Below are 143,142 nucleotides of genomic sequence, written 5' to 3' on the forward strand. Positions count from 1 at the left end.
CTGATGTTAGACAACGATCACTTGCAAAAGTTGCTGACATCATTCAAGGGACACATGAAAGGTGTCATGTGACAACGATAACGCAAAAAAAAGAGTTGCTGGCGTTCAAACGCAAGTGCTTTCCCATTTCTCCAATGCAGCAAACTGCAGCGCTCTCCATTTATTTTTTCAAACTATGCCATTCCGGGCCAAATAAATGTGCGTGGGCTACATTAGACAGTCCGCATACGAAAATGGTTTTAAATCAGAACATCGAATGATTTGTGATGCGTTACCCAGACGAAGAACAGGATTGGGATCACATCCGGAGAGGGCTTGCATGGATAACATGAACAGTGACGTGTGCTTGTGCATGCCTTCCACGTCCTCCTCTGGTTGACGCCAGGGTCCTCCGGTGATTTTTCTAGTCACGAAAAGTTTCCCGTAACTATACGGAAGAGCTTCATATCCTGCTCAATGTTCATTTTCTATGATTCAGTTTTGTACCTTGAGAAATACACTGCGACACTACATCGCAAACGCATTCGTTTGTTATCTGTTTCTTGTTCATACTTTCTCATAAGACCTCATGCTTTCTTATAAAAACTGTTGCAGGGTCCCTTTCGAAAACATGCAAAATGATTTGAAACAAGCAACATCTGAAGCAAATTAAGCAAGACGCTTCTCTGCCAAAAGCGTTGAAGCCACAAGCACACGACGGTTGAGTCGTATGCATAGATCGAGATTGTTACTTGAACAGCGACTAAGAGAGACAAAATGCATAACATCGGTGCAAAAGTGGTCACATTACGTTCTAGAGTCCAAAAAGTTTCGCATCCTCATGAGACAGCGCGCTGTACTAGTCCTAAAAGAAAGTGCTGGTTTAAAAACTGAAATCCATGCACTATATAAACGTCTACTGCATGCAGAAACATTCCAAGTTGTGAGACCACGGTTTCGAGAACAAATAGGTTGGGCTCGCCCAGCCACACACGCATTCTCTATAGCACGCACGCGTGGTGTGTACTATCCCAAGAGACCCCTCCTCTAAGTTCCAACCCGTGCCACTCTATGTGGGGGCGCTACCTGACAAAACACTTCTGGTTCGAGACCGGTGCAGTGCGCTTGTCTCGACTCCAGAAGTTTCTTTGTCAGGTCCATGTAGAGTAGCACGGGTGGGACCTTGGAGAGTGGGATGTCTGACTTTAGCCCCCAATGGTACATATAGCTTATTTTTCCTGCTTCAACTGCTACAACTCCGCGCTCAAGGCGGAACTCAAGTCTGCCCCGAATCGAGACTTTTCCTCATTTATTTTCCACATTCAGCGCTAAACAAATGAAGCAAGCAGAAATCTGGAATAATTTTTCTCTTAAACATGGCCAAGGTGTATAATGGAGACACGTAGAAGGAAAACAGAGCACTAGAATAGACGAGGGTCAACATGCAGGGAAGGTTAGCCTGAGATAAAAAAAAAGAATTGCCAAGTCCTCACAAAATAAATGAACATAGTTATGCACTTATTGGAAAAGTTATGACTGCCCATGCCCTGATCCGTGCTGTTCACGCTTGAGAGCCCACAAGTGCAACAAACTAACAGGGTCTACGCAGTGACAGAGCGCCCTTCTCGACTGTCCGATATGGTGTTCGTTCTTTCACTCAAACTAATGGTGCAACACGGTGAACACTAATAAGGATGATTCAATGTAGCCTTCCTGGCTTAAGGTTACAATGCCTGTTCATCCCGCCTAATCGGCGAAGATCATATGATTCGACGCAGGATTCGAAGCGAGTCGATCTGATTGCATCTGCGAAGATAGCAATCTTTGTGCGCCGAATCGAATCGATTAACTGCCACGCATGCCACGCAGATGTGCACCGCAGTTATCCGCCGGATAAAAACCACAGATAACGAATGTCGACGGAAATGCAAAGCAAGGCTTGGAGTGCAGCCCGATCCCAGCGACAAGGTGCAACGCACCCTCGCACCATACCAGGATTCGGTCACCCTCGGAACGGTATCGAAAGGGAACAACAGTTTACGATAGGCAGCGAAGCATTGGAAGTTGTCAGGGAATGCATCTAAGGGCAGGTTAAAGACCGCAAAACCGGAACACGGGACCGAAATAAATAGGAGAATAATAATAGAGCGGAGTGCATTTGGACAGCACTCTCAGGTCAGGAATAACATCTTACCAGTACCCCTCAAGAAGAAAGTGCATCTGCAGCAGTTTTATCGTGTTAGTGTTCCCTTTGGGGCTGTAACTTGGAAGCTAACTAAAAGGCTTGAAAATCAGGAGGTCGCCGAAGCACAAAAGTGCCTGGCCATCAAGAGCGGCCTGAGGGCCCATCGTCGTCTTGCTTCCTCTTTCCCCATCTATCCCCCCTCTCAAATGAATCCCTGATGGATCAGTAAGTTGTTTACCTACCTACCTCCAGCACGGCGTTTCTCATAGCCTGATTCCCTTTGGAGGTTTGAAACCCCCATAAACCAAATCAAACCGTATTTACTTCTACTGTTGCTCATAATACTACTGTTGCTCATAATACTACTGCTGCTGTTATTACTTATTTATTCAAAGTACCTTACAGGGCCCAGAAGGACATGAGTACAAGGTGGACGAAAACGAAAAACGACGTACAAGATGAACAACTAGTGAAATAAAACGCGAAATACGCAAGCACTGCGCCCCACTACGCAATCGCACGCTCGCACTCCAGCGTGCACCAGTTCCCCGGGAGCAGTTCCATTCAATTTGTAAGGCAAAAGCGAAGAAGCTGCTAAGAGAGCAGTCGTGTACTCTGTCTATCCAGTGCATATCCAGGGCACCCACAGAGCAGCAGCGACCGATTCAGGGCACCTGTCTAACTAGTACCAGTCGCGGTCAGGTCACAGTCTCACGTGTGTCAGGGGCGCACAAAATGGGTTAGGACTGCCAGTCCCGGCGGGTCTCACTATCGCGTTTCTTCAGTCAACAAGTGCTGTTCTTTCATTTTTCCCCTACTCCCTCGTCTTTCCTCGCGAAGCGAAAGAAAAAGACAGAGAAACAAACAGGTTAACTTCGTCTCGGCGTTCAGATTTAGGTTGATGTGTGGCGTCGCGCCGTGCCTACGACGTCACTGTATAGACGCCGGTGGAGAGAGAGAGAGAGAGAGAGAGAGGATGACGCAAGAGGGGGGAGGGAACAGGGGTAAGAGCGTGTTGACTCAGCAGGCAGGAGCGTGCGGGGCAAATATAGAAACGATCCCAAACCCGAGGAGAGGGAGAGAGTGAACGAGGGACAGACGTGAAGAGCAACTGTTTGTCACGGACTCGCTAGCGGCAGAGGCAGGTCTCGGTGGCTGCTCTCGTGCGTTATCAAAGACGAGGCAGCACATAAACAGACAGGACGATGTTAGTGCCGGCCGCTGCTGCCGCATAGCTGTTCGTTGAGGCCTGGTGCCTAGGCGCGAGCGCTGCTGGCACACTTTTTGTGGCAGAACAAGCGGCATTCTCGAGCCGTTGATTCACGGGAGATGGGCTACACGGGGATACGTGCTCTGGCTGGCATCACTTTGGGGAAACAACGGCTGTAAGGCAGGGCAGAGAAAAAAACTGCTCACTAAAAGATTTAAAAACGATATTTGCTAAGCGATCCCGGTAAGCGGTAAGAGCAGCTAGAACCTACCACCATAAAGATTGCCATAGCATGTCGCTTGTTTTTCGCAAATTTGCATGCACTCTTAAAAAAATGGTCTATAAACCGTCTATAGACCCCTCGTAGACTCTACTGCCTTCCTATAGATATTTATTTTGTCTATGCATAGTCTATAGACCGTTTATAGGCAAAAGTCTACTATAAGGGTATGGCCACAAATCTATAGATTGTCGATAGACTGTCTATAAGATTTGCATTGCCTATAGGCAGTTTTCTAGGACTTGTCTCTAGAGAGTTTAAAGTCTTTACAGACAAAATTCTATGGACAGTTTATAGACTGCCCAAAGAAATTTTTGTAAGCGCAAAAGTTTAGGTTTTACCCTTTTTAGGTTTTGGTTTAGGTTTTGCTTTGCTGTTCCGGAGACCTCCACTACGGCACCTCTTCTTCCTTTCTTCTTTCACTCCCTCCCTTATCCCTTCCTTTACGGCGCGGTTCAGGTGTCCAAAGATATATGAGACAGATACTGCGCCATTTCCTTTCCCCAAAAACCAATTATTATTATTATTATTATTATTATTATTATTATTATTATTATTATTATTATTATTATTATTATTATTATTATTATTATTATTATTATTATTGCTGACCTTTCTGCTCGGGCATGTTGCGTAGGTGGTATCTTTGAGTAAATAAATAAATGAATAAGCAGAAGCCACGTCCTTACCAGCCAGCCCATAATGAACCCACGGAATCGTTCATGCTCATGCAGCGAGCTCACAAGGAGATAGCGCTATTGAGAACGTTTACGGAGTTTAACGACGGTATTTGTGCAAGTGACTTAATACTCGGTGACGTTGTAGCAGCATGTGAGCGCTTAAATTCTCTCCAATTAAGTTACAGGTGACGTTAAAACATTCATTGTCTGCCTGAGATCCGTGACAATCAACTTTCCCTCTGCGGCGCCACAACGTCACGTGACCACATCATCTTTGCCATGTAACGCCCTGCCCACGTATAGTTTCCATTTCATTCCTGTTTCGTTCTAGCCGCCGCGGTGGCTGAGTGGTTATGGCGCTCGGCTGCTGGCCCGAAAGACGCGGGTTCGATCCCGGCCGCGGCGGTCGAATTTCGATGGAGGCGAAATTCTAGAGACCCGTATACTGTGCAATGTCAGTGCACGTTAAAGAACCCTACGTGGTCAAATTTCTGGAGCCCTTCACTACGGCGTCTCTCATAGTTTGAGTCGCTTTGGGACGTTAAACCCCCATAAACCAAACCTTTCTCGTTTTTTTTATTTCTTTCGCTCTGAAACTCGTTGCCTTTCATAGATTTAGGGGAAAACTTAGGGACTTCCTTATTGTATCTCCAAATTACACATTAGCATGATGTTTTTTATTTGGGATGTTTTTGGTGCACAGTTGCATTAATATGACGTTTGCTCTCATTGTTACACTGCTTTACTTTGCTACCTTGTGTTGGTCGATACATTTGCTGTAACTTTTTGCTACAATATATGATTAGGTCGTAGCTTCACTTACTAATACTTAATACTGACCAATCAGTTATGCATTTCGGCGCTGTTATTGCTGGTAGTGCTTAATCACAACCCACAGGACTATCTGCGTCGACTCGTGACGGTGCATGAAGTGAGGATTTTCCACTACACCAATGAGTCGAAGCAGCTGTCGGAGCAGTGACGAAAGCTCTCCAACGGATGCAAAACTCATTTTGTCGGCGGAGAGCGTGACGGTAACTGTTTTGTGGAACAGACAAATGTCGCCCTTATCGACTAGCAGAAAGGCAAAGAAAAAAGCAGAAGTGCCGTAAATTCCGGTATTCAGCCTGGGTGCTATGCAGAGTCAAAATTTGAGGCATTGTGGAGTATAAATCATTTTCTTCTTCAGTATCACCCAATATAGCATGAAATGTCCAACACGATTGTATGTACCAGATGCAGTTAACCTGCCAAAAAAAAACTTTTGAGCTATAACTGAGCCCTGTGAACTATTCACCGCCTGCCGACAGTAACCGGAAATTTCGGTACACTGATAATGAACTGCTTGAAAGAATAGCGCATAGCTAGAGTAGAAGAAGAGAGTTAGAAGATGAAGAATGATTATTTCAGTCAAGAACAAGGCTGAGGAGAAGGCTCAGTAGGCAAATAAGAAAGTGCTCACTGCAAAAGAAAACCCGCCATTCCACATGCCGCTGTCGCGACAACAGAATCGCATGAATCAGGCTTCGAAAATGTTCCCTGAGTTTGACCCCAAGTCATATTTTCTTGAAAACGAGCTTCAAAATCTAGCTCGGTAGGAAGCAGTTCTCTTCAACTGAAGATGACATCGCCGCCGTTGTAAATTAGAAGGATCTATAGCGTGCCGCCCTCAGAGAAGAGCGTGCCGAGAAATACCATAAAGAATTCTTTAAAAAAAAGAATAACGACTATCTTGCATTTTCACCGGACTTATATGTCTAAACTTGCACAGCGAAATGTGTAGCGAAATGTATCGTTTCCTTTCTCATCGTCCGCTACGCCGACTAAGAGATATCCCGCTAACACGCGAGACGGCGTGGGTGTGCGTTGCTTGATGTCATGACGAAGAGCAAGAACAACGAAAGTAGGAAGTAGGAGACATCTGTTATATCACATCGACCCTGGTCTCGGTTGCCTGGCAATTAATATGCGTTTCTCGGACCGTCCGCCATGTCCTGCGCCTTACACATTCACTGGCAGCCTAGAACAAAATGTCACCCACAAAGTTTCATACAAAAAGCCACCAGCGGCCACAATGTTTTCACCACTCGGCTGACCATGGCTCCCAGTCGTCCTCTGGGCCCAGCCGGCCGTGTCGCAGGCTATTGACAAAAGCGAACCAAAGGCACATCTCAAAGACACGCGCACATAGCAGCTCGGCCGTGACCGACAAAAAGACCAAACCCTAAGAAGAAGCCCCTCACGTCTTCACCAAAGGTGCCCCCACGAAGCCATAACTCTCGGAGGCGCCCGAGAGCTGGGTGAAGGCCGCAGCCCTCACAAAAAATCCGTGCAGCACTTGGAAGCTAATCAGCCGGCGTCTGCCATTGGCGATCCAGCTCCGCAAACCGGTTTGGGCTCGAGAACGATTCGCTATTGGCGGCAGCACCTTGGCCGTTGGCCGCACACCGGACAATAACAGCCGTCTGGCTTTCACTTGTACATGCGAACCGTCAGCTACTTCGATCGTTCCATTAGTGTGAAGCGGGCTGTACAAGCAGTATGTTTCTGTCGCGCTGCACACTTTTAAGTGGAGCGAGGTAAAGTAAACCGGGAAGACCGACCGTTGCGCCCTGAAGCCGACGGGAAACAGCTACGCCGGGCACCTCAAGCGGTGGGCGTTCGTCTAACGGCGTGCTAGGCGCGGGCGTCACTCACCTAGTGCTCGGCACTGAGGTAAGAAAAGACAGGAAGAAAGAACGAAATTAACAAGAAAGAAAAACGAACAGCTAGATCGGGGGTGTAGTGAATGAAAAACAAAACTGCCCAAGCGGGTTGCACCCGCAGTTCAAAAACGTTACCTGTCTCTTCCTCCCCGAGCTAGACGTCGAAATAGAGAGAGGGAACGTGGCTTTCTATTTGAAGCTGGGCCAAGGAGTTTCGAGCTCCAGTTCTCGCGTCTGCTTTTGGAAACCCTGCCCCCCTCCCCATTTTCTTCTTTCTCCCCCTCTGTATACCACCCGCATTCTTTCCTTTCTTCTTCTTTCACTTTCTCTGCCTGCCGTTCTGCCAACAAGTGGTGAAACAGGACGGCAAGCGAGGAGCAATACGCGTTTGCATACGTCGGCTATCCCTCACCGTGACGTCACAGCGGCTGCTACAGAGAGAAGGGGGGTTTGCTCTTGCGGACCACGCAACGTCGCCCTATTGTAACCGCGAATTTTCAAGCTGCGGCTCCTCGTTTTTGCAATGAATGTCCGGTAACGAACGGATGAGTCTGGTGTCTGCAAGGTCTGCATGCTTCTCTTCTAGAGGCTTGCGGGGCCCGTGTTGTCCTGGTCTGGCCTCGAATAGTAGAAAACAGGGGTCGTATTGCGGTCCATTAGGACACGCTGTCAGGGTTTGGCTGATACGCTGTTTGCTGCATGTTACCACAAAGTGAGCAGACACATCCTGAGGAAAGAACAAGACGCGAAGGACGACTGAACCTCTCGAATACAACACATGGCGCTGAACGCGTTTAGACTGCGCTGTGTTGTGTCTTAGCTATGAGCCAACGCTGTGCCACGTCTTTTCGCGGGCTTCGCCTTCGAACTGCCCTTCCCGTGATACAGGTCTGTACTGTACACCGGGCTCATGAAACACGAAATAAAATAAACACGGCCTGTTGCCAATTAAAGCGAAGAAGACAGAGAATTGCAGCTTTTCGGCTATAGTTGGGAAATGACTGCGGATATTATTTGTTAGAAAGCAGACTGGGAAAAAAGGAGAGGAGAACGGATCACTGGATGGGAACCAAACGAGAGATTTCCAATTGTCGCGAACACCGTTTTGCCCAACTGGCTACGGCGGCCTTTCATCTTCAACTAGCCGGTGCCTACGTCACATAACTCGGCAAAAACCATTCCCTCACTACAGTTACACACTATTGAATCAAAACTACACCGTTCCAAGCACTGATTTCCCTTCACACCCGCTGGGGAGGGGGGGGGGGGAGGTGTACACACACTTTTTTTTTCCTAAAAGCATGCCCTAATTGCTATCGTTTTTTTTTCTTTTTACGCATGACGCGGAACTTTGTTCAATAGCACCCAAAGAAGAGTATATACGTGAAGGGGACACACCGACCATAGCTGCCCTGGGCTGGAATACGCCAAAAGATAACAAAAACACAAGAATTACTACAATTTCTCTACCCTAAACATCCTCCTACCCTCTAGAAATTAAAAAACTCATCCTAATTTCAGTTTTCTTGGGATGGCGTTGCGCAGACGACAAGACGTACACAGTAAAAGGAGAAGACGACAGACAGTTGCACTCTATCTATCGCCTTGTACACAGTAAAAGGAGAAGACGACAGACAGTTGCACTCTATCTGTCGCCTTCTCCTTTTCCTGTGTACGTCTTGTCGTCTGCGCAACGCCATCCCAAGAAAGCTATGCACCCACTCGCCCAGCAAGTTCTTCTACACTACTTTCAGTTCTTGGTGAAACCCATGGTTCGAAGGAACTTTCAGCAAAAGCGTATTTGCTACTTAATAAAGTGTGCTCTTTGTTGATCACTTCCGGACTAGCTACAGAGTTACACTTGATGTTCGCAAGCAAAGCCCTGCACCCTAATCTTGGCGGCACGCAGCAAAGCAAGCCTGCGTGATGACAATGCTTCTGGCCGCGTGACGCACAATATTGCTGCACCGTTAGTTGCATCCGAGCGGCGAAGTCTCGCAAACCGTTACACCGTCACGCTTCACACGCGTCAGCTATATCGGCTCCGAAAAAACAAGCGTAACTTTTTTCGGGCCTCCCGAAAGATAAACTGCGAAACAAAGCGCACGCTTCGCAAGTTTCGCTGCTGTGAAAGGCGCGCGGCACCTAAACTTAGGCCCAAAGTTTCCTGCCCCTCCACTTCCCACGACCGTTCTGCGGTCGCTTTCATTAAACGCGGCTTGCATCATCGCCAACGCATCCCGCCTCGGCTGTCTGGGCAAAGGCGGCTGAAATGCGAGCTCTTTAATCATTCCAGTTGCGAAAACTTCCCACGACATTCAAACGATGCGTCCACTGGGCCAGAACTTGGCCCTCCGCAGACAGTGCTGCCGCCTGTGGGCACAAGGACGAACTGCTCAGCCTCTGCCGATATATTTTTTGTTCAATATAGCAAAACTCATCCAGCCTCTCCTCTTCACCAGGGCCAAGTGGACCACACCAATGAAGTGTCGGTAAGTTTGGAGAAAAACAGAAAACCGGCGACACCTACTCCCTTCCTTCACTCTACCGTAGAATTGCGCAATCAGAACAAAGGCACAATCGATAAAATAAAACTGACTAAACTAGGTTACGGCTTAGTTACCGCACTGGACGAGAGCCATCATGTCCCTCCATTTTATCCCCCTTTTCCTTTTCTTCTTCTCCTTAGTAAGCATGGCAGATGCCCACGAAGGGGGATTGGCCAAGTTTCAGTAGATAATCACAATGAGGTACTTGCGCGGGGAAAAACAGGCATGAGAAGACTAAATAAATATAAAAATGGGAAAAGTCAAATAAATTAAAGAAATATGAATTACCAGGAATACAATCGAGCATTTTTGGACATGCGACAAAATTTTGTATGCAGCTAACAAGGTAATCGATCATTTGCACTTATGTAATCATGAAGGTAGCCGCAGACACTGCTTAACGGGAATCCCTTTGCGCTCGCACCGATCGAAAGAACAACTGGAAAAGACAGTGGGAGTCCTAACCTCGAAAGAGGGACCTCCAAATACTGTTTTCTCTGAACTACGAACCGCCGGCAAGAGAGGAGAAAATGATCTATTGTTTCAACTTGCCCACATGATACACAAAGGTTTGTCGCAGCGAACCTACATCTGCATAAGTACAAATTAAAGTGAGTGCCTTTCTTCTGTCTACCTTCTTCTCCCTCTATTTTTCCATTTTTTATATCTTCTCACACACTTGGGTTAGCTCGGCTATAGTGCCTAGAATATAGGATATTCTAGTTCACCATAAGCTTGGCTCTAGATTTGGCTCGCCTTGGCTTGGCGCCGATCCGCTTGGGCGCCAATTTAAACCAAGTCGTAAAACAATCGCACGAAACCGTAAAACAATCGCACGAAACTGTAGAGTGGCATAATATTGCGGCCACTAGTAGTCAAGTCACCATTCACCTTTCCGAGCTAGGCGTCGCCATGTTGTTCCCTGGACTGTGGTGTGTGCACCTTGCGCAACTATTTCCACCATGCTTACGCCGGGTTCACTCAGCAGCTCGGTGAACAATACGACGACGCCCAAGAAAAATTTGGTATCGCCAAGAAGACAAAGTTGTCCAATGAGCAAAATGGCGACGCCCAGCAGGGAGAGGACTTAAACACGTGCTAATAAGAGCGACCACGGCTGCGCACCCATGAGAGGCGACGGCCAACGGCTTACGGCCAGTAGGCCAGTAAGAGGGGAGCTGCGAGGTACAGTACGTTAAGGACGCAGTGCTGCATGCTGTGCATATGTCAGATCTCGTACTCTTTCTTCATTCCACGGAAATCTTTAAGCTGTTTTTCATTTTGGCAGATTACGTGAAACTTCTCGCGCACCTCCAGAGCTCTTAGAGTTGAAGGTGTAAGTTAACAAATTAATGCGAAGCTAGCGCGGTATAAACAAGATACCACTGTTTGCTCCAGGTAAATGGCAAACGACGCTGTTCTCATTAGCTTCGTCGCTTTCACAAAATGTGCGTTCTTTTCTTTTTAACCATCAGCTCAAATTACGCGGGACATGCTGTACAAATTTTATCGTTTTTCATGGGCTACTGCTCACTTTCAATTATCATTTCCGCTCATTTGCCTACTTATTCATGCTCTTCCCATTCAAGTTAGCTAGCTAGACTGAGTATAGGTAGCATTCAAAATGGCATCACACAGGTGGCGGCAATGGCAGTTAGGGTAGTGCTGGCAGCCATGTTGACCGCCTCGTCCGGCATATCGACGTATCCAAAAGACAGAGAAAGTAATTTAATAAAAGGAAAGGTGGAGAGGTCGGCCGGCGTTAAGGCGACCCTGCCTGCTACTTCATACTTGGTGAGTGAAAAAGAGAAAGTGCATGCTGCATATGGAAGGCATGTGCTGCATGTGCTACACATCGGATACGCGAGATGAGTGCCACCCAGTGTGTGCGTGGTCTCCTCTATAACCGAGACCACCCCAAGCAATTCATTGTATTATGACATCATTACCCTCATTTGCACCCTAACTTTCGACGGACCAGTTAAGCTGTGTGAACACCTTCGGGTGTGATCTTCATCAATATCCTAGACGTCCAACATCAGTCAACCAGTCCCATCACACCTCAGTGACTATGCGGATTGTGCCCGTGCTGAAAAAGGGTGATCCTGCCTTGATTGCTAATTATCGTCCCATATCAATAACTTCCACATGTTGCAAACTTGCTGAGCATATCATAGCTAACTACATAACTACATTTCTAAACGATAACAAGGCACTTACCCCCCATCAGCACGGGTTTCGAAAAGGCTTTTCCACTGTCACTCAGCTAACTTCTGTCATTCATACTTTTGCAAGTGTACTAAATAGCGCTGGTCAAATGGATGTTATTTTTTTAGACTTCAGCAAAGCCTTTGATGTTATTTCTCATGCCAAACTAATTTACAAACTTGAACTTATTGGTCTTCCTAATTTCATAATTCGTTGGATTTCCTCATACTTTTCTCACCGCACACAATTTGTTTGTATTGATGATTGCTATTCTAACCACCTGCCGGTCACTTCAGGCGTCCCACAGGGAAGCGTCCTCGGACCTCTCCTCTTTTTGATATATATCAATGACATTACTAACGTTATAACTACCCCTGTTCAAATTAGATTATTTGCAGATGACTGCGTTTTATTTCACCAAATTACTTGACAAGATGATCAAGTTTTACTAAACTCCAATCTTCAGAACATACATACATGGTGTAATAAATGGGACATGAAGCTAAATTTAGAGAAAACAGTATACATGACGATAACTAACAAAAAGGCTTCCTTCTCATTTCCTTACAATATTTCATCGCACCTTCTGACCGAAGTCAGCGAGTACAAGTATCTAGGAGTTACAATAACGAAAAACCTTAGCTGGAATAAACATGTATCAAACGTATGCTCCTCAGCCTTTCGTAAACTCTGCTTTCTTAGACATAAACTAAAACTTGCCCCACCTGAACTTAAAAAATTAACCTACTTTTCAATAATAAGGCCATCACTAGAATATGCGTGCACCGTCTGGGATCCCTACACTAAACGTAACATCGAGGCCCTTGAAATGATTCAACGCAAAGCCGTCCGTTTTATTTTTTCAAAGTATCGTGTAACTGACTCACCAACGACCCTCATGCAAACTCACGGTATTGAAACATTACAGCTGCGCCGGAAAATTCAAAGACTGAAACTACTTTTCTTACTAAAAAACCATAAACTGTCTATGAATGCAGACCCCTTTCTTAAACCTAACACTACGCGCCAAACACGAAATCATCATACACAATCATTAACCCCTTACAGTGCTAGGATTAACGCCTTTAAATACTCATTTTTTCCACGCACCATTGAGGAGTGGAACAGGTGTTCGCCAGATCTCTTAACCAGAGCTGATTCTTTTGACTCAATGTTTTCTTCACAGCATTTAATTTGAGAGCCGTTTTTTCGTTCACTTTTTGTATTTTGCATCTGAGCCTTGTATTTATTGCTGTATTTTGTGTTACAACTTGTATTTAACATTTTTTTGAATTTTGCTAAACCTGTTCTTTTTTGCATATATTATGTACTCGCCCCTCCTGCTTGGGCCTACTGTAGGCCTGCAGTATGTTCTAAATAAATAAATAAAAATAAAACGCAGTAGCGAGGAAGCGATATGAAGGTAGCCCTGTGCGGCTGCGTTGTCCCCTTCTTGATCATGCATGAACGATTAGCTGTCCTTAGACAGTTATCTTGCGCCAAAGGTTGAAACATCTGATATCTTGGTGCACACAACTCGCTATGTTGCGGATGGACAACTGAAAACAAAAAAAAGTTCTTGGACGCACATAACTGTCTTACGAGTGGCTTCGTCCAAGAGCCGCAATTCAAGAAGATTTACAAAAAATGCTTTGTACTTACACCTTGTAACGCGTTGCTTTTACGTTGACATCGGATATCGGCTCGGCGGAGACGCCAAAAGCATTCCGCACAGCCCGAGCGTCCTGCTGTACTGTCCGCGAACGACGTTGAGCACTGTAAAAGAAAAGGCCACTTTTTAGTGCGAATGCGATGTTAGCCTCGTAACCTGGAAAACGCGCGTGTGTGGGGAAGCTTATGAAGTTAGTCAAGTGATGCGGTAAATGGCGAGAATTAAACGAGACCTTGAATGCGGGTGACCTTGGCAAACCTAGAGAAGTGACATGTGGGCAAACGCATATCATATGGTATGGGCCTGCCAGAAAATTCCGGCAATAGAGAGCATAAATCAGCCAACGAGAGAAGCCTGAGAGGCGACCCTGTCCGACTGCTTGGACCTGGAGTCCGACAGGGCAGCGCCGCCAATGATGTCTCGGAATACCACCCAGGCAAGGAAGAGATGACGCCCAATGGGCACTGAAACCCCCTTGGACGTCCATGGGACGTCCAAGATAGTTCCAGTGCCAATTGGGACCCTCCACTCTCGCCTAAAACCCACCCCAGTGCATCCGATAAAGTTTTTACCTTCGCCACTTTTATTGCATGGATGTAGTGCCCAAAAGTATAATCTGAGTGTGCTTGTGCCACAAAACACCAGACTGTGTAATACAAGCCCACCATACCCCTGCACGTACCCACCTTCTCAAACATCAAAAGACTGGGAAGCACACACATGCACCTAGATATGGAAGCCAGCTAGGCGGCTCTTCCAGGGCAGCATATATTTCACGCATCAAAGCGCGCTGCTCACGGAACAAGGTTTCGATTATCGCGGTGGTTCGGCGTGGCGGTCCATCATACGGCTCCTCCAGAGACTAAATAGTCCCATCAACACAATTAGATCACGTGGCTCAACACACCTTTTCTCAACAGGCAGGAAACGGATACTGGTGTGATTTCAATGTCCTTCTGAAGCGTTCGCTGTAATATGTCACAGAAGAACATAGCATCATTGCATAGAATGAAACAATGGTCAGTGGCACATTGCATAGGCGGCAATTCACCGTCCATCTCAAAACATCTTAGCGTGAAGCCATGACTTGACAGGCAGCGTCGATGTGTGCAGTTTAAAGAAAAACGCTTTTGCAGCAGAAGAAATGCACATTCCATTACACGTTTTAAAACGCTTGTGCCAAAAAAAAAAAACAGGAAAGGTTGCCAATACAGCGGTATAAGAAACAAATACTCTGTAAGCACTTGAGTCGTCTGCCTTCTGGAGAGGCTATGCAGGTAGTCTAAAGAAAAGCGCACAGTGAGGAAATTGAAGGTATCAGCAACTTCATTGAGTGTATCCAACCGCTGCGAATAGGAAAGGCAAATAAGCACTGAGGCGCCTAAAAAGTCCATCTACAAAAAAGGAGCGGTTTGCAGATATGAAAAAGAAAAAAAAAACAACAGGAAACCCACCACACACCACCTGCCAGTGTTGGCAGGTCAAGTTTGAAGAGCTGCGCTCAAATTTCGCATTATACCGAATATAATAATCACTTTAAATTTTTTTTCACCTGTGATACAAACACGCAAAAGTTCTGCCGGTAAAATAGAATGCCTTCTGTATTCTGTTGCTTGGCAGGTGCATGGTATACGTGTTACGCCGCTAGCCACACTCCGGAACCTTCCTGTGACAGCCACCTTCCGGTTGTGCGTTCCTCTCGTCCACTTCCAGCTGGAAAAGTGCCTTTCCAGCTGAAATGGGTACACCTGAAGAGAGTCAGCCAACTCTCTATTTTCATCTGAAGCCTAACATTAGTGCGGCACCTGGTATTTATTTTCTTTTAAGGAAGTTCTGTTGTCTCGCCTGCCTGCTCTTTGTTCGTTGAATGATTTGGCGCTGCTGTTTCTGAGGAGCTCGCCCATAGTAGTACAGAGGCAACGGAAGCGACGACCCTGACAAAGAAGAGCCCGCGAGTGGGCACGGCAGAGGAGCTCTGTCGCAGCACCAAAAATAAATAAAAAAGTAATACAAAAGCGGTCCACAAAGACGATGAGTGGGTAAATTACCATTCAACCACGGACAGCCCTTCCAACACACACGCGCACACGCTCAATGACAACGGCCATTGCCTTCCGGGTCTTTTTTTTCCCCTCCACATTCCAAAGGTAACACTCGTTCTTCTCGAACCCACGCGTCTTTATATTCTAGCCTCTCGGTTAACTGTCTCCTCTCGCCTACTTTGTTGGCCTCCGCACTTTTGCAGTATCGACGCGGAAGCGCTGGCTGGGAGAGGAGAGCCGATATGCAAAGCAGCCATCCTACGGACGCACTCGACGGGTGTAAGCCTTCATAGTAGTCCATTGAGGGGCTTTACTTCATAGCTCCTGCTGGCGCCATCTCGAGGGAGCAAACGCGTACCCTCTCTCTGTAGTGCCGCTTACGTAAACTATAATTGGCGCATGCTGATCTGAAGCGCTGTATGCTAGCGAGCACGTTCGCACGTACAAACCGCGATGTGTCTTGCCGCAGTCGTGCCGACTGTACCGCTGGCTCGACTCATGGTGCGGAACTGGATTCGTACCTGTTACGGCCGCCGTCTGAGGCACCGGCCTGTTCGAGTGATTCTGTAATGAGGAGTCCCTGAGTGGTAACGTACATTGAGCCGACACTACATAAAGTAGAGTTGCTGATAGGTACCATCATCATCACCAACATCATCAGCCCGACTACGCCCACTGCAGGGCAAATGCATCTCCCATGTCTCCCCAATTGAACCTGCCCTGTGCCAGCTGCGGCCACCGTGTCCTAGCCAACTTCTTAATCGCATCCGCCCACCTAACTTTCTTCCGCCAACTGCTACGCTTGCCTTCTCTTGGAATCCACTCCGCTGCCCTTAAGGACCAGCGGTTGTCTTGACTTCGCATCACATGCCCTGCCAAAGCCCATTTCTTCCTCTTGATATCGACTAGGATGTCATTAGCCCGCGTTTGTTCCCTCACCCACTCTGCCCGCTTCCGGGTTGTTAACGTTACACCTGTCATTTTTATTTCCAAAGCTCGCTGCGTTGTCCTTAACTTGAGCAGAACCCTTTTCCTTAGCCGCCACGTTCATGCCCCGCAGGTGAGTGCCGGTAAGATACAACTGTTGTATACTTTTCTCTTAGGGGATGTTGGTAAACTGCCGCTCATGATCTGAGAGAACCTGCCAAATGCGCTCCACGCAATTCTTATTCTTCTGGTTATTTCCTTCTAATTAACGTAAAGCGTCAAGCAGAACCGATGACGTCAGCGGGCAGAAGAGCCAGCCTTCAAGCTCGCCCCGCCTGCCCACTGACTTCATCGGTGTAGGGTACGCGCGGTGAGGAGTGTCGCCCTAATCGGTTGTCAGCAACAGCGAGCCGAGATTTTTAAAAAGTGATTTCTAAACTATAGGGTCCACGCACAGCTTTAAAATTCGACCCGAATGCCCGCAAATACGCCTCTACAATTTTGTTGCACTAGAATAAGCCAATCGAAATCAATTCAGTGTCTCTTCAAATGATTCCAGCTCAGTTGCTGTTTGTTTTGTATGTGATCTTTTATTCAACATAATAAATATTTATTTTTGCGTTGCTTCTTTTCGTTTACGCGGTGCAGCAGCAGTTGGCGCCAATACCCAGCATCAATTAAGCTTGCAGCGTGCAGATAGGTTCTTGAGCTTACAATGTGCTGAGTTATGCGCGCATATTGCAGCGTGTAGCTGGGTTATATTCGCAGGTACAAAAGGGTGCTGGAAATAATATTGTAAGCGTCTTCTAAATTACCGGCAATCCAGGAAAGGTCTCGGTGTAGTTCATTTGTAAACCTTTTGTGACGACGGCTGTAATAGGTCCTTCGATGGAGGCAAAATTCCAGAGGTCAGTGCACGTTAAAGAACCTCAGGTGGTCCCTTTCGGCGTGTCAAGTGAAAGGTGGGAGGATAGTTGGCGATGCCTCTCATTCACAAGTCGGCCAAACCTACCATTGAATTTGGCGTCTGCACGCAGGCACGTGTGTTCAAAGTGCTGGCGGGAATGTACTCGGCATGGCGTAGCGAACCGTGTAGCATTTTCTTTAATCTTTTCGTGTCGACCGCAGACGTACGCGGGCGGACTACCGAGGTCATTGCCGCGCGAAGTGGGGCTAAGGTGACCTTTGTCCGCTCAACGAGCTGTGTAATCGCGATCCCGTAATGAGTGCCCCCTCTCCCCTCCCCCACCTCAAAAGAGCGAGGCGGGAGATGGAGCGTGGGTGCCGTAGCTTATATGTTCCATTTTCCTTCCATACGACAACTTCGCTCTGTGGCGTGACCGTGAAAGAGATGTCGACCTCCGAAAACATGCAAATGTATGCCGCTGGCTCACAAGGCTGGCTGTGCGCTATTCGTGTAGGCCGAGGAACTAGTTACAACACGACGAAGAGAAAAGGAGAATTCTTGCGAGGCACGTTTGTGCAAGAGCCATTTAGCATGCTGCAGTTACCTGCAGCCTGCTGAATGTGACCTCTCGCAGAAGCCACGCTCTGACGCCGACGGGAAGAAAACTGATTGCAAAGATGACTTGCAATTAGTTATGCTGCGCTGTGCCTTTCCCCTCTTGCGCATGCGCAGTGGCATTGTTGGGGTCAGAGGGAGCCCCTGCGCGTGCGCAGGAGGGGTCCGGTAAACCGGTATACGTATCCATTTAGTACGTCTCTAGTATGCTAAGAACATCTATTAACTCTATGGCTGTAATCACGAAAGAAGAAACATTCAGGAGGGACCGTCACGTGACAGTTTTGAAGCCTAGTTACAAAAATTAACAAGGAAGAAATTGGGTCCCCACCGTAGGTGTCTGGCGGCGATTTTGTGTTCAAAAGTTCGCGCCATACTGAAAGTAGACAGTCACGGGGAGGTGGCGCTCTCTCTTGAGACTTACTAAAACAATTTAGTTTGCTCTGCTTTCTTGAAGATAATTGGCTTTAGCCGTGCACAGCATGAGCATGAACCACGAGCAGTGAACGTGGATGCAGCTCAACACATCAAAAGCGGAACATACGTGGAATGCATGGCCACTCCACAGTCATCCCTCATCAACGCCACAACCTTTCACGCTAGCTCTATACGCGAGGCAGGGAAGTAGCTATCGCACTGGCCATCGCGGATCCCCGCACCAAAACTATTCTAAGCAACTCTAAGAGCGCAGTTCAAAATTTCGCCAAAAACTCGGTAAGCACGCTCGCAATGCGAATTATGCGCAACCGAACTCTCGATCACAACATCAATCTCGTATGCGTTCCGGCTCACGCGGGTAACTCCGGAAACGAGGCGGTCGACCGTCAAGCCCGAGGTTTAAATCGCTAGCTAAGTGCTGGTACCCCTCCCCGACCTGGACAGGGCGTAAGCTACGAAACTCATACCCCTACAAACACAGGCCATTCTTAGCCCCATACCGATTATGTTTAATCACAAACGGCGAATACGACCCTGCGTGCCCGCACTGCGGTAACGGGACGCACGCTACCCAAGACCATATATTGTGCGAATGCTCTAGAAAATCCCTTCCGGCGAGTCTTGCCAATTCCCTCGGCGAAGGAATGGGACAAGCTCTTGGCTAGTTCAAGAAAAACAACGCAGCTGGCCCTCATCACGCTAGCTCAGGAGGTCGCCCCCGACTGGAGGCCACCCTGGACTCGCCCCAGCCCAAATAATTGTAACCACTACCACCACCATCCCTCTGCGTTCGAAAGTTCGCGCCATACAAGAAAACGCTTATGGGGAGGTGGCGATCTCTGTTGAGGCTTACTAAAACCATTTTGAAAAAAAAACATTTATGGGGAGGTGGCGTTCTCTGTTGAGGCTTAGTGAAACCATTTTGAAAGAAGAACAAATAAAATGGTTTTAGTAAGCCTCAACAGAGAGCGCAACCTCATGAATTAAAAGACTAGCGCATATAACAGAGACACAGACAAAGAAGTAGACAGGACGAGCGCTAAACATCAACTGAGTTGTTTACTGAACATAAAGGAACATATAAGCAATTCGGTGGTGCATGCGCACACTGGGTTAACAATACATAGACAACAAACAACAATACAAACAACTCAGTTGATGTTTAGCGCTCGTCCTGTCTACTTCTTTGTCTGTGTCTCTGTTATATGCGCTAGTCTTTTAATTCATGATGAAACACCAACTAGCCCAGCTTTCCGCCTTGAGCGCAACCTCACCATAAGAGTTTTCTTGTATGGCGCGAACTTTTGAACGCAGGGGGATGGTGGTGGTGGTTACATCTTTATTGCCACAAACGGGAAGGAATTAGTTGGGCCTGAGGCGAGTTCAGGATGGCCTCCAGTCGGGGGCGGCCTCTTGAGCTCGCGTGATGAGGGACAGCTGCGTTGTTCTTGAACTGGCCAAGAGCTTGTCCCATTCCTCCGCTGAGGGAGCTGGCAAGGCTGTCGTCGGAGGGGGTTTTCTAGCGTTTTTTATATTGGAGTTTTTTTTTTTTTTTTGCTTGTGGTCCTTCACTCGCCGCTGTGGCTCAGTGGTTAGCGCGCTCGGCTACTGATCAGGAGTTCCCGGGTTGACTGACTGACTGAAAAAAATATTTTCAAAATATGTACACGGAGCGAGTGGGTTAGGTGGGCTGCTCATTACAGGAGCCCATTGGCTGTAGCTGCTGCTAAGGCGCGCCCGACCAGGGCCTTTTGGCTCGCCAGGTCAGAGCAGCCGAGCAGGGCCGCCTCCAAGTCCTCCCGGGTAGGGTTGGGAATAGGGGAAGGTGCGCGCGGTTGATTGGCATCCCAGGTGAAAATTTGCTGCTGGTTTTCTGCTGGGATCCTACTGGTTCCAGTAGTACTGGTTTATTAGCACATTCCCAGCAGCTACTGGAACCAGCATCTGATGGAACCAGCAGCTGATGGAACCAGTAGGTGCTGGGGCCATTAGCTTCCATACAGCACCGAAACATTACATTTAATTCTGTGTAGATAAATCATTCATGCCATATATCCTTTAATTTTCGAAATTTTCTGAAACTTTAAAACAAATAGTAACTTCATAAACGTTAAGCATGCACAAAAAGAAAGAGCAAAAAACGCTTGAAACCAACGGTAACTGGTAAATTCACCCTGCAGGGTCATGCAAATCTACCCATGGTAGGAATTAACACAAGTACAGCTTTAAACCCCACTTGAAAAGCAGCTATAGCAACAGCCCTATAATATACATACAACTTCCAAGTGTTACTCGTACTCACGTTCTAATACCATATGGCCTGCCTCATGCTTATATACCCCTCAAGATGGTTCTCCCACAGGTGTTAGTGGGGAATGGTTAATAAACAAAGCTCCCTCATTAAATTTCGACACTATTTATTCAATTTTTAGCGCTCACAGTTGAATAGATTAAGCTGCAAAATTCTGTTACCTGAAGGATATTGCTACCATGCAAACAAAGGAAAAAGGCCTCTGAAAAGAACAGCAAAAAGTCCTGATGCTGGAATTAGTGAAACCAACAGAAAACCAGTAAGCACCTTGCTGGAACCAGCACAACCAGCAGGAAACCTGCTGGTTCCAGCCGAACCAGTACAAACCAGTAGGTTCCCATGAACAAATTTTCACCTGGGATGCCCACGCCATGTGGTAAATATGTCCAAAGTGCGGGCACTCCCCTGTGCACGCTGGGTCGAAATGTTTGATGACTGCCGGGCACAGCAGTGTTTTAGTATGAAGGCGAAGGAGTAAGCATTCCTCCGCCTTCGTGAGACTCTTGCCGGGCTTACGAAATATTGCATGGCGGAACTGGTAATATATGATTTCCTTAATAATAATAATAATTGGTTTATGGGGAAAGAAAAATGGCGCAGTATCTGTCTCATATATCGGCGGACACCTGAACCGCGCCGTAAGGCAACGGATAAAGGAGGGAGTGAAAAAAGAGAGGAAGAAAGGGGTGCCGTTGTGGAGGGCTCCGGAATAAAGTCGACCACCTGGGGATCTTTAACATGCACTGACATCGCACAGAACACGGGCACCTTAGCGTGTCGCCTCCATAGAAACGCGGCCGCCGTGGTCGGGTTCGAACCACTCCGGACCAATAGCCGCGAACACCCTGACAACTGAGCCACCGCGGCAGGTGCCATTTTTTTTCTCCATTTTGGGCTTCCGTGAATAGTTTCAGTCGAGTGGCGGTCCAGAACAAGGCCGGAAATTAAGGCCACAAAAGTAAAAAAAAAAATAATAGGGGCGTGCAAATATTTAAAAAAAATTTCTAGCAGCGAGTCGAATATCGTTCAATGGACCCAATCCGCGAATGCGCCCCCCAAAAGCAGACTTTTCGTTAGATTTGGGCTCAGTGGTAAGGGCGCTCGGCTACTGATCCGGTGTACCCAGGTTCGAACCCGACCGCGGCGGCTGCGTTTCGATGGAGGCGAAACGCAAGGCGGCCGTGTGCTGTGCGATGTCAGTGCACGCGTAAAGATCCCCAGGTGGTCGAAATTATCCTGGAGCCCTCCACTACGGCACCCCTTTCTTCTCTTAGTCCCTCTTTTACCCCTTCCCTTACGGAGCGGTCCAGGTGTCCGCCGATATGAGACACAGATCCTGCGCCATTTCCTTTCCCCAAAAACCAATTTAATTTAATGTAGTTTATCTAAATTTGCATGCTTAGTGCATTTACACAATAAACAGGGATCTGGCGAATTGGAAATGATCGATATAATATGAGCTTATATTAAAACAAGATACTCAAATGAAGCAAAAAACGAAAAAAGTGAATTACGGACATAGGAGCGTTTATCAGCACTTGTAGCGAAACGACATACATACTTACGTGTCCAAGCATTCAAGCGGCGTCTCAGCGCTACACTTCATCACGCTTTAAACTCACGCCCTTCTAATTCATTATTTTTTTTTTACACGCAGGTGGCCTCGATCATAATGACTGAAATGAAGGCTCGAGAGAGACTGAATTAAGCTTGCTGACACGATCTGTTAGTTGGTCTTATATGCTGCCCACATATCCGATCTCGCAGATGTGCGCACCTTTGAGCCACTGGTAGTGATTTCCCTGAAGGCACCCCGTTAATTCCCAACGATTTTTTTTTTGCACATGACAGGGAATGCTTGTCATCTTTGTCATCGGCGTCGTGCACTGAGGGTGCTAGTGCGAAACGACAACTCAACAACACAAATAAAAACGTCCTACTCTACGTTCAACACAGGCAGCTTTTTTAATGCTATCATTGCTCCATAATTGAAGTTTTTAATAACACATGCAACTGTACAAGCAAAGTTGGTCCTGAAGAATGAAATCCACTTGAAGTAGCCTAGCAGTTCGGATGTCTCAGTAATGGCCACTTGTCTTCTACCGGCTGGGTTCTAATATATAAATCCTTGTGTTTTTGAAACTTTCTTCGCCACTTATACTTAATTAGTCAGAATTTCAGTCAGAAACTTAAGTCAGAACTTAAGTTTCATTCTTGAATACGGCGGTAAGAGTGTTACATTAAATGACAAATGTGTAGTCACGTACGTTCGGTGAAATGCTCAAGTTTCCGACGTCAGGGTGGACGAACGACTTATTAAGCCACCTCCCACTGCTCATGTGTCGAGACTATGACTGGGTAAAGATGGGAGGATGTCGCAGCTACAAGATTATTGCGGAGAGCTACGGTGTCGTCTCGACTGTTTGCGCCAAATACAATCAAGCAGCGTGAGTAGGCGACAGGTGGCCCAGTGGCTTAGGAAGTTATGGCTTGGGAGGAATATGTGCATGCTTATGCCAAACTAATGCATACGGCCACGGCATGAGAATGCCACGTAAAAATTAAGCGAAGGCATGCAACAGACACAACCCAAGCCAGAGGGATAGGATACTCCTGCTCAGACCTTGAGGGCCGCATAACCTCACCGGTGCGCGGCAGCGGCAAGATCTCGCACCTGGTGCCCTAGGTGACTAGGGGCCCATCCACCCTCATCGGCCGATAACAACTCGTTACTGAGCACTGCATGACGTCAATACCTACTGGACACTAGCGTTTACTTTAGGCCTGAACATACTCAACGACACACGAATGGCAAGGTACAGTCGCGGGCAGAAGAATATGGACCACGCTTCGGTGGTCTCGTGACGTGTTACATAGCGAAAATGTATGCATACGCCTGTAAAATTTACTTTTGCGCTTGCACATCAAGGTAGGAAACATTTCTATTCCCTTATGAAATGTGACAGAAAAGTTTGAAAGCCGAAGAATGGGCCACATTCTCTCCGCGACAGTACAAGTTCTGCTGTCCTTGCATACGGCCGGGGTTATTCGTTTAAGAAACCGCAATTTATGAGGCATAGCAAAACATTCGCAGCTGACCTTCTTGCCATCCTTATCGCGGTAGCCGCGCTGCTTGCACAGGGCATGCAACAAGTTTCAATCATGTCTAGCAAATGCAACATCCATCGTACAGAACAGACGCAGCTGCGAGGTGTCAAATGCACCGTTCGCTGTGCAGCAGACGACGAAGCTGGCGTCTTCTGCTTTCGGCTGCTGCTGTCTTCGCAAAGCTATAATGAAGCCGTTGCAGGCTGATGATGATGACCAAATGACGTTTGTGGATTTGGCGATATCGGAAGAAAAATTCCTGGCTTGACAGACAGATGCGATGCCCAAACAGGCGATTGCTTGTTGACCTATTTTCACAGCCTCGAAAATTCTAGGTGTGCCCATCTCTTCGATTAAAAACGATTAATGGAAGAGTGGCTTACGCTATGTTGTCATTTCAATGCAAAAAATAGCGTCTTTCGCCCTTTCGCTCTCAGTTTTTTACGTTGTTCTCGTGTAATGTCTGCTGTTATATCAAAGAAATAAGCAAGCTGAACGGAAGATATGTAAGCATTGTTTGGCGAACAGTGCAATTTCAAAGAAACCGAAGAGGCCTGCAGATCGCGCCCCGCCGCGGCAAAAGCGTGTATGTATAAAAACGCTACGTTCTTATCTGGTCCTTGTTTTCGGAGCGGAAAGGAGCAGTAGTGGAATGACGATGAGGCTAGGTTAAAACCGAATTTTCGTGTAGCAAAGAAAAGGCAAACGACAGCGCGGAAATCCTGATGCTCGAAGAGCCGCTCGTTACACAGCTGCTGCAGTTTTGGATTCGAGTTTGACGCTGCCGAGGTCTCGTCTCATGGATACCGGGTGATGTTTATTGCTTTAGGGTGTCATTTATATTCTAGACGTGGTTTTAACCTAGCACCATAGCAGAGCCACGTTTCAGCTGCACAGCGCAAGACAAACGACTGATGAGAAAGACGGATGCTGCAACGCTCGTGACAAGCGCTGTTAGAAAACTGCACCAAGCATCACGAATTCAAAAACAATTCATTCAGTCACAATTTGGTACAGCCATGAAACAGTACTTGATGCACTCCGTCGAAAAAGCAGTACCATAACTTTTTGGAGGCGCTATGTGAACCAGGAGAACACAGTCGGCACCTCAGTAGGTAGTAGCCTCGCGCTGCTTCCGGTTCGGTCGTAAAATAATTGGATAAAATGGTCACAGCAAAGTCTGCTGAAGGTTTCCAAATATTTTTATATTATTACTTTACTAAATTATTATTCTCTCTTAACAACCAAACTGCGCTCTTTAAAAAGAGCCTCCTTCAGAAAGCAAAGCTGGACTTCCAGCTCCACTTCCCTTTTTGAAGTCCTTTGGGTCTCCCTCTTTCAGGGAATCGACACTGCACATACATTAAAATAATGTGTGTTCAGTTGAATCTCTCCACACTTTCAGCTGCTACACTATACTCCGTTTCATACATCAGGTGCAACGCTGTGAAAGGTACGTAAATAGTCTGCGCGGAAAATGGCACGAGTGGTCTAAGGCACGAGAAAGCGACAGCGTGTAGTCAGCAATAAGAGTGCATTTTATGGAGCCGATAACAAATGTGTCATGTAGTAAGCCTGCAGGCATTTACTATGTTTCGCTCACTACAAGGAGCGCACTACATTTTGGCCGCGGATGCAGGCAGCGCAAACAAGACCGCTAGCCTTGAGAGTGTTGTACCTAATGTATGAAACGAAACAGAATAGTTTTTCAACGGTATTTCGAGCAAGCTGGCTTTGGTTTCCCCACCAAACCAAAACCCCAAAACAGTGACTTGGATATTAACCCAGTTCACACTGGAACTCAGACCGGGCACATGCAGTTGGAAGGGAGCACACAACACATGTAACAACTTTAGAGATTGTGCTTGAAACTGTAAAGTCTTTCTTTGTTTATTTGTAAATACATCTACATATGCACGTAATGCTCCCTATTTCAGACCTTTTTCAGGGCAAGTACCTTACACCAGGAGTCGGGATCTTCATTGCCCTGTGAAAGAATAACACAAATCACTGATAAGCAAGGGTGTTGGCATTGTTTTTACTCACACAAGAGCCATGTGTTCAGTTTCTTCAGTACAAAGCACACTTAGCATAGATAACTGTAATGGCACATGCAGTGTGGCTGGACGGCTTTTGAGACACATTTGCATTGCTTCTTTTAAAAGCTGTCATAAAAGCGGCTTTTAAAAACAAAAACAGACAACATCTTCACCCAATTTTTGCTTTTAGTTAAAATCCGATTCTTTGATATCTTCTGACCGTTATGATGTCTGTTTGGCAGCAAAATATGCATTTATTGCTTAGAAAATTGGCTTTGAAATTAATCTTTCTTTTTCTCACTACTCGATTTGAACTTGTGAAAACAAGACCAAATAGAACTTTGTGAACACAGTTTTGAAATTAATGGTGGTATAGCCTAGCTTCAAGGATCCACATACAAAAAACTGTCATTTCATTATCACTGTTTGCTTGTGAAGATGGCCAGTGGTAGAAAACCAGCATTTTCAATGAATGTAGCTTCTTTGTTATTAGAATGCAGCAATCTATACATACAGGCCGGCTTCAATTTGTTCTCATTGTTCCTTAAACTATGACGCTTCATGAACCTATGGTAAAACAAGCACCATGGCACTAAACCCATTCCTTAAAAGCCGATAGAACATAAACAGCATCAAATATTTGCAAGGTTGTCCCAATTACTTCATGACCAAAATCTGCATGACGAAATTAGCCGGTGTTCTTGATTTAAACTGAAAAGCTGCTACTAATTTGCATAAATGCAGATGCATGTGCAGAAATAAGATGTAAGGGACACCTACTGTTAGCTGGCAGTGTGCAAGTGCACTTGTCAGGAGAGCCTCAGAGTAATGAAGAGCACAATTCCTCTGACACGTGTTTATTTGTCTGCTACTTAATAAGGACATAGCACTATGACATCACCGTTAGAGCTTTTGGTGAAAGCCGCTATTTTTTGGAATTATCCTCCTGTCCCAAAATACTCGGAATATCTCCAAATTGAATTGACTGCTGCATGAGCACACATCAAGCTCGAAGCAATAACTAGCTCATTAAAAGTATTAGTGTATATGTCTTGATATGAATGAAGCTTTACTAATGCGTGCGCCTGATACTGGAGATCGAGCACAGTGCACCTCTAAAGACATTTCAAAAACACAGACCTCAAAATGCTAAGCAAGCAAGAATACAAATTCAAGTGCTATACAAATGTAAAAGTACTTGCTAAATACAAAAACTTCGCACATCTCGTAACAACCAGTATTCCATCTCTGTACCCAATAGTAAAAATGCACTTGAATGAACCTCACTTGAACGAACTTTTCTGTTAAACCAACTTGTGTGAAATCCCTTGCTGAAATCCCATTGTATCCAATGCAAATATGTTTCAGCTGAAGAAATTTCACCACACTGCGACTTTAGTTCACTGAACATTTTGGGAAGCACTGGTGCCCTGCTTTTGGGTCAGAATTCTGCACATATGCCGAAATTTTTGTTATCGAAACTTGAGACACTTCAATTCGGAAGCTGAACTCTATAGCGCCGCACTTTCACTTGAAAAACTTCGAGAATCTGCATGCACTTTAGCTTGGTAATGGCTACATAGCCACAGCCATCACCACCAGTAGCCAAGCGTAAAGGCCAGCGCACTTATCTTTTTTCAGTCACAAGAAGAATTCATGGAAGACTGTTTTTGAAGAAAATACAAAGAAAATTTCAGCAAGAGAGACACAAATCTGTCTAAGAAGTTGAAACCCTGTGTAACCTGTTAAGGCGCGCTCACATTAGCGGGAAAACGCGCAACGCAGGACGTTTTCCGCGTGCCGCTTCCCGCACAAGCCGGTTTTTCTCCCGCGGACAGCCTGCTGTGCCGTCCCGCAGAGCGATGGGTTCGGTACCTATTTTTCCCGTGCCGCTGACGAGAACAGCCAATGGGCGCCGACCGTGAACCGTGACGTCGGTCCCAGTTCAGTGACCCCGTCGGCGGAGGCGGAGGCTGCGCGCGTCCGGCCGGCCGGCTGGCCGGGCACTCGGCGGCTGCTTTGCCGATGACAACGACGCGAGAAAAGGGTGCGGTTTCCAGTCTTCTCTAGTGTCACGTGACTATCCCCTTCTCTTTCTGCTCGTTCGGGTCCTCCCTCAGCGCCTCCTCTCTCCACATTCCAAGACAACCGCAGCGAGAAAACGCGCGCAGTGTGAGCGTCATTCTGAGGAGCTGCGAGGCAGCGTCGACGTTGACGCTGTGCCGCTGCGGGAAGCTTCCCGCTAGTGTGAGCGCGCCTTTACGCATTTCTACCAATAAAGGTGCATAAAAAACCACAAACTCACCCAGCTTTTGAAGTTGGTAAATGCAAGTACAAAAGTTCAAAACAAAATTCCTTCAATATATCGAAACTGACAAGAACACAATGCATGAATTTATTTTTCAGTATTGTGAAATTAAACTCCTTTGGGTACAACTAAATGCGTGGAATATACTTCGTTTAATCAATGAGTGGCAATGTGCTCATTTCAATTCAGCGAACTTTCACTTAAGCAAACATTTCCTCAAGGTTCCCTTAGGTTCGTTCAAGTGATATTTCACTGTATGACTGCTCCATATCAGAAGCTGCTTGCAGCACTATGAAAACTGCACTGCCCCAGAGCAACCAGTGCCATTCTTCGATTAAATGCATCCCTCAGCACTGTTCTGCTAGCAGCTAAGTATTCATAATACACCTTGTCGATTTTGTGTACGTGCCCATTTCAAATTCCTTTGTATTGATTTTAAATAAAAGCTTTCAACTGAAGTGCATTGGCATTCAGATGGTGACACTTTCTCCATACTTTTGTGCTTCCGACACCCCCCATGAAAATGTAAGCGGCTTGTGGCTTCACATAAGGAGATGAAGACACGAACAAAAAATCACCATCAGCCTAACTGCGTTCACTGTAAGACGAAGGCCTCTCTCATATATGACCCTGTCCTGCACAAACTGCAGCCATCTAATTAGTTCTAATTAACCTAATTTAGTCTGCCCACCTGACCATTTGACATCTTCTGCTATGCTTGCCCTCACCTGGAATCCACTCCATTATCTTAAGAGACCATTGATTATCTTGCCTTCACATCAAATGCCCTGCGCATTTCCTCTTGATTTAGACTAGGATACCTTTAACTCACGTTTATTCCCTGACTCATTCTCCCCTCTTCCTGTATCTTCACGTTACACCTGTTATTTTTCTTTCCATAGCTCACTGTGCTATCCTCAATTTAAAAGTTCAGTCCTTTTTGTTAGCCTCCAAGGTTCTGCACCGTAGGTTAGTACCGGTAAGATACAACTGTTATATACTTAAAAAACAAGAAACCATGTTTCTAAGAATGCCCTTATAAGCAAAGACTATGCTTTTTCATTCTGCACATCTAAGATGGCGCTTTGTATAGTAACTGTTGCCAGTTGTATGGAGATGCCAAGTTAACATCCTGTTGACAACCAACAGATATTCATGGCTGTCAGCACACTGACATGATCTTGCATATGGCCACTGAAGGCTACAGTTTTAGTGGGTCCACTGCATCTCACAGATGAGAAAGCACCAGAGAGGCTACTGCCACAAGGAACAAACGATGGCTGGACTTTGCATTCCACTGTCAGCGGAATACACAGCCCATGATGGTGCAACTTTGTTGAGATGATGTGATATGTTTCCTTGCCATATTCAAAGCGTGCTTCTGGAGCACTGTACCACGATCACACACAAAATAGCTGGCAATGCCAGTTGCTTTATACGTTACCCTTTGCTAGCATCAGCAATCTGCTTCAAGGGTACTGTGCCATCAACAATGACTTTTGGGTAGCCAACTTCCCTCCTGGCATCTCTGGTGTAGTAGTAGTTATCGGCAAGCTTGCAAGCTGGTCCTGGAGGCAAATTGGGTGGTGGCGGGCTCCTTTAAAAGTAAAAAAAAAAAAGATGGTCGAGAAAAGCACATATTTCGGATAGCGTCAATTAGGAAAAACAAGAATGTATGCGAATGCAATAAGGACAGCCAACAGCATACAACACAAGCTGCATTTCCAAGCCTACTTGCTTGCAGAGGCAGATTCTGCATATTTCCTCAGCTGCACAGATGGAGTGCTACCACACTTGTGAACGCGTACCAATTACGCCACAGATGAGTAATCAATAGTTTTCGCAATATACACCAAGCTGTTCTCCCATGGTATGTCTTCGACTGTATGAGCCGAATAAGGATAGGGATGTCCATTGATCATTTCAACAAGAGAATGTGTCTTCATGCCATATCGAAAGTCCTCTTTTCCATGTCTGAGATGAAATCCTAGACAACACCCCTTGCTGAAACGTTGCTCAGTGTTGTGAGGCTTCTCTTATCCCTTTTGTTCCAGGTTTGTGCTTCGAGAACCACCTTGCTTAAGTCATCTACTTCTTGTGCACAAGTCGAGCTAAATGCGAATGGCACTAAACTTTGTAAAATATGAAATTCATATTACATGCATCAGTAAGCACACCAGTGCCACCCTTGTCAGCCCACCCTACGCCCCCGAATTCACAATACTCTGGTCAGTGCCGTAGTGGGTCACATGCAGCAATTCGCTCTACCGCGTCCATGTTCTCCTGACGAGTGTCAAACATTGTTGTCTAACCTGTCATGCTGGGACTGTCACTAAACAGCGTCGTTCGGGTTGCATTTCGTAAGATATCGCGTACGTAACTAAAGGTGCGCTGAGGACAGTGGTCTTCAGTGGCTGTGGTAGGAAAGGCAATTTTTCTTTGACGATGAGACACAGGCGGCGAGACCGCAGACATATTTATTGCAAAGGCATAACTGCCCCCGCTGACACGGCGCCCTAAAACCGCAGAACAGTGGGCCGTGTAAGCTTCTGAAGCGACTCGTCTACATTCATTTTGCTCAACCGTGAGAAGGACAGTATACATATTAAGGCTCTGAGAATGTTCAAAACAGCTAGCGAAGGCAAAGATCAAACGTGTTTCCTACCTAGTAGAAATGGAGTCGGGAAACCTATGCTGACCGTTCCACTGGCGCTGCAAAAGAAAATGTTTTAGTAACGAAAATCAAATAAAGTTCGAAGAGCAGACCAAGTATCAGTCACTCTCGCTGCGCAAAGGCATGATTCAACAAACACTGGCCACCTCTGAGTATGTAATAGAAGCAATGTATGCGCACAGCTGTGTTGCCTTACTCCGAGCAAAAACTCCCGGACCATTGCCACCGCTGGCGATACACTGCGCCTTGTAGCCATCGCAGTAATCGCAGGTTCGTCCTTCTTCGATCACCTCGCAACGTGGATTCACTCGGATCGCTAGAGCGCTTGACTTGGATACCAGTGGCATTTACGTGTTGTAATTCAAACAAACGCAAATCAATAATTTAAACATGAACCTTACTTTATCAAAAATAATTTTTGTTAAAAACTTTTATTACTGCTTTTAAATTAATTACCTAAAAATTTGCTAAGAAGTTTTACCTCTTGATTGGGTGGCTAGATTGGCAATATCTTGGGCTCCTAGTCTTGCACGTGTCTTCGGCCGAGGCTACCGCGCTGCGTTCCTTTCGCTTCCAGCCGCCGACATGGAGAAAGTCAAATTGGCACGTGTGAGTACAACTGTGCTTATTATTGCATGAAAACGTCTGAAAACTGAATACGATAGTACTGGTGTTTTCTGTGAGATCGTCTGCGGTCTGTTTTTGCGTAACTTGGCGTTTCTAATTGATTTTTGGCCTCTTGGCTTCAGGCGTGCGGTTAGGCTTAATGTCGAGAATGCTCGACGTGCTTGTTTCGCGCCGCATGCTTCGTGCAACGGTCTGACAAACTCGTTTCGTCTCACCTTGCAGGTGACCAAGGTGCTGGGCCGTACCGGGTCCCAGGGACAGTGTACCCAGGTAAGTCAGTGCACAGTCTATTGTTCCCGCCGCACATTGCTTCGGCTCACGTTGACACCCGTGCAGCCCTGCAGGTATCTTGGCTTCAAACACGAATGCGTTCAAAGCTGCATTGAGCGAGCGTGCAGGAGCTCGTGTATAATCGTGCCTTCAAGTTTTTTTCGTGAGTGCTTACGGGTGTCGGTAGGATTGAGACGTTCTACGCAATATATGCCTGCCTATCGTAGCTTAAAGCCGGCAAGAATCAGTGCGTATGGTTCATTCTTTGCTTACGAGAAAATTTGAATGGACTGAAGCACGCTTTTATAGGGAGCGATTTTTTGTTAAACTGCAGAATTACCCATTGAGTTAACACCTAAGATGTTTGCAGAGTTCGGTTCGGCCATTGCCGAATGAAATCCTGCCAATGGTAGCAGTTGTGCCGATTAGGAGTCATTTCAGCAAGCCATCGCTGCAGTGACAGTACGTGGAAGAAGCAGCCAGGCCTGTTTTTGCGTTGTGCTGCGAGGTTGGTGGTGTATTGACGAACTGGCGGTCTTCGCGCAGGTCCGCGTCGAGTTCTTGGACGAGTCCAACCGGTCCATCATCCGGAACGTCAAGGGACCCGTGCGCGAGGGCGACATCCTCACCCTGCTCGAGTCCGAGAGGGAAGCCAGGAGATTAAGATGATGTGAGTAGCATCTACTCCAACCTAATGTGTTGTCACTAGTTTTAAAGATTGTAAGGCAACCAGTCGTGTAACGTCTACACGTATTTGGATTCACGGCTCTATACAGTGTGGGTCAACTTGTAGGGCACTCGAACTATGCACTGCCCAGCAAACGGCGACATCTTGCTGCAGGTCCTAAAGGCTTGCACGAAAGCAAAGGTGCGCAGTCATGGTGGGGCATAATACCTGTAAAATCGTGTGTGGCATGCGCCTTTCAGCCCTGCTCAGATTTAGATGCTGGCTGTCCATCATTGTGATAATGCTTCTGCAGTCTGGCAGCATGTGATTTGGATTATGTGCATGACCGATGAGGCATGCTTTCATTGCCAAAGGGGTCATGGCTTGTGGACTGACAGGCATTCATGTTGACGATGTGTTCCGTGTGTTTGTCAGTGTGGTGGACTAACGTGAACTTGTTGTGCATGGGTAGTACTGTCGTGCACCGCTTCTTTAAAGCTGCAGAATTTTGCTGGGGTGAAAGTGTTCCAAGTTGCTTACATTGTGTCTAGTCTAATTTCAGCAAACTATACCTTTTCTGTCAATTTTATGTTGCATTCTCTTATGTTGTTTACTTTTTCGATATTTCATTACCTCTGCCAACCCTTGCCTGGTTAGGATTGTATTGAATTTGGAAGCAGCAAGCTTGCAAAATTTTTCTTGTACTTGGTGATGTTGGAGTGTCTGGTAGTGTAACACTACATTAATGTATCGCTGGTTGAACTGCAGGAAGTTGACTGTCTAGTCACTAAGTATATCTTACTGTTCTGCCATTGTGACCCAACTTCTCTAGGTGATGAGATAGGCTTAGTTTGCATAGATTGAAGTGCTAGTGCTCACACCAGTTGTGCCTTTCCGGCCCCTCTTCTTTTGAAATATAGGCTCTAAATTTGGGGGTACTTTGCACTAACCAAAAAGGGACTGCTTTGCCTTTTGTTGGTGCTTCTTTGTCTCTTGCTACAAATATTTTAAAATTGCACATAGATTGTGGTTAGACTGGCAGAGATGGTCATTTTGTGTTTGTTGGCGAGCTCGTGAGTTACATTGCTCTTGTGTGGTTCAATTTTTCATGTTTTGCTTTCAGACCGTGGCACTGGAGAATGAGAGGATGACCCCAGGATTCTTTGGTGACCACAAATAAACATGCAACATCCCCACCCCTGCGTTATGGGCCATTCTGTGGAGCAGCTTTTGCTGCCTCCTCCCAGCTTTGATGTGGTTTTAGTTGGAAAAACACCAATGGCTATGTGGTGGTCCTTGGAAAGGTGTGAAGTAGCAATCATTAGATGGTAAGGTCTCAGATTAGCTTGGACTTAGCAGAGGGAATGGAAGAAACTAGGGAGGAAGCCCATCATTGAGTTATAAGAGGGAAAGTTGAATTTGGGATCTCTGCAGAACGGATGTTCAGCTTTCACATAGGATGACAACCTTAATGTTCAAACATGTACCAGTAATCTCTCTGCTGTCATCAGAGTACACAGTAGTAGGATGGTTAGACAGGTTACTGGCAAGCTCTCTCTCGAAATGAATGATCCAATTAAACTCCCAAAGCATGAAAGCATCTATCCCTACAAGGAAGTGGTAGACGTATAAAAGCTAATAAGCGCAAGATAGCCTCTAAGGCATAGGCAGAAACATGCATGCACTGAGATTAGGAGGGCAGTGTCGTTGGCAGTATGAATAAGATAATGAGCCAAAGAGTTTACACAAGTCTGCTCAGTAGCCAGTGTAAACTGGACGTTGACGAGTAATGCACAGCTGGTACAGAAAACTTAATTGCAAAAATAAGAGAGGCTTTTGCCCTGCAGTGGGTGTAGTAGGCTGTCAATTCATGGACACAGGGTCTGACAAATGACGTTTTGTTATTTCAGAGGGTGGCCATTTTTCCTGTTAGCTTTTTGGTGTTTTGCACAGAAATTGGGAAATTTTCTTTGGCGTAATGATCATGTTACTAAAGAGGTTAAAAAAATGCTGTAGAAGATTCACAGGATACGTAACAAAGCTTGCAACAGCCAAGTCTCTGAGCAGGGGTTAAATGCAAACAGCTCGCATGAACAGCAGGTGCGATCTAGTTGTGAAGTGGTGAAATTTGTACTTCCAACATAGAAGAGCCGCACATGCCATGGAGCTGGCTCAAGCAGTGATGCTCAAGTGTCGGCATTTCAGGCTTGCCAATTAGTGTTTCCTAGTACATGCTTGGTAAGCTTGATGTTGGCATTGCCAACGATAATTAAATGCTACTCATTACTTGTAAGCTAAAACATGTACTGCATCAAACTCGTGTTAGTGCAGTGTTGGCATGCGTAACGGGCCTCAGGTGGTTGAAATTAATTCGGAACCTGCAATAACCTTGCACTAGATCTCGGTATCTGTAAATAACCTGCAGCAGTGACTGCACTGCACAGTGCTGGTATTTTTTTCGGCTGGTTGTGTTGGCAGGGAAGCACTTTCATGGCTAGCTTGTGAATCCAATGGTGCTGCATGCAGGGAATCTTCACATTGAACTGAACAAGCCCTACCAAGCTGACAGACTCGACAACAAAAATAGGAAGGAACAAAAAATTCTTTTCAGAGTTCATTCACCTGCCTTTCTACAGGGACTGGGTGCCCATTGTGTGGCACCACCGTATGGATGGATAAGGCTGAAGCCACCTCAGCAGAACAGTGCCACCTGTGGCAAAACGCTCGTCTGCGGAGTGGCGTAGCCGGTTCATTCTGTGGTTGGCATTAGTTTTTTTCGGTCTGGAAATAGTGAAAAAGGGAAGAGGCTTTTGTGAGGCAAACCACGTGTACGACGTGTTGAGTATCAAGGATTGGTTTAATTGTCAAATGAAGCTTGCTGGTTTGCCATTTGCTCAGTCTGGAAGCACAGAAGATAAAAAACGCTATTGTGACTGATATAACATTTGTACAAGAGAGCAAAGCAACTACAGATATGGCTGGATGACTGAAGTCTCTTCATTTTGCTTTTATTTTTCATGCTTTTTATTTTCAGATTATTGTGATTCGTATGTCCTTGGTACAAGGAATAAACAAAAATGATTAGTCTAGCTGTCTCATAATTCAGTAACTTTAAGGCTGAAAATTCTTTTGCAGAGCACCTGTAGGTGGGGTGGTTGTTATAAATTGTGATATCTCTAATTGCACGCAAAAACAAATCTGGAAAGACTCCCGCAGCTTATTGTCATGGAGTTCTTTAAAGCTAAAAGAAAAACTTGTATTATTACATGAAGCAAACGTACCACCCAAAATTTTATCCGGCTGAAAATTGCGCTTCCAAACTTTTTTCTTGCTTAAAGTTGAAAATGTCTTAAGAGCACAAAAATCCCGCGTAATCAAAGCTTTCTGGTAAACACTGTAGGTCTAATTAAAGCATCAAAATTTCCTCCAGCTGACTGTCATACTTTTTAAAACTGAAAACAACCAGCTTTGTTACTCTGTGTGCAGTTAACAAACAACACACTTCTCTTACGCTCCCAGATGTTTCTACCACCTGCGCTTAACTAAACGGGAGCTGCATTGCTTGTGCTGCAGTGAAACCGCTGCCACAAATTGTACTGTACATTCAAGAGAAGCGTTGGGACGTAAAAAAACAGGTTGAAGTTAGTCAACGCACTACTGTTACCTTTTGTAGCACCCTTGGCAATCTATAGGTGCTAGGATTCTAATTAGGGATGTTGGATTCCTCTGATTGCCGATAAAATGACTACTACAGATACAGGAGTGCGGCTTCGGCTCCAGTTAGAACAAAATTTTATAAACTGCCACAAAGTTTCTATGACGAGACAGTAATCAACCCCATGCATACATATTCGAACCAACTGTATCCAGGCCGCCCGCCATTCGTGCTGGTACGGAAGCCGTTGTGATGGAAACCGGTAGAAATGAATTGGGTTAGAAGCGTCCAACGGGTTTGCGTAGCTGTTAGTGCAACCAACAACATAATGTGTCTGCCTAGACTTTGTTTCACCGGACACAATCATGCACAACACCACCTAAACATTAAGAGCACCGAAGCAAACTCCACACAAACCAACGACAGACTGCGCTCACCTATGCGCTGGGCCATTCCGGTAATGAGGGAAGTGCTGAGAGGCGGTGCCACCTATCTAGCTGTCCAGTCCGTATACTGTTGCTACTTGTATGCTAGCAGTTACACAAACAATGTAAGTAGTCGGCTCTGGCATCAAAGACTATGTTCACAGATGCAAAGGAATGAAATGCATAAAGAATTTTCACAACATACAGCCAAAGCATAGCAATGTCACCCATAGCAATCAACTTGAAGGCTAACTTGAGCCAGCAACAAGCTTTTGCAATTTGTTTGCCACTGAAAAACCCACAAGCCTGTTCTGTGATCTTGAATTGCTTGCATATTTTATCAGATGGAGTCCTCTGTATTTGCTTTTAAAAGCATGTTTTCTTGTTACACAATGAAAATCAAGGAATCTCTCAATATTTGCAAAAATGCAGTCAGCAGCTCTGATCCTATAGAACTGGCAGTAATGAATGTAAACCAGTCACAAGTGAGTCGGCAGTGCCATAGATGCCATGTAGCTTTCAAGCACCAGCCTAGAACCAATGAAAACAAGTCGCTGTGCACAACAGCACAGAATAACAGACACAGATGCATGGCACCATGGCCTTCTGTCTTTATTTGCAACCCATCCAAAATAAACGGACAATGCCGCGTAAAAAATTAATGCACACACCAAAAATAAACTCAACTCCTCTGAAGAGAAAGAGATAAAATAACTGCCATGTCTAATATGCATATGCAGTTAGCCAGTGTTAATAAATACCCATGAATTAGTTCTTTAAAACAGTGTATACGAAAATATCACGTACAGTCAGCCGACTAGAAACAAATACTTTGCATGTCTTGACCTCAGTGCTTTTAGATTGTTCTTATAGTACTTTGAAAAAGAAAAAAAATAAATTCCACACAATATTACAGACACAGTCCAGCTGCAATGTGTTAACAAAGGTGCCTGGGTAAAAAACAGGCCTTCACCGTAACAAAAAATGTCGATGCAAAGCTGCGCAGATGGCTTAAGATTGCATGCCACGCAATCAGAGTGCAAAAGTAGATGCTAAAATAAAGCTGTGAGTATGCTGAAGTTGGTGGAAGCTCTCTAGTTTCCTGCATGCAAACCTGAACACATCAGCAGTGTAAAGCGTGGAACAGACAGCAAATAATTCACTCTCAAGGGGTGGCCCTAAAGCACATTTCAACAAAATCAACATTTCTCAGTCCCTGACGTCCCCTCCCCAACTCTTCAAAAATCATGCAACTGTATGCTTAACCTTTCATTGAACAGAAATCTGCAAAGCACTCTCTTCTTTCGTAAGGAAAAGATCAAGAGGTAGCGTTAAATTTTCACTGCTGCATCAGAGTCTATTAAGGTAAAAAAAATCGTGACGGACGCTAAGAAACTGAGAAGTGTTTTGACAAGTGTGCTTCAAGATACCCCCCTCATCAAACAAGGTTCTGTCGCTGAGTTTTAATTGCTCACAGAGTACACTATCGCACGAAACACATCTCACACATTCTATATTTTTTTTTTCCTTTTTGTACAGTGCTGTTGTAAAGTAGCTTTTGAGAGCCGAAATTTTGGTATGACTGGCTGCCAGCCACGCTGTCATTTGCAGACTGGTAAAGAAAAAAAACAAGAAAATTGTACTTTTTATTTTTTTCTATTCTAGTTTGCTTCATAGTCCTTAACTGCATTCAGCAGAATGACTGCACCACTAGCTACAGATTTAGAATGGAATGCACGTTTGAGGCTGCGACAGAATGCTCACAATAACAAGCAGGGTCTCTAATCAACAGTTCATCCCTCAGGGTGCTTCTAGGATACATGGAAGTGAAAACATGGATGCAGATAAGCTGCATGTGCCAAGAATTTACTAATCTGAGCCACTATCCGGGGTAAGTGCGTGCAAGCGAAAAATCATTACTCTATATAAAACAGCTTTAACACGCATGTACAAATGCGGTGACCCCACCATTGATAACAACTGCTAAACGTGTCAGTGGTGATACCTTAAAGAACCCAATTAAATGCACTTTCAATTGCAGTGCATTGCACACCAGCATTTCATCTAACATGATGCCCAAAAGCGATTATTTCAATTCTGTCTTCAACGTTACAAAATTTGGACATTCGCAGCCAAATTGAAAGCTCTGGTATTCCAACAAATGCTCAATCTTGACGTCTTCATGGTTAAAGGAACAATGAGGGCGAATTGCGGCTCTCCTGTGTAGATTGATTACCGTGTTCCAACCGCAAAAAGGGCACTTTCACTGAAAATGGAGCTTTTATCAGTTAGAAAACAGCAAAAATGGAAATACAAATGTTGCCATCATCCACTGATTCCCCAAGTGAACTGCTTGCATCGACACATATTTCTGGACGTAGACCCCAGAGGCCAATGCGCTACATGGCTATTCACTTCAAAATGGTGGTCACAGCTGTAGACGTGATGTAGACATCACGAGTTGGAATCAAGTGGCAAGAAAATTTTCAAATGCATTTATCTTAGTGATAAACGTTTCTTTTGCTTCCAGATAAATGTCAGCTCACCCAGACAAAGCCACAGAACCGACTTTTACTCCTCAGGGTCGCTTTAATTTTACAGCACCAATAAATCTGCACGAAGTTGTTAAATACTCAGTCCAAGTACAATGCTATAAAGTAGCATTGGCATGTGTGCACTGCCAATAAACCATACAAACACTTGTGACTAACTAGTACTACCACAAGCTAGCCATACACATTTACACTTTCAGCTTTGGCTGCTGTTTATCACAGCTTAGGGTTCGCCACAGCGGAGAGAATGATATGCAAGCAGTACCAAACTGACATCCGCACTGGCCTAGGAAGCGTGCACAGGCATAAACTTGCAGGCATTCATTTTTTTTTTTTTCAGGCACATTGCTCCAATTCCCATCAAGCATATCCCGGCTCTGCCTAATCTAGCAGGAGCGCATTGCATTGCAGTGGGATTCAAGACTACAGCTGCATCAATACACTGACACTGACAAGGGATAATGGAAAAGGTCCAGCTTATTTTGCAGTAAGTACTGACAGTAGCTGCTAGAACCTTTTTTTCAAAGCAGCATCGACACCAAATTCTTGGTTGCATGTTTGCTTCTTTGGAATGGTGCATAAGACATTGCTGTACACAAATCACTTGGTAAATTATTTATTAATGATTTACTTCCCTTGCGTTGTTTTTGTTTCAACAGCCACCCTGTGGCTGATGAATATGAAACTGAAAACACATAAGATGGAAATTCAACTATAAATTGTTTACTGGGAGTAAGTGGATTCTATGTGGCAATTTATATTTACTGGTGTCTCCCATATGATCAGAAATAAAGAACACACTACCAACATGGTGTCTCTACTCCTTTAAACTAGCTACCATATTATAGTACACTATGTGCATCGAATAAATAACGCTATACTAGCATTGCACTGCGCAAGTGAAAGGCTTTGCATCTTGGTAGGGTAGACAGTCTACAGTAGAGACACCTATAAAGACTTGCATCACATATTCTAGCATGTCGAACTTGCACATTGCAGTTCCGTTTCATTTATGAGCTCGCTGCTTTCACATGTGTCCAGAATGATTTCTCCTAAGTCAAAACACAAGTGAGCAAAGTATGGTTTGCTAGACTGCATCCACTTCACAGTGCACTAGTTGGGTTGGGAGGAGTTACCAGTGGGCTACACATCATGCCCGAGATGTGGTTTGTGCACGACTTGAATGTGCATGAAGACGTCAGCCATGCACTGCATCAGTCACTCAGATCGCCCCTCAGCGCAAATAAATGTTTATAAACCCCAAGCTAACATACTCTTTCATCAGAGCAGCACTAAGTTGCACAGTGGCGCTTTCGTGCCTCAAAAATGAAGCATTAAAAAAAATCATATCACTACAAGTACCTTGCTTTGAACATAGCGTTTTTGTTACACGCAGCGTTTCTAGTTAGTGAGATGCTATGTGCAAAGGTCTCGCACGGCAAGCACATTTTGATGACGTCAAGCAAGGGCACGCTTCGAACTTTGGAATGTTTGCATGACACAACTGATAGTTACTGAAACTTGTGTCGATATTGTCCATGGAATGAGTCCATGAAGACATTCTGCATTTTATCTGCGCACGAAAAAGAGTTCGTGTTTCGAAAAAGACATTTCGTGTTTGGCAGATGGTAAGAACATCTCACTGGAGCTTTCCTGATCCAGTGCCAATGGTAATGTGCTCAATATCGAACCATTTTTCGCCTACAAAGTCGTATCAGCCATACCTCACAACTAATATGGCCAAATTTCCAAATAATGGATGCTTACGATGCCTAGTTTCTCTGCAAACTGGAGTTCCACCGTTATTTTTTTCCTCCATTTTTCTTTTGTCAATGCTTGTCCACTTGTGTGACCGTACCAAAAGCAGTAGGCTCATGCCACATCACCTTCAAATGTACGTGTTTCCTTATTGTTGGGGCAAACAAACTAGCTTGACCACCGCATGACGTCCTGCGTCATTGAGTACGACTACCAGACAACCACATTAGCCCCCACATAAAATTCATTGTGACTGTGACGCTCGACGCAAGTGACGATCGCACTTCCTATTCCAGCGCCCCTGCATGCTGTCACGTTTCAGCCTACAACAGCAGTTATGTCACTTACATGAAGTCGCAAATGCATGCAATTGCGAAGTCTCACTTATCACACAACTGCATGGTGGCAGCTTTCGTCGTGTTACAAAAAAATGCAGCCGTCTTCAGCTTAAACACATCTGCTTTCAACTGCGACACAAGCAGCAGCAGACTCGGCCGCATCACTCACCCATTTCTCTTGCCTAGAGAAAAGAATGCGCATCGCCGTCACAAACTCACAGTCTCCTCATCCGCGCAGTGAGCATTCGAGGCAAGCGGCAAACAACAGCAGCAGTTGCACTAGCAGCAGAAGAGTGGCCGTTTTCTGGGGATCCTGTAGGGGCTCTGACATTCACTTGGGCACCAGTCCTCTCGACTCGGGGTAGCAGTTGCTTCCTGCCGTCGATGATGATGACGCTTCGGATGTTGACTCGGACAGCTCTTTTTGACGGTGACGTGCAGATTTTGCTCTGCGTGTGAAGATAGGTCAAGCATCAGTTTTTAAATTTTAGTTTTGTGACGAGTCCCACTCTGTTTCGTGCAGTCAGTGCTTTCTGAAAGGTCGTGTCTTAGTTATAACGCTGTCACAAGTTAACAGTGCATACAGGCTGAGAAAGAAGTGTGGTGCAGAAAAAAACATGTGCCAGGAAAATTGCAATTGTGAGCTGGGACCATCTTGCCGTTAGTATTGTAGTTCGTTTTGCACAAAAAACACCCAAGAACACATAAGCTGCTCATTAGACGCCGGCACAGAGCAAGCGTTAGGTGTGCTGAATACTTCGTGACCTGATTTGTGGACCTAAATTCCACTGTTTTCCCTCAAGAAAAGTAAACAGTAAATTGTGGTGTTTAAAGTCAAAGTCACAAAGCAATCTATGTGTTATGAACGACACTGCAGTGGTGGGCTTCGGATTAATACAGACAACCTAGAGTTCCTTAACATTCAATGATATTGTAAAGCACATGGATGCCTTATGTGTTTCTCCATCAAAACGCGACCTCCGCGGCCAGTATCGAACCCGCGACCTTGGGATCAGCAGCCGAACATGCCAACCGCTGAGTCAGTGGTGGGCTATACTGACTCCTTGCCTCGAACCATAGGTGAGTAGCCGTCAATCCAGAGCTTCTGCCATTTCTTATTTCCTCTGTCTGGCTGGTACCACTCACTGTGCCCCTATTTAGTAACCTAACTAAAGGACATTGTAACAAATAGTTTGGTTTGGTTTGATTTAGGGGGTTTAGCGTCCCAAAGCGACTCAGGCTATGAGAGACGCCGTAGTGAAGGGCTCCGGAAATTTCGACCGCCTGGGGTTCTTTAACGTGCACTGACATCGCACAGCACACGGGCCTCTAGAATTTCGCCTCCATTGAAATTCGACCGCCGTGGCCGGGATCGAACCCGCGTCTTCCGGGCCAGCAGCCGAGCGCCGTAACCACTCTGCCACCGCGGTGGCTAATGTGTGACAAATGCTTTGCTCTACACATGGACTACCACAAAGCTACCGCCACAATGTGGATGTGCCAACTGCCTTCACTTCACTGTGAAGAGCATTTTACTGCATTCCAGAAAGGCTGCCAACTGTCAAGGTTGCCAAGATTGCACTTAACAAGCTTGACAACAAGCACCGAGGACATAATGAAATGTACTTGATGCAGGTTGTCGCAACAGCACCAGTTCAGCTGAGTTTCGCATAAAACTTTTAGGGAAGCATGAAACATCACCTCATAACAAGAACTGGTGTAAGTTGCACCACTGAGCTGAGTGGTCAGAAATGGAGATTGGAAGTACCAGGTCCCTCAGAGCAATAATAAAGAATAGTTAAGGTTTTTCAAGGGTTTACATGTTTGGAGAAGATTCAACCACCTAGTGCTTTCGACTTAACACATTGTGCAGCAACCTATGGACATTCTGCATGCTCAGTATTCATCCAAAACAAAGTGGTTCTATATCCTCTTCACTCAAATAAATTCTATTTTCAAATGAATAAAGACCCCGAGGTACCACATTTGGCTACTATGTTGCAGAACTGCCACAATGGGTGCATTTAGAACTGTGCCATGTGCAAGAAGGAAGAAAATGTGTTGCACCTAGAAGAGCGTTGGCTTTTCTCCCTCCGGCTATTCCTGGGTTCACCATGTAGTTGAAAGATGCTTAGACTGTGGAGAAGAGAAGGACAGGTTGTTGTCCCTTTTTGATAGGCCACAAGCAAACAAGGCAGAAAGACAGGCTCCCACCTTTGCATAATTGTCAGCACACTGCAGTGCATTCATAAATTAACTGTCTCAAAAGTCACTTGTTTGCATAAAACATGAGCATTTCCAGCACAGCAATCCCAATGTCGCTGGTTTGCACAAAAAATCAGCATTACCAGCAGAAAAAAAATACGAATGAAAAGAAAGAAAGACCATAAACTTCTTGCTCAACTGTCAAGAGTAGGTCAACAAGTTTCTGCACCAAGGCTGCCAGTGTTGCACTGGAAACCTTTTTTCAGTGTGAGTTTTGAAGCCTCGTAAGAAGTTCTACAGTGTTTCAAGCTTTGCTTTGAACTTAAAGGAAAGCCGAGAGCAATGGGATAGTTTCTATAAAATAACTTTCGTTCCTCTACATTTGGCGCACAAAAACAAGTTAAAGCCATAGATGTGAAGACATGTAACATCCACAATAAGTAAAAAGTGTCATGGCCTAACTTAAAGAGAAATACCTGAAAAAATTATTTCTCATGTGCAAATTTTTGTCCCATTCCAATCACTCAGGTGGGAGGTCTAAGACATGCAAAAGGATGAACGCAACACGAGAGAAAAAAACAAATATTCTGTTAACTCCCACTACACGCATTAAAGCTTATGTGAATTGTGAAGCTTGACTCCAGTCATTTTATTCCTCCACATTTTACTCTGGTTGTGGCAACTAGAAGATGCTGTTTTCTATTCTGCAAGATATTGACAACTTCCTAGGACCATAAGTGGGTGTTTCTGCTTTCCTATTTTTACTGCAGTAGTAGCTGTTAATGTGAAGGCTCCAGATCAAAGATTTCACGTCGGCCATTGTCATCTTCGCAGTAGTCAAAAAATGTCCATGCAGCCGAGCATGACCGAAAGGAAGGGGGCAGGCGGGGTGGGGGATAGCCCGCACAAGGTGCCACTTAACGGGGGTCCACCTTGAGCAGCACATAGCCCGTGCCTTGTGCCTTGTTCCCCCTTTCCCCAAACAAACAGGGCAAAGGTTAATAGGAAAGGCATGTCTGTTTTCATCGTCATTCCGTATCTACATGACCCAGAGCAGAGGGGCAGGGACGCAGCATGTGCATCCCACACAGGCTGCATCTTTCTGTGCATAATCATTATCACATGCTACATGCCAGCCGGCGCTGATTTTGCACATTACCAGTAGAGTAATCGCCACTGGAATTTTTAATCAACCTCACAGCTGCTTCAAAATTGTTCACACTTTCAACTGTGGTCGCAAAAAAAATTGCCTGTGGCTCAACCCGGCTCAGCCAGGTTATATGGAGAGAAAGCTCAATTAAGCATGGTTAGACACAGTTTAGCTTTGGCACAGTGCAGCGCTGTACAGCAGCGGTACCACATAAGCGGCGAGCGCTGCCTTTTATTCAGCAAGAGTAAATCACGTGGTTAGTCACGTGACACAACTGGCGAGAACGAGCGGTCAGAGCAGCAGTCGATGCAGCGGCAGAACAAACGGCAACAGCTGCGACAAGTCATGTGGTATAACGTCATAGCCACACCTGCGGCGAGCCTCCAGTTAGAGGTCAAATCTAAGCGTCATTTGACCTTCAGCTTTGCGTGCGAAAAGTAGAGCTTTTCACTCCAAAAGTCATCTGACTTTACTGCCATGCGAGGCCAAGAAATGGGAAAGGACAGCGTCCTCCTTCTTCCCTCCACTTTATCACCCCACTCCTCCCAATTGCGTTGCAAACAAGACGATGGCATTCCCTGCCAACATATTGCAGCTGCGCATAATATTTTGGTACCCTAAAACACATTGATAGACCTCATTTCTGATGCTACAATACTGCTTACTTTTATCAGTTGGTTTTTAGTTGAGCATCAAGCAAAGTTACTGACAAGTATTTACTTTCAAGAGCTGAAATCACAAATGTTTTTCAAAAAAAAGTTTTTCGCACCATTCCTGTCAGCCATTTCAAACAGGGCTGTCAGTATTTGGCTATTTGTCAACTTGCCAAGGCTACTCACAAAGAATGAAATTGACCGCCCCACTTCACCCACTGCCATACAGCTCCCAGTGTTTCCCTACTTCAGATTTTTTTCGTTCGCTCCTTAAAGTCTGTTGAGAAAACTGAGCATATTTTCTCAACCATGATGTGTCCAGGCAGCAGTCATGTTCTATTTGGGGAATTCTGCCTTCTGCATGAAATCCGAAGGATAAAATGTGGTGAAATGGAAATATTTACAGAGCTTGAGGGAATTTTAACAACTGAAATTGTCTCACTTTTTCCAAACTGACTTCAGTTTTTGCCTGCTGCAAGGAAAAATTGTGTGAAATAGGAAATTTCGAGTTTAAATGAGGGAATTTTCAGTTACAGCCTGAAACATCACTGCCAATCAGGCTATTATTAAGAAAGGACAAACTTGGAATTCATGATGCTACATTGGGGTACAAATAGTTAGGTACTAAGAAACCGCACCTCACATAATGCACATGTGCTTCCCTTGTTTCATCAAGTCACTACAGTTATGAGGCTTACTTCGTCGATAACTATCGCACATTATCCGCATAGTGAGAAAAAGCAGTTAAACCATGGGGTTATTCTTGTCATAATATTATTAGTGAATAAGGAAGCAGTAAGTACACCACAGAATCAACATGTGAACTAAATTAATTGAACATCAGTGCATTCCTGGCTGGAGGTGTTTCCAAGAGCAAACCTTGTCACTGTCAACATCCACAGGGCTGCAAACAAATTCCGAACTAAGCAGGGTAGCTTTTTGAGACTAGGTTTTCAAAATCATAACAGCAAAGGAAAACCTTCACAGCATGGCTAATATATTCAATCGAAAGTAGTTCAAGGATTGACATTTCCAGGAATTTCAGGTCCTTCCGCTGGTATGTGGAAAGCATCAGAAACCAACCAATGGAAATATGCCACCGCAGATGGAATCAGAAATGTGAGAGTGGGATGTATGCTTGGGAATTCAGTTTCCCTAAGTTCTGACTTTGCCCACCTGGCATCAATGTCCAAATCTTCTTCTCTCAAAGCGTCGTCCAAGACAGCCCTGAGATGAGGAGACATGGCCGGCGCGTCGTAGTCTCGCGTCGTTCGGACGGGCATGTCCAGCTCTACCTGGAGGATGTGCTCGCCCTGCATACACATTACACCAACAAAGTAAGCTGACTTGTGCAAGTCTCGAAAAAAAAAAAATGTATACAAAGTTTAAAAAACAAAAGGTGGACAGAATACATACCGTATCCATGACTATAATTTAAGTTTTTTAGTGTGAAATCACTACTTAACATGGTAAAACTCGATCAAGAATTTTGTGTGAAGCCTTGGAGTAACTGTGGTAAGCTCGGGTTAGTTTGGAGGAACGTCGCGCAAGTTGCAGGCAATGGGAGGAAGCTCGGGTAAGTTCGAAGGAGCGTACGCCAGCTGTAGCCAGTAGGAAAAGGACATCGTGCCAGCTGCCACCAAATGGAGAGGGTGTAGGGACAAATAGCGAGAAACGCGGTTGAGTGCACATTCAGATAGTAAAAAGAAGAGGCGAAGAATGAACACATGCTTTCGCACATCTACACGGTTTAACTGCATTAAATTCCTACCACTTTTTTAACTCACTACATCAGTTTTAGAGAACAACTCGCGTTTATTTGGATTAAAAGTACAGACATAACACAAACTTTTTTTCTCGCTGCTCCTCAAGATTGCTTTAGTGGCCTTCACCACCAGACTCACAAGTTGATATGAGAAGTCAACTTTTTGATGTATGTACTTGGGACTGTGCGGCGCTTACAGAGAAATTAAAGGGTGGTATGAACGTGTAAAGAAGCCGGCATGGGCCCCTGAGAAAGATGCACTAAAAGAGTTGAGTGGAGTAGGGACTGGGCAGCACGGTGCTCGTAGCAGTGGCAACGTTGTGATGAAGGCAGCCGCTGCTGCGTACAGGACTGCACGCGTTAATGCATTGGAGGCTTTGCTGCAGTTGATGATGTGCGAATTTCTCAAGTGTTGCCTTTGAAATAATACTAACATATCTGCTGCTTCGATATTTCAGCCAGCTCTTGCCATTTTTTTACCAAGCCCTCCGCAACTTAGGTGTAGTGTGCTTGAATAACCTATGGTCGCGTTATAGTCGTAACACTTTTTTTTTCTTTTTCGTGGAATATGTATCAAACTGCCCACTTACATTACATTCATGATCGCGTTATATAGGCGGGTTGCAGTAGTATAGAAGTCAGCTTGCCAGCAAAGCAAAAACACTATGGCGGCACAGCTCCTCCTGTGGGCAGAAGTTGGGTGCAACGTTGGAGATTTCTATTGTAAGCCTTATGCCTTGCATGCGCCTATAGTTCCGGACATCAATTATTCACTCCCCACGGCGTGGGGACAAAGGACTGTCTCTTTCCCTTTCCTGCTTAACCTTGGCTGCAGAGCAAGCGGCACTTCTCAGAATGCAGAACTCTCCAGCGCTGCACATAATTTCTTCCCCCAAAACCAGTCTGACAGCCGTGGTGAAGGAGGTCACTTGTGAAGAGAAGCTGGCTTCTACCCGCTTATCCATGTATATACAGTAAATATAAAAATTCAGTAGTAGTAATAAATTAAGGCCAGTTTTACTAAGTAAAATGGCTGCAGTGTTGTATACAGCCAAAACAATTTGTGGAGTTTAACATGTATTCAAAAGCCCCCCTATGACTGAATAGAGGATGCTGACATGGACGTATACAGAGTGACAGAGAACGATGGTTTAGGTTTGGCTTAGGCTGGTTTATCGTACCAAAGTGACTCAAGCTATGAGGGATGCCATAGTGAAGAGCTCTGGAAATTTCAACCACCTGAGGTTCTTTAAAATGCACAGACACACATGCACAAATGCACAGTACACGGGCCTCTAGAATTTCACCTCCATAAAAATTCAACCGCCACGGCCGGGATCGAACCCGCGTCTTTCGGGTCAGTAACAGAGAAAGAATAGCATCAGCAAGGTGGTCAGTACTGGAGACCGACGTCCTCTGTCCACCTTCATGTGAATTAAGTCAAGAGAGACCAATTTTTAATTTTAAAATCGAAACTACAACCAAGTGGAACCCAGCTGCATGTAATTAGTTTTCATTTTGGTCCAACTATTTTTGAATGTTACAAATGATAATTTTTGACTGGGTATCTATTGTGTTTGTTTCTCAACAAATCTGCCAGCATTAGAGCCAACATTTACCAGAAAATTGATGATAGCACAAGAAACGCGATGGCAAGAAGGTGTCAAAAACTGAACCTGCATGAACAGAACGCCAGGCCAGCATACATGAATTTGAAGACGCACTATGCTGAAAGATCCAAGGCAAAGAACACAAAGATAAAATGGATAAATGACAAGGTAAAGAGGAAAAAACAATTATTGACTATAGCGACCACACATAAAAATGAGACAGTTCACAGAAGAACAAGAACGTGAATTTTTTATGAACTCCTTCAAAGTAAAATTAAAACAAGACTTTGCAAGAGGCCACAGCGAAAGATGGCAAAAATACAGGAACTAAAAAAGAACTCCTACTATATTCTGTGCTTTTTTCAGACTTTAAATCATATTGTGGTATGCATTACAAAATAACAACAGCTGTCATGCTTAAGTTGCCACTATAAAACACAGTCTTTTTAGCATTTATATAGTAGAAGGCATGCAGTGCATCTAAACGCATGGCTTTACCTTGGACTTGAGGCTTGACTTGGCTGAAGGTGGTCTCAGTGGCTCCATAGCCCTGAAAAGTAGAAACAAAAAATTAGAGGGAAAGCGCAGCTAGCAGAACTTGCAGTTTGTTAATGCAATCAAAATGCAAACATTTTTGTTTATGTCCAAAAACATGGTGCAGATTATTTCACAAGTTCAAAAAATATATCAAAAAGTAGGCCTTCTCCAGAAAACCTACAGTAGAACCTCGATGATACGAATCTCGTGGGGTCGTGGAAAATGTTCACGTCATCCGACATTAAAATAGTCAAAAACTAACAAAATTCATATGCAGAAGTACCGGAAATGCTTTCATGGAGATCTGTTTACAGCTGATGGAATTTATTATGGCCACGCGTCATTGCTCACTCGTGATGTTGGCATATGTGGGCCGTGCGACCGGTGGTCGTAACGTTGGCAACGTGAGGGCGGTGCTATACTAGCTGTAGTTGCGGCTTGCACGTTCGTATTAATCCATAGTGGCAAGACAGTGTTTGGACCATCCAAAATTCATATTCTGTCCACTGTAAACAATGCACTCTGGCAAGGGGATTTTGCAAATTCGTATCATCCTGAAGTTCACATCAATCATTATTGTATCATTGAGATTCTACTTATACTAGCACTCAGTTTAAGCAATAAGCTTTACACAGTCCATTTGGTGAAATACTAATCTCACAAATATTCTGAAGCTTCAAAAGCAAATAAAGAAAGAACGAAGAGCAGCAGGCTGAGCTATTGCCATAGTGGATGTAATAAATGACAGTCTCGAACAGTGTCACCAGGGCTTCCAAAAATAAGATTAGTTTATGGTTTATGAGGGTTCAACATCCCAAAGCGACTCAAGCTATGAGGGACGCCGCAGTGAAGGGCTCCGGAAATTTCGACCGACTGGGGTTCTTTAATGTGCACTGACATCGCACAGTACACGGGCCTCCAGAATTTCCCCTCCATTGAAAGTAGACGCTGCGACCTGGATCGAACCCGCGTCTTTTGGGTCAGTAGCCGAGCGCCATAACCACTGAGCCACCGCGACGGCTTTCAAAAAATAAGATTTGTTCAATTTTTCAATATATTTGACAATGTACTCATAAAACGATTAACGATAAATGTTTTCTAACTTATATAGACCTCCATTTCCTTTGAAAGTAGCTTCTTTGTAATAGTAACACAGCAATCTCAACCGATTTAGGCCAACTTCATGCCCTCAGGATCCCTTTATGTTTGCTGCTCAAAATTTTTTTGCAAGGCTTCAGTGCAAACTAGTTCAAAAGGTGATGCTGAAAAATCAGCCGCAAAGTAAAAAGGCGATCTAAATGTTAGCATAAAAAAAAAAGGCTCAAACATACCCCGGCACTTCAGAGAGCGGCAGCAAAGACCACTGATCCTCATCTTCATCGTAGACAACCCGCGACAGGATCTTGACTTTCTCCTCGGGTGGGATGAAGTTTTCAATTATGAGGTACCTGGATCCAAAAAGCACAGGACAGGTATAGAATTCTAGCAGACATCTAGAACTAAAGAAAAGATTGAGGCAAAATACTTGCATGAAGGAAGTTAGCGCACTAAAAGCAGCAGACAGTGGCACGGACACCGAGACTTAGAAGGAATCCATAGTTCAGACTAAATAAACGTGTACAAGAAAGACCCTGCTGTACAACAAATGACATCCCTCTGCCAGCTTGAGAAAAGGTTCCTTAAGCAATGTTGTAGCAGTGGTTGCAATCAACAAGGCTCGGAGAACTTGGCAGAGTGCCAGGACGTTGTGTGCTGTAAGCATTTGCACTCATCACTGTCCTGTGTGTTCTTTTAACCTCGCGTAAAATACGCGTGCCTGACCTTCAGGGCCGGGGTTCAGCATGTTCACGTTGTCTCGCCGCGATTGACCGGCCACCACCGGCTACCAAAAAATTGCCGGATCGCGTCAAAGTGAACGGTGCTAAACACCAGTGGCACAAACGCATCTGACAGTTTGCGTTTGTTGATGACGGAAGGACGGACGGAGGTATGATATGAAATCTCGACCCCTCCAAAAAGATCTGTTGAAACTTTTTTTCCCGCGCAATGAACCCTCCCCCGAAACTGATGTCAGCTTTTCTGGAAAAAAGCGGGTTCATTAATGGGTTCATTAGCGAGTATATACGGTACTACAATGCCTGGTCGACGGCACCTAAGAATTAACGAAACAAAGCTGTGCAGATATCTCACATCTGAAACTTTTGTGTCCGCACATCTCTAAAACGTTCTTATCTTGCGTTGCCATGACTCAATGCTTACTTGAGCTTGAGTTCCTTGGTGAGCTCGTTCTGAGTCTGCTCGAGGTCACGTCGTTCTTTCGAATGCTCCTCCTGGAGGTCCTGTATTTCCGTCTTCACCGACTGCAGCTTGGCAAAAAGCTGTTTTTTTTTTCCCCCACATAACAACAAAAGAGAAAGAGGCAATCAGGTGATTAGAAACTACACATAAATGAAATTACACAATATGTTCGCCCCCTCACTTGGAGCAGCACAGGCTAGAAATAACAAAACTAAAACACAACGTAAACTTTTCTTTACAGCCGCCCCCCCTTTGCCGCCCCCCCTGGTAGATTTTTTTCGCATACATTAAAAATAAGTAGTACCGTATAAAAGAGAGACCGCCGATAACTAACTTTGGTTAATAGTAAAATCTGATCGTTAGGATTTGTTGTGACTCTGCTTACATTTCCATCATCAGCCTGACTACACCCACTGCATGGCAAAGGCCTCTCATGTCTCTCCAATCAACCCTGTCCTTTGGCAGCTGAAGCCACCGTATCCCTGAAAACTTCTTTACCTCATCCGCCCACCTAACTTTCTGCCACACCCTGCATGCTTGCCTTCTCATGGAATCCACTCCATTACCCTTACATTTGTTTGGCAGCAAAAAGACTTATTTACTGCTGCAAAGTGCGAAGTTGAAAAATGGAATCTTATTTTCTTCATTCACTTGATTCAAAGTTGAGCAGACAAGGAAAGGGAAACGAGGGGCTCATTATGACATACATGAAGGAAGCCAACAGTCAAAGAAACCAAGAAACATAGGGGATTTTTTTCTTCTGTTCATCAATGGGGTATGAATATAGTAATTATTATTACTTTTTAAGATAACTAATTATAAACCAGAAGAAAAAACACCCACATGCCACCGGCAGGATCCAAACCCACGACTACTAAAAAGTTGTCATGTTTACGATTATGTGGAGAGAATTAGGGACTCCGATATTGCTGGTTATGTGGGCAGCAATGTAAACTAGCTTCGGAGATCTGCAAACAAAATCCACTGGACGTCATCGCAGTTTGCTAGTGAAAATGGCCTCAGGCGGCAACACAATAGGTTCTTGATAATACGAATCTCACGGGGTCACAAGAAATATTCGCATCATCCGAAATTTGCATCACCGAGAGATGAACAAAATCAGTGTGGAGAAGAATGGGAAAAGCATTTTGTGTGGATCTGTTTACAGCTGACAGGAATTATTTACACCCGCACATCACCACTCACTTGTGACGTCAGCAATGTGCGGACCATGCGACACAGTGCGTACTGCGTGACTGACGATTGCGCATCAGTGATGTGCAGGCAGCACTATAATGTGCAGGCAGCACTGTAGCACTAATAAGCTCATGAAAGCTGGACTGCTCTCGCTGAAATTAAAGTCAAACCTCAATGTAACAAACACCATTATTACGAATTTTTTGCCATGTCAAACTCTTCCTCGATATTTTGAGCAAAACGTAATTTTTACTGTATATATAAAACATGGCTGGCCCTAAAACGGATATATCAAACACTCTAGCGACACGCTGTGCCCGCTCGGATGGCAGGCTTCGCTGCATTCCAGAAGTGAATGGTGGTGGTGCGGCAAGTGTTTGCACCAATGCTTGCACTTTTATTTCGCGCTAGAGTTCTTATTCTGCAATTGTCGACAGCATCCCTGAAGAAGCGGCATAGATGGTTGTAGCCTTGCAGTAACCACCCTATGCTCAAGACGGCTGTCACGGAAGTGGTGAAAGCAGCGACAGCTTTCTCTCTGACAAGCCATTTTCCATGTGACACAGTAATGATGCGGGGAAGCCACCCTCGCTGGCACTGGCCTGCTGCTGTAGAGCGCTGGTTGTGCTGTGCGGGGAAGCCAGCCTAACAAACACTTGGTTTTTTGCGTCCTCCAGAATCGCTGCAAGCGCCTTCGAAACTGAGCTAGAAGCTTAAAAAAGGTCTCCCCTTTCTTTAGTGTACTCATTACCTGAGTTGTCATCTCATCACTGATTAAACTGCGCTGCTCTTGCACACATTTCTGACGAAATATTATTAAGAATTTCGGCTATATGGAACTATTTTACGTTTTTTTTGCCTATTCACTGTAACGAGGGTCAACTGTATAAAAATAATGATGCTTGCAAAGTGGCAAAAAATCGCAGCTTCATCAAAGCAGGTGTCTGAGAGCTTCCGACCTTTCTGAGCTTCTTGGTCTTGATGTCCACTTCCTGCTGGAGAGATGTGTATGTCTCTTTTATCTCCGAGGTGCCCTCCTCTTGCTGTTCCAGTTGCTGCTGCATCTCTCGCTCTCGCCTCTGCATGCAGAAGACAAAAACACTGTAGCATACGATCCATGAGAAAATTTTGTGCAATAGCCTATATGCAATTGTTCAATGCCTATATGTGCACAAAGCACCAGAAAATATGGTACTGTGTTAACTTGAGATTGCAATCAAGAAATACCAGAACGGGACAACACGGGGTTAGATGCATAATTGCACAAATAAGCAGTCGAACATTGACATACAAAGCCACCTTGCATTCCGACAGGCTTGCTGACAAATATGTGCTCTTAATTTCAAAAGGAGATTAGGAATACACTCTGGACTAAGGCAGGCTACACTTCACTATGGGTGAATTAAAATTTGCATTTTAAGGGCTCACTCTGCAATTGCTCAAGGGCATCAGGAAGATCCTCCTGATCAGTCACTGGAAGCTGCCTTTTCAAGGCTATCCACCGTCATCACCGTTCGTATCTGTATGGTTGCATTCAGGTGGATGCAAACGAGTAGTAGTCATCACCATCACCTTCGTTATGTTAACTGCGTTATGTTAACTGCCTCACCTCCCAGTGAATTTCCTAGCCTCATCACCGCATTTTTTACCTGACCCATCAGCCACATCAGCCGGCTTTTCCAATGTTTTAGCATCTTCACTCCTATAAGCTGGCTGTTAGCTGCAATGATGGCTGGACAGCCAGGCTTCAAGTCAATATAAGACAAAAATTGGAAGGGACACTCTGTTTTAAGGGTATGACATGATAGCTTAATTGGTTAATTAATACCCATATATGCGGAACTGATCTTTCTCGACTCTACATTTAGAGATCTGTGGGAGTCATCGTACCGCTCCTCGTGCAGAGGTGGAGCAATTAAGCAATGCGCCACTGCCCTGCGATGGCAGGTGCTGCCACCCGTGGGGCTTGTGCAACCCAGGTTGCTCTTCCAGGTTGCCAACCACTGTGGTGAATCTGCTCTCAGTCCGGTGGGCAGGTTGTGATGTCAACACAAGGTCACGTGACTTGGGTGGCCCACCTGGTTGCTTCTCCGGGGATTTTTCACTCACAACACTGACGACACCACATTTTCTGCAGAACAGGAGCCTTAACGCTATTGCGTTAAAATGGAAAGTTGGAAGTGTGTTAGATTTCATTGGTAACATGGACAAGATCAGTAAAGCAGACGCCATCAATGCTAATGGTGTCCCTCTGTAGTGGTCCATGCTTTCTTTAACCCTTGCCAATGAAAAACAAAAGAAGACACCACTGCACCTTCTGCTCAGCGATCTCCTGGCGCCGCTGCTCCAGGGCACGCTGCTGCTCGTTGGTGTGGTCGACGATGTTCTTGCCGCCCGACAGCAGCTTACTCTCCATGGCCCGCACCTTCAGGGACAGCTTGTCAGCTGCCTCTTGCTCGCGCAGTAGCTGCTCCTGGCGCTTCTGCACCTCACCCAGAAGGCGCTCCCGCTCCTGCACATTAAAAGTCATGCCGAGTCATTTAAATGCTGATGAGGCAACCAATCTCATTTCAAGAGAGAGAGAGAATTCTTAATGTTTACTGAGCAGCTTTGCCAGGCCACACACCTGATAGGTTAGTCTGCATGGCAACAATCGCACACAAATCAAACATGCAACATACACATATACACATGCATTTAGGGACATTTGCATGATATGGATGCGTCTTACGAACTATCAAAGACAAAACACTCCCAGAAACAAGAAAAGCAACATAGATGCATGGGCTATATGTCTTTCAACGATCACCTTGTTCCGCTACCACATGTTACAGCACTAGAGTCCAACTATCACGTTCACAAATGTGATCTTGGATAACTGTATAAGAGCAGAGCTATTGGCTTCATTTGCTGCTCACATGTTTCGGAGATAATTGTCCCCGATAGTACCACCCCTCTACAAAACACAAAACAAAAAGTGGAAGATAACCAGATGTTCCGAGGTTCTGTCTACATGCCCAGTATATGCGGAATTGGTCATTCTCTACTTTACATTCATAGATCGCGGGGAGTCTTCATACCACTCCTGACGGAGTGGTGCAGCGTTTAAGCGATGCGCCCAGTTTGTGAGGCCCAGGCTCCTCTTCCCGAGCAACCTCTCGCGGCCATTCATTAAATTCACTGCCACTTGCCACGGTGCACAAGTTGTGATGATGTCACAAGCTCACGCAACCCGAGTGGCAGGTGGCCTACCTGCTTTTCTTGTCACGTCGACGATGCCGGGGATGCGGCTGAACGGAACCCTGCTATTGCATTAATATGATACAAATAGTTTGGTTTGGTTTGGTTTATAGGGGTTTAACTTCCCAAAGCGACAAACAATGATCATGCTTGTGCCCCTATGATCAGGGCTCCACTGATTCCCGTTGCAGCCGGCGATGGCATACTGCAGCCTTGTCAATTATGCTTGGAGCTCCAGGAGCAGGCGCTTTGACCTTTGTGGAGTTTCAATCGTATCAGTAAGGCATCACGGTATGTGAACTATAGCTTGAGAATTATAAACAAGAAATGAAAACAGGTGGAAAGCAACTTGCCTCTGCTATGAGGCTGTGGTCGTTCATGATGGCCACCCTCTCCTCGTCTAGTATCAGCTGCTGTGAGGACGGAGAACAGGCACGGTCGTCGTCCGTGTCTCCATCGCCCACTTCGTCTGACCCTGGCGACACCTCCTTGGACGAAGGTCGTTTTTTTTTCCTCTTGGTGTCCCGGGCTGCCAGCTGGGCCTTCAACCTGTTGCACCACATGTTTAAAATTATTGTACTGCGAGGTGAATCTCGTGCAAGAGGTCTTACACATCATGGTTTCTCTACTGCGCTAAAAGCCCTATTCTTTTGAAAGTCAGCTAAGGAATTAAAAAAGCAAAGGCAAATCAGTTCACGTCATTTACAACCGCCAATATGCCAGGATTTCAGACTAAAAATATTTAAGGGAGCAGCAGATGCCTGCTAAAAAAATAAGTTTATGAAATCACAAAGGCCTGTGGCTTTACTGCTAACTTCAGTGAAGCCATAACTTCTCTGTTCAACATACACTATGCACATTCACACCTGGGTAAGTGTGTCAATCTTGAGTGATGTGCCGTCACTGATAAACATAGAAATAAGTAAAGGCTGCACTTCTATTGTTAATGCAGTTTTAATGTAACATTTCAAAAACATTAAATCTGCTCACATCACAACAGACACAGCAGTGCCAATCCTTTATCATCCTACCAAGCATAATCACTCTTCCTTCCCCACAAAAGAAACATAATAGGAAGAGGAGGCATGAGGAACCAATCTAGTTGCTTCGTTAACTTTATCATTGCAATGCTGTTTCACAAGAGAAAAAGTAAGCAGCATTGCTGATGCGAAAAGTAATGCAGTGCTAAATGTCGCTCATAGACCTTGAAGGTTACAAAAGCACATCACCTCTACACGAACTCACCTTGATATCTCTTGCTGAAATTCTCTTAGCAGTGCGTCCTTTGGGTCTTCGTTCACTCGAGGCCTGTTCCTGATGTTCTTTGCCCTGTTGGCGTACCTGTTTCAAGTCACGATTAAAGACAGAGAAAAAAGACATTCGAAGCATTCAGATGTGAGGGTGCAGATGTTTTTAAGAACAGCAGTTAAGCATCCCTGATTCAATGTGGCAAAACTGGATCATCGTACCTTAGTGTAGTCAGGGTCTCCTCGTAGTTGTAGCTTGCTGGTCCAATGTTGGCCACCATGATGGTTTTCGCATTGCCCCCTAGGGAGTCTGGTCAGAGTGGGTGACCAAAAGCACAACATGCAGGAGCATTGGTTAATGAAATGAACAAATCGAAAAAAACAAACAGTGGTGAAGCGTCAGCAGTGAGAATAATCAGATCAACAATAACCTTGCAACAGCCGTGTCAGCTTGGAGTCCCTGTAAGGCACATGAGAACTTTTGCCGTCGACTAGCGCCGATATGACGTTGCCTAGCGCCGACAGTGAGAGGTTGATCTTAATGGCTTCTTTCTGTCTGTCGCCCTGGCAACAAACAAGAAATGAGCATAAAAATATCATTAGCAAAACGAAATAGAGATACCATTGAATGCACATCATATGTATAAGTAAATCAAAAGTGCAAAGAGGATTCAACAGTGAGTGATAGAGTAAAGCAGCAATCTGCTGTAATGTTACTTTGTCTTGACACATCATACACACAACACTACACTGAACTTCTGTAAAGTAAAGCGAATTACATATCAAACAGGAATTTCATGCATGCTCAATCTTTATATGTATCAGCCAATTTGCTGAGATAATCTGTACAACTGTATGCATTAAATAATGAAAAGGGCAAATTTGATCGTGGAAGACAAGCAGCCTTAAATGAACAAAGATTGGATATGCAAGTGCCTTACAGACGTTCCTGTCTTGGCTTGCCGCTCGCTGCCAGCCAAGTCGACGAGGTTGAGCTTCCCCACTCGGATGTGATGCTTGCCGTCTGGTCCTAGCTGTTGGAACCATTTGAAACAGTGCATTTTTGGCGACGTTTGCCCACATGCAATGAGCTTGACAGTAGACCTCAATACCAGCCTTTAGCAGGGGTCTCAAACATGTGGCACTCGAACCATATGTGGTCCATGAGGCACTGATTAAACAGCTCACTGGCATGAACTTCATTACAGAAGCACTATGCCAGTAACACCTTGGTTTCCATTCTACCAACTTCACACCTTTTTATCACTGTTCACTGCATCATAGTGTGCTGCTCACCACGGTTGCTCACGTCTTACTCGCACCAGCAATCAGACATATTTTCTGCATGTACTAAGGGGCAGTTATCTCTTATAACTGTGCACTATCCCTAACTATCGGTCACAGCTCAACTTTTACAGCACCTGAGCCAACGGAGAAATTTAAATGGTTATAAGGGGCATAAAACATAGGCTGCTCTTTCTCTCTATCCGCATCGGCCAACGCAGCCCACACGAGGAAATTAGTTTCAGATCCCTGCTGTAACAGAAACTAACATGTACAGACAGGCCCACTTATAATGAATTTGACGGTCACACACATTGCATTCGTTGTATCTGAAGGTTGTAGTAAGTGCACTTGGCCTTTTAAAGCCAAAACAAGTGGCAGGATTTTAAAGTATTTAAACCGAGTAGACGTGCTAAAGCATGTGTTCAGCCTGGTTGGCTCGTGGTTTTGGTTTGCTGGATCATCGGCACGTGTGCCGACGGCATTAGACTCAGGTTAAGCTCTAATCAAGGTTAAGCTGGTCTGATCTCTTCGCGCAACAGATGGTAGTTTATGAAGACGACAATGTGCAATGCATAGCGTGACAGTGTGCTGCAGTTTAACACGAGCTGTTTAACACGAGTTTAACACGAGGCTGCGACGATAGCATAGTACTCTTGAGCAGTGGCCAGCGAAGCTGATTTGTTCGCGCTACCGCTGGTTTGAAATCCAGTTGCGGCAATATTTATTTTATTTCTGCACCCTCAAGGTGAGGAACGCCACAAGATTCGATTGGGTTTGGCCCCGTGATGTAGTGCTTTTGCACTAAAATAGTTAGACAAAAGTGGAGTCTATTTCTTTCAAAAGTTCGCTTTGCATATGTTTTTTCGAAGCAGACCCTATCACGCTCAGTCATGTGCTCCTAGCCGAGACATTGCACTTGCTGCAGACGCTATAATACTGATAGTAAATTGAGGCGTTCATGGCAACTGGTGGTACGCCGGCATCCTCGTCTCGATTTTCGACAAAGCTGTAAAGATGCAGAAAAGAAGCTATCGCAGCGCATGTGCACTCAAGATGTACAGCAGAGTCCCCTCCGCATGAAGCGCCACAAACAAAGCGACACCTCACTGTAGCTGCTATGTTCATCCAAGCAACCTTTGCACGGATGTAGAGCCCCATAGATATACAAACCTGTTGGGAACCAGTACTGTACCTGAAAGCTGTTGGCTACTGTCTGATATTAGTTTTCACTGATTTGTGTGCACTGCTTGACTACCTACACAAGGATGACATAGAAAGACCGACTTCTTTCTGGCACCTTCTGGCAGCGCAGAAGGTGGAGACCCGATTGGGCAGGTGATGCATGCCACGTGACCGGCAGTGCTAGTCAGGCATGACACATGACTGGTATTCGAACTTCTCAACTCGCTGCCATTAGCTGATCTCTGGCAGTGTGCAGTAGTTTTGCTTTCAATGCTACCCCTGTCTAACGCTTACCATGCTTCTGCTTCCAAGTTTGGGGTGCACTTGGCCGGCGATTAGCTTCAATTTCAACGCCTCCATTTTTATTGATTTCTCGATGGCAGACACTATGTCTTTGGTGGGATCACGGGTGCTCGGAAACCCTTCCTGGTCTCAGCACTGACGGGAAACGCATGTTTTCAGACTGTGGGGAAGTTTACGGTGCCTCCTTGTTCGTTATAGCCAAGTGGTGCGGCCACAGTTGTTCTTTTATCTGAGACGCAGTGCCATAGCAGTAATACACATTTTGGCAGCAGCTCCACCCTCGTTCATATTAAGCAAGTGTTTGTTATATAATTGCGGCCATTATAAGTGGGCTGGACGGCAATTCAGACAAACAGTAAGTCCTTCAATGCAAGATGACTTACTTCACTGTGCTCCACGGTGATTATGAATATAGCGTGCGATCTCGAACTGTGCAAGTTCATGTTTGTAGCCCTGCAAGGAAAACGAAAACAATGATCGACTGCAGAATACCAAAAAATATCTTCGTTCAAACTCAAGAAGCTTGCATAGGAAACAAAAGACAAGCACAAAGATGCAGAACCAGACTTCAGTAGAAATCAGATATGAAAGCATGCCTCCATCAGACAGACATATAAATTAACTTATTTATAAGCTGAATCAAAGAATACTAGCAGCAATGAGTAGAAGCAACAAGCAAAGAGGTGAAAGTGATAACATTGAGCTTCATGTGCAAGTTACTTTCACACTTAAGTTTTCTCAGTATTAACGACTACTATTAATATTATTTATCAATCTGTAACCTGCCACTTATGTAATACCCTCAAAAGAGGTCCCTAAGGAAAATAAAGTGAAGTTTTTCTTTAATTAATGGGGCCAGCATGTCATATCAGAAGGAGGCTTATTAAACAGAGCCCAGACTACTGGCCACAAGTTCTAACCCGAGCTCTGATCTCTGCTTAAATGCTAATTAGGTGCTTGCTGCAAGGCTGGTCACCCACCACAAAATGAGCATGAACGAATGTTGTTGACTGTTTTGGATTAAGAGACAAATACCATGCCTTCAAGCCGACAAAGGTTTTCCATTTTACGATTCAGGAACACATACCGGTACCTCAACAAAACTGCCTGAAAGTTTAAAATGTGAGGTCGAGGCCAGTAATATCGAAACAGAGTGAAGTTCTGAACCAGGAGTGAAATGCTGTCTTGCGGCTCCAGAAATTACACTCAGGCCACTGGAAAACTAATCTCACAATGCTCAAAGAAATAGCAGAGTAGTGGGCTGGAATGACTAGGGAAGTATGCAGCCTGAGAAAAGTCATAACCTACTTGCTGAGCCCACAAAGTCTGGGTTCGATTTGAAGCATTGGATCTTTTTTACATAGAAGTTTAACTGCACCAAAGACTCAGGCTTTATTTTGGCTCTTAGCAGGCAGTGAAATGTTCTAAATATGTCACAGGAAGTGTTCATACCCTACGGATCGGTTCTGGTTTCCAACTGCCATAACATGCTCAATCTCCTTGATGCTCTTGCAGACAAATGAAGACAAGTCCTGCATTGTGAACATGACAGTTACAATAAAGACAAGATGCGTGTTGCAGCATATTCACTACCATTTGCAAGTGAGTTTTTACCTTAACATAAACGCCAGTGTCAGGTCTCTCCTTCAGTTCCAGCCTCTTTGACTGGTCTTTTGAGATCAGGTCCCTAATCTCCTCCTGCAGCAGGAAATGGGAAGTGAATATTGCTCATAGGAGGATCAGTTTATTGATGCCGTATGTGCACAACAGAACAGTACAACACTTGAACAGCTCACCTGATAAATCTCAAGATAAGAGGTCCTGACAAGGTACTGCTGATTCTGAGATCTCGCGATGTGGCTAAAGATGTGCTCGAAGGAATTGGGAATGACACCCCGGCACTCTGGGTTGTTGGCAATGCCTGTCCGATGGGAGTGACGATGGAGAAAGAAAAAAAAAAGCTTAATAAGAGGAGCAATAATGTGACATTAAAATCTGAAAAAAAAACAAACAGGATAAGCATATAAATGAACCTGCTCACAGGACAAAATGAAAAAACAGAATAAGTATGCCTTCTATGAATTGGGAGCAGTCACATGGCTTTTACATCTTTAGGGCAACAAATGGTACACTTCATGTAGAAATAGATAAAAATCTCAAAGCAGCAAATCACCCCAGAGATAAGCGCGTACATTTACGACTTTGATCACTAGCATTACGACATTTATAACTGCTGACTGGAATTTTCGTCTTGAGATTCTTAACTGATTCATTACTGATTAGCAAGGTTACCAAAAATTCGTCCAGTAATTTGGTGATAGCTAAATACAAATGCAAAAGGTCAGCTACTAATTCTCCCCAGGCTACCACATATGACCTCTACTTAGTGCCCCATATCAAGCGATAGCATTGCTTTTAGGGTGATTATACTGTAAGATTAGATTTCACTTATTCTTAGATAAAAATGCATGAATGGGAACTTAATACCTAGGGAAAGCCCACATATGAGGAATGGACAATCGCTGTGCTGAGAGCTAGTCAATGGTTGGTCTGATTTTGTTGCCACAAAGGCTTGTACTAAAACATAATAAAAGCAAAATGGCAGCAGGAGAGAGCAACGACCTTCCATAGTGTACGTCTTCCCAGTGCCAGTCTGGCCATACGCGAAAATCGTGCCATTGAATCCCATCAGCACAGAGTCGACCAATGGCCTGAACGTCTCATCGTAGAGATCCATCTGTTTTGAGCTGTACAGAAAAAAAAAAGAAGAGCTTTTATGTCTGACATAATTGCCAGAATTGACTAGTCCGGTCAAAAAAGGACATCAAAGCACCAAGTCTATTATCAAGATATCCCCAGTTAAAAATACAAGTATAAGCTAAGGTCTTGTACAAGGTGGTCGAACTTAATCCAGAGCACTCGACTACAGCACCCCACATAGCCACGTATGCACATGCACATACATACACATGCATACAAACAATTATCAGCCTGTAAAACTAATATAAGCATACTGCGAGGTGAGACAGCTAACTGCAGTAAAAAAGCATATGCATGCATTAGTAGTCTAGCAAATAAAAAAGTACTCCAGGAATTGTGTGGAAGTGAGCTTCTTAAAGGTGCACTAAAGACAAATCTGAATTAGTCTTTTCACTGCGGGAACTCGATGTACATGTTCCGAACATTCTTAGAAACTCCGAATTATTTTCATGTGCGGCCGATTTCCCTAATTGAAATGGAATTAAATTTCCCGGCTCCCGCCTTTTTTCTTAATTCAATGCTGAAGGCAGGAGGAGTCAACCAATGCGTGGAGTGCCTTTCAGCTAGTCCTGTGGCTGTGCCATCAGCGGAGTGACACGTAAATCAAATAGTCCACGTGTATTTTTTTTTTCGTGGGCCTAGTTTGCGGCTATGTTGCCTGCGACAAACTATTTATTCACAGAAACCTAAAAAACAAAATTAAAGAGAAAGCGAAGCCACCACTGGACTGGCTGAAAGGCACTCCACGCATTAGTCGACTCCTCCTACCTTGAGCATTGAGTTCAAAAAAAGGCAGGAGCCAGGACATTTAATCCGATCTAAATTAGGAAAATCGGCCACACAGGACAATAATTTGAAGTTTCTAAGAATGGTCGGAACGTGTAGATCTAGTTCCCGCAGTAAAAAGATGAGTTCAGATTCATCTTTAGTGCACCTTCAAGAAGGATATGTGATGAAGCTTAACACTAGATGTTCAGTACCTTCAGTGAATGAAATATTAAGCTAAGTTCCCGGTGCACTATGCTGGTATTCATCTCTCTGACATGATCAGAAAGACCAGGACTTACTTGCAATCATAGACTGCATCAAATGTGTATTGCTTCAAAGAATCACCGTCTCCTGCTTTTGGGTTGCGTATGGTTACAATTCCAGTGTCTGGGTAGAGGTCGACAATCCTGCGTATGCAAAGGGCGACTCATGGGCACTGTGCAGCTACTCTGGGCATTGCATGCTACTTTGAAGCTTAAGCAGCATATACAGTTGGCCAAAAGCTATAGCAACATGTGATTACATCAGCTCACTATGGAATGCTGTAAAATAATGTGCCCCATTAATGGAGCTCATAAGGAGGTAAAACAACCCCCCACATGCACACACGCACACACACAAACAGAACCACAGGTTGAAGTTATGGTCTATTCAACAGTATGTTCCTATTTGCCCACTAAATGATTTCACTTAGTCTGCTGACACTCAGCCACACTGTACAATGTACAAGTGTAATATCCAAGCACAGTCAGCCGATAAAAAGGATATTAATATTAATATGCATTAATATATACATCTTCTAGAAATGAGCTCACATGGCTTTTCACAAGTGCAACAAATGCATGTAGCAGCCCAATTACAATTTTACTTTCTGGAAAAGCACTCAAACTCAAAAGCACCCAAACTCTACAGAAGCAAAGAAGCAAGATTGGGAGTATCACCTTTCATGGCCGCCGGCAATTTCCTGCTCACTAAGTGGTCGACATCTGACAACAACTTTGACAGATTCGGACTTTGCTGACCTCGCCTGTGTGATAAATTCACAAAAGAAGCAAGCATTTCATAATTAGGCAACATCAACAACATGAAAGCAAGCATCTATGCCCAGAGATGCAAGGACAGTCAAGATACTCACCATATCTACAGTTTTGCCCATCTCTTCCCAGGTTTCTGAAGGTCACTGGCCCATGCGTGGTAGAGTGTTCGGGAAAATAGAATATTGCTGGACTTACAGAAGAAGCATCTGAAAGAAAACCGACAAAGAAAATGGCAAGGTAAAGCACTGCACAGCAAATGATCACATATAGCTGGCAATAAAACACAGTAAAAGAGTGGGCCAACAAGACTGCTCTAGTGCATCAAAAGAACAATTTCCTTCTCACCTCGCTAATTCTCTGAAAACTCAGTAAGCTTCAGCACCTCTACACAAACTCAAGAAAATTTGAACTGACACTGATCATAAAATTGTATCGAATTATTGTTCTCAGTAAAAACTGATTCTCTGGCTCTTTCGGGGTATGATCACATTTATCCTGAAACAAAACACACATTTGTGGCTAAGAAAATTCATTTAAAAATTTTCCCATCACTCGATTCAAACTCATGACATCTACACTGAGAAGGACCGGTTGCCACCGCTTTGAAGTGAATGGTGAAACCTGTATTTAGTTTTTTTTTTTGTCTTTTCTGCCTGAAAAAAGCTTTGTTTTCAGTAAGAGTGATCTCTTTGTCATTAGAATGCCGTAACTATCGATACAGGCCAACTCCAATTACTGCAAACAACTCCTCCCAAATTTTTTTCCTAGTAAAAACAGACTTTTTGGCAGCTATGCTCATGTTTGGCATTTAGTATTTCTGCCAAAATTAGATTTAAAGATGCAAAATTTTTTTTTCACATCACTCGATTAAATCTCATGGCACTGATGATGAAAAGGACTCCATGATCACGAACTGGAGGTGAATAACAGTGTGACGTAGCCTCTGAAATCCACAAATAAAAAGCACAGCTTTGGTGCCATAGCAGTTTGCTTGTGACAATGGTCACCAGCAAAGATAACTACTTCATTTTCTGGGATTTCCCAGCTTAGCTAATGCAGCCTCTTTCTCATTTTAACGCAGTAATCATTTGATACAAGCCAGGTTCAATTTGTTCCCAGGTCACAATACACCATAATGTGCAAGCCACAGACATACATAGCATACTGTTTAATGCTGAGAAGCTGAAATTTTAGTCAAATTGTCAATATTGTAAGGAGGCTCGGGAGTTCTGGGCAAAGGCAGAAGGAAACAGCAAGGCAGCAATCAAGGCAGCGTCAGCGTGACTTCCAGTTAGTTCAAAAAGGCAGTTCCGCAGGCAGGTCTCGCGCATTGAACTCAACCGCCTTTCTCGTCTTCAGCAGTTGCCTGCACTGGGACAGCGCTGACCTGCTATATTACAATCACCCTCCAGCAAACAAGGAGCCATCCTGGCGACTCAAGGCTAGCTAACCGGCGAAGTTTGCTCAATGACATGGTAGGGACCGTTATAGTGGGATAGAAGTTTTGTGCAGAGGCCGGGGATGGAGGAAGGGACCCAGAGCCAGACAAGCGAGTCTGGAGCACAGGAGGGTGCTGTAGTGAAGCTGTCTCGGCTGAGTTGCTGGCGTTGCTGATTTTGAGTGGTCAATGCACGGGAAAGCCGGCGGCACTCTTCGGCGTACTGAGCAGCCTGAGAAAGTGGCAAGGACTCGGAAGCGTCAGGGTGGTAAGGAAGGATGGTGTCCATCGTGCACGTAGTGTCCTTACCATAGAGGAGGAAAAAGGGCAAGAACCCATTGGAAGCCTGCACAGAGGTGTTGTACGCGTATGTAACGAAGGGAAGGATTTTGTCCCAATTAGAATGGTGGCGGTTCACATACTTATCGAGCATAACTGCGAGAGTGCGATTGAAACGCTCAACTAAGCCGTTAGTTTGGGCATGGTAAGCAGAGGTAATGCGATGAATAATTTGACATTGCTTGAGGACTGTCTCGACGACTTCCAAAAGAAAGATGCGGCCGCGATCACTAAGAAGTTCTCTGGGTGCGCCATGTCACAGGATGAGGTGATGAAGGATGAAAAGTGCAACATCAGACGCGGAAGCAGATGCCAGCGTCGTAGTTTCCGCATAACGGGTGAGGAGGTCGATGGCGATGATGACATAACGACAGCCGTCCAGAGTTGGTGGAGGGGGGACCGTAAAGATCAATCCCAACGCAGTCGAATGGGTGGAAAGGGCATCTGAGTGGCTGCATGGGTAGGTGGGAAGGCGAGGCGTTGTTTTCCGCCATTGGCAAACTTGGCAAGAGTACACATATTGTCGCATAAAGCGGTATATGCCTCGCCAGTAGTACCACCGATGCAAGCGTGCATATGTTTTCAACACCAGCATGACCACACTGGGGATCGGCGTGGAAACCGGCGCAGATGTCAGAGCGCAGGCAGGCGCAGGTGGCGGGGAATAACCAGAAGCCATTTCCGCCCCTCTGAAAGGTAGTTACGGCGGGAGAGCAGATCATCGCGAATGGCGAAGTGGCGAGCTTGGCGCCGGAGAGTTCGAGAAACAGAAAGGTGGGAAGTAGACAGTAAAGCGATAATGGAGGCAATCCAAGGGGCTTTGCGCTGTTCGGTCGGCATTGATCTTTGTTGCTTTACAATTGTACGCAAACACTGCTCGGACCCATAGCCAACGGCTAGTAACGGGTCCAACAGAGAAAATGTATACAAGCATGCAGGCAACAATATACCAAAATAAAGTAAGCAAGTTAGTAAAAAAAAAAAAGGCTATACATCACTCTCAACACTTGTAAGAGTATCAACAAAAGAAACACATATATTACAGATTATATAAACTAAAAACTTACAGATCAAACAAAACGCATAGAACTTACACAAAAATTAAGGCATCACAGAAAGCTAGAGGAAAATAGTTGTTAACTATTTACAAAACATCACAAGGGTACAACACATGAGAGGAGGATAAAATGATTTCAGTGCACACTTTTTAATCACAAAACACTTTTAGAATAGACGCCAATTTATAAATCTATAAATAAATCAAGGTATCAGGTTTCTGCTACATGCGAATAATATCAGACGACTAGAAAAAAAAAAGAATGAAAGTATGAATTCAAAGTGTGTCATTCTTTATAAGGTAATAATTTTTTATTCCAATGGAAAAGTTGTAGGCAGTCTTTAGGTCATGTGGTAGATTATTCCAAATTTTTGCGCTCGTGAACTCTAGGAGACGCTCTCCATATACATTTCTTTTCACTGGCAAATTAAAATTGCTGTACGTGCGGCTCCGTGTTGAAAGTGGCGGGATGTTAAAGATTGATATATCAAACGGAAGGTTGTTTGTTACTATTTTATAAACACATTCAGCAGTTCTTTTCTCGCGAAGTAAATTGAGTGGTAAGACGCGTAGTTTAGTAAATAGTGCCTTACTGTGTGCAGTGTAACTAGAAAATGAAATTATTCTAAGTGCTCTCTTTTGTAACTTTTTAATAGGCTCTAGGTATGTACTATACGTCCAGCCCCACGACTCGATGCAATATGAAAGGTGAGTATGTATTAATGTGAAGTATAGGACGCGCAGGATATTGGTATCAAAGTATTCGCGCGTCTGGAGAAGAGCATAACAACCGGATGCCATCTTAGTGCAAGTCGCCTCAATATGATGTTGCCAGTGTAAATGTTTATCCAGTGTGACTCCAAGGTAAGTAAAAGTATTTGTTGACTCAAGCTGGGTCTGGTTAATAGTTAATGTAATATCACTTGAAAGAATTGATTTTTTCTTTGAGTGGAACAGTATGTATTTAGTTTTCTTAGCATTGATTGTTAATTTGTTTGTGAGAAACCAGTCGGAGATTTTTTCCAGTTCTGTATTTGCTATGTTTTCAAGTTCGACTGTATCATGAGCAGTAACAACAATGGCAGTGTCATCAGCATACATGATGGCTTTGGATGAAGTTAATACTTTGGGCAGATCATTTACGGCAGATCATTTTGGGCATATCTGAGATGTCAAGGGACGACGAATCGTAAGCGGCGAGGGATGGAGGAGACGGGTCACTCGGAATAGGGGAACGGGAAAGGGCATAAGCATCAGAATGTTTGCGGCCAGAGCGGTAAACGACATGAATGTTGTACTCCTGCAGGCGGAGGACCCAACGAGCAATATGTCCAGACGGATCCTTCAAAGAAGATAGCCAAAACAGTGCGTGATGATCTATCACGACATAAAACAGGCGGCCATAGACGTAAGGCTGAAATTTGTCGATTGCTCAGATGGCCAAAAATTCCTTTTCTGTCACCGAATAGTTAGTTTCAGCTTTTGTCAGGGTGCGACTCGCGTAAGCCACCACGTATTCACCAGAAGTCGGTTTCCGCTGGGCGAGCACTGCGCCAAGACCCACTCCGCTGGCGTCAGTGTAGATTTCGGTCGGTGCAGTAGGGTCAAAATGTCGTAGAATCGGGGGTGGGACGAGAGGGTGGCGTAGAGTGGTAAAAGCGTCATCACAAGCTGGTGTCCACATCGAGAGATTGCCGCTCGTAGCGAGGGGCGATTATAGAAGCAAAATTTCGGATAAAGCACCGAAAATATGACCATAAACCAATAGAGCTGCGCAGTTCTTTAAGATTCGATAGTTTAGGAAAATCAGCAACAACACGAATTTTTGTGGGATCAGGAAGAACACCAGCCTTGGAGACTACATGGGCCAGTACATGGAACTTCCTAGCGGCGAAGCAGCACTTCTTCAAATTTAGTTGAAGGCCAGCATAGTGGCATAGTAGGTGGCATAGCGGGGGGCGGCGGCAAGGTTCTGTTACGAAGTCCCAGGATGGGGACCCAGTCACACCTCCACCAAATGTAAGGGGGATCGGGAGTTCCGGGCGAAGGCAGCGGCAAGGCAGCAAGCAAGGTGGCATCAGCGCGACTTCCAGTTAGTTCAAAAAGGCAGTTCCGCAGGCAGGCCTCGCACATTGAACTCCACCGTTTTTCTCCTCTTTGGCAGTTGCCTGCACTGGGACAGCGCTGGCCTGCTATATTACAATATTTACAAAACCAGAACTTTATATTGGGTAACACCAACTAGCCTGTCGGTAGACAGTACAAACTATGCGATGTATGCTAGTAATGTTTCCTCCATTTAGGATGACCTTCAATGTACAGAAGCAACAGTACAAAACCTTCAGGTGATATTTGATACGTGATATTTGATAAGTGAAAGCACAATTTTCCATGTGAGCTGAATCTTGGAAAAGCATGCTTGAAGGTGTAGGCTCAACAAGGAGAACAACAGCAGAAAAGGCAGCCTAATTGCATTTCAGATGTTATTCATTCATCAATGACTACATATGATCCTCAGTCCGTCCCTCTGCAGGTAATATCTGCGTTTTGAAGCTTCAGTTTTAGGGTCGATGTTGTTTATGAGTAGACAGCACCACATTCATTCGCACTACCATAAATGGTCAAAAACCTTGCTGTTCAGTGCATTACCGCTATTCAGATACACTTTACCATTTCTGCAAGCAGCAGTGATACAAGTTATAAAGAACGCTAGAGTACAGGTACAACCGTACGGTCAATCCTAAATGCAAATGAGAACTTTTTTTTGCTAGCGCCGCATCACTCACTGCGTTAGTTATAGGAGAGCGCAAGTGAACAGATATATCTTTCGGCAAGTACACGAGGCGCATTCGTTAAGTAGAGGACTCCATGCGCGCTTGCAATGAAAACTTATATATATGGTAATAACGCGCAATCTAGCTCAGTAGCATTCTAGGCACGTTCACGTACCATCGGCGAGACAGATGCACGCAGGCGTTAAACACACACGCAAAGAAATGAGTACGCGAATCCGAATGAATAACGGTCTCACTTTATTCAGGCTAGAACAACGTGAATCTCTGCAATTCATAAATTTAAAACAATCCCCACGCGACGATCGAGGTATGCTAAAATCTCATGGTTGACTTCATCTATCCGAAGGAGTGCTACGCCGAAATGTGACGCAAAGCCCCATGAAGAAGTACCACCTCGGTCAACTGATCAGCGCAACACGCTTAGTACTGCGAGTATATCGGAGGTGTGTAATCGTTAGTTCTGCGCCCTGCCAAGTGGTGCCTGTAAAATGAAGCAAAGCAAACTCCCATTCAGTCAGAAAGGCCATGACGTCACCTCGAATCCCCTGCAGGGCTCGCGATTAAAGCGCACGGACTAACGTACCGGACTAACGTACCTTTAAGTCGGTTGAGGCATCTCTGTGGAGATCTCTCTTTGGGCAGGATCACAGACCGCTGCTAGCCATGACGGCGGAGCCGCTGGTTTTCAGTCGCTGCTGGTTTATGGGTTTCTCTTTATTTTTTTTTCAGCGACGCCTTAGCAGCGAGAGCGATGCCGTACCCCCTCCCTACTACCAGCGAACGGAGTGTGATCTTCGTTGCCATGACAACGAGGATACACCTTAGGCTGCGTCTCGGACTTTTGTTGGCTTTGTCAAAGCTTCCCGGTGACACTATTTTTATTATTTTGGTGGTTTATTTTTGTTATTCTTGTAAATTACCTAGAGCCAGAGACTTTACTGCTTTACTGTAGTAAGTCTGGCCTACAAAGACATAGTGGCGCTTTGCGTTTGGTCACGTAAAGGGTTCAGCCGTATCCATCCATTCATGTCATGTGTCTGCCGCCATAGGCAGGAACCGAACGCATTGGCTGTGTATGCTTTCCCCGTTCACTTGTTTATTTCTTGCGGCCCGGCTATGCCAATTTGTGCAATAATCGGTTGTCCGATCAGATCCAGTTCTGCTCGTAGGCCTGGCGTTGGACAGCCTTTGGGCATAGGGTTGTTCTGCTTGCCTAAAGTAATAACTTGGCAGTGCGAGCGTACGAGAATGCTAAGCGAAAAGCGACGCGCCTTGTGGTTTGAACGCATAAACAGAAGAGACTTGATGAATCCAAAGCATCTTCGTGTCTGTGGTCGCCATTTCATCACAGGTAACATTATGGAAAAAGCAAAACTCTCCTTCCTCCATGTCTGGGTAATATGATTGTGTGCCAGCGACGCCGTATAGCGATCGCCATGTTGGTGAACCGGGACCACGGTAAATGCCTGTGCCCTTATCTATCCCGCCCATACCTCGGCACCATGGGGGTGGCTCAATAATACTCGCACTCACACTTGTGTCCACTCACTTGCATTCACAGTCATGTCAACTCACAACCACACACACACACTCATATATGCCCACTCACAGCCACTCACTCACACTCATGTTCACACACACTCATATCCACTCACTCGAACTCGCACTTACGACTTACACTTATGACGACTCATTCTCGCAACCACTCACTTGTGCCCACAACCACTCACTCACACTCGCGTCTACTCACACTCAACCGTTCATTTACCCTCAGGTCCACTCGCATCATAAATATTCACTGAGCCCTAGCATAGCGCTTGGGTCGTGCAGATGTGATGGTGAACCGCCTGGAGCTCTGTCGCTTCCTTAATTTGGCCAATTTTTACAGTTTCAATGCTCGAAGGAAGTGGTCACTTATCTTGCATCTTCCATGGCCCGAACCATTGTTACGCATGTATGCTGCCGCGCTTGCTGCTGAGATGGTGTGTGTCAGCTAAGGTACTTAGACACTTTTTTGAACAATGTCTAAGTAACAATAAGGAGCTTGCTTTGGCAATGGTGCGTCCGTGAGTATGCATGAACTCATTAGAAGCACATGGCAACTGTGAATACTTTTTGCGGCGTGAGAAAGGGAGAGTTTTTGAAAAGATCGAGCGAGTTGACCTCCTCTGTACTCCATCGAACTGTCTTACCCTATATACTGACTCATTGCAGCTCAAAATATCTTGCGCGCATGCCAACGGTGCACTAGTAAGGCAAACAGCAGCGAAAGATTGGTGTTCTCGTGCCGGCGGAATCCTCTGCTTTGGGTGTCCAAGACACCGGCATGATGTATTATGCTGTCTTGAGCATGCTGGGCAGTGAATATTTGCTTCGCTCAGCTGTCAGCAACATGAAAATAGCTATGCGGATACCGTCGTCCCTAAATACAAGCAGCAAACTTGTCCATCGCGTCCACTCGCCACTCATCACTAATGTACACTCGCCACTCATCTCTACTCACACTCACAACCACCCACTTGCACCCACACACATCTCCACTTACACTCACATTCATTTGCACTCACACCCATGACCATTCATACTCACATCCACTCACTCGCACTCACGGATGTGAGTGTGAGTGAGGCGATATGAGTGCATTCATGAGTGAGTGTGCCATCCTATGAATTCCCGCCTGTTGCCACTCTGCCTATGTGCACTGTGGAAGCTATGCGTGGTCCACCATTGTATATGGCGCATGTGACGTCACTTGCAAGCCATGGAACTGCACGGTGACGGTGTTAGAGCTTGCAGAAGCGATCGCGGTTTCCTTGAGTGTGCAAAGAATGTTTCTACGCTTTCAAAGTTTTCTTACAGAGGTAACTGGTGTACCTCATTTAGTTTATGCACCATTTTTGTTTTTTTTTCATAATCATCATCTCTAGATGTGTGCATGTGCTGTCAGTTTTTTTCGGCTGCAGCAGTATTAGATGTTTAAGCATAATGTTTGCAACTTTGACGATTGCCTCACTCATATCTATTGATATGCAGGCAGACCTTCGAGGCTTATGGACGACAAGAACCCTGACTGGGCACCATCTCTATATCTGGGCTATGAGCCAGGAGAGTTTTGCAATTGTTTCCAGTGCCTTAATAAGGCCAAGGGAAAGAAAGTACTTGCAGTTGTACCAGGAATGAGTTCCTGCCAGTCCTTTCTACACGATGAATCCTTACCAGTCTGCTGCATGGACTCAAGAGCAGGTATATATGTTTTTATACCATACTTTCGTTATGACAAACTGCCGTGGGGTACTTTTCTACTTGCATAATCACAGGGCATGAAGTACTCCTTTTGTTATTGTGCTTTCAAAACAACCCAGTGTCGTGTAATACCAGCTGTATGTTTTCGTTGCAGTCATGCACATGTGAAAATGTGCTATTGTAGTTTGCTTTACGCTGCTCGGTCAGAGATTACATGTGGTTGAAGGTGGCTTCACACTTGCAAATTGGTCATGTATGCCTTGAAGGGCTTTCAGGGGAAAAGCCATTACAGAAAAATAGCCAATAAATGGGAAGTTCGAGTACGGTATAACAAAATATGTGTTGACATGATCACGTAAGCTGCTCACAGTCTGCAGGCTCGAACTCATTAGCTAGCTACTGCTAAACATGAGGCTGCATGTTGCTCAAGCTATTATAGGCATAAAAAACTTGTGCACATTTGTATAGTCGAATACAACTTAAGTCTGCAGTAAAGCTCCACCCACATTCAGGAACGCCGCGCAGAGTTCCTCTGTGACAAAAATGTTTAATTCTTGTTACACAATAAGAAGCTAATCACGAGAAAATAATTTTAAGGTCTAGAATTTTGGCACCTGCTTTGTTTAATTTAGTCAAACATTAAAAAGCTGATTTTGTTTATTGTTGTGATTGGCCAGCAGAGTAATACGGGATGGCGCAGACCATTGCCTAGTGTTTCCAATGGCTGTTTTTTTAAGTTGTGTCCTACTCTAGTCTCCGTTTATAATGTATGAATTTCAGCATAGTTCATGTGCTTATGAAAATGCACACAGCACTCTACCGTAATAGAGAGGACTCAGCTTGAAATGAAAGGCCTGCTGGGAGCCAGTACCTATTAGTAACCAGCTGCTAATGGGGATTTTATCAAGTAAAGAACAAGCGCTTCTGTTCGCACCTGGTCACATTCAATTTCAACAAATTCTTTCTGGTGTTGTGTTGAACCAGAATGGTAATGACCACATAGCAGAATTCTTTTCCCCCCTTGCATCTGCTCTACAGCACGCCGGTCACCCACAAATGCAAAGGCGGCAAGACGATCATCGCAGAAGTGTTGTGCTGTAGTCGGATGCAATCACTCCATGAGGAAGCGCAATCTTCTGCTCCGGGAAACATGCTCCAATCATGGGACACCTAGAAGTAGCTGCATGTGTGGTGTCTACAGCCTGCACAGGTTCCCGTCAATGCCAGAGAGCCTCCATGACTGGATCACAGCATTGAACAGGGAGAACTATGTTCCAAGTAAAGGCTCTCGAGTAAGCATGCACATGTTTTTTGAGCATTCTCAGTTCACATTAATCGGGCCGTTTGCACAAGTCATTATGGCTAATGAATTACATCCATGGGAAGGCGGAATTGAGCTCGATGAAAATTGGTTTGTATTGACGCATTTTAGCTGGAAATGCTGCTGTAAGTGCTGTTTCTGCTGCTTTCATTATACAAAACAGCAGGAGTTTATACAGACTTTTGGTCCTTGTGGTGCTCAGAAGGAATTTGAGGAATGGGTTTTCTGGGGCCGTAGTGTTGATGGATATGTATATCACTGAAAAGTAGGCTAAACTGCTGTCCCCTTAGATCAGTTGTGTCCATTCACTGAGAAATGGATAAGCAGTAATAGCAGATCGAATGGGCCTTTATACGTAGTACTTCTCTCTAATTTCATGCACTGCACACCTACTGCAGGTTTGTTCCATTCATTTTGTTGATGGCAAGCCAACACCAGCGAATCCAGTGCCAACATTGTGCCTGGGCCATTCTGGAAAGGTAGGATTAGCATGCTACCCTTATAATGGCCTTTATGGGTGGACGCGGCTTTCAAATCCCAAATAATGACCAAAAAAACTGATTTTAAAAAATTTTTGTTACCGCATGTCTGCCACGTTTTTTAAGCTGTCCCAAATTTTCACTGCTCACATCGACCAGGAATTAGTATTCTAAAAAAAATTATTTTGCGAACTGTGGTGGCTGTGCATTGTAAGGAAGTGCTAGAACAATTGGCGTTTTTCTCTGTTATGGTTTTCTGCCTAGGTACGCGCCTTGCGGAGCAGATTTCTTCGCAACCGTTTCACCTATTTTGACACTGTTTGTTCTGTTGCACCTCTAGGGCATTAGTGTAGGTTAACACATTCTTTTGCTTTTAAATGTTCTGAATTTTAAATTTCTTGTGTGAAATCTCCTCCTCAGTGTAGATATGTCAATGGACACTGCATTGCAGAAATTTCAAAACCAAAGTTCGTGCTACGGAAAAAAAAAAAAAATTCTAACAATGCCTTCACCTGTGGCTCGCCAGTAGGAATAAAATTAATGTTCCAGCCTTCTGCCACATTTTCTTAACTCTGCCAGCCTGTTCTCAAGATTGAGGAAAAATATATATTACAAAAAAATTTTCTGGAAATACAACAGTAAAACTTTGTGAGAGTACTCATAAAATTATTTCTAATGCGCTAAAAAAAATTTCATACAAATGCATTAATAAATAAAAAAAATTCCTGTAAGCCGCATCCCCCCTTGAACAGGGGACATAAATGTTTCGTACTTTCTTTGCCAAAAGTAACAAGAAGTGGAGGGCGTGTTTCTCAGCTGTATAGTGGAGCCCTCATGGTGCCTCTAAAGACCGAAAGGTCTCAGAAGGTAAGGACAAGGGCTCTCCTTACTTTACATGTATTTAGAGCTTAGGGCTGCCATAAGTGCTCCGCATGACAGCTGAGCAGCAAATACCATTGCCTGGTTACTTTTGGCAAAGACGGTAGATGCACAACTGCTTCATTGATTTTTTTTTCGTCATGATTTTTATAGCTTATAAGAATACTACTTAAGTTGGTAGTAGCACATGCCATCCATGGTGCGTGAAAAAAAAAGGCACCTGTGTACGTCACGTATTTACTGATCCTGAATGCACCCTTTTTCCTGAAGAATGTATGAGCATTGGGGGATGTATTCATTACATGGATTAATGTGAGCTAAAGTTGACAGTTTTACTGCTAAAATAGTGGTTGCATTTATTATGCAAGTAAATATGGTATATGCATGCGTACAGTTTTATGGTTAGCACACATGTATTCGATGTCAGTCAAGATCTGACAAAGAGAAATAAGATACGACTGTGTAGCTTGTTTGGCAGGCACTCCTTCGATGCTGCATGCCCAGCAACAGGTGCTGATCCTTCCTGACAAACTACTACACCTTTCTCTGCAGGTGGTTGTTACAAGAATGCATTATGTCGAAGACCTTGAACTCCTGCCCGCAGCAGCAACATCAAGTGAAAAACACCCAGAGATGGACAAGGTTTCGAATCATGGCGATTCATTAAGGCAGATAACACAAGAACTATCGCCTAAGTATTCAGAACCCAAATTTGGTGCACACCAGACATCGGTTCACACACAGTGCAGCGATCTGGACCTGTTCCAGTTGAAACGAAACACTTCGACACAGGTGGCTATCCCCCTCAAGTGCGATGCCACATGCCAGGCTGAGGAAATGGGGAAAGACGCCACTGTGCAGTGCAGAGGACTGTATGATAGTGTGCTTGTTGAACATGCCTATGCTAGCGTGTTTGAGGAAGTGTTCTGTTGACCTTACCTAGATGCATACCGTTGTCTTTCTCACCAAGTTTGAAAAAAATAATAAAATATGTGTGCTTGTTGGCAAAATATTGTGGTAGAAAAATAAGCAGCACGAGAGTGCTGCAGGAAATGCAGTGCTTTGTGCGGATTGCACTTCAGCGGAGAAAGTGCATCAAGATCACTTTGTGCCAAATGCTAAACCAAAGTTTGATAACAGGCTAGCAGTGAACTCACCTTGAGAAAAATGCAACTCACCTTGACAGCGACCCCCTCTAATTGGTATGGTGCAGGAGGGGCGCAAATGTTCTCCCTAATGGTTCCTCGTTACCCTCAAGAACACGCGCTGCTATGAATTTCAGACCCACCCCTTATAAGGAACCTTTGTATGCGTGTGGAAGGTGCTATATGCTAGCAGCTGAAACATGACAAGTAGTGGAATCCCTCTGCTCCTGGCGTATGTTTAAAGTAGAGGAGCGTTGGCATTTTACAACCCACTGCTGGCTTGGATACTTTGGTTAAATCTCTTGAGACCAATCTAACCTGTGCTTAATAGCCAGATAGTTTTGTCCAAAATCTCAACGATGCTGACCTTCTTCAGGTATGAGTTTAAAAAATTGAACTTCAGCATACTTTTACTGCTGTAAACCAAAAAGTCCAACCTCTGGTTACGGATTAAGACCACTCACCTTCCTTATCACAGAAACAATACTTGAGCCCTGTTGTCACCCAAATGTTAACACCGATGATGCACTCGGTCATCACCTTGATGCATTATTAGTGCTTAAAACTACAATACAAAGCTTTATTGCCCTCACAATCAGAGGCAACACATCTCATACCTATTTATATTGGTTTCTTAAGAGGTCCAATTTGTGAAAGGTATAGACATTTCCTCTGAGGGCTTTCTGGGCGTCATCACAATGATTCATTGGGCTGTTGTGTGCGGTTGTGTGCACCCTGTGATAGCGCTGTGGAAGCGGCAACGGAACCGGTTTGAAACAGCTCAAATAGGATATGTCTCGACAGCCTCCTCGACTAACAGAATGGTCTATATGCATTGCGACGTTTGATGTCAGGGCAAACTAGCCACCGTCACCTAACCAATATTGCACAAGCAACACATATTAAAAAATAATAAAAGCTTCTCTTACAGTTTCTGAGTAAACAGCCGCAACAAGTAGAAAAAATAATTTACATGAATATGAGAATATATGCTATAAAGTAACATGAACGATGAATGACTAGCTATCACAGTTCGCGGCTCAGTACAGTTCTTCGACTGTGGGTCCCGAATGGTGTGGAGCTGCCGAGGCATGCTTAGGTCCCTGCTGCTGCTGCTGATGGAGTTTGCTCATGATGGGCATGTAGGCCTGCTGCAGCTCCTTGAGCTGGTGCTCGTACTTGTACTTCTTGGCCAGGCTGTTGGCATCAATCCATGAGATGGCCTCCTTTCACTTGGACAGCACGGATTCCCTATCGGAAGAAGTTGTCCCGGCCTCTTCGGCGGCCTGCTTGACCCCTTAGACGTAAGATTTTAGGGGGTTACGAGTGGCCACCCTCTCGCTGTGTGTCGTCCTACTGCTTGAACCTCTCGGCCTCTGCGAGCATGCGCTCGGATGTCCTCCTTGTAGAGGCGGCCCTTGTCGTTAGTGATGACGTGCATCGTGGATCGCAACTCGCGCATACCTTGCAAGACATCGCAGACGTTCACCACCTACGCGGACAACCAGCCGGCGGTCACCATCCAGGTGTACGAAGGAGAGTGCGCCCTAACCAAGGACAACCACCTGCTGGGCACGTTCAACCTCAACTGCATTCCGGCGGCGCCCCGTGGTGTGCCCCGGATCGAAGTGACCTTCGACCTGGACGCCACCGGCATCCTGCAGGTGTCGGCCCGGGACAAGAGCACGGACAAGCAGGAGAGCATCTGCATCACTAATGACAAGGGCCGCCTCTCCAAGGAGGACATTGAGCGCATGCAGGAGGACGACACACAGCGAGAGAGGGTGGCCGCTCATAACTCTCTGGAATCTTACATCTATGCGGCCAAGGAGGCCGCCGAAGGGGCTGGGGATAGGCTGACTTCCTCCGATGGGGAATCCGTGCTGTGCAAGTGCCGGGAGACCATCTCATGGATCAATGCCAACAGCCTGGCTGAGAAGGACGAGTACGAGCACCGCCTCAAGGAGCTGCAGCAGGCCTGCATGCCCATCATGAGCAAACTCCACCAGCACCAGGGACCTAAGCATAGGTCAGCAGCTCCACACCATTCGGGACCCACAGTCGAAGAAGTGGACTGAGTTGCAAACTGTGATAGCTAGTCATTCACACTTCCATGTTAACTTATTGCCCATAGTCATGTAAATTATTTTTTCTACTTTTAGCAGCTGTTTACTCAGACACTGTAATAAAGGGATGCTTTTTTTCTTTATATATGTGGCTTGTGTGTTCCTGGTTTGGTGATAAGTAGTTAACCTTGACACCAAACTTTTTTTTATGGTTGCTTGCTCAGTGCAACAGCAAACTTCGTGGCATGTGAGCTTGCATAACCCCAGAAACTAGTGCAGACCAGAAGAAAAGGAAGAGCATGATGGTGCACGGTGTCTTGTGCATAAAATTCTCCTTGCTGGTTGCTGTGCGCTACTTTCTTCACTTGTCTGAATGGTGATCTAATTGCATGGTGTTGTTACATGTAAGGATAGGTCATATTGGGGTGGTCTAGTCTTGCTCATTCAGCTGTGAGCTACATTTCAGCAGTCGGTTTTCAAGAGTTACAATGGAAGAGTAATTGCACACTAATATGAGAAGCATGACAACTGCATTTTATTGTTAGTTGGGAGTGACTTGTTAAAGGAAAAATTAACTGTGCTGTTCTTAGCAGTTGCTTTTCTGGTGACTACCTTGGGAGTGCTTGTAATGACTGTAGGTAAACTGAAACTGGCTAATGGCTGCTGGCTAAAAGCAGCACTTAATACATGCATTTCACTGCGGTACAGCAGTTAAGCATAACGTCCAATTGCTGTGTAGCAGAAAGCATCCGAGCTCTCCAGCTTGCAGAAAAATGCAGCATTTTGTTTGCTATGGAGGAGAGCAACTTTACACAGTGGATTGGAGAAACAGCAGGTATGCTTCTGTAATCTTGCGACAGGCAACACCAATTTGCATGCCACGATTTGAAGCAGAACGTATGAAGTAAACCAAAAGTTAGGCGCGTTGGTATCTGTGTCCAACTTTTGAGGCTGTTATGAGCGTTGGCTAGAAAAGTTTGGTGAGGTTTTCTCCATATGTGCACCGATCAGGAATTGATCTTCTCACCTGTTCTTTTCATATGACTGTTGTCTGTATTTGCTTGTGTTAGTGCTTTATTTTTGACCTGCTATGATATGAGGCTTCATAACACCCCAACAGTGCCTCATATGTTGCACTGATTGGCGTTGAAAATGCAACCATTGCTAGACAGTTGCATTTTTCTTGAAGACAGTGACTGAACATTGTGCGAATCCTCAAATGGGTAATAATTAGGCCAAGTGTGATAGTGACAGTAGTCATCACTAACTCTGGTTACTAGCAGCGAACATATTAGGATAGGACAGGAATAACTTTATTAAAATGCCGGCAACTGATTGTTTAACACATCGCGACGTTGGCCAAGCGTCGACCCGTGGTTATGCCCTACTCTGCACTACCCCAGTTCAGCCCGTTTATGGTGGGTCATGAGGCATGTGCTTTTCGAGCGCACCCCGGGCCTGCGGGATGGCCCATAGCAAACATATTTTTGTCACATATTTCAAGCCAGACAAGGGGATAAACTGCTGGGATGGCTGTTGTTAAGGGCTTTGCTGCCAGCATTATCATTTTGCTACTGTGTTACTTAGTGCTCACAGTCTTCCATATTCCGTTAGTGCATACACGAAAAGTCATTAATGAAAGGAATTGGTCATTTTAGCACCTGGTAGCAATTGTTTGCACATTAGACTCCTACCAAGGTTTGTGAACCATCTGAATACGGAGACTTCACTGTGCTACGTGATTGGATGCATGGCCCGAATCTACACGACAGCTGGGAGCTGCTAGCCTTCAGTTTAATATGAGTCTGTTATGAGCTAAAGACACAATACGAAACTTACAATCAGCTGCTGATCATTGTTCTTTTTGGGATAGTTATGCAAGTGTGCACCTTTGCTTGCTGATAACATTTACTCTGCCTCATTTTGGGTCTTGGTGGACTGAAGAGAACTTTTACGACTTATGCTGGTAGCTGCACAGGCACGACTCCTCAGCATCCATGCAGGTTGCTACGGTAACACTGTGTGTCACACAATTTTGTCAAATAATCATCCAGGTATTGAACTTTGCGAGGATACCAACTTGGTGCTGTGAAAAACGGATGCACCAAACTTGAGAGAGCATTTGAGCACTACATGTTTAATGTTCTTTCCTTCTTTAGTGAAGGCAGGGTGTAAATGGATTGCTTCATGTGACTGTTTTTTGTGCTAGATAATTGTTGCAGCAGTGTTATGGCCAGCGCTGAACCTTTTGCAGAGCACTAGTACCGCATCAGCCAACACCCCTTCACACTCTTCAGCAGTGAAGGAACAACAGGTAAGAAGCAGTGGGGATGACATGATTGCTAATGAGCAACTTAACGCTCTTGAGCATGCAAGGGCAGTTTTTATGAATACTCTGGAGTAGACTGTCATTAACCTCCCAGCGGACTTGGAGGAGCCAGATTCGTCATTTGTCATGGGTAGTCCAGGTACTAAATGACCATTTTGGTACCATTTTGAAAAAAATGTGTCCATTAATGGGTTGAAGGGCTATAGACACCAATTATTTTGGTTGCATGTTTTGTTATTTCAAATAATGTTGGACATTAGCATACATGGAGCAGCCCTTCATAGTCGCCTATGATAGGTAAATAATTTGCAATTTAATTTCTTCTAAATGCCATTTCTGTTGCTGAATCGCCAACAAATGATGACTGTGACGTGTACTTGGAATCCTTTGTTACCGGGTTAAATACGATTTCTACCCAAAAGTAAGTCTTCTAGGAAACTGTTTCCATGTGGACATAGCTGAAGACACCGCAAGAAAATTGGCAGACATCACGTACGGACATCCAGAGGAGCATTTTCAGTCAAGCGATCACTTTTAAACTTCTTTTAAGGCTTCTTAATTATGACAATGCCTAATTTAAGGTCAAGCTCGAACAGTATGTTTTGGAAGCAAAAGCGTGGATGCCTACCATCTCATTGCCGCCACTGTATCAAGTGCTATTTGGGATAAAAGCGGCCTGCTTCTATGCTCTTCTGCGTTTGAAATGATCACATTTCTACTGAAAGAATGTTGTTGCAGTGTACAAACAAAAGCAAAAAAGGTGCTTCAGGGATGCGTAAGTGTGTGCTGCAAAATGATTGCGATAGATGAGAAAAAAAATCAGATTTTACAGGTTTACAGTGCAAGCTGCTATTTGCATATTGTTAGCAAAACAAAGTGCAAAAAGCTGAGCGCACTCTTAGCAAACAGCTAAGAGTGCTTGGAAGTCAATGTGGGCCAGTGGATAAAGAAATGATATACTGGACGTACTATGCATCTCGTTCTTTACATCTGGTTGGTGTGTGCTGGTTGCTTCATTTGTCTGTACAGACTATATGCGTGCAACTGAGTTACTTAGCAAGTATAGGTGCTGTTGGCACTCGTCTAGCTTACTCAGCTCTAACAAACACCGAGGCATTTATTTTTTGGAATTATAATTAATGGGCACCAGTCTTTCCCAAAAGTGATGGTCAAAGTTCACGGTACTGCATGTAATGTCTACAGAGTAGCAGGGAGGAATAAGGGACAAAAATTACTCCCGTCTACTGTGTGCACAGCTGTAAGCTGTGTAGTGTGCCTTTGTAGTAGTTCCATATCTGATGGTCATGGAGGCCTTGGGAGTGCTTGTGGTTGGTGTAGGGAAACTGGCCAGAATTAATCCAAGATGTGCAAAAGCTGCTGGCTGTATGCAGCTTGTATGTGTGTTTGCCTGAGGGCAGCATCTTCAAGTACAACTTAGCCAGAAGCATTCGAGCTCTTTCCAGCTAAGAAATTTGGCATTTTATTGCGAGGAAGGAGATCTTGCACACTTAGTCAACTACTCAGTGACGTGGCTTGGAAAGACAGTAGTTATGCATGTGTAATGTAGCTCCATAGATGATTATGCTGCACTAGCATTATTTATTTATTCATAAAGTACTTCAAATAAAAATGACTTCAAGCAGTAGAGGGAACAATTGATATGCATTACAAGCAAAAAAATTTAATACCAAAGTACATAAACACTAGTATTCAATAATTTATGTTTCAAAAAATGACAAATACATCTATTTTGCTACATTTAGAACTTTTGGCTCAGCACTGGAAAATGTCCTACATGAAGAAAACGATAAAATTTTTGAAGGAGAGAGAAAAATTATGAAGTTCCCTCTTTGCTCTAATGTTCACTTGTATGCTAGTTCAGTTGTAAAAGTGCTCTGAAGCCTGCTGGAATGTGTGTGAATCTGCTTGTTGTTTTTGAGCCATGGTGCAAAACGTGCTCACACTGAATTGCACCTTTTTGAGAGCTCCTAAAGAGGAGGGAAATGAAATGGCTTTGACCATACTCACTAGATAGCAACACAGATCTTAAATGAAGCTAGGGAGGACCTCTTTACAGTACTAAACTTCCTTCCATGGCTTCCACATGTAGGACTCCATTGTCCAATATGCTGGACAAATTTTACACCGCTGTTTCTCGGGATGATATGACAGCTGCAGAATGCTTGACTTCCATCTAGGGTGGGGCTGTAGTGAGACTAAGACAAATTAAATTTGAAGCATACAATCTGCTGCTGATCACTGTTTCATGAGGGTAGTTACGTAAGGGTGCACCTTGCTTGCTACTAGTACTTACCTTCGTGGCATGTTACGAAAATTTTATTTTCGCAACATGCCCCCCCCACCCCCCCGGTCAAGTTCGGGATTAAGACAGGTGTTGGCCCTTGCCTTATGGAAAAAAAGCAGTATTTTCACTCCCTGGCTGCTTACTAATCGCAGTATACCACATTTTTGATTCACTTTCGTTAGTTCGAATTTCAACAGATTCCAACTCTGCATTGGTACCCCATACATTTCTTCAACTTAGCAAAGCACACAGCTTTCGTTACTTAAAAATGCAGAAACTAATACCATGTGGAATGTGATGAAAAGTTTTGAAAGGAATGTAGAATGCCCGCTGAATCACAGAGGTATAGGTAAGTGGTCGTCACTGATGAAGTGATAAAAGCAGATTACTCTGGTGCCACCTAGTAACAATTATGCAAAGCACATAAATTTAGCGATGCTATGGACAATTTTTCGCACTGAAAGATGCATTGTAGGTTGCATTAACCGTGACAAAACTATAATTTAAAAGAAACGTACAATGCCCTCTGAACTGCATATGGTTTAGGTAAGCAGAAATGTCAACCTGAAACACATCACGGGTAGCCTTGTGGAGGAAGCGGTGAGGTTAGAGGCAACGAAGTGCACCCCAGGAGGTGTGGGTTAGAATCTCACTAAAAACTAAACCTTGCCCCCCCCCCCCCCCTTTTGTTTTTGCAAGTTTTCTCAAGGTATGGATGGGCAAATGCACAAAAATTTGCAAAGAGAGGTGAAAATGCAGCCATTAAATGAATTCTTGCATCAACAGCTGCATCATCTATATTACAGTTCTTGGAAGGAAGAAAATGTTGAGGTTGCATTTGAACACAAATGTGCCCACCGTGTGCAATATGAAGGAAGTGACTTGACAAACAACATAATACGGTAGTGCTCAGTCTACATACATTAATATAATTAGGAGTGAACTGTTGAGGCCTGATGAAGAAACAAAGCCATGTCATAAGGAGGCCAGACTTTATTTTCTCATTCCTCCTAGTAACGCACCGAGGACGTCAACGCGGATAGAATATAACAAGGCTAAGATTTTCTAGCGTACACAAAACACTAAGCGATATGTGAATTCGTAACTAAGCACCAAAACACAAATACAAAAGGTGCCCCCACTGTGAAATACGGCCTTCTTTTGTACCCCTGGTCCCACACTTTCACGGAATTGTATATGATGTGTACTGAATGTGTAAATTTGTTTAATTGCTGACAGCCTTGTTTCAATCAGAAATGACAATATACCATAATTTTAATTTCTCTCATGCATGTGTAGGAGCTCAGTATGCTTATGGTTCTTGTGGAAAGAAGGTATCTGAAGAGTAGCTGTGGGCAAGAGTACTTTTAAGAAATGCAAACATACATTATGGACAAGCAGCTGCCAACTGTAACTACAGAGACATCAGCAGCAAGGGTTTTCATTGTTAATACAATAAAAGCTCGCTAATTCGAACTAAAATTTTTTTTTTTTTCTGGGTTAGAGACCAGAAAAAATGGTCAGACTACCCTAAAGTTCAAATTATCGGCCCTGAAAGAAACTGACAGGAACCACTTGCATCATGGTAAATTTATCGAGTGAAAGACTGGGCAATGGTTGCCTGATTTTGAGATGAGAACAGCGTGGCAATGATTGTTGTTCATGTTTCCATCGATGCTTTATTGTGTGCATACTGTCAGGAGCATCGAAGTAGAACTGCTCCGAAATCATAGGGGCCTCCAGTGTCTTTCAGTGTGACATGGTGGAGCTCCAGCACTTCCGCATCACTCCCATCATAAGCGGCACCGTCACGTAAGGAGGCTTCATCACACAAACAGCAAATGCCAAGCAACGAGCACATAGGGAACGGCTCAGTGATGCCGAAGCAGTGAGAAAAGTGGGAACAAAAGCGACTCGCCAATCAGTGTCCAAAATGGTGCTCATCTGGGTTACGTTAGGCTGGCGCGAGGCTCAAAAAAGCAAAACTGTAACTAAGCAGTCGGACTGTTTTCAAAGACGGGACTGTCTGTTTATTGTCATGCCTGCAGTTGCACAGAAGTGCACGAGCGAATCTGCAGCATAAACTTAGGTCTTCAGTAGGGCTATTTCGATGATCTCTTGCCGTGCTGGTCATATCTGGATGCTCAGAATGCTTATCCAGAATTCCGAAACGGGGGTCGAATTAACAAGCTTTCACTGTGCACCAGAGCTTCAGGCAACTGCAGTTTTTGCAGTGTGTTCTCTCTCTTCATGGCAGGTTAGATAGTGCTGCCCTACGAACCTCTTTGGGCAGAAGCGACACTGGAATGACAGTTTTGGACCCTTGTGGGTACGCATATGTTTCAGGCGGTCTCCACAACGTGCAAAGACCATTGGACACAGCTCGCATTTGAATGGTTTTTCACCTGTGTGTGTCCTGAGGTGTGTCACAAGGTTCTGTTTTAGTGAAAAACATTTGCTGCAATGGGTGCAGCGGAATGGACGTTCACCAGTATGGGTGCGGAGATGATGTGTAAGGCTTTGTTTTACTGCGAAGCTGTTGCCACAGTGGCTGCAACGGTATGGACGCTCACCTGTGTGGGTGCGAAGGTGACCCACCAGGTGGTGTCTATTTGGGAAGCTGCAACTGCAGTGGTCACAGCGAAATGGACGTTCACCCGTGTGGGTGCGGAGGTGTGCAACCAGGTTGCTCTTCTGTGAAAACCTGCGACCACAGTAGTCACAAGGGAAAGGGCAATCGCCGGTGTGGACTCGAACGTGTTGCATCAGATGGCTTCTCTGTTTGAAACCCTTATTGCAGTAGCTGCACTGATGTTGCTGTGGGCCTGTGCTTTCACCCTGAGGGTTTCCCATGGTGGTATGAAGAGGCGCCCCAGAGCACTCTCCAGACTGTGAATTCTGTCCAGAAGGAGAGCCACACTCAGCATCAGTGTTGACCGTTCCTGCATTGCAAAAGCCAAAATACTTTCAAAATACTCGCTTTTGAACAACCTATCTAAGCTTACTTGGCGCTACAGCAACATCCTGGAAAATGCAGAGGGCAATCTGCATAACGATGCGCTAGAATGTGCAAATTCAGATCAATAGGGTGATCTAGTAGTAGTAGTAGTAGTAGTAGTAAAGACTTTTATTCGACCATAATTTATAGGCCGAGCATGTCGACCGCCTGGGCGACTAGAAGCCGCTGTTCTTCTTCCCCTTCAGCGCCAAGCCAGTCGAGCCAGGTGGTGATGGATAGAAAGGGTGGGGGGAAGGAACCCGACTGCTGAGCAGCCGGGCAATAGAAGAGGCAATGGGCCAGGTCCGCATAGATGCAGGGGCAGTTGGGACAGGAAGGGTCCGATCGATAGCGATAGAGGAAGAGGCGGGACGGGGTGATAACTGCATTCATCTGAATGTGCCGAAGAAGGCGAGACTCCGGCACCGTGAGTGATGGATGAGGAGGAGGGTAAAGGCGTTTGTCGAGGCGGAGCTCAAGGTAGACCTCTTTTATGGTGCGGCGAAGGGTGAGCCTCCCACCGTTCTCCGAGGGCTTGGGCCAGGGGATCAACGGTGCCCGGAAAAGTGTGTCGCGGGCGAGCTGATGAGCCAGCTCATTGCCGTCAATCCCTGAATGCCCAGGGACCCAGCGGAGGAAAACGATGGAAGGCTGCAGTGCGGAGACCGCTCGTTCGACCTCCTGTTGGAGAGAAGGGGTCAGGGTGCGTTTCTGTATGTGGTGTATAGCGGCTTGTGAGTCTGAATAGACTGTGTACTCTTGGAGAGAGGGAAGGAGGGCAAATGACTGGAGGGCATGCGCAATGGCGAGGACCTCGAGGGTATCAGAGTGGGAAAAAAAATTTCACGACAGTTAAACCAGGATGTAACAAACTTCCATGTAGTGAATTCCTCGATATTACGAAGTTTCTCAATTCCCCAACACCATCCTCTTGAAGAATGCGCATTTGCGAACTCCATGTAACAAATGTTTTGCAGGGGCCGACGTTAACATAAACTCATTATGCCGACACTTGTTTAGCTAGTGCTGCATTACTTGGAATCTGGGCCGAACCATGCAAAAGTTTCAAGCAATAAACCACAAGCTACAGTCCATTTCATACATCAGGTGTTTGCACTACCTACATACGTGATCAAAAAATAGTGTGTTCCTTGTGGCGAGCAAAAAATAAATGCTTTGCCTGGAGGCTTATTATGTGACACATTTTTCATGACCCTGATTAAATGCGCTCTTATTGCTGACGACACGCTACTGCTTTCTCATGCCTTACAACACTCAGCCACAAAACAAGCCTGGAGTGACGCACCTCCCTTTATTTTTTTCATGCAGACTACTTCCGTACCTTTCACAGCCTTGCACCTGATGTATGAAATGGAGTACAGTAAAAGAGGGACACATATGCAGATGCAACAAGCAAACGCAGTTGACACAACACACTGTGCTCCATCGTCATAGGCGCTTCTCCATTAAAAACGAGTCTCCGTAGCTTTTGGACTTGTAATGTCACTCCAAGAGACACTACAACAGTTCATACACAAAAACAGCTTGAAACAACACGTCACGGCAAGGAAAACATGAGATGAGCAGCGTGCACCAATCATTGCCACTAGGTTGCTTGTGCGACTATGGCACCGATAGCTAACACGCACCAGTGAAGTGATGTGCAGTGCATTACTCAGGGTTGCGGCTGGGCAGTCCAAGGAGAGGAAATGCGGGAAGCAGGTGAAATCACCCACTTCTCACATAATGGCATCAAGCTAGTCTGGGTGGAAATTGTGTCTGTTGCTGCTATCGTCTTATCAGCAGGTCGGGAACAGTTTCTCTGCATTGATGACTAAGCTACGGGTGTTTACTGCAAACGTGTGCAAAGCGATTACACCTGAATTTATTTCTCATTCTGGTTTCCATACTGCATTGTCCTGTAACGAAAACCTCCGTTGCACACTATTCCTAAGAATGAAAATGCAGCTAAAATGTGATGCCTCTACCCCAGCACCCAGAAATTCTGCAGAGACGAAGATAGTTTTTCAAGAACAAATGAGTAGAAGCGAATTTTCACTAGTGACACAGCTAGTTACTTGTGCTCCTTCTGTCGACTGAACTTTTCACGTGAATTATTCTGCGCACTTAAAAAAACCCAATAGTATCATTCCTCGAGAAAAACTGTGTGAAAGACTACTTCACCTGTGAGCCAATACACATCTTACCACACCATTTCCCGAAAGTTGTTCCCTAGTTTGTGCTACACTGAACCTAAGACTGAAATTAAAATCAACATATGGAATTTGCTTCTGTATACTGCATTGTATCAAGTGCAATTTGTTAAGGCTTATGTTCAATAGCAATCTTCAACAATAGTTGCTTGTATGAACAAATTAAGCAGTTTTATAGCTGGTCTACATAAAATATGTGGAAGCCATTTTTAAAACAGCTCCACAATACAACAAAAGACACCCCGACTCAACATTGGCTCAGAGGTGACCACCACCTTGGACTGCAATGAATACAAGTTGCACATAAAATGTAAGAATTATTTGGGATAAATGCATGAAAAAGCAAATTCAAAGAATACACTAAGCTTAAAGGGGTCACTGAGGACAAATTGCACCTGGCCTGTATCAATAGACTACAACATTCTAATAAAAAGACCACTTTCACTAAAAACAGTTCTTATAAGCTTTCTTTGTAAAGACCAAAAAATGAAATGCATGTGTTGCCATCACTGGCCAATTTAGCAAGTAAACTGAGTGCATCGACACCGAATCTTGGGGTGCAGATCCCAGATGCTATGCCGCAGTGTTATTCACTTCAAAATGGTGGCAACCAGTCTTTCTTGACGTTTGATGTCATGGGTTTGAATTTAGTTTTATTTAATTTTCTCAGCTATAAATGCGTATTTTGCTACCAGACAAACACTAAAACGCTGATAAACAACCAGAGAATCAATTGGAATCAATTTTTACTGAGCAGAATAATTTTATAGAGTTGTCCTCAGTGCTCCTTTAACAAAGCAGAATGTGGCTTGCTGTTGGAGAAAAAAAATAAAAGGTCGTCAGTTGCGAACTATATGCACATGGCAACAGTCTCTGCTCAAGCAGTTTCGTTACGGACACAATTAAACATGAATGTCTTTCATTTCTGCCATACTAGAATAAACGAAACCACACAGTACATTCTTCACCAGGAAATGCAATAAAAAGTGCGCAAATTGCTAGCTTCAGTATGCAGCACTTGCAAAAACAAAGGCTAAAATTCATCACTGAAGACCTAACAGTATTGTAACGTATTATAATACTGTTCTGAACTGCTTTCATGAAAGCATCCAGATATAAGTGTAAGGGGACAAAAGCAAAAAGAAGCCAGCAAAATGAGCGAAAGGAACCCGTTTACAGGACTGCAGAAAAACACTGTGGATGCACACAACACCGCAAGAAGGAAGATAAAGGATAATGCACAAAAGATAGGTGCGTAATGATTACTTACAATGCATTTTTTTACCGGAGCCTTCAGTTTCTGAGAACAAACTTGGAGGATTATGGAGAAAGGCAAAAAATGCAAGAACCATTGCACTCCACCAAATCACAAAATTGCCTGTATACATATTCTGCAGATTCAGACACAGTGTCTGGAACCTACCACAGTACTTGACCACTAGTGTTTCAACAGTTTAGCTTTGCTCTTGACATAGTAGCACTTGGAGTCATCAGAGATTGAGATCATCGGATATGCTATTATACAGGCTATTAATATCAAGCTATTGAGTTTCAGAAGGATGGCAGCAGCTGTTTTTAAGGACTCTTTCTCTCGAAGTCTGTACTTCTTCACTTCCTGAAGTTAGTTCCAATGCCTGCAAAATGAAACAGAGTAAAGCAGCTTTAAGCACAGGAAAAAATCCCAATGCTACAACAGTGATCATGATTTGGTGGCCCCACTGGTATTTGGATGGTGGAGTAGTCGAAGTGCAATGGAAGGCAGTTTTAAGGGTTGTATGTGGTGCAGTCGTGGGTAGTAAAATGCAGATATAATGGATTTGGCAGAAGTGGGATGGCTTCTGTGCAAAGTGGTTCAGTGGTACACTGGTACTAGCATCTGTTCACAACACTTTGTGGAGCAAATGGCTGGCTTATATGTAGCACAGTTCCTAAGTGTGGCGGCTACTGGTCACGAAACTTCCATGTGGCACTTTATTTTTAAACAGTTCTTTGTCGACGAAGGACAACATTATTTCCCCTCCAGTAGTTTTCGTTTCTTGTAAAAAGCATTAGTATAAGCAGAGTAGCTGAACACAGACAGATATAAAAAGACAAAAGTGCAGTCAACCCGCGCATGCATATAAATTTGAAACGCACATTGAGGGCAATGCCATCCAATTTTTGCTCAAGGCAGAAATCAATTCTCTGGGTCTTTTTGGGTATGTTGACATTTTTTGCGGTAGCAAAAAGTGCATTTACAGCAAAGAAAATTGCACCTGAAAATTTTCCCATCATTCTATTCAAATTATGAGTCTACAATGAAAGCAACGTTGTGATCGCCATTTTGAAGTGAAAGGCGGTACCTGCCGCGGTGGCTCAGTGGTTAGGGCGCTCGGCTACTGATCCGGAGCACCCAGGTTTGTACCCGACCGCGGCGGCCGTGTGTCGATGGAGGCAAAACGCAAAGGCTGTGCGATGTCAGTGCACGTTAAAGATCCCCAGGTGGTCGAAGTTATTCCGGAGCCCTCTACGGCACCTCTTGCTTCCTTTCTTCTTTCACTCCCTCCTTCATTCCTTCCCTTAGTGCACGGTTCAGGTGTCTGCCGAGATGCGAGACAGATATTGCGCCATTTCCTTTCCCCAACAACCAATTTATCTACAAGTGAACGGCGGTGCAAGCTAGCCTCTGGGATGTGTGCCAAAGAACAGTGTTGATGCAAAGCAGCTTGCTTCTGAGGATGGCCATTGGTGGCAACACCTGTATTTCACTTTTGTACCTTTTCTAGCTCGTAAAAGCTCCATTTTGAGTGAAAGTAATGCCTTTGTCGTTAGAATGTACTACTGTATCGATACAGGCCAACATCAACTTTCCCTGTATCCTTTTAACACGATTAAACTCTGGCTGTTAAAGTGAATTACTATCAAGTGCTGCTTTGTTACCATTGTTAGCACTCGTGAACAATTCTTTAAAATTTTGAAAAAAGTCCACAGCGGCTCTCCAACCCCCGCCGGGAGACGTGAGAGCAACAGCTACCGCTTCTCCTACAAACCTGCCCGCTTCCAAGCCCACTGCTCAATACCATGACCACAGACAACACATTCTTGTCTATGCTCAGCCTCTGCACCACATGGCGTTTCATGGCTCAGCACCACCTGCACAGTACTCTTTTTGCCATCAACAGGGGCTCTCCTCTCATTGTCACACCTGCCATTACACGCATGTGAGAGGTGTGCAGGTTACAATGCATAAAGTAATAGAAGAGATTTTTACATGACCGTTTTCCTTGCAAGTGACACCTCTATGTGGTCTCAATTCAAGAGTCCCATGAAAAATTCTGCAATTGAGCTTTCCGCATATCATAGTTGACCAAAACAAGATGATAGAGCTCATGCTTATGTGCTGTAAGCAGGTGACAGGAAAAAAATCCGCGCTTTCATGTTGTGATTGTTCGAAGTGGGTGGTCAGCCATCTTTATATCATGTGTGATATGTGGAAAAGCCTACTTGCACAATTTGGCACGAGTTCCAAGCCTAGCAACATCCGAATGTGATTGGTTCATGCGACAAATGATGACGAAGAAAGTGAGAAAGACCTCTTTCTGTTGCTTTTCTGAAACTTGAAAACTCAATCTTCAGATAATTTGCCCACTTTTTGTGGTTTGCAATTTGTTGGATTGATAAAAGTTAGCTCGCAGCATTTCATCAGTGCTGAATATGCGGAAGTTTTTAATATAGCTTTCTTGAATCGAATATTTATTGTTTATTCAAAAAAACTCCTAATGGCCCTTTCTACGAGGGTATTACATAGGGGGGGCCAAAACTGGAGAAATACCAGGATGCAAGGTAAACTTGGAAATAACAGCAAGAAGCGACCAATAAGACAAAAAAACAATAAACAAAGCTAGGAAACACAAGGAATGGATAGTAGGCTACAAGTATCAAAATGTGGTGGAAATACAGCGTGCAAAAAGAACACATGTACCGAACATATTGGTATTCAAAATTCCGAATATTTGTGCACCCCTACTTAATAACAATTTAACATGTTCTTGCTCAAAATGAATATTGTTATTTGCAGGACACACATCCTGATCCGTGTCTTGTAACAACAAACATGACGCTATAACCTTCAATTGCTAACCTACACTCAATCACTTATGTTTAACAGTTATGGAAATCATTCTGTTCATTTCTTTAACGAACACATTCTTTGATAGCATTGTTATCATTATATCAGTGACAATGAAGTGTTGCCAACTCATTGTAGTCAGTAAATTTGTCAATGGCATTTTCCTAAGCACAAATACATGTACTTATCTGTACTAGTTTTGTCAAGGACATTACACCTGTGCTGCACTTCCAATGCTGTCATCAGTAAAAGCCGCTATCAGCAGCAGCATTACGCAGCCACTCCATGCTAGCACAAGTGTAGACAATTGGGCTACCAGTTGTGAGTTCATCCTTGCACATTGTTGGGAGGAGAATAAAATTTTATTGACTTCACCATAGACCTTGGAAATGATATTGCATGGACAGAACATTCTCATACAGAAACACCATAAGACACTCATAAACTAATATTGTGGAAAAAAGAAGCTCACATAAAATGGGGGCTCACAACATATGGTGGAATTCCTAACCACTAGGGAATAAAAGACTCTGCAAGCATATCAGCTGACTATATACTGGCTGCTGCTGCATAAGATGTGATGACTCACAATAATCCTCACTTTTGTGGTCAGCAGACAGCCCTGGCCACCGGCACAACTTCTGCGATTTTTATCAGCAATATTTAAATGCCACAAGTGCAAAATGAAATGACAGAATAAGTTCCAGTATGAAGATAACAAGAAACAGTCAGCTAATTAAGCACAGCGACCTAGGCTGAGAATACAAGTACTGTAAGAAAATGCATTAGGTGCCATAAAGAATTGTTCGACAAATGGCTATGTGCTAACTGGCACAGTGAAGTCTTTTTGCTCATATATTTTCAGCATTCTGTAAGCCTGCTAAAAAACCAAGCTATATCATCACCAGGCTGGAATTCCTTCTATCCCCTTACCATGCCCCTCACTAACACTGCTAAAACACTAATGCATGGAGAGAATTATACAAGAGCAGGTTTTTCTTGTGTTATACAAAACAAAAAACCTGCAAACCTATAAACTGGGCTAAATTTTACTGCAAGATTACAGCAATAGCATCAATGGTGAAACTGTACAAATGGAAGGCACGGAGAGACTAAGCGTTCAGTCACTGTTAAGCGATGGCAGGCCCAGCGATTTCTCAGCAATTCAAGGTAGACAAGTGTGCTACGTTGTTAATGACCACCCACTTGCAGCACATGACGCACAGGCAGAATGCTGCAAGGTCAGCATAAGGAAGCTTGTCTCAGTGCATCAAACAATCTGCATTGCAGTGGCTTTAAGTCTTTGTTGAGAACCACGAATGCTGACGCATTGAGCAGGTGTGGCATGTGGCAATTTTCATGCATGTTGCGCCATGTCGCACGCAGCTTCTTCGCATGAGCTGAAACATCGATGCTTGATCCCTGCTTTCACTTATGCCCCAATCGTTGCTGTGGTGCCCACATCCTATTGCCGTCATTCTCATGTGGCGGTGAGCCCTCTCACTCGACATTCAGCAGTAGCACTGAAAAGTTGAGTGCAAAACACCAGCTCCCTCATTTTTTTCCGCTGCATTCATGACATCTACACTGCAGCTATTGCCAGTGCCTTTTTATATCTACGATGGCCGCAGCATCAGGTTTTTCCATGAGCTACGACGTCAGCTGCATAGTAGAGTGCCGGAATTTTTTATGTGCTGTGCCATCACCTGCTAAAGTGATGCAGCAGCGTGTACCACAGCTTTTCTTTCCGTTGTTGCGCTGGTACGACAGCAGCCGATCTGTGTGCTGTGCCACTGCTCTTATTTGTGTTGTTACTCCGGTGGAAGTACTCTACGTCATTGCTCAAGGTGGGCTCCCATAAATGGCTGTTTCCGTAAAAAAAAAAAACAAAAAAGCTGCAATGATGTTAGTAACGTGAATTAGCTGGTGTCCCAAGCATAGGAACGAAAGATCTATACTCGTGGTAAGAACGGTGTGGGCTTTTTTTGTCCCCACACCAGTGCGTTAGCAGGCAGAAGGTCAAGAAATTGTACTACTGATACTTATCAAACACACAAGTTTTGGTCTTGATGCTGAAACTCATCCCAACAAGTTGTGATCCTACCTCACAAGCTAGGATTTCAATCCAATGTACGCACATGCATAAGAGGTGAGTAAGCTCACGTTTCATGTTGACAGAAGGCATTTGAATTGGAGCTCTGCAAGAGTATTTTGACATATGAGTTTGTCTTCTTTTTCAAGCACTCTCCAATATGGCAGCAATGAAGCAAATGTAACCAAATGAGGCAGGTTAGCTAGCAATGTTTCGGATAGCTAATGTTACCAAAAAAATTATAGCCGATTTAGCTTAGCTCGCCAACTGTGCATGTGCACTAGCATGCCGCATTTCACTTCGCTTTCAGTTGCAACCTTAGGCTTCAGCCAAAGATAGCTGAAATCGGTGTTTGGGGACCTCACTGGTAGCGCACTATAAAATTTTGGGGCTCCTTGACACACCTCAAGAGGGCACTGTGATTGCTATGCGCTCTGGATTCATTGTGCATGGATGAAAGTTGACGAAGACGACAACATGCAATGCACAGCGCTAGAGAGTGGCAATTAAACATGAGGGGTGATCGGCTGTGGCAACAGTGTAGTGCTTTCGTGCAGTGGCCAACAAAGCTGGTCTGCTGGTGCTGCAGTGGGTTCAAAACCCAGGCACATCGTAGTCATGGCCATATTTATTTTATTTTGACAGGTCTAGCTGGCTTCAGGTAATCGTTTTTTTTGAGACTGAAAGCCTTAGCGCTAGTGCACTAAAAAATGTCAGGACCTTAAGTTAAGTGTCTTCCCTCTTGATGCCGTCGTTGTTCATGATGGCATCCTCTCTCATGATGGCATCTTCTTTTGTGATATTGTTTTCTCTTGTGATGGTGCCTTGCCTCTTGGTGGCATCTTCTCTCTCTGTGGCATGCCTTCTCTCTTCATGGCGTCTTACCTGGGTCTTGTCTTTGAATGTACCGGGGCAGAAGTGACACTTGAACGGTTTGTCACTCTTGTGGGCTCGCAAGTGGCACGTGAGGTTCGATTTAGTCAAAAAGCGCATGGGACAGAGATGGCAGTGAAATGGCCTCACACCCGTGTGGGTACGAAGGTGCACCACCAGGTGGCTCCTTCTCGCAAACCTCTTACCGCAGTGGTCACAACTGAATGCACGCTCGCCTGAGTGGGTGCGGAGGTGTGCAACCAGGTTCCCCTTCACAGTAAAGCTGCTGCCACAATGGTCACAAAGGTAAGGATGGTCGCCGGTATGGCTGCGGATGTGCGCTATCAGCCGGTATTTGTACTTGAAGCCCTTACTGCAGTAACTGCACTGATGCAACTGCTCGCCTGTGTGTTTGTTCCTGGGGTGGCTGATGTTCACTGCCCAAAAGTACTGCACCGGAGGTTCGCCATACTCCAGATGGGTGCTGGCCAATCCTGCATTGAAAAAGCCAGAGTAATTTCAATAAAACGCGGCAGCCCACTCATCATACCTCACTTGATGTTACAGCCACAACGTAGAGAATGTGGAAAGAAATCCGATATAGCAGCAGTGCAAGAATGTGTAATGCGAAGGTCGGTGGGCCAGTCTAAAAGTAAATTTTGTTTTGAAAGAAAAATTTTTGTATTCCAAGGTTCATTTCAGCTGTGGGCCAACGTTTAGGCTTGCAAATAACTCGCGTTGACAAGAAAATGAGAAGAAACTGTAATCGAGTAAAGATATGGCTGCTCTGACCCACATGCTCTCGCAAACCCTGGCTTTATAGAGGCAGCTTGCAAACTTGGCAAAGCAAGGACAGTTTTTCAAACAAGGAGTGATCTTTTGCATGTGATGTAGCACACTCCAATTAACTGCACTTGTGTCTACCATCTGGTGTGCATTATCCCCCACACGGGAAAGAGAGAGGAACATGAGGGAATTCCTGCTGGAGAAAAACACCTGAAGACAAGCTGTCTTGAATGCCTGATCACAGCTTTCTACAAATATTGCCCAAATGCTCATTCCCAAGCTTGCACTACACTGACTTCAAGGCTAGATTTACCAAAGTGAACACAGTAGAATCTCGATGATATGAACATGTTTGATATGAATTTTGGGATGATACGAATTAGTAAAATTTCAGCGGCTGGAGCGCATTGTGCACAATGTGCAGAATTTCAGCAGTTCCAAACACTTTCCCGTGCCACTATGAATAACACGAACATATAAGCCGTTGCCGCACCCTTGAGCCCGAACTGCTGCCCACACAATGCCGACATTGTAATGCCAGTACCACTGCATGCACCGCAAATACTGCGCTGTAACCGTGCGGCCGTAAGCATAATTTACAAGGATTTAGGCTTGAGACTCTTAAATCAATTGTTGATCATATCACCAAAATAGGCAGCTCTACAAAAATTTTAGCCTTGCTCAATTCTCTCATAACCACTTCCCACTAAGCGAGGTGCCTCGACTTGAAGTTAGCTTAAGGTTGATGCTGCCTCATTTGATAGCAATGAATACACAAGACAAGCGACATACACGACTACTAAATGCTTTGAGACAATTAAAGAAGAAAAATTAAATGTAGGTGTGATACCTAATTCTGTACTTAATATAGCAGTACTGGCCGGCTGTTATATGAAAACTAAAAGTGCTAGAGAAAACATAACGGTTACAAAGGACATGCACACAACAATATGTGGTGTTAATGGCAGTGTCCCAGAAGTGATGCACATAACTAAAACATGAACATTCACCATTTATACCAAACCACAATGAACCAGATAACCCAGCATACCACCTTCTATCAGAAAAAGCATAAAATATACAAATGGCAAGTTCCACTCAGAGAAAGTTAAAATGATACACGTTGGAATATTTTCCTGAATATTTGATTACTTTACACAAATGGCTGTTGCTATTACTTATCCACAACTTCCTTTACAGAAAGGTCCAAGCATAAGCATAAAGAGCAAGTAGCAAAAAAATATTGAAACAAGAGAAAATTGTGGACTGGTGGAACCATAATGAACAAGCAAGAAGACACTTGCAAGAATGGATGCACTACGTCACAAGATAAAGGATGCACAAAATGCACAGGCAGTTAATAGTTACTTATTCAACTGCCCACTTTCTTCGTTTCAGGTTTCATCTTTCGGTGAAAAACTCAAGTTTACACACAAAGAAAAATGATGCAAATCACACAGTGTGCTTACAAACAATTGAATATCTTCCTGCACACTTAAGTAGTTTACAACACTTGTACAGGCACCCACAAAAGTTTCTGGAGCAACAAAATCTCTAAAAAACTTGAATTTCCTCTCTGCCTAGAGGAATGGCTAGGCATTCAGGGGTGCATTGTGCAGGTTGTGCTGGGAAGTGCAAAGCACACCCTTCAGTTCGTGGCTGTTCACTTAGACTGCCCAGCGGTTAGGCTTTGTTCTATTTTCAATGTTCCGACAACTTTTGTGGGCACCTGTACATAATGTTACACATAGAATCTTTCATGAATTCCCCTACATGTTTCTGATCAATGTGCTTTTCAGCTAATGTGCAGGGTCTGGTGGGCTCCAATTTGTGTGCACAATCAAGACACTGAGATCGTTATACATTATATTGATATATTGTATGAACATCAATCAGAGGGTTTACAGAAGTTGGCAGTCTTTCTTAAAAAAAATCGTCTTCTGGCACCATGAGCTCCTTCGCCTGCCAATATTGGTTCCGATGCCTGCAAAATCAAAAACAGCAAAAGCAAGGCAGCATAAATAGGAAAAAAATGCCACTGACACAAGCAACAGAACTTATAAGCACTTCACATACTCATTAATCTTAACTGGGCAGCTTCATCCGGACTTAGAAGCAACAGTAAAGTGCAAAGGAACACATTACTAAAGTTTCTTTGTAAAAGCATGGTTATATCAGTAATTAAATGCACATAATGCATTTGGTAACGAAGAAGTGCCCTCTTTGCAAAGTATTTTTTTGCACAATTGTCTGGTTCATGGTGCTGAACTCCCAAGGAATAGACATTACTCGCTACAAAACACAATGAGGCAATACTTGTGAAATACTTTTTCAGACAGCTCATTGTCGAAAGAGACCACTGTGTCAATTGCTGCCCTGCAGCAGCTTTCACTTCTTGCGTGAAACATCAGCACATGCAGCATAGCTTTTAACTCGGGCAGGTGTAAAAAGCCACAACCCAAAAGGTTATGCGTATATGCACAATATTTAAGACATTTAAGCTGTGGCTGTTATAGTGCATATTTATTATTGAGTGCTGTCTTCTCCCAACACTGCTAGCCCTTGTGACCAATGCTTCAACTTGTTGAGTAAACAAAACTCATAGGATCGTCACCACTGTGTAATGCAAAATTTGGCGACAGCTGCTGAGGTATTACTCCCCCTCCTCCTTCCATGATAAACACCCTCTGGATGGTTCCCGCAGTAACCACACTACGGTTATGCACTCTTCTCTCGCCATACTCTTTTTCAAGGGCAACCCTTCTTCAACTGTAACCAACCTCTGGGTGGTACCCGTGGTAACCCCTCTCCAGTTGCACATTCCTACTCTTTCACCACACCCTCCTTCTTCCAAGGTAACCACCCTCTGGTTACACAGTTGTCCCTTCTCGCCATACCCTCTTCCTTCGACGGCAACCACCCTCCCAGTGGGTCCCATTGCAGCTACTACTACTATACTGCTACTGCACCAATGCAAACCCAGGATTGGCCGCTTAACAGCTGTCAGTGTAAAAGGTCCAAAACTTCTCCCCAACTTCAAGAGAGAAGTGACGGCCATAGCTCCATCACTCCCTCCGCGAACCTGCTTACTCCCAAACCCGCTTGATCAAGACCACAGGTAGCACATTCCTGGCCGTGGTCACTCCCTGCATCCCTCAAGCCTTGGATTTTGCGGCCCACCTAGACAACACTCTCTCATGACACCAGGTGAATGCGGCAGCTTTCTCTCATGAAATATGACAATGACACCTGTGCCACATCCTCCAGAATCCTCTGTTGTGCCACCACTGCGAGACGAAGTCAAAGTTTGTGAACAGCTGCACAACGTTTGCATCAGGACCAACGACCGAGAGTTCCTTTCTGCTTTGGAATAACACGTTCTCAATGATTCCTCATTTTTGCGAGAACAAACAGCTTCAAACTTTCTTGCCCTGTACAACTGATTAGAACCAGTCACCACCGTCTTCTGTTGCTAGTAGCACTCATGCTTTAGAACAGGCTGTTCGTTGACTTGCCGGTTTTGTTTGTGTTCTGCTTACGTTATTTTTGTTCTTCATGATGCCTTCACTGTCCTCCATTGGGCCTGCAGTATGTTCCAAACAGAAATAAACCAACGCACATGATGTCAAGATTTCATTCCAAACCACAGACATAAAAGAGGCTGAACGCAAAGCATCAATAAGGTTGTGTAAATGCATGATGAACAGCAACCATCCACCACGTTCAAAAAGCCGAGCATATAACATCAGGCTATTACAGATATAATAATTAAAAAAAAAAACAAATTCAATAACATACAGGAGCCTTTGCCCTGCAGTGGGCATAGTCAGGCTGATGATGAAGATGAGTTTTACTTCAAATTGTTCATCTTTCCCGCAGGTATCCCAGCAGGCATCCGACGGCCCACATCAAGACAGTGCAGAGGGGGCTTTTGAAGTTTGGAAACGTTGCATCCCATGCTCAGACATGAACCTCCAAAACATGCCCGAGCGCTCAGTGGTTTTAATAACTGCTTGCGGCACCCTGCACAAAACTTACCACTCTATGGAGGGACCCAGAACCACCTGCTGTGCCCCTCCCCGTCATCCAGCAGCCACGGCCCAGCATGCGACCACAGCAGCCTCATGCGCCACTGCAGCTTGATGCCAACACAGCTAATGGCGCACGTGTTCGAATGGGGCTTATAGCCAGATCGTTCTGTTAAGTGCCCTAGAATTGGCATCACCTTATTGAAATATGTACAGAATATGATCCTAGCATTACAGAACAGATTTTTTGCTATTAGCATTCTGTTTTCATTTATTTCTTAAAACCATGTGCTTTTACAGCTTGTACGTGTCATCAGTTGAATTCGTCCACTGCAGGACAAAGGCCCCTCCCGTATCTCTCCAATGAACCCTGTGCAGAGCAGCTGCGGCCACCTCACTCCTGCAAACTTCTTAATCCCACCTTACTTTCTGTCGCTTCCTGTTATGCTTGCCTTCCCTTGGAATCCATTCCGTTAACAACGGCCCAATGGTTATCTTGAATTTACATTACATGCCCTGCCCATGCCAATTTCTTCCTTCTTGATTCCAGCTGGGATATCACTAACTTTCGTTTGTTCCCAGACCCATTCAGCTCTCTGCACGTCTCTTACTGTTATATTTATAATTTTCCTTCTCGAAGTTCGCTTTGCTACATTCTGCCCCGTAGGTTATAGATTCCGCCCCATATGATATGACTGCCAAGAGATACTAGTCAACTGCCATTCGTGACTCTAGTGCCTGCCAAATGCACTGCACCCCCATTCTTATTCTCATAGTTATTTTACACTTGTGGTGCGGATCTGTGGTCACTATCTTCCCAAAACAGATGCATTTACCTTTGCTGCCTATCATAGACTGCTGTTCCCTTCCGAGAATGCTGACATTATTTTAGATCACGATATTCATTTTTAGACTCATTGTTCTGCTTTGTCTATGTCCTCGATCATGCTTGCCAGTTTGTCCCAAGTTACTTGGCAATGCAATGTCTTCAGCAAAGTGGATTACTCAGGTATTCTCCATTTTGTTGCTTTCCCTATGAAAGACCAGGGTACTTCTGATTTTCGCCAATGACCAATTTCTTTTTGGCCACTTTTAGGCTACCTCCCTTCTTCACTGCTTGATCCTCTCCATTTATATTTCCTTGTGCTGTTTGTACATGTGCAATAATTTAAATAACAGAAGTTGTTTTTAAGAAACTGAATGAATGCATAAATACATTACAGTTGTGGATGGCAGATTGCGGCCATCCACACTGAATGTGGACGGCCACAATCATTGTTAGAACAGTGCTGCTAAGTAGACCAGCGTTTGTGAGTGCCAAGCTGAGCTTTGTCTTCGTCAGCTTCATCAGTGCTGGCCGTAGGGGCATGAAACCCCAACTGTCTTTCTCACACTGCATCAAAATGATTACGTTGTTGATTGGGCAACCCGGCACTCTCCTCGATAGAGCAATCTCTCAGGTGTGTTCACAAAGCGCGAATGATCCTCAGGTGGAGGACAAACGCTGTACTCCACTCCCGGGAGCGGTCGTGTCACGTCGAGTGGCGGGTTGTTTGTGAATACGGTGGTTAACGTCCAAATCTGTCCATTGCGTGGGCAACATTGTTTTTTGTAATAGAAGTAAGTGCTCGCCACGGGGTCTCAGTGGTTATGGTGCTCGGCTGCTGACCCCAAAGACATGGGTTCGATCCTGGCCGCGGTGGTCAAATTTCGATGGAGGCGAAATTTTAGAGTCCCGTGTACAGTGCGATTGCAGTGCACGGTAAAAAAACCCCAGGTGGTCAAAATTTCCGAAGCCCTTCACTACGGCGTCCCTCATAGCCTGGGTTGCTTTAGGACGTTAAACCCCCATAAACCAAACGAGAAATAAGTTCAAACTGAGACTGGATAATTGGTGACGAAAGAGGTGGTAGGCTACTAGGAGGGAGTTCGTCTGTGAATATTTCACTAAAAGACTTATTAAACGGCTCAGTGCAGTCATTTAACAGTAGGAGCAAGCCACCTTAAGTAGTTAATGCTGGCAGAATGGTACAGCTTCTCGAATATAATGTGCATGAAAAATTTTTAGGATCAGTTTTGAGAGGATAAGTGGTGCGTCATTGTGATTTTTCTAGCGCTTGATTTTATTTTCAGTCAGTAGACCATTCGTTTTATTCTTTCTAGTTCAGCGGCGCATTAGTTCCTGACGCTGTTTAGTTTTCTGCATGCTCTTTTTTTCTGTTTAAGTACATTTGGCAATAATTGGTGAAGCGGGAATCATTCACAGTAAGACCTCATTAATTCGGTCATTGGGACAGCGAAAAATATTCTAATTAAGCAGATTTTCGAATCAACTGAGCGCGACGAAAAAATGAGATTCAAGCAAAAAATTTTGTTGTGGGAATATGCGACCGTTATTCGACAAACTTTGTGATTATTTAAACTAATCAGAGATGCTGGTAACCTTACTTCCTAACCCCCTAACCATGATCCACACTACAAAGGAACTGCACAGGCTGGTGCGGCATGCAGTCAACGCGTCGCGGGCATGGAGCAAGAATGGCCGCTTCATGAGAGATGCATTGATGCTACTCGAGGTGGGCAGTGCTTAAATGAGAGTAATAAGGGAGTAATTACCCACTGGCATCCACCCAAGTGCAGCCATACAGCTGCAATGAAAGGCTATACAACTTCCACAGAGACTTCGTAGTTGAAGAAAAATTTGCCGGTCTGGGGTTCGAACCCAAGACCACCGCTTCACCAGTGCAGTCGCTCTACCAACTGAGCTGGCCGGGACGGCTAGCATATTGTAGGGCGAGTGAGAGTGCTTCCGCTAGAGGCTACCTTGATGAAGTACTGAGAACATGCAACATTAAAACTGTTATCCCCTGCTGCGTTGCAGTGAAGCATGACTTCTATGCAGGCGCACTTCACCTATCAAACATCAGCAAGCCATACAGCTTTGAAGTGCAGTTGCTTCATGGCTAAGAAACAAACCCCACTGCCTCGTCACTTTTGACAAGGACTCAATGCAACTGCTCTGCACATAGACAAGATCTGTTGGCATGTTGCCTCATACATGCTGCAATAGATGTCGACTGAATACTGCAAGATATGGCCAATTCCATGCCATGTTAGTTTGGACAAAGCACCAACACATATAAAAAGTGCTCGCACGGAACTAAAGCTGTCAATTCTGTACATGGAGCTGCATCTAGCTTGTTTGATATGACACATTGTATTCTTATGAATACAGATTTATTCACGTCTAAATCCGTTGCTTTAATTCTGAAGCCAAGAAATTATACCGGCAGATAATCATATTTACACACTGGTACTTCCTGAAATTGTATGTTTGCAAATTATACAGCCACAAATGCCTGGAATAATTTTTTCAACAGTAGCTTAACAGGAAACGCAGATGTTACAATATTACATATTCCATGGTAAACTAGAAAACACTGCAGGTAAGCTTTTAAAGGTTGCAAATTTTTAAACTGAAAACAGAGCATACTTTGAGAGTGTGATAACGGTGAGATATGCATTTAATCATACCAATCATATGTCTCGGCTGAAGACAAATTGAGATGATGGAGGACAACTGCACATCAGGCCAAAGGTCTTCCTGTCTCTGCACATGCAAATAAAGAAAGGGAGCCAGGTAAGAAGATTGGGCACAGAGAATCAGAGAAATCCTACGGTTACAGCCAGTCTATACAGTTAAATTTAACAATCCCATGACGAGAAAGGGTAAAACATGTGAGGGCTCCTAAAGTAACAAAAAAATTGACACTGGCACCTACAGGTTTACACACACATCTAGCACATTAACACAAAAAAAAGTGCAGTGAATTCACTGGCACAGTAAGTGCTGCATTAGCTGCTTGCACGGAATGACACTCATGCCAGCAGCTGACCTGTCCTTTCACTGTCTTGCGAGGCCTGCATAGTGCCCACTGGCTCTCCTGCACAATACATGCTGGCTCAGTTTTGTCCTCTTTCTCTGCGTCCGAGTACCGCCTCGACGCTCTTGACAACTGGCTGAAGGCACGCACCGTAACAGTTCCTGGTCATTTTTCCACAGCTTCCTCACACGGAAACGAAGAAGCTGTTGGGGCTGGCTACCACGTTATTCGTTCTCTTCCTAACGTAAAATTAAGTAAACCACTATATATGTACCCCAAATGTTACATAAATGTGTTTAAACAGTTCAAGGGCGTCTACTAATGTTGTTACTTCAGTTCTAAGACTGTGGACTTTCTAGCAACATATCCATTACATGCGAGTTCCTTGGGAGTGACAGGCCAGGAAAATAAGCAGGAACGGCGACAAGGCGGGTCGAGGGCCGACAGTCTCCACCCTAAAATTTGTGCGCAGCTGTTTGTTAATTTTATTTGCCTAATATTTATAGGGAGCAATGGGGCACCACACGTCTACCAGAGGTTTGACTCCATTTCTTCGTGCTGCCCCACTATGAATACCTTGGCGCCGTCCCTGCAAACGCTGCCAACAAGCACACTAAGATTATGCATGCCCTGCGCACGTATTTCACAGCCACCTCACGCTACTATTTCAATCCGAGATAAGCTACTTTTATTCCGCACTGGGCTAACTCACTGCTGTAACGCTTGGTTGCCGACCGTTTCAGCGTCGATATCTGCTGCTTGCTCCAGTGCTTCGGGCCGCTTGCGGTCCCCGTAGCCTTCATTCTACTTCGCAGTTTCGGTCTGAAGCTGAAACGTCCATCATCGATCAATCAATCGATGTTAACAGCAGTTGGCCAGTGCGTGCAGCGCACAGCGAATGGTTCATGCTTCACTTCCGACAAGCAAAACGCGTGCCCCCACCTACCCACATAATCTCACTGCGCTATTAGAAATCTCGAAAGCTTTGTTCCATCACCAGCTTTCGTTTTTGCCAATAGGTAACGTGACAGGCGGTAAATATTTGAGTTACGGCCCAAGCACTTCCTACACCACAAGAGGAGATCCGACACTTGCTCTTGCTGCTCTCGCTCTCGATTGATGATGATCGTGATGCATATGTTGGCAACCCTTTGGAAATGGTGCTAACCATAGAGCTACTGCTACCAACTCATGCTCACGTAATAAATTTTAATTAAAAATAACTTTTCAATTATAAAATAGTAAAAAGTTATCTTGGAGAAAACAGTGGAAGTGTCGTCTGCTAGCGGCGAGGGCAGGCACCTCTGCCTCTGTCATGGGTCATTGCTCTCGGTTAAAACAAGCAGACGAAAACAACTACGCTTTTATATTCTTGAAAAAGTACACACTGTAATGTAAATAATATACCGAAAAACATAATTTTCTTCTCTGAAGCCGTCTTTATTCAAATCAAAGGGTTTTTTACACCCCATAACAGACGTAGGTACTGCTGCAGTTCCGTCTGTCTGCTGAGTGCCGGCTGTCCGACGAGTCCCTCAGCGCCTGCTTTGCTTGCACAGCTCGTCATCTTGCTCTACAGCTGCGTGCCGCAATGTAAGTCAACTCACTGAAGAAAAGAACTCGATGTATCCTTTAATGAAATGCCATCAGTTTACGTGAACGGTGGCTAAATTTGCAGTTTCGAATGACGACATTGACACGCGATTTGCTGACTTACTCCACTGTCTGCACTTCGCATTTTTTACCCTCAGATTTCAATAACGACAGCAAGAAATGACTGCTGAAACCAAGCGCCGTAACTGCTGCAGGTATTCGGCGACCAGGAATGATTAGAAGCGGGACCGAAAATTAATAGCAATGGAGCCCGAAAGCGCAAAACAGAGTCGCCGTCCGCTGGAACACCGATTTCCTCAGCTGGAAAACGCCGGCCATTTAGCGGGTGAGTATGAGACGGAGATTCAGATATCTCTGTACTGACGCATGGTATATATACAAGAAGCGAGAATATGCAGTGTGCGTCTCAGGTTAAAGGTCTGAGCTCGATCTCAGAACCGGGCTGTTGCGAACGTACGTCTGCACGCGAATTAGTGCGTGAAACCGACTCAAAACCCTCACTTTCAGGACCACAGCGTGGAAGCAACCAACAAGGACTTGCACACTTGGAAATGGTGCGTATATATACTATCACCATTTGTGTTCTTAGTGATGGCAGGCAAAATAGCAGCACAAAAATATTATTTTTTTGCAGTACTCCGGGTAGTGCGCAAATAAAAAAGAGGGCAGAACCCAGACAATTAATAATCGTCCGAGGACGCCATTAATTGCGTATTATACACAAACTGCGCAAGCTTTTTGTATAGTTTGGCGTTTATGTTGAGGCGCGCACTACATTCCCTCGCGATTACTGCCATTCAAACGATAGAAAAGTTTACGCTGAAGACAGTCCTTAAACCGCATGTTTAGCGAACCGCGCACTAGTAGCAGACGACTAACATCGTACCGGGGCCGGAGGCGCCCGGGGTATCGTCTGCTTAGCCGTCGGTATATTCGTCCGCGGCGCCGTCTGCTACAGTGCGTGGTTCTATTTCGTGGCCTTTCCTTGGCGCTTGAGAACCCCCTTTTCAGGTAGTACTGCCAAAGTCTAGTGAACGACTGTAGTGACTGTTGCGTCAATCCGAGAAAATTGAAAAAAAAAAATCTCTCGGCCTAACCGCACGCATTTGTTTGGGCTCAAATTTCGCACAGATGTCGCATTTGGTGGTAAGTTTTGTTTTATACTACATTTAGGTGGCGTACTTACATGATACGGTCACAATTATTCGAAAATGCCGGTCGTCTGCGGCGACGGCAAACCAAAACGAAAAACTTCGCGCACAATGGTACTAGTAGCGCCATCGTGCACCCAGCAGAGAAACAAGTTTTATTTTAAACGTGGCCTCCAAAATAGGCTAACTGCGGTAAAATTGCAGAGGCTACAAATTTAAATCAAGCGCTTTGCTTTCTTTTTTCCTCCTGAATTTTTTTATTCAGGACTTGTTTCTGGTGTGACTGCGAGATGGTGCCACGGTTACCGTTGTTGCGAAGTTTTTGTTTTGGTTCGAGCGGCTCGTTTCTCCGATGGGTACGAGATGGCGCTACGGATGCCGTTGCTACGAGGTCTTTTGGTTTTGGTTTTCAGTAGAGAGATTGGGAGAGGGGGGGGGGGGGGGGGGGGGGCGTGTGACCATGCGTGTGACGGAGGCTGCGCGGTTAATTTAAAAACAAGTGCTCGTTTCTCTGGCCGCGGCGAGATGGCGCTACTGGTGCCGTTGCTGCGAAGTGTTTCGGTTTTGGCTCGCCGTCGCCGCAGACGATAGGGGTTTCAGGGGGTTTACGAAATAAACATGCGAATAACTCTGACCTATGGATTTAGGAAAATTAAGAGAGGCCGTCATGTGACATCTTGTGAAGCCGGAAACCAGCTCTGCACCATGTTGTCCGGGCGCGCTCTTGTTTACTGTTCTCCGCAGCTCTGCTCGTGCCGCCGGCCTACGATATTACGCGCGCGTTTCAAACCCAGCGAAGGAGCCGGCCTAACGAGAGGCAAGCGCGAGTGGCGCTTCGTTTTTGGCCGTTGTACGTGAGACCCCGGAAATATTCGCGCAAGACAGTCGGTTGCTTCCAGTTATTGCTTTGGGCCGCGTCGTCTCCGCATCATCCCCGCTCTCTTGTTCGAACGAAACGGTCCGGTCTTGGTCATAAGTAGCATTCGGTGAAGGCCTTATCGCGACCGCGGTAACTGCGGGAAGGAACTTTCGCTTGCACTTATTCTCCGCTTTTGCCTGCGTCGTTGTGCGGCGATGGAGGTATGCGTCCCCGGGGTCTTTGAATGCTGCACTCGGCGAGGTGTACTGGTATACTATCACTATCATCCTGTCCATCGTAGTCTCGCGTTAATCGCTGGGCCAGATGCTTAATATAACCAGATACGGCGAAGTGCACAAAATTTTAGTTCAGTGGAATTGTGCAGAAATACACAGCTGCTGCCAAAATATAGCAGAAAACCAATATATAAAATACACTTTGAAGAACATGCTTGTTTGGGTTCCCCCCCTCTCTTTTTTCTGATATAAACTGTTACACATGGTGCCACTGACATAAAACTTGTTACTCTGTGCCATCTATAATCTTTCGTTCCTTTTTTTTTTTGTACTGTGCGTCCTGGATCGCGCTGTATATTTCGTGATGCTCCGGGATCAACTATCCCGCCTTAGTGCAGTGTAAAGTACTGCTTTTAGACTTAAGCTTCCTGAAAAGTAGCAGTACATGGCTGACCTGGAAGCTTTCAGTGGCCTGCTTTTTCTGGGCTCACATTTATTTGGCCCTCTGCAACACTTTGTACTTTGAGAGCGTTATGATTTTTGAGTGGACAGTTGTCAAATGTGCTCAAGAGTTTGTAAAAAAAAATCTTCCTTTGTTAGAATGAATTTAGAACTTTATGCGTGAGATCTCTGAGCAAGGTTTTTGATGTCGGGTCATTTGTATGCTATACTGGCGTAAAAGTGGCCCACATGCTGGCCACACTTTAATCACGCTCTCTGGTGGATAGCACAACCTTCTGAGTTCTAAGCTAAATGAGTGTGCACGTGTCTGCTTTTGGCTGAGTCATGAACAATTCTTCCATGCATCGTTACATCCCAGCCAAGTGTTAAGCCTGCCTTTTAATGCTGCTCTTGATGCTGGATGTTGAAATCTGCTTCCGCTGCGTTGGGGCAGCTGTCCGTGCCAATTAACAGTGCCTTCTGCTGCAGCAGTGAGGACAAGAAAAAACCTGCAGTGGTTTGTTTTTGGTATTGAATAATGTATTTATCTTCATAGCATGGTTTCAGGCGGCTGGCCATGCCAGGAATGCTTTCTCATACAGCAGTGAAACTGGGCAAATATACTAAATAGTTCGAGTTCTTGACCCTGAATGAAAAATTTAGTATCATAACGTGTTCATAATGGTGGCCGTGCCAACCGTGACTTCTGATTCACAGCTCCAAGAGCCATTCATAGAGTTGACAGAAACGAGGAGGGCACGGCAGGGGAGGATTTACGAGGTGAGGGGGGTGTCGTCCCCCTACCAACGCCTGGAATTTTAAATAGGAAAACCATGCTGAACCTTACTTTCTAAAAAAATATTCAAGAAATGCGCGTTTCTAATGGGACCGCCCCCCTTTAAGAATTACCATAAATCCACCGCTGTAGCACTGCAGCACAGCATGTTTCACATCCACAGATCTAGTTTGATGTTTAATACACCGGGTGACCCCAGCTAACTTGAGCCAATGGTTAAAAATAAATTAGATACAGCCGTGTGAAACCGGTTGCATACTGACGACAGCCGTTTTGCGCACCACAGGCAACTGTTCATTTCTCAGTTAATGTGTTAGTCACATGGTTTATTTTTGTATTTCGCGAGGTTTGTTTGGAGCTGAGGGGGGGGGGGGGGGGAGGATACACATGAGGATTTCCGTATCGTAAATGATCGAATGGGGGTTTCTGACGGCTCCGGAATAATTTCGACCGCCTGGGGATCCTTAACGTGCACTTACATCGCACAGCACACGGGCGCCTTAGCGTTTTGCCTCCATAAGAGCGCAGCCGCCGCGGTCGGGTTCGAACCTGGGAACTCCGGATCAGTAGCCGAGCGCTCTAACCACTGAGCCACCGCGGCCCTCCACTACGGCACCTCTTTCCTCCTTTCTTCTTTCACTCCCTCCTTTATCCCTTCCCTTACGGCGCAGTTCAGGTGTCCAACGATATATGAGACAGATACTGCGCCATTTCCTTTCCCCCAAAACCAATTATAATCATTATAAATATTATTTCAGATGAGTGGTTATGGCGCCCGGCTGCTGACCCGAAAGACGCGGGTTCGATCCCGGCCGCGGCAATCAAATTTCGATAGAGGCGAAATTCTAGAGGCCCGTGTACTGTGCGATGTCAGTGCACGGTAAAGAACCCCAGGTGGTCGAAATTTCCGGAGCCCTTCACTACGGCGTCCCTCATAGCCTCAGTCGCTTTGGAACGTTAAACCACCATAACCCAACCCATTATTTCAGATGGTGCTCGACAACCCTTCGGACCCAATTTGCTGCCTAAGGGCAATATTTATTAATTGAGATAATTAAAATTAAACTATTAACTGATTGCGAAACAAAAATTGCTTGTGGTCCGCAAGATGGCTGTCACCAATATAAAACAAGTTTAACTCGGCTGTCTTTGATAGTTTATTTTTTAACCCTTGGCTAAGTTTGCTGGGACATCCAGTATGTGGCGGTAAGTAGTACTTTGGTTTGGGCTAGTTGGTTCATAGCTGTAGATGACGTCAGGAAGGCGCGAAAGGAACAAGGACGAGAGAGGCCTGTCCTATTGTGTACTTATGCCTCTCTCGTCCTCGTTCCTTTCGCGCCGCCCTGACATCATCTACAGATGTGACCGTAGCTTTTCAGACTTCTTCTGCGAGTTTAGGAACACCTAGTGGCTGCGGTATAAGTTTTACCGTGTTGTGCATTAATTCAATGCTATGTTTCATGTTTAATTAACGTGCAGAGCTGCAGCAGCAGCTGTACACACCTCCCCGCCGCGGTGGCTCAGTGGTTAGGGCGCTCGACTACTGATCCGGAGTTCCCGGGTTCGAACCCGACCGCGGCGGCTGCGTTTTTATGGAGGAAAAACGCTAAGGCGCCCGTGTGCTGTGCGATGTCAGTGCACGTTAAAGATCCCCAGGTGGTCGAAATTATTCCGGAGCCCTCCACTACGGACCTATTTGTTCCTCTCTTCTTTCACTCCCTCCTTTATCCCTTCGCTTACGGCGCGGTTCAGGTGTCCAACGATATATGAGACAGATACTGCGCCATTTCCTTTCCACCAAAAACCAATTATTATTATTATTATTATTATTACACACCAATTTTCTCTACTTGGTGAAATACTAGCTTGTAATATCACTGCATAGTAGCACAAAATTTACTTGTGATCCACAATACAAACAATGAAAGTCAAGTTATTGTTGTAATGAATGCATCGAATTATTTTTATACAACATAACGGCAGGCACAATTCAAATTCAATGCACATGTGCCCATTTCACTAAGTACTTCTTATCGAAAATAACACTATCACAGGACATGGGCACAATAAATACGAATGAGAAAATGCCTCCAAATTCAGTTAGGGCCTTTTAACATTGTGAAGGCTCACAGAAATAACGTTCATACAATACACGAAGCGTGGTAAACGAAATACAGGAAGTATTTGGACAGTTTAAACATTTTCGCTGTCATTAAGCGCGAAAATGCTTCGCCTTTTTCGCACTTCTTGACCATGACCTCAGCCAGAGAAGCAAGTGCAAAACCTGCTTCAAGAAACTGATCTCAAAACAGAGCGCGACCAAAAATGCAGACTTGACCAAGATATGAACGAATGCACTTGAGCTCGGCACGTCCCAGAGGCAAATAGCTCGCTATATACATAGACGCTTCAAACTTTGCATGCTTCAGACGAGCTTGCAACAAAGTTTCTATATTTTCATTTATTTATACTGTAAGCCCTGAAAGGACAACACAATGTCCTCAAAAATTAATGCTTAGGACGTCCTGAGGATGTTGTCGTGCTGCCTGGAAAAAAGAATTGACTACTAACAGAAGCCTCAGAAGTAGGTTACTATAAGTACCACCTATTTGAGCAGCCGCAGCGCTGCGCGATTTTCGACGTTTCGCGACAGAACGGCGCGTCGGTGCCGCACCGTCGGCGCGGTCGTTGCGAACAAATCGGGCCAACCAATCAGATTTCAAGGGGTGCTGGCTGCTCGTAGTTGCATATCTGTTAACAAGAGCAAAAAACCCTAAAACGTTTTATCGAATGTAAACTATGCACGGCAGCTTAATAGAATTAGTCACGATTATAGAATAAACGCAAAAAAAGGCTTTTTTAAGCGAAATTTATTGCCCCAGGGCATCAATGATGAGTGAAGGTGTGATGAATGATGTAGTAGAGATTAAATGAATGGAAAAGGTTAGCTGATTTGATGAAGTCCAGTAGAGAACGATGGTACGGTCCCTGCGTCCAGGCAATGTATAAAGCAGGGTTGCTTGGCTTTTGACCATTATAAATTCGCCAAAGCATTTCTTGCCTATGAAAAGCCGCTCGCGTCGCATCGACTGAAATCATTAGCATGTGAAATTGCCGCGGCGATTGGCGTCGAAACGACAATGCGACTCCACCGTATTAACGCGACAGCGTTAATGGCCCCGTGTCGCAGAGAAGCCGGTGTCGTCGGCGGCGTTTGCCGTGAGCGAAAAATCCCAGAAGCATTAATGAATAAAATCGAGAAGGAAACTGGCCGAGTTGGGGAATCGAGCCAGGGCCCCCGGAGTGCGAGATGAGCACGCTAACCACTCCGCCATGCCAGTCTTTTTTTTGTCTTTATTGCCTGTTTTGACAGTCTACAACAGATGACAAGCATGTTCTGCGCTGCACTCAAACGTCAAGAGCGGACATGCGTTTCACTCACGTGAGAAAATCAAAACTGTTTCAACGAACACAACTTTCCCATCAAATCGATAACTTCATCTCAAAAACATAGCTGCTTGTACACTACACGCAGCTCGATGGTTTGGAATGAACGAAGGCGAATGTAGTCAATGTGGTGTTGTCTTACAAGGGTGCTTTTCCTTCTCTTACGGCGCCGTTTGGGTTTCCATCGAGATATGTGAGACAGCTAGGCGTCATGTCCTTTACTTAAAACTATTTTTATTTTCATTTTTCTTGTATTACGGCACGGTTCGGGTGTCCACCAAGCCATGTTTCCTTTCCTTAAATTGTCCGGGCAAAGCGTCGCGCCGCACGAACGATGACTTTCCGTGGATCCCTTGGCAACGCTGCAGCACGCTGTCGCATCCTGCTCTTAAAGACGAAGCTTAAACGTCTTGCAATTTGTTTTCGCGCGCATCGCACCGTGTGAAACAGTCTGTAGTCCGCACCGTGTGAAACAGTCTGTAGTCTTCAGCGCGATCGAAAACCCAATGTAATGTGCTATGGTAGAAAAGGCGCGTACGCCGAACGCGGTTGCCACAGAAATACTGCCCACCACCACCGCTACCTTAATTTGCTCCCGCGCGGAGCTACTGCTCATGCGCATGTCGCCTTGACGGCGCCGGATGAACTATGTGCCGGCCAGCTCCGCGCACCTCTGTCCACTAGGGACCAATCAGTGCGTTACTACTGGCGCCTCGCAGAAGCGGATCACGGTAGCGAATAGCGGTATGCTAATAGAGTTATAGCATAGCGCGTTCCGCTATCCGCTACCGTGATCCGCTTCTGCGAGGTGCCACTGTGCCTGCACAGAACGCCCTGAGGGCGGCAGATGGCGCCACGTGCCCGCCAGCTGCGCTCGGGCCAATCAGCGCATACGCACCGGTGCCCCGCGGAAGAGGATCATCGTAGCGGATCGCGCTGTTATAACTCTCCAATATAGACTTTTAGAATGCTATGGCCGTCACGCCCTCGAAATCCCGCGGAGGATCCCTTTTGGGCGTCGGTTCACGATCTTGGAACGTGTGTCCACCATCGTACTAAATGTTTTCTGAGCAGGAGAAGGTATAGCTGTCTTCGCGAGCTCAGAGGTGAGGAATTTGTTTTCTGCTCGCCGGCTTGAAGCTCAGGGATATCTGGCCGTTGCGGAGAGGCGAGGCGTAGATCCCATTGCCGTCCTTTAAGATGGTGAACCCCGTCACCTAGACGTTAGCAGAAGCGGTCAGTCACGCAAATAAGAGAAACGAGCGAAGAACTTTCAGCACGGCCATTCTAGAGCCTTTGAAGAAGAAATCGGAAAAAATCAGACCAGACGTACAGTTTCTCTCCGTTTGGACAGACAATGAACAACTGCATCCTATGGTCTTTGAAGGCACTGCGTTTACTGTGCGGAAGTCAGAAACTATTGAATGTGTGTTATTAACACAAAGGGATACGAAAATGATTTCCATGCGTTTAGTCCGCTTGTAATAAGTGCAGGAGATTAGAAAAACTAACAAAGTCTAGCTCTAGTACGCGCGTGCATGGCGAAAATAGCGCGTCTAAACCAAGGTCTTGGTATCACTTCATCCAGCCGAGCCAGAGGCAGACAACGAGAAGAGAAAGGGAAAAGTCTTGCCACAGGAAATGTGGCTACGCGCCGTCTGCCCGGTGCGTGCGAAGTGCGTTGTCATCCCCGTCCTCTGCACCTTATCTCCTGTCGGCGACAGTAATGCGCGCGTGCGAGCGGCCGACTTTTGCGGATGGAAAAAAAAAAAAACCTGTGGTGTATTTCCTTCTTGGTGCCACGAGCGCTTATTTTTGTCGTATTTCGGCAGGATTTCTGAACGTGACTGCCCGTTTCCAGTGGGATGCCGTCGTCTTCGCTGCCCCCCGGAGACGCCTAGTAACCGTTATACTCGCGACCGACTGACGACTACCGTGGAAAATTCCTCCGAGCCAGGCCACCGGCATCGAAGGTGAGTGCGAGGCTATGCCTCGCGACCGTGAAGCCTGCTGTGGAGGGAGCGAATTTCAGATTAACTTGCGCTATTTCCGCGAGCATTGATAATGGTCAGCAAGAAACACGCAGAAAATATAGAGTAGAGATTTCATGGATCGTTTCTAGTCTGTGACGGAAGCGCGCTGAGCTAGGATTCGCGGTGCATACAGCTTTCGGTAGGGTGTACTGTGAGCTGTACTGTGAGTTATATTTTTTAGTGCGTACGCATTGCCGCTGTACCGTTGCCAAGTGCATGGGGGCCTGCGGCCCTGTCAAGCTGTCGTTTGGGACAGCTTTTACTGCCGGCCTTCAGTGTCGATAGCGTACCCTACGACACAAATAAAGACATTATTATTATTATTATTATTATTATTATTATTATTATTATTATTATTATTATTATTATTATTATTATTATTATTATTATTATTATTATTATTGGCAGGTAAGCCGTAGGTATTGAGCTAACGAGGAAGCTGCATATAGGGCCCTCTTTGCTCGCTGCCTCAAGGGGGTTTAGATTTTAGAGTCCACTGCCGTTTGCGTCACGGAAAAACACCCGTTCCGAACGGCGTTGTGACCAAGCCACAACTATGTCGTGCCACCAAACGCCCGGGTGCGGATGTGCTCTTGAGCGACATGTGGTTTGTGGCCGTAGACGGCACTCGGAAATTCTCGCCAGCCTCGCCCAGCAACTCCGAGGAACGGACGTTGCCTGCGGTCTGCGGCACATCGTGTTTCCACTGCAGCCAAGGTAGATAGTTCGCTTTCCTTACACTTTTTCAGCCCCACGCCCAACAACATCTCGGCTCTAAGCTTCTGTCGCGCTCACTTGGCTTCGACGGTGAGTATGCGCAAGTGTGATATACCTGCCTGTCAATCACCTTTTATTTTTCTTTGCAGACGTGCTGAGTCCAACATTTTCACACTTGATCCAGCGGTACTGGTGCATTGGGCCCGCGATGATATCTGGCCGGATGTGGACGTTGCGGGTCGTGCAACGTTTCTTTCGGGGCCCTCTGCCTTCCGCCTCAAACACTGTACTGTTGGAAGCTTCGATTATACGGAATCGCGGAATTCCAGCAGGTTATCACAGCGCATAACTATATATCAAGCTGTGTGTTATGTAGTGACATCCTTGACGCCAGTTCTCAACACATGGACTCAACACCCGTCCACAGGGCGAGCCGCCGTCTGCGAGGCCTACCACCGGAGTTCGGCCAACTGACAACGCCGGTAAGGGTCATGACGCCACCACGGCTAGCCAGACAACTCAGCATTCCGGGAATGCCCCGCCATTCGTCCTTCACGCACCTCGGTCGCCGCCACCGTTCCACGGTGACAGGTTCGAGAACATTGAAGACTTGTTGGCCAGCTTTGACCGAGTGGCGGACCTCAATGAGTGGGACGGCGAGCGTATACTGCGCAACGTCTACTTCTCGCTGCAGGACTCGGCCAAGACGTGGTTTGAGAACCACAAAGCTTCCTTCACCAATTGGGAGGTTTTTAGCCGAGAGCTGCTAGCGACATTTAGTACCAGCGAAAGGAAGAAGGCTGAAATCGCCCTACACTCGAGGTCGCAGCAGCCGAACGAGAGCGTCGCCATGTTCATCGCGTACATGACGGGACTCTTCAATCGGGCCGGCCCTGCTATGCCTGAGGCCAAAAACAGTGTCCGACTTTACCAAGGAGACAACGGGTATGGAGCTTCCTCTGCAGGAACGGGGCGCGCACTGCGGTCGTCAGGCTATACTGTAGCAACCGCTGCCCAGTGCAGGCCTATAGGTCGCAGCTCGCTGGAAGCTTCGGCAGCCTATGAGGGACCTTGTGCGTGAGGAAGTGGCGAAACTTCGGTTGCAAGCTCCAGAGGCTAGCGTCGCTGCCTTAACGGACGTTGTCTGTGATGAAATCCGGCGAGTTGTGCAGCCACGACCAGCACCAAAGCCGGCGCCCTACATGATGATCTACAGCGACGCACTATACGAAATCCTCGGCCAGCGATGCGAGCCTTTTTCTCCCGTCGCTCCTGGGCCTTCTCTACGGTGCCCAATCGCAACTGTACCCTCCGTACCGCCTGCAGGAATCCTAGCCCGCCATGAGCAAAGTGCAATCGGCCGCTATGCTACCACTGCGGGGACCCTGGCCACATCCTCCGCCACTGCCCCTAGCGAAGAATAGTTTTAATAGGGCCTTCACCTGACGCACCTCGACCTCGCAGCGGCGCCACTTCCGATCACCATCCTCAAGGAAGTTTTCTTCGACCACTAGGCTGCTGACCAGCTTGAGTGTGTCTTCTTCGCGCATGCCATGACGTCTATGTGAGATGCGCGTAATCATGCGGGCCACTTGGAGTGTAGATGCCTTTAATAGCGCAAGGGCATGGATACAGCGTTGATTTGACTGTATCCACATCCCTAGGACACGTATGAGTGTCTTCTCTGGTATTGGTTCTCCTTCGAGGTAGACTTTTAGTTGAAGCTCTTTATTGGTAGGGACTGTTCGGCTCTGTTTTCCTCTCCACATCCTTAGGAGCTCAGATTTTTCGGTCGAGCATGCTGGCCCTCTTGCTTTGACGTAATTTACCGCACAGGTGGCCGCTTCTTGTAGCCTATCGTCTTTCTCGCTGAGTGAGCCATTATTAGTCCATATGGTGATATGGTGGTATTAGTCCATATGGTGATATGGTGGCACCTTCAGAGAAGTTCTCTCCTTGGTTGTTTACCCAGTAGCGCTCTCTGCTGAGCTCGTCAACTCTTAATCAATGGTCGGTTGCCTTCAGTCTAGCGCTCCGTTGGCCACTGCCGCCCGTTGAGCTCGCTGTACGAGACCTTGTCGGTCTTCACAGCGGCCGCTGGACAGCACAGTCTCCCACTGCTCCGCACTCACGCTTTCTATTTTCGGGGACGACGTCTATGTTTTGCCAGACCCATGTGATGTGATATAGTGCGGGTTTTTTGGTCGCACCAGGGACATTTGTCCGCGTTTATCTAAGGTGTATTTTGTTTAGTTTGTGTAGGTTTGGCTGAGAATCTGTCTGTAATTGTCTCCTAGAAGCAGCTTCCTCTCTATTGAGAGATTTGGGCGGCGGGGGATATCGAATTCTCCTTGCTGTATATATTTTGTTGTATGGGCGCGTATTCCTTGTGTACTGGAACGAGTTCCGCGGTGTTGTCGAATGCTCGGAAAGTAGTGTATCATCGAGCAATCCGTTCGGCCTCTTAGTTACCGGCATTCTATTCATTTTTGAGGAAGAGAAAACTTTATTGGTACTCTGCGGTTTTGGATGTCAGCGGCGTTCTATTCATGTTTGGAATTTTGTGCCGAGGCTTGGAATCGAACCAAGGCCTTTAGCGCTTGAGGCGGAGACGCTACCACTCTGCCACGACTGCTTTTTCTTTACTGCATGAAAATAGTGCCGAAAAGAAAAGTCTAAGCACGCTTACGCCACAAAACACCAGGCCACCATACCCCTGCATGACTCCTCCTCCCAGGACATGAAAAATCGGGAAGCACACACATGCATCCAGATAGGGGAGACAGATAGGCGGCTCTTGCAGGGCAGCATATGCTCCCCGCAACAAAGCGCATTGTTCGCGAAACAAAGATTTCGACGGCCGTGGTGATTCCGTGTGGCAGTCCATCATGCGGCTCTTCCAGAGACAACATAGTCCCAGCAACATAATAGATCATATGGCACAACGCAGTTTTTCTCCACAGGCAAGAAACGGATACTGTAGGGTGTGATGTCAATGTCCTTCTTAACTGTTCATTGTAATATATCCCAGAAGAGCACAGTATCAATGTACAGAATAAAACAGTGGTCAATTGTCTCTGGTGTACTGCACAGGTGGCAGTTCACCGACCATGGCGCAAGCATCTCCTTAGCATGAAGCCATGCCTTCACAGGCAGCGTAGACGTGTGCAAATTAAAGAAGAATGTTTTTGCACCAAAAGAAATGCACATTCTCCTAACACGTTTTAGAACAGTGATGTCAAGGAACTCCAGAAAAAGTGGTCGATACAATGGTACTCCGCCACGACGGCTCAGAGTTTTATCATGAGTAAAGGCGCATCTAGTGAATGCACGGGATTCATATATTAACTCTTCCGATCCAGAAGTCGCGGCGCTTTCGCTACGTATATCCTGGCCTAGCAGAGCTAGGCAATCAGCATTTTTCGGAGCCCTCCACTACGGAACCTTTTTCCCTTTCTTTTTCACTCCCTACCCGCCGCGGTGGCTCAGTGGTTAGGACGCTCGGCTACTGATCCGGAGTTCCCGGGTTCGAACCCGACCGCGGCGGCTGCGTTTTTATAGAGGCAAAACGCTAAGGCACCCGTGTGCTGTGCGATGTCAGTGCACTTTAAAGATCCCCAGGTGGTCGAAATTATTCCGGAGCCCTCTACTACGGCACCTCTTTCTTTCTTTCTCGTTTATCCCTTCCTTTACGGCGCGGATCAGGTATCCAACGATATATGAGGAGAATACTGCTGCATTTCCTTTCCCCCAAAACCTATTATTATTATTCTTTCACCCCCTCCTTTATCCCTTCCCTTACGGAGCGGTTCAGGTGTCAGCCGAGATGCGAGACAGATACTGGGCCATTTCTTTTCCCCAAAAAACAAATTTTATATATTTTTGGTGGCGTCCCGTGGACGCCATTTTGAATGTCGACTTTACAAATCACTATGCAGCTGTTCAGTCATTATATATATCTTTCAGTATTTTCATATGATTTCCGTACACAGTCATTCCGCAATGCGTGCATTGGATTCTTTATTGAAGCGAATAAACGTTACTTGAAAACAACACATTCACCTAGATAGCCACATGCCAACGGTTTGAACGCGCATAGGTGCATGGGCATTTCTTTCATTCATATCGAGATATTTCGGTCCAACACTTTCTGCTTCAGGTAAATGTTGGAAACCCTGATTAGTTCAGCAATCTACATAAACCTTCTATTCATGTTGGGAAATAAATGCTAGGAGAAAATGAATTCAAGGTTTACAGCTGAAATTCGATGATTCACTGAAAGGCATTGTTGCGCGGTTTTATTGTTTCGATGTTTTTGTAATTATTTATAAAAGGGAAAAGGCGCTGTAACTGCCCCACTGAAAAAAAGAAATTATTTTGAGGAAAGGAAATGGCGCGGTATCTGTGGGACACTTGAACCGCGCCGTAAAGAAAGGGAGGAAAGTGGCAGTGCAAGAAAGTGGCAGTGCAAGAAACCGCCGTGATGGCTCAGTGTGTAGGGTACCCGGCTACTGTACCCGGGTTCGAAACCAACTCCGGCGGCCGCGTTTCGATGGATAATAATAATTGGTTTTTGGGGAAAGGAAATGACGCAGTATCTGTCTCATATATCGTTGGACACCTGAACCGCGCCGTAAGGGAGGGGATAAAGGAGGGAGTGAAAGAAGAAAGGAATAGGTGCCGTAGTGGAGGGCTCCGGAATAATTTCGACCACCTGGGGATCTTTAACGTGCGCTGAAATCGCACAGCACACGGGCGCCTTAGCGTTTTTCCTCCATAAAAACGCAGCCGCCGCGGTCGGGTTCGAACCCGGGAACTCCGGATCAGTAGAATCGCAAAGGCGCCCGTGTGCTGATCGATGTCGGTGCACGTTACAGATCCCCAGGTGGTCGAAATTTTTCCGGAGCCCTCCACTACAGCACCTCTTTCCTGCTTTCTTCCCTCAGGCCCTCCTTTATCTCTTCCCTTACAAAGTAGTTCAGGTGTCCACTGAGATGTGAGACAGATATTGGCGCCATTTCCTTTCCCCAAAAACCAAATTTCCAATTTTGGTAGTGCAAGAAGAAAAAGCAAAATTGCTGATGGTTTAGACCCGCCGCTGTGGCTCAGTGGTTAGGGCGCTCGACTACTGATCCCGAGTTCCCGGGTTCGAACCCGACCGCGGTGGCTGCGTTTTTATGGAGGAAAAACGCTAAGGCGCCCGTGTGCTGTGCGATGTCAGTGCACGTTAAAGATCCCCAGGTGGTCGAAATTATTCCGGAGCCCTCCACTACGGCACCCCTTTCTTCTTTCACTCCTTCCATTATCCCTTCCCTTACGGCGCGGTTCAGGTGTCCAACGTTATATGAGACAGATACTGCGCCATTTCCTTTCCCCAAAAACCAATTATTATTATGATGGTTTAGCTCCGGTTAAACCTAGTGCGTACAGTACGCGGTAGCTGGCCCGAAGAGGACGTGGCTTTGCTCGCGGCTTGGCGCTGTCCCTTCTTCGGTTCTTGACGGCGTCGTATGGCGAGCCATTCTTCTCATTTCAGCGTCTCTCAGCCACGCGCTTGGCATTCCTGGCTTTTTGGGCTGGCTGTCGACTCGCCTTATACCACGCCATAACTTCGAGATAAGTCGACGTGGCTTCCCGCAGTCGCCGTTGATGCGGTCGCAGTATGCACGCGGGCTTTCCGCTTCACCCATCGTTCATCTGAAGTACGAGTGGTTGCTGCTGCAACTGAAGGACTGAACAGAAAAATGCACGGGCCTTCCCTCTGGCTCAAGCTGAGGGACAATCGCTGCCACGTGCAGACAATAAGAGTTAAATAAGATGCAAGATGTAGTAAGCGGTTTAAAAAAAACAATAATAAAAAGGAAGGATAACATTTTGCTATCATCGTTTCTCCGCGTTTTGGCTAAGATCACAGCGTAAAGATGCAACAAAGATTGAAAGTCAAGACGCGCGTCGCAACAACCGCTGTGCGAGCAATGAAAATGTATGAGGATAGCAATGTTTGAGGATAGGAACTGGCGCAGTATCTGTCTCACATCAACGACGGACACCTGAACCGCGCCGTAAAGGAAATGATGGACTGAGAGAAGAAAGGAAGAAATAGGTGTCGTAGTGGAGGGCTCCGGAATAGCTTCGACCACATGGGGAAAGTAGTAATAGTAGAAAATATTTATTCACAAAACGGTAGGATAGAGAGGAGAAATTTCAGATTTTGGGTGGAGTCCTTATTTCAGGACCCGGAAAACGTCACCAACGGCTGCGGCCATCGCGCCCGACGTGCGGCTGATGTCCACCGCAGTTGCTCTTGCTTGGGATATCAGATTACGCCGGGTCGCCGAATCAGACCTGATCACGGCAGACTCCCACTGTTGCTCGGATTGATGTTTGTCTAGTTCAAGGGGCTTGGAATCGGAGCAGACCCATGTCACATGGCATGTTGGAATTCCACTACACCAGGGACAGATTCCGTCATTTCTATCGAAGAAGAAGGTTGGTTTTGGGGGAAAATGGCGCAGTATCTGTCTAACATATCGGTGGACACGTGAACCGCACCTTAAGGGAAGGAATGAAGAAGAGAGTGAAAGGAGAAAGGAAGAAAGAGGTGCCGTAGTGCAGGGGTCCCGAATAATTTCGACCACCTGGGGATCCTTAACGTGCACACTGACACCACATAGCACACGGGCGCCTAAAGCAATGTTCAATTTTCGGCGCTGCCTACGTGCCATGGGCATATGTACGCTTAGGTATACAAAACGCAAGCATTTCGCGGGATGTTATGCCATTTGTCACATTCATTCGCATTTTTAGTTCAGCGTATGCAAACGGAGAGGGAACGATAAGCTTAGCTCAGGGGCGACATTTAGAATGGGAGCCATTTTGTAACCAAACCGACGCTCTCCTTACGATCAAATGCGGCATAATTATCAGTCTAAATGAAAATAAAGCGAATTTATCGCTCATATGTTTTGTTACAGGCAAAATGAGACGCCTCGAAATCTCGGTACGTCATTTATGACCAGTGAACATACTGAAAACGGCAGTAACAACGAGGAATTATGTCCGTGGCGAGGGGCCATGTTTCAAAGGGGGCGGCCATTTTAGAAACGACGTCTCAACAACGCAAGAGTCGCGCAAGCTAAACTATAGAAATTGCGTACATAACGCGAGCATACTTTAAAGATCGATATGACAGCGTTTGGCGTATGCTCACGTAAAGAACGCTATCCCAGATACCCATATCCCTATTTTATATAGCCCCACATTCTGCAGAGTTGGAACGTTCCCCGTGCACTCATCGCTCCTTTGGTAGTGCACCAAGAAACTACCGAGATAGTGTATAAGCTTAGCACCCACAGGAATACATGGAAGCAATAGTTTTCAGAGAAATTTTCGGATTTTGTAGTGCAACTATGATTTAGTCTCTACGTGAAAAACAACCAAGTTCTTTATAGAACCGGTTCTGAAAATATGAAGAGTCATTTCGAAGGCGATGTACATTAACAAAACCGCGAAACGTGCGCACGGGATCCGTCCTAAGAAACCAAACGTGCGCGGTGCTGGTAGTGTTTCTGTGTTTCGCTTCTAGCTTTTTGTTTCTAAACTTTTGATGCAAGCATTCAAGTAGACGGACGTCGGTTTCTTTAAACGAGATCAGTTACCTGCTTAAAATGTTTGACATTATTTTTCTCAAGGTACAATTAGAAAATAGCGACTACAAAGTTTCTTTTAGTTATTACGTCGCCTATAAAATTCAGAAATCGATTAATACACTCCTCAGTGTGTGGCGTAACACGAAACGCGTGACATCTGGAGCAGAGCGCAGTTTGCAAATGATGGCCGCAGTGTATTCTTTTACATGATGTTTGCGCACCCCAATGAATGCATGTCGCACAATGGTCACTTGGCTGATTTCAATCATTATATTAACAGTGTTTCTCCTGAAGTTCAAAGTTCCAGCGTCAGTTCAAGCATCTCTAAATGTCTACCTCCCTGGTGGGGGTGGAGAAAACTTATGTTTTAGAAACCTTTAGCAGGAAGAAGATGAGGTTGCGGATAGGGCAAAGAGAGGTTAAAGGAGGCAGCTCTTACAGAAATGGTCTATAGGCAGTCTATACACTTCATATAGACTCTAATGCGTTCCTATAGATATTCCTTTTTGCCTATTTGCACTCTATTCACTGCCTCTAGACAAGTCTACTAAAAGTGTATGACCATAAATCTACTGTTTGTTTATAGACTATCTTTCACCCATTCACTCCCCATCCATCCATCCATCCATCCATCCATCCATCCATCCATCCATCCATCCATCCATCCATCCATCCATCCATCCATCCATCCATCCATCCATCCATCCATCCATCCATCCATCCATCCATCCATCCATCCATCCATCCATCCATCCATCCATCCATCCATCCATCCATCCATCCATCCATCCATCCATCCATCCATCCATCCATCCATCCATCCATCCATCAATCCATTCATTCGTCTATTCATCCCTACTTCAACCACCCAACCACCCATTCCATCCACCATATACCTACACATAGACCCACCCATCCATTCATTCACATATGCATCTACCCAAAAATTCCATCCATCTTCCACCCATGCAACAACTCTCCCAATCACTCTGCATTGATCCGCCCATCCATCCAGCCATCCATTCATCCACCATTCATCCATCCATCCATCCATCCATCCACTTACCGACTCTCCCACCCACCCATCCATTCCATCCTTCCACCCACCTATACACCCCACTACACATCCATCCATCCATCCATCCATCCATCCATCCATCCATCCATCCATCCATCCATCCATCCATCCATCCATCCATCCATCCATCCATCCACCCATCCATCCATCCATCCATCCATCCATCCATCCATCCATCCATCCATCCATCCATCCATCCATCCATCCATCCTCCTAACACCCACCCCCACCCATTCACCCATGTATCCATCTATCCACTTAACCATCCAATCACCCATTTAATTCATCCACTCTTTCCATTCTTCCATACATCCATCTAACCATTTCTCCTTCCACCACCCACCCACCCATTCCATCCATCGGCCACCTACCTACACATAGACCCACCCATTCATTCATTCACATATGCACCTACAGAATAATTTCATCCATCTTCCACCCATGCAGCAACTCTCCCAACCACTCTGCATTGATCCGTCCATCCATACAGCCATCCATTCATCCATCATATCGTCCATCCATCCATCCATCCATCCATCCATCCATCCATCCATCCATCCATCCATCCATCCATCCATCCATCCATCCATCCATCCATCCATCTATCTACTTACCGACTCTCCCACCCACTCATCCATTCCATCCTTCCACCCACCTATACACCCCACTACCCATCCATCCATCCATCCATCCATCCATCCATCCATCCATCCATCCATCCATCCATCCATCCATCCATCCATCCATCCATCCATCCATCCATCCATCCATCCATCCATCCATCCATCCATCCATCCATCCATCCATCCATCCATCCATCCATCCATCCATCCATCCACCAACCCATCTATTCACGCACCCAGCAACCCAATTATTCATTCCATCCTACTATCCATCCATTAGTCCTTCCACAACCCAACCATTACTTCCGTCCAACACCTACCTACCATACTCCTGTCCATCCAATCATTTACTTACCCACCTACCCATCCATTCTCACCCAAGCATCCATTCATTTACCCAACCACTCCCCACCCATGCATTCATCAAACCATACATTCATCTACCAACTCGCCCATTCATCCAACCACCCACTCATCTATTCGCATACCCATTTTCCCACCGGCCCATCTACTCCTTCCTTCCATGTATACATATATTTAACCGCCCTCCTACCCAACCATCCAGCCATCTATTCATCCATTCCAAACACCCACTGATCCACGAGTTAATCCATCCTCCTACTTCACAACCACCACCCATTCACCAATCCATCCATCCATCCGTCCATCAATCCATCTATCCAGTCATCCTTCAATCCACCATTTCATCCATCCATCATACCACTCAATCATTCATCCATAAACTCAACTATCCACTTACCCACTCTCCTACCCACCCATCAATTCCATCATTCCATCCACCTATCCACCCCCACCTACCCACCCATCAATCCATTCCACCATGCACTGGTCCATCTGTGCATCCATCCTCCTACTACCCACCTATCACCCATTCACCAATCCATCTATCTACCATCCCATCTATTCACTTACACAGCCACCCACTTATCCATTCCATTCTATTCTTCTATCTATCCATCTCTCCTTCCACTACCCACCCATTACATCCATCCTCCACAGATGCAGCCATTCACCCAAACACTCTCCATTCATCCTTCCATCCATCCATCCACCACCTCATCCACCTTCCATCTCAACCAATCATCCATCCTTATATTCATCTATCCACTTAACCACTCTCCCACTCACGCATTCATTCCATCCTTCCATCTATCCACCCCACTACACCCATCCTATACATTTCACCACACACTGCTCCAGCTGTGCATCCATCCACTTACTACCCACCCAATCATCCAATTCATCCATCCTGCCATCCATCCATCCATGCATCCATCCACCAACCCATGTATTCACGTACCCACCCACAAAATTATCCATTACATCCTACTATCCATCCATCCCTCCTTCCACCACCAACCGATTACCTCTATCCAACACCTAACTTACTAGCGTCCATGCAATCATTTACTTTCCCATCTACCCATCCATTCTCTTACCCATGCACCCAACCACTTTCTATCCATGCATTCTTCCCACCATCAATTCGTCTACCACCTCACACATTTATACATCCATCCACTCATCTATCCACATACCCATCCTCCCACCAGCCCATCTATTCCATCCTTCTATCTATCCATCTATTCATCCACCCTGCTACCCCCATCTAGCCATCTATTCATCCATTCCAAACACCCACTGATCCACGAATTATTCCATCCTCCTACTACACACATACAACACATTGACCAATCAATCTGCCCATCCATCCATCCTCCTAACACCCACCCACGACCCATTCACACATTTATCTATCTATCCACCTATCCACCTATCCATCCACTCACCAATTTCATCCGATCATTCTTTCCATCCATCCATTCATTTATCCAACACTCCTTGCACCACCCTCCTACCCATCCATTCCATCCATCCACCACCTTCCTACACATAGACCCACCCATCAATTCATTCACATATGCACCTACCCAATAATTCCATCGATCTTCCACCCATGCACCCACTCACCGAACCACTCTGCATTCATCCTTCCATCCATCCAGCGATCCATTCATTTATCCATCCCTCTTTCTACCACCCTTCCACCCATTCCATCCATCCACCACCTACCCATGCGCTCACTTATGCACCTACTCATTCATTCCACAATCTTCCATGCATGCACACATTCACTTCCCATCCATCCATCCATAACACCATGACTGATCCATCTGTGCATCCATCCTCCTACTACCCAGCCATCATCTAACCAACAAGTCATTCATCCAGCCATCTATCCACCAACCCATCTATTCACTTACCCACCCAACCAATTATCTATTCCATCCTACTCTCCATCTATCAATCCATCCATTCCTTCTTCCACCACCAACCCATTACCTCCGTCCAACACCTGCCTAACATACTCCCGTCCATCCAATCATCCACCCACCTACCTATTCATTCTCTTACCCATGCATTCATCCGTCCATCCAAACAGCCATCCATCCATCTACCATCTCATGCATTCTCCATCTCACCCATCCATCCATCCATCCATCCATCCATCCATCCATCCATCCATCCATCCATCCATCCATCCATCCATCCATCCATCCATCCATCCATCCATCCATCCATCCATCCATCCATCCATCCATCCATCCATCCATCCATCCATCCATCCATCCATCCATCCATCCAACCATCCATCCATCCATCCATCCATCCATCCATCCATCCATCCATCCATCCATCCATCCATCCATCCATCCATCCATCCATACATCCATCCATCCATCAAGCCATCCTTCTATCCACCATTTCATCCATCCATAAACTCACCTATCCACTTACCCACTCTCCTACCCACCCATCCATTTAGTCATTCCATCCATCTATCCACCCCCACCTACCCATCCATCAATCGATTTCACCACGCACTGAGCCATCTGTGCATCCATCCTCCTACTACCCACCTATCACCCATTCATAAATCCATCTATCTACCAGCCCATCTATTCACTTACTAACCCACCCACTTATCCATTCCACCCTATCCATATATCTATCCATCTCTCCTTCCACTATCCACCCATTCCATCCATCCTCCACCAATGCAGCCATTCACCCAACCACTCCCCATCCATCCATCCATCCATCCATCCATCCATCCATCCATCCATCCATCCATCCATCCATCCATCCATCCATCCATCCATCCATCCATCCATCCATCCATCAATCCATCCATCCATCCAGCCATCCATGCGCCCATCCATCCATTTCCTCATCCACCTACCATATCACCCAATCATCCGTCCTTATACTAATCTATCCACTTACCCACTCTCCTACCCATGCTTCCATTCCAACCTTCCATCTATCCACCCCACTACACCCATCCTATCCATTCCACCACACACTGCTCCAGCTGTGCATCCAACCATTTACTGCCCACCCATCACCCAATCATCCAATTCATTCATCCATCCATTCATCCATCCATCCATCCATCCATCCATCCATCCATCCATCCATCCATCCATCCATCCATCCATCCATCCATCCATCCATCCATCCATCCATCCATCCATCCATCCATCCATCCATCCATCCATCCATCCATCCATCCATCCACCAACCCATCTATTCACGTACCAACCCACCCCAATTATCCATTCCATCCTACTATCCATCCATCAATCCATCCATCTCTTCTTTCACCACCCACCCATTACCTCCATCCAACCCCTACCTAACATACTCCAGTCCATCCAATCATTTACTTACCCACCTACCCATCCATTCCCTTACCCATGCACCCATCCACCCTACCACTCCCCACCCATGCTTTCTTTCAACCATCCATTCATTTACCACCTCACCCATTCATCCATCTATCCACTCAATTATCCACATACCCATCATCCCACCGACCATCTATTCCATCCTTCGATCTATCCGTCTATTGATCCGCCCTCCTACCCACCCTTCCAGCCATCTATTCATTCATTCCAAACACCCACTGATCCACGAATTAATCCATCCTCCTAGTACACACCAACCACCCACTCACAAATTCATCCACCCATCCATCCAGCCGTCCTCCTAACACCCACCCACCACCCATTCACCCACTAGTCCTTCTATCCACCTACCCATCCACTCACCTATTCCATCCATTAATTCTTTCCATCCTTCCATACATCCATCTATCCATCCCTCTTTCCAGCACCCACACACCGGCCCATTTCTTCCATCCACCACCTTCCTACACATAGACTCACCGATCCATTCATTCATATATGCACCTACACAATAATTCCGTCCATCTTCCACCCACGCACCCACTCACCAACCATTCTACATTCATCCGTCCATCCATACAGCCATCCATCCATTCACCATCTCATCCATCCTTCATCTCACGTATTCATCCATCCATTCATCCGTCCATCCATCCATCCATCCATCCATCCATCCATCCATCCATCCATCCATCCATCCATCCATCCATCCATCCATCCATCCATCCATCCATCCATCCATCCACCCACCCATCCATCCACTCATTTATTCATTGACTCGCTCTCCCACAAACCCATCCATTCCATACTTCCATCACCCTTGTACACCCCACCCATCCATCCATCCATCCATCCATCCATCCATCCATCCATCCATCCATCCATCCATCCATCCATCCATCCATCCATCCATCCATCCATCCATCCATCCATCCATCCATCCATCCATCCATCCATCCATCCATCCATCCATCCATCCATCCATCCGATATCCTACCACCCACTCACCACCCATTCAAACATTCATCGCTTTATCCATCTGTTGAAAGCTTCTATGAGGACGTAGAATCAGCAATGAATAAAGCAAAATCGCAGTTCACTGTACTGATGGGCGACTTCAATGCGAAGGTGGGCAAGAAGCAGGCTGACGACCACGCGGTAGGTGACTATGGGATAGGCTCTAGAAATAGCAGGGGAGAGTTATTAGTCGAATTAGCGGATAGAAATAATTTACGGATCATGAATACCTTCTTCCGCAAACGAGAAAACAGGAAGTGGACCTGGAAGAGCCCCAATGGTGAGATTAAAAATGAAATCGACTTCATACTATGCGCTAAACCTGGCATCATTCAGGATGTGGCCGTCCTAGGAACGGTGCCTTGCAGCGACCATAGAATGGTAAGGTCTAGAATTAGCTTAGACTTGAAGAGGGAACGGAAGAAGCTAGCGAAGAAGAAGACCATTAACGAGTTAGCCGTAAGAGGGAAAGCACAGGAGTTTAGGATAGCGCTGCAAAACAGATATTCGGCTTTAACTGAGGAAGATGATCTTGATGTTCATTCAATGCACGATAACCTGACATCAATAATTACGGAGTGCGCAGTAGAAGTAGGCGGTAGGACAGTTCAAAAAGATACCGGGAAGCTATCTCAGGTGACGAAAGATCTGATTAAGAAGCGCCAAAACATGAAGGCATCTAACACTACCGATAGAATAGAACTAACGGAGCTATCAAAGTTAATAAATAAGCGCAAGGTAGCCGACATAAGGAAGTTTAATATGGAGAGAATCGAGCATGCTATAAAGAACGGAGGTAGCCTAAAAACAGTGAAGAGGAAACTAGGCATAGGTAAAAACCAGATGTATGCATTAAGAGACAAGCAGGGCAATGTCATTAGCAATATGGATAAGATAGTTAACGTAGCCGAAGAGTTCTACACAGACCTGTACAGTAGCCAATGTAATCAGAGCGCTAATGAAAAAGACAGCAGTGCACAGCAATGCGTCATCCCGCCAGTAACGAAAGATGAAGTAAAGAAAGCCTTAGAAGCAATGAAAAGGGGAAAAGCAGCTGGGGAGGATCAGGTAACAGCAGATCTGTTGAAGGATGGAGGGGACATCGTGCTAGAAAAACTAGTCACCCTGTATGCGCAATGCCTTATGACCTCAACTGTACCAGAAGCTTGGAAGAATGCAAACATTATCTTAATTCATAAGAAGGGAGACGCCAAGGACTTGAAAAATTACAGGCCGATCAGCTTACTATCCGTTGCCTACAAAATATTTACTAAGGTAATCGCTAATAGAGTCAGGGCAACGTTAGACTTTAATCAACCAAATGATCAGGCAGGCTTTCGTAAAGGATATTCCACAATAGATCATATTCACACTATCAGTCAGGTGATAGAGAAATGCGCAGAATATATCCAACCTCTATATATAGCTTTCATTGATTACGAGAAAGCATTCGACTCAGTGGAAACCTCAGCAGTCATAGAGGCATTGCGTAATCAGGGGGTAGAAGAGCCTTATGTCAAAATACTGGAAGATATATATAGCAACTGCAAAGCTACTATAGTCCTCCATAAAGTCAGCAATAAAATTCCAATAAGGAAGGGCGTCAGGCAAGGAGACACGATCTCACCAATGCTGTTCACCGCATGTTTGCAGGAGGTATTTCGAAGCCTGAATTGGGAACAGTTGGGAATAAGAATAAATGGAGAATACCTAAATAATCTGCGATTTGCTGATGACATTGCCTTGCTGAGTCACTCAGGAGGTGAACTGCAAATCATGATCAACGAGTTAGACAGGCAGAGCAGATCGATGGGTCTAAAAATTAACATGCAGAAAACCAAGGTAATGTTCAACAGCCTAGCAAGGGAACAACAGTTCACAATTGGCAGCGAGAGCCTAGAAATTGTGCCGGAATACGTCTACTTAGGGCAGGTAGTGACAGCTGATCCAGATCATGAGAGGGAGATAACTAGAAGGATAAGAATGGGGTGGAGCGCATATGGCAAATTCTCGCAGATCATGAGTGGCAGTTTACCAATTTCCCTCAAGAGGAAAGTGTACAACAGCATAATCTTACCGGTACTCACCTACGGGGCAGAAACGTGGAGGCTAACGAAAAGAGTTCAGCTTAGGTTAAGGACAACGCAGCGAGCCATGGAAAGAAAAATGATAGGTGTAACGTTAAGACATCGGAAGCGGGCAGAGTGGGTGAGGGAACAAACACGGGTTAATGACATCCTAGTCGAAATCAAGAGATAGAAATGGGCTTGGGCAGGGCATGTAATGCGAAGGCAAGATAACCGCTGGTCCTTAAGGGTAACAGAGTGGGTTCCAAGAGAAAGTAAGCGTAGCAGGGGGCGGCAGAAGGTTAGGTGGGCGGATGAGATTAAGAAGTTTGCAGGCAAAGGGTGGATGCAGCTGGCAAAGGATAGGGTTAATTGGAGAGACATGGGAGAGGCCTTTGCCCTGCAGTGGGTGTAGTAAGGCTGATGATGATGATGATGATCCATCTGTCCAGCTTCCCATCCACTCACCTATTTCATCTTCCATTGTTTTCATCCATCCATCTATTTATAAATCCTTCCTTCCACCACCCTCCCACCCATTCCATCTATCCACCACCTACCCATAAACCCACCCACCCATTCATTCAGTTATGCATCTACCCATTCATTCAATCCATCTTCCAAGCATGCACACATTCACTTTCCATCCATCCATTCATCCATCCATTACACCATGCACTAATACATCTGTGCATCCATCCTTCTACTACCGACCCATCATCCAATCAACAATTAATTCATCCAGCCCTCCATCCATCCACAACCCATCTATTCACTCACCCACTGACCCAGTTATCCTTTCCATCCTACTATACATCCATAAATCCATCCATCCCTCCTTCCACCACCCACCCATTACCCCCATCGAACACCTACCTAACATACTGCCGTCCATCCAATCATTTACTTACCTACCTACCCATCCATTCTCTTACCCATGCACCCATTCACCCAACCACTCCCCATCCATGCATTCATCCAACCATCCACTCATCTATTCACATACCTATTTCCCCACCAACCCATCTACTCCATCCTTTCATCTATACATCTATTGAACCGCCCTCCTACCCACCCATCCAGCCATCTATCCATCCATTCCAAACACCCACTGATCCACGAATTAATCCATCCATCCATTCATCCAACCACCCTTTCATCCATCCATCCATCAATCCTCGTAACGCCCACCCACCACCTTTCACCCACACATCCTTCTATCCACCAACGCATTCACTCACCTATTCCATCCATCCATTCTTTCCATTCCTCCATACATTCATCTATCCGTTTCTCCTTTCATCACCCACCCACCCATTCTGTACCTCCACCACCTACCTACACATAGACTCGCCAATCCATTCATTCACATATGCACCTACCCAATAATTTCATCCATCTCGCACTAATGCACCCACTCATCCAACTACTCTGCATTCATCCGTCCTTCCACCCATCCATCCATGCATTCAATATCCTACCACCCACCCACCACCCATTCAAACATTCATCCCTTTGTAGATTTCTCCACCTACCCATCCACTCACCAATTTCATCCGTCCATTGTTTCCATCCAACATTTATTTATGCATCCCTCATTCAACCACCCTCCCACCCATTCCATCCATCCACCACCTACCCATACACCAACTCACCCATTCACTCAAGTAAGCATCTACCCATTCATTCAATCCATCTTCCATGCATGCACACATTCACTTCCCATTCATCCATCCATAACACCATGACTGATCAATCTGTGCATCCATCCACCTACTACCCAGCCATCATCTAATCAACAATTCATTCATCCAGCCATCCATCCACCAACCCATCTATTAACTTACTCACCCACCCAATTATATATTCCATCCTACTCTCCATCCATCAATCCATCCAGCCTTCTTCCACGACCAACCCATTACCTCCGTCCAACACCTACCTAACATACTCCCGCCCATCCAATCAACCACCCACCTACCCATCCATTCCCTTACACATGCATCCATCCACCCATCCACCCAACAACTCTCCACCCATGCATTCATCCAACCATCCATTCATCTACCATCTCACCCATTCATCCATTAATCCACTCATCTCTCCACATACCCATTCTCCCACCGACCCATCTATTCCATCTATCCATCTATTCATCCGCCCTGCTACCCACCCATCTTTCCATCCATTCCAAACACCAATTGATCCAAGAATTATTTCATTCATCCATTCATTCATCATTCCATTCTCCCTCCTAACAACCACCAACCATCCATTCACCCACTCATCCCTTTATCCACCTACCCATCCACTGACCTATCCCTACAATTATTTCTTTCAATCCTTCCATGCATCCACATATCCATCCCTCCTTCCACCACCCACCCACCCATTTCATCCATCGACCATCTTCCTACACATAGGCCCACACATCCATTCATTCACATAAGCACTTACCCAATAATTCCATGCATCATCCACCCATGCAACCACTCACCCAACCACTATGCATTCATCCGTCCGTCCGTCCGTCCGTCCGTCCATCCATCCATCCATCCATCCATCCATCCATCCATCCATCCATCCATCCATCCATCCATCCATCCATCAATCCATCCATCCATCCATCCATCCATCCATCCATCCATCCATCCATCCATCCATCCATCCATCCATCCATCCATCCATCCATCCATCCATCCATCCATCCATCCATTCCTCCATACATCCATCTATCCGTTTCTCCTTCCACCACCCACCCACCCATTCTGTACCTCCACCACCTACCTACACATAGACCCACCAATCCATTCATTCACATATGCACCTACCCAATAATTTCATCCATCTCGCACTAATGCACCCACTCACCCAACTACTCTGCATTCAACCGTCCTTCCACCCATCCATCTATGCATTCAATATCCTACCACCCACCCACCACCCATTCAAACATTCATCCCTCTGTCCATTTCTCCACCTACCCATCCACTCACCAATTTCATCCGTCCATTGTTTCCATCCAACATTTATTTATGCATCCCTCATTCCACCACCCTCCCACCCATTCCATCCATCCACCACCTACCCATACACCAACTCACCCATTCACTCAGGTAAGCATCTACCCATTCATTCAATCCATCTTCCATGCATGTACACATTCACTTCCCATTCATCCATCCATAACACCATGACTGATCAATCTGTGCATCCATCCACCTACTACCCAGCCATCATCTAAACAACAATTCTTTCATCCAGCCATCCATCCACCAACCCATCTATTAACTTACCCACCCACCCAATTATATATTCCATCCTACTCTCCGTCCATCAATCCATCCAGCCTTCTTCCACGACCAACCCATTACCTCCGTCCAACACCTACCTAACATACTCCCGCCCATCCAATCAACCACCCACCTACCCATCCATTCCCTTACACATGCATCCATCCACCCATCCACCCAACAACTCTCCACCCATGCATTCATCCAACCATCCATTCATCTACCATCTCACCCATTAATCCATTAATCCACTCATCTCTCCACATACCCATTCTCCCACCGACCCATCTATTCCATCTATCCATCTATTCATCCGCCCTGCTACCCACCCATCCAGCCATCTTTCCATCCATTCCAAACACCAACTGATCCAAGAATTATTTCATTCATCCATCCATTCATCCTTCCATTCTCCCTCCTAACAACCACCAACCACCCATTCACCCACTCATCCCTCTATCCACCTACCCATCCACTGACCTATCCCTACAATTAATTCTTTCAATCCTTCCATGCATCCACATATCCATCCCTCCTTCCACCACCCACCCACCCATTTCATCCATCGACCATCTTCCTACACATAGGCCCACACATCCATTCATTCACATAAGCACTTACCCAATAATTCCATGCATCATCCACCCATGCACCCACTCACCCAACCACTATGCATTCATCCGTCCGTCCGTCCGTCCGTCCGTCCGTCCATCCATCCATCCATCCATCCATCCATCCATCCATCCATCCATCCATCCATCCATCCATCCATCCATCCATCCATCCATCCATCCATCCATCCATCCATCCATCCATCCATCCATCCATCCATCCATCCATCCATCCATCCATCCATTCCTCCATACATCCATCTATCCGTTTCTCCTTCCACCACCCACCCACCCATTCTGTACCTCCACCACCTACCTACACATAGACCCACCAATCCATTCATTCACATATGCACCTACCCAATAATTTCATCCATCTCGCACTAATGCACCCACTCACCCAACTACTCTGCATTCAACCGTCCTTCCACCCATCCATCTATGCATTCAATATCCTACCACCCACCCACCACCCATTCAAACATTCATCCCTCTGTCCATTTCTCCACCTACCCATCCACTCACCAATTTCATCCGTCCATTGTTTCCATCCAACATTTATTTATGCATCCCTCATTCCACCACCCTCCCACTCATTCCATCCATCCACCACCTACCAATACACCAACTCATCCATTCACTCAGGTAAGCATCTACCCATTCATTCAATCCATCTTCCATGCATGCACACATTCACTTCCCATTCATCCATCCATAACACCATGACTGATCAATCTGTGCATCCATCCAGCTACTACCCAGCCATCATCTAATCAACAATTCATTCATCCAGCCATCCATCCACCAACCCATCTATTAACTTACCCACCCACCCTATTATATGTTCCATCCTACTCTCCATCCATCATTCCATCCATTCCTTCTTCCACGACCAACCCATTACCTCCGTCCAACACCTACCTAACATACTCCCGCCCATCCAATCAACCACCCACCTACCCATCCATTCCCTTACACATGCATCCATCCACCCAACAACTCTCCACCCATGCATTCATCCAACCATCCATTCATCTACCATCTCACCCATTCATCCATTAATCCACTCATCTCTCCACATACCCATTCTCCCACCGACCCATCTATTCCATCTATCCATCTATTCATCCGCCCTGCTACCCACCCATCCAGCCATATTTCCATCCATTCCAAACACCAACTGACCCAAGAATTATTTCATTCATCCATCCATTCATCCTTCCATTCTCCCTCCTAACAACCACCAACCACCCATTCACCCACTCATCCCTCTATCCACCTATCCATCCACTGACCTATCCCTGCAATTAATTCTTTCAATCCTTCCATGCATCCACATATCCATCCCTCCTTCCACCACCCACCCACCCACTCATTTCTGCCATCGACCATCTTCCTACACATAGGCCCACACATCCATTCATTCACATAAGCACTTACCCAATAATTCCATGCATCTTCCACCCATGCACCCACTCACCCAACCACTATCCATCCATCCATCCATCCATCCATCCATCCATCCATCCATCCATCCATCCATCCATCCATCCGTCCATCCGTCCGTCCGTCCGTCCATCCATCCATCCATCCATCCATCCATCCATCCATCCATCCATCCATCCATCCATCCATCCATCCATCCATCCATCCATCCATCCATCCATCCATCCATCCATCCAACCATTCATCCATCCATCCATTACACCATGCACTGATCCGTCTGTGCATACATCCATCTGCTACCCACCCATCACCCAATCACCAACTCATTTATCCAGCCATCCATCCATCCACCAACCCATCTATCCACTTACCCACCCCCCAAATTATCAATTTGATCCTACTATACATCCATAAATTCATCTATCCCTCCTTCCACCACCCAAGCATTACCTCCATCGAACACCTACCTAACATACTCCCGTCCATCCAATCATTTACTTACCCACCTACCCATCCATTCGCTTACCCATGCACCCATCCACCCAACCACTCCCCATCCATGCATTCATCCAACCATCCACTCATCTATTCACATACCTATTTCCCCACCGGCCCATCTACTCCATCCTTCCATCTATGCATCTATTGAGCCTTCCTCATACCCACCCATCGAGCCATCTATCCATCCATTCCAAACATCCACTGATCCACGAGTTAATCCAGCCTCCTACTACTCACCCACCACCTATTCACCAATCCATCCATCCATCCATCCATCCATCCATCCATCCATCCATCCATCCATCCATCCATCCATCCATCCATCCATCCATCCATCCATCCATCCATCCATCCATCCATCCATCCATCCATCCATCCATCCATCCATCCATCCTTCGCTCCTCCTTTCTTCCTTCCTTTCATCATTCGGTCGTTTTTTTCCTCCATTTTGCCATCCATCCATCTCTCCTTATTTCCTTCCATCATTCGTTCCTTTCTTCTGTCCTTCCTGAAATCCATTATTCATTGATTCATTCATTACCTGACCCACCCTCCCAGTTTCAGATCATCAAGGGGATTAATCTTTACTTCATACTGCTTTGTCCACGCGGCAGGAGAGTACTCTGTCTGCACCCACTCGTCATTTACCGCTGCAGTAGTTTCCCCATTCGTCGGTACCATTCATCCGCATGCCCGTTCCAAAGCTGGGCTTTGGAAGTGGCAAAGACCGCAAGGTTCATATAAAGAAATGGGAGACAAAACAAAGGCGTTGCATAATGCTATTTCTACTAGAAACACTGCTGCTACTACTAGTGACACATGACGAAGGAGAAGTAGGGATGAAGCATGACGCAAAGAAGCCAATTTTAACGCGACAGCGTTAAAGGCCCGGTTCCTCAGACAATCGGGTGTCGGCATCTTCGGCGTAGGCGTTGTGAAGAGAAAAATCATGGTCTTATATCTGGCAGGTGGTCCCCACAGAGCAACCTAGGAAGCAGATGGGCCACCTAGATCACGTTAGTTTGCGGCGTCATCACAACCTGGCCAACGGATAGGGAGCAAACTGTTCGCTGTAGCAGGTAAATTAATAATTGGTCGCACGGGAAGAGCAACCTGGGGCACACAAGGCCCTCCACTGGGAGCACCTGCCATCGCAGGGCAGTGGCGGATCACTTAACCGGTGCACCACTGCGCCAGGAGGGGTATGATGACTTTCTGGGCTCTATGAATATAAAGTACTATTAAGGCGGAGCTTAAGTTTTTCTTCCAATTTTTTATTGCTCGCTCTTGACTTAAATGCCACGCTACGCAGTCGTGCCTGATGTTTACTCTTCAAGCAAACAATATTGCTGCAAGAGCTGTAGTGAGTTTTTTCCTTAACAAAACAGTTTGAGTAGCATATGCGCCAAGATAAACAGTGGACAACGGAAAAATACAGGCAAAATTAATTTCAAAAACCAGTATGTGGTACGCATAAAAATGTTTTTGTTAGATACCGTTGTCATGCAGCCACAGTCACTTCGGCGTAGCCGACCGACGTTTGAACAACCAGCTTTACAAGCAGGCCGCAGTTTTCGGGTTCTTACGGTGAAATTTTAGTCATTTAGCAAGTAACATGAGAAAAAGGAACAAGCTGTATTTCATTACTATGCGATCAATAAATGAATATTACATGATTTTTGAGATCCCTATACATCTGAGCTTATAAGAAAATTAGAAACAACTCCATTTAAGCCCGTTAGATTTGTTCTGGGAAACAATGGGCGGCAATTTTTGATTACAAAGAACAAACCTTACCTTAAAAGGCAAGAAGTATGGGAGCGCAGAGGATATCTGAGATTAAAATTTTTCAGCGATATTTTTTTATTCAAAAACAGTCACAAAACGCGAAAAATAAACCCAGCAGGCTTGATATCGAAGCGACTAAACCAGTGCTTGAATGTCAGCTTATTTTATTGGGGTATCAGGGTAATTTTGTGGTAAGGGTAATGTCTTACGTTATTCGTTTTTTTCGAGTTTTTCGAGACTGGAACAGTCTGCCATCCAGCATTTTATGTATCGCATCAAATGATGCTGTTTTTCATGAAGTGAAACAGTTTGTCCGTGCGTAGGTAAATCTGTAATCCACTCTGTTGTAATGCCCTACTGGGCGGCATAGGTAACAAATAAAAATAATAAAAAGACGCCTAAAAGTCATCAGCAGCCACCCAGATAGGGACAGCGGGAAGCTGTGCAATAGCACTGTCATTTCTTCGTGCATTAATCAACGCACCAGAGAAATCAGCGAAGCCATTGGCGGAAACCTCAAGAGCGATGCATGCGTTAGTGTTCCATCCAAATATATTTTTGCTTACTAAGTTTAATGATTTCATTAATAAAATCTAACGTGCTTTATGTATGCCCGGCACTAATTTGTTGGTCGTGTCTAATTTTTGTTTGATCTAAATAGTATAGATCGCAATTATTGCTTTGTAGTTTAGACCAGAAAGAATGCCTTTTGGTGGTTGTCTACCGTCTCACCCCCTCCTCGTCTCTCTGTAAGCAACTTTCCCTCCCCTGAAAAACGTTCTGCGGACGCCTTTGGTTGTTAGGGTAGGACTTGTGCAGCAGGCCTCGCAGTAAGAAAGGCGCTATATTCTGGGGAGTAACGGCACACATCTGATGTACCTACATATGGATAGATAATTCCAGTACAATTGGCGTGGAGGTGCCCGTCAAAGCAGCAGCTTTTTTGTCTTTTATTATGCCGAGTTTAACGCTCCAAACCTGTGCATGGGTTATGACACGCGTAATGGAGGGCTGCGGTAGTTTCAACGCCCTGACGTCACCCTAAATACGGGCGCATTTGAAATTCCACATCCACTTGATCACAGCCGTGACGAGTTTGGCGCATGATGGCCCGAGTTGCCTATGTGCCATGAAACACAACAAAACATAGAAACGCGGCCGCCGCGGCCGGGGTTTGTGATGACCTAACATCGAAAAAGTAACAGCAGTAACGTAAGTTTCAGTCAGAAACGTGAATGATATGCTTGACAAAAATGAGACACCGAAATATTCATGGCTCGCTCTATAACAGGCAATGTAGGCAACGTAGGTATAATCGGCAAAAACATTCCGCTTCGTTTGACAAGAGAGAGAGAGAGAATGAAAAGGAAACGCAGGGAGGTTAACCAGATGTGAGTTTCCGGTTTGCTATCCTACACTGGGGATGGGGGATAGGGGTTAGAAAGATGACAGAGAGGAAAACGCAAAAAAAAAAAGGAACGTGCACACATGGAGACACAGGCAGAAGGCGTTCCAGTTAGTCTTTCACACAGGCCGGTAGATTGTAAGAAGCGCAAAAGCGCTTGCACGGCCTTCTTCTGCGACGGTAGGTCCTTTCGATGTTGTATAATTCTTTTTTCGGACAAATACCCTTGATTAACTGGACACCTGGGACAGCAAGTATTTTTTTGCGTCGAGAATATTGAGCTCTTAAAAAACCCAGCTGTCGGGTGCATTATAACCTGCGCAGGTGATGTGCGATCTCCCATGCTCCGAGAACAAACACCGAGCCAAGCGACAGTGGACTGTGATGTGAACTGTGTGGATTGGTTGTGTGCATAGATGGTGGCTGCGGGAGAGAATGTGTGCTATTATAAGAAACTGTGCGCTTAGCGGGGTAGATGCGGCATTGTTAATATCGAAGGGACGCTGCGGTGGAGCAATTGCCGGCAGATAAAGCAAGGCTAACCCCACCTGTAGCATTCAACACCGCAACCTCAAGCACGTGCCTTCATGTCTTTCACGCGTGCTTCGCAAGGTTGTACATTCTCAAGTTATTGCGTGTGTTGCAGTACTTTTAACCCATAAATTCGCGAATATGGTGGCGATTGAGAAATGTCCATCCACTACCGGAAGCACAGCGTTCCTTGTCTCCACGCCCGGTTCTAAGGCGTCAGTGGCCTGCCAATCAAACCGCCCTTCGTGTGAAGAGCTGCCTCGCGCGGCGCATAAAACAGGACAAATAAAATCCTGTTTAATGTCGGGGTGCGGATGAGCAGTTGTCAGTCATCATCATCAGCCTGACTACGCCCACTGCAAGACAAAGTCCTCTCTGATCTTTCACAGTTAGCCCTGTATTGTGCCAGCCGCGGCCGCCTTATCCGCAAACTTCGTAATCTCATCCACTTACCTTACTTTCTGCCGTCTCCTGCAACGCTTCCCTTCAGCTGAAATATAGTCCATAACCCTTTGGAAAATAAATGCAGACTCTTCGCACGTTACGTCATAAACATGACAGCTTCAGTTACACAAACGCAAATCAACCGCAGAAAACTTCGGCGCGGCCTAAACTATACGAGGTGTGTCAGTGAACAGTTTAAAATATTTTCAAAAATAGGCTTTTTTGGGTAGAAATATGGCTTTTCCGGCATAGTATTACCAGTGTTGGCGGACCCCAGAAGACCGATGAATGTTCTTTAGTAAGATGGTTAACTAAAATTTAATAATTATATTTTGTAGAGTTAGCCGCCTAGTTGCCATTAGAGATTTGTAGCCGGTTGTTAGTAAGAGGCATATCAGTTTTTATAATTTCGAAAACTTTATTACCCTTGGCACTGTAGCTCTACAAAATTAGGCTTTCTCGACTAGTTAATGTTCAATGAGGGGTTGCTTTGCCTGCGTGCTTTTGAAAGCGCAGGTATTTTCGCACAGTGCAGCCAAATTTTATCGAGCCACAGCGGCGAAGGTAATCGCATTTTGGAAATTCTAAAAACTGATATGGCCATTGCTAACGACCGGCTACAATTCTCTGATTGCAACTAGACGCCTACTACTAGCTAAAAAGTTACTTATTAAAAATTAGTTAACAATCTTACTACTTAACACGGTTCACCGATTTCTGGTGTCCTCCAACACAGCTAATACTATGCCGCAAAAGCCATATTTTTGCCTCCAAAAGCCTATTTTTGAAAATTTTTCTAAGTGTTCGCTGAAACACCCGGTTTTCAGTACTTTAGGCTACAAATGAGTATGTATTGGGAGTAAATTCCTGATTTACT

The 143,142-nt window shown here is 45.4% G+C and overlaps 6 protein-coding genes across 15 annotated transcripts; 3 read left to right on the plus strand and 3 right to left on the minus strand.

Moving 5' to 3' along the window:
* Positions 1-25,681: 25,681 nt before the first annotated feature.
* On the minus strand, positions 25,682-31,190 carry LOC144110005 (NADH dehydrogenase [ubiquinone] 1 alpha subcomplex subunit 7-like). Its single transcript, XM_077642807.1, has 4 exons — positions 31,034-31,190; positions 30,829-30,875; positions 29,608-29,760; positions 25,682-25,803 (listed from the first exon to the last, which is right to left on the minus strand). The coding sequence occupies exons 1-4, from the start codon at positions 31,091-31,093 to the stop codon at positions 25,761-25,763; spliced, it is 303 nt and encodes a 100-aa protein (XP_077498933.1). The 5' UTR covers positions 31,094-31,190; the 3' UTR covers positions 25,682-25,760.
* Positions 31,191-31,341: 151 nt separating this feature from the next.
* Positions 31,342-33,597, plus strand: LOC144110111 (small ribosomal subunit protein eS28). Its single transcript, XM_077642927.1, has 4 exons — positions 31,342-31,446; positions 31,687-31,734; positions 32,281-32,404; positions 33,525-33,597. The coding sequence occupies exons 1-3, from the start codon at positions 31,423-31,425 to the stop codon at positions 32,401-32,403; spliced, it is 195 nt and encodes a 64-aa protein (XP_077499053.1). The 5' UTR covers positions 31,342-31,422; the 3' UTR covers position 32,404; positions 33,525-33,597.
* Positions 33,598-37,060: 3,463 nt separating this feature from the next.
* Positions 37,061-70,793, minus strand: Klp68D (kinesin-like protein 68D). 2 transcript variants are annotated; one of them, XM_077644117.1, is made up of 22 exons: positions 70,594-70,793; positions 64,467-64,574; positions 64,273-64,358; positions 63,631-63,738; positions 62,426-62,550; positions 61,600-61,724; positions 61,418-61,501; positions 61,256-61,335; positions 60,187-60,256; positions 57,973-58,065; positions 57,463-57,595; positions 57,254-57,341; positions 57,030-57,125; positions 56,138-56,333; positions 54,859-55,056; positions 53,504-53,623; positions 51,309-51,427; positions 50,381-50,497; positions 49,011-49,062; positions 46,314-46,450; positions 43,197-43,265; positions 37,061-41,578 (listed from the first exon to the last, which is right to left on the minus strand). In XM_077644117.1, exons 2-22 carry the CDS (start codon positions 64,485-64,487, stop codon positions 41,461-41,463), a joined length of 2,235 nt encoding a protein of 744 aa, XP_077500243.1. In that variant the 5' UTR covers positions 64,488-64,574; positions 70,594-70,793; the 3' UTR covers positions 37,061-41,460. The 2 variants fall into 2 exon arrangements, with proteins under 2 accessions (XP_077500243.1, XP_077500244.1); XM_077644118.1 differs by lacking the exon at positions 43,197-43,265 and having other exon boundaries at positions 37,070-41,578; positions 70,594-70,786.
* Positions 70,794-71,004: 211 nt separating this feature from the next.
* On the plus strand, positions 71,005-76,945 carry LOC144110042 (uncharacterized). 2 transcript variants are annotated; one of them, XM_077642845.1, is made up of 5 exons: positions 71,005-71,348; positions 73,031-73,240; positions 74,279-74,532; positions 74,960-75,040; positions 76,472-76,944. In XM_077642845.1, the coding sequence occupies exons 1-5, from the start codon at positions 71,024-71,026 to the stop codon at positions 76,850-76,852; spliced, it is 1,251 nt and encodes a 416-aa protein (XP_077498971.1). In that variant the 5' UTR covers positions 71,005-71,023; the 3' UTR covers positions 76,853-76,944. The 2 variants fall into 2 exon arrangements, with proteins under 2 accessions (XP_077498971.1, XP_077498972.1); XM_077642846.1 differs by lacking the exon at positions 74,960-75,040 and having other exon boundaries at positions 76,472-76,945.
* Positions 76,946-78,371: 1,426 nt separating this feature from the next.
* On the plus strand, positions 78,372-79,251 carry LOC144110043 (heat shock protein 68-like). The gene has a single exon (XM_077642847.1). It carries the CDS (start codon positions 78,495-78,497, stop codon positions 79,140-79,142), a length of 648 nt encoding a protein of 215 aa, XP_077498973.1. The 5' UTR covers positions 78,372-78,494; the 3' UTR covers positions 79,143-79,251.
* Positions 79,252-95,790: 16,539 nt separating this feature from the next.
* Positions 95,791-105,589, minus strand: LOC144110952 (uncharacterized). 8 transcript variants are annotated; one of them, XM_077644024.1, is made up of 5 exons: positions 105,482-105,589; positions 104,397-104,472; positions 100,374-100,417; positions 98,782-98,818; positions 95,791-96,542 (listed from the first exon to the last, which is right to left on the minus strand). In XM_077644024.1, exons 2-5 carry the CDS (start codon positions 104,401-104,403, stop codon positions 95,902-95,904), a joined length of 729 nt encoding a protein of 242 aa, XP_077500150.1. In that variant the 5' UTR covers positions 104,404-104,472; positions 105,482-105,589; the 3' UTR covers positions 95,791-95,901. The 8 variants fall into 8 exon arrangements, 3 of the variants coding, with proteins under 3 accessions (XP_077500150.1, XP_077500149.1, XP_077500152.1); XM_077644023.1 differs by having other exon boundaries at positions 105,459-105,589; XM_077644026.1 differs by lacking the exon at positions 105,482-105,589 and adding an exon at positions 105,279-105,409.
* Between the last annotated feature and the right edge of the window lie 37,553 nt (positions 105,590-143,142).

The sequence above is a fragment of the Amblyomma americanum genome, chromosome 11 (genome assembly GCF_052857255.1).
Source record: "Amblyomma americanum isolate KBUSLIRL-KWMA chromosome 11, ASM5285725v1, whole genome shotgun sequence".
Classification (NCBI taxonomy): Eukaryota; Metazoa; Arthropoda; class Arachnida; order Ixodida; family Ixodidae; genus Amblyomma; species Amblyomma americanum.

Bases quoted from the DNA above. Each gene is read 5' to 3' on its own strand.
- LOC144110005 (XM_077642807.1), bottom strand. From the start codon at position 31,093: ATGGCTACAAGGCGCAGTGTATCGCCAGCGGTGGCAATGGTCCGGGAG. The intron at 30,876-31,033 runs GTAAGGCAACAC...TTTCTTTTGCAG, and splicing joins TCCGGGAGTTTTTGCTCGGA to CGCCAGTGGAACGGTCAGCA. The intron at 29,761-30,828 runs GTAGGAAACACG...TTACTTTTAAAG, and splicing joins CCCGACTCCATTTCTACTAG to GAGCCCGCCACCACCCAATT.
- LOC144110111 (XM_077642927.1), top strand. From the start codon at position 31,423: ATGGAGAAAGTCAAATTGGCACGT. The intron at 31,447-31,686 runs GTGAGTACAACT...CTCACCTTGCAG, and splicing joins AGAAAGTCAAATTGGCACGT to GTGACCAAGGTGCTGGGCCG. The intron at 31,735-32,280 runs GTAAGTCAGTGC...GTCTTCGCGCAG, and splicing joins CCCAGGGACAGTGTACCCAG to GTCCGCGTCGAGTTCTTGGA.
- Klp68D (XM_077644117.1), bottom strand. From the start codon at position 64,487: ATGGGCAAAACTGTAGATATG. The intron at 61,336-61,417 runs GTAAAAACTCAC...TTCACAATGCAG, and splicing joins ACACTGGCGTTTATGTTAAG to GACTTGTCTTCATTTGTCTG. The intron at 58,066-60,186 runs GTAAGTCATCTT...TGGTTCCAACAG, and splicing joins TCACCGTGGAGCACAGTGAA to CTAGGACCAGACGGCAAGCA.
- LOC144110042 (XM_077642845.1), top strand. From the start codon at position 71,024: ATGTCATGTGTCTGCCGCCATAGGCAGGAACCGAACGCATTGGCTGTG. The intron at 74,533-74,959 runs GTAAGCATGCAC...CACCTACTGCAG, and splicing joins TTCCAAGTAAAGGCTCTCGA to GTTTGTTCCATTCATTTTGT. The intron at 75,041-76,471 runs GTAGGATTAGCA...CTTTCTCTGCAG, and splicing joins GCCTGGGCCATTCTGGAAAG to GTGGTTGTTACAAGAATGCA.
- LOC144110043 (XM_077642847.1), top strand. From the start codon at position 78,495: ATGACGTGCATCGTGGATCGCAACTCGCGCATACCTTGCAAGACATCG.
- LOC144110952 (XM_077644024.1), bottom strand. The intron at 98,819-100,373 runs GTAAGCAGAACA...TTGATTTTGCAG, and splicing joins TCATGAAGAACAAAAATAAC to GCATCGGAACCAATATTGGC. The intron at 96,543-98,781 runs GTGCCAGAAGAC...TTTTCAATGCAG, and splicing joins GGCAGGCGAAGGAGCTCATG to GATTGGCCAGCACCCATCTG.